The sequence below is a fragment of the Apis florea genome, unplaced genomic scaffold (assembly GCF_048593485.1).
Source record: "Apis florea isolate Af1SG1 unplaced genomic scaffold, ASM4859348v1 contig_3585_pilon, whole genome shotgun sequence".
Taxonomy (NCBI): Eukaryota; Metazoa; Arthropoda; class Insecta; order Hymenoptera; family Apidae; genus Apis; species Apis florea.
Window position 1 is genome coordinate 2,056,385 of NW_028256788.1, and position 122,476 is coordinate 2,178,860.

The following is a 122,476-nucleotide window of genomic DNA, read 5'->3' on the forward strand; positions in this document are numbered from 1 at the left end:
ATACTCCAAAATCAAATAATTTAAACTCTCTCGTGAGCCACCGAAGTGTAATATCAATTAAGTGATTGAAAATCAGTGAAACGAGAACACGTGTACCATAATTCGTAAAAACAATTTCCCCGCACATTTTACGCGTGCGAAGATCCGCGTCAATCCGCGTCAAAAATATCTCATGCCAACATTCTTCGTTCTGCTCTTTCTTTAATTCCACCCCTCTCACACCCCTCATTTCATACGCCCTTCGAACACCATCACGGCATCGTTGATCCTCTTCCCTCCGTGTCCAAGTCCCCGAGGATGAAGGGATCAGAGGAGAAAGAGATATGGATTGACACTCGAATTCTTTTGGTAAAAGATCCATTCTCCGCTCCGCTCATTTTTCTCGCCCACCTTGGCGCATCTAACAAACTAGATTCATCAAATTCGACACCGATCGTCCATTTCACCCTTTGATTTTCCCTTTCCTGCGTGAAACGAAAAGATTCGAAGGGAAGATATTTCCCGGATTCGAAATTGCCAATCTTTCCTTGCGATTGTTTTACCGTTTTTCGAATATTTTTACGATATTGTTTAAAAAAAAAATCCTACAAATCAATTCGAAGAAAGAATCGAAAAAAAAAAAGGAAAAGAAAAGAAAAGAAAGAAAGAAAGGAAAAAGAATCGGGAATATCGAGCTCCCTTTCAAGCTGTCAACTTTCTCGGGTGTTTGATACAGTGACACGAGAAACACCGCGCTAAATCATCTGTCGCCCCCCCCCCCCTGAATTTACCCCTGCACCAGTGGCGGGAACCTTAAGTCTCGACCTGTCTGTCCGCCGTCACTCAGAGCCGACCCTACGTGGCTTTTCACCCTCAAAACATCGCGTTTACGCCTAATCGCATTTCACGAGGGCAATTTATTAAAAAGACACTGTCTACGTCGACAACTTGACTTTAATAGCGATCCTCGCTCCTCAAACGGGAGGAGGACCTTCCTTCCTGGCCGTCACACATTTTTACAATCAAAACGAGTATCGACAGATTATAATCGAGAGATAAAACTTAAAAACAAGATTCAAAAAAAAAAAAAAAAAAAAAAGAAAGGAAGAAATTCTCGCGGTGTCGCGCGAATAAACCACGAAGACAAAAGAGATTCCTCGCAGAAGTGGATGGTAAAAAGGTTGACCCAATAGAAGGGATTATTGCGCCGAGCCGAAGACGAAGGGGGTGGGCTGGTAAGTGAAAAATAAAAATAACGAGCAACAAAGCAGCTCGATCCGTGGCGCGTTCGTGGAAAAGAATTTTCCACCCTTTTCCACCCTCTTTCCCATCTTTCCACAGAGCGCCGCCGAGCAGCTTCCAACATCACCACCACCTCCACCACCATCACCACCACCACCATCGTCCACGCCGTAGTGCTACACCGGTGGATAGCTAGATAGATCGCCTACTACCACCGCCGCCTTTTGCCCTTCTTCGCTCTCTTTCACCCCCGCCAACCCCTTGGCCAACCACCGGCACACAACCATCCACAGCGAGAAGGCTGGCTGACGTTCCCGCAGGAGGAACATGGCTCCCAGGCAGGATCCATCCTTCCAACCCCTCCCGTTTTCTCCGACACCCCTCACCCCCGCCGGCTGGTTGGCCCCTCGTTGCATTTTAAATCAAAGCCCCGGAGGTAACGCAATCACCAGGCATCACGACGCTTCCACAATTTTCTACTTTAAGCTACTTTATGTATTAGTACCCCCTCCCTCCTCCTCCACTCCCCGCGTTCGTCCCGCTCTCTCCGCAGTTGGATCCGCAGCCAACCCCTCCCCCCCCCCACAACTACCTCCCTCGAAAACTACGTCCATCTCCTGCTCGTCTCCTACAAGGCGAGCTTGCCTTCCACCAAGCGGCAGCCAGCTCCCACATTAGCCCTCTCTCTCTCTCTCTCTCTCTCCTCCTTCCACCTCCTCCTCCTCCTCCTCCTCCTCCAAAGACCTCGCCTCGCTTCGAGACTCAGTCTTTTACACTCCGACGGATGCTCCGACAACCACCTCGGAACACCCCTCGGCCGCCCACCGGCGTAACGAGGTTATTTTATTAAACAACCTCCGCAACCCGCTCGACGACGCTGCCGGAATTCTAGCTGGACCCGAAGGGAGGAGGGCTTGAAGAGGTGGTTGATGGGAAGGGAGGCTAAGATCGTTGGGCAGGTAAGCCTCGAGCGTGTGTCGATATGGATACGGAAGCATCGAATGGAATTAAGGGAGAAGAATTCGTGGGATTGAAAGTCTTACGTGAATTATATAAGTATAATTGGATAAGGTTTGGTTTGGATTGGTGTTTTTTTTCTTTTTTTTGTGAATGAAGATGAGTCTTATGATCATGGATAAGTCAGAGATACAAGCAAATTTTTCCTACTTTATCATTTTAAATAACGAAAATATTCTAAAATTGTTCGTCCATTTTTTTTTTTTTTTTTAATATCAATTTTATTACTCATTTGAAAGTGGGCAATGATTCGAAAACCTATTTTTTTCTCCACGTTCGCGTGGAAGAAAATCATCCCTGCAAACGGCGAGGAAAAATTGGGAATAGATAACCGGATATTTCGAGTAGTAGAGGCCGGTATCACGGAGGGTGGACAGGGGGTGAAATTCTCGACTAGTTATATACGCGGTATATATAGGTGGTTCTATACGTGGTGTGTAGTTCGCAAGCGTGGAGTGGTGTAATCTAGTCACCACGAAACGCGATTATTCTCCTAACTCGGTCTCTTGCTCTTTCTATCCCTCTGTTCTTCCCTCTCTCCACCCGAATTCCGCCCTTCCGTGTTCTTTGATTGCTCCCATCCTCGTTTCCCTTCCTTGTCTACTCTGATTATTTACTTTTGTTTCCCGTTCTGTAGCCATTTTACGATTATCCAATATTTATTCCATTTATCTCACAATATCTTTTCCAGAATTTTCTGGAAAAAGTATGAAAAAATTTCATACCTCTCTCCTTTTCTCTTCCTTTTCCTCTATCTCTCTCTCTCTCTCTTTTTTATCTCTATGCATCAATTTTACTCGAATTTTCCCCTTTCCTGTTTCTTTTCCGCTCTATCCTCAATGTCTCGCGTTTACATCGACGTCGTCTATACCTTCCTATCCTATGAGCTTTCGAGCATCAAAAATCTATCCCCGAAGGGTTGGAAGAATCAAATGGAAAGAGAATATATGGACACGGATAAGCGCGTGCTCCGATCTTACCATTTGACTCGAAACCTCGTCATCGTGCAAGTTTCGAATCGTTTCTGCCGGCGGATGTACGGATCTTGGATTCCGGCCGAAGTGCGATTCGATAGGGGATGAAATTGGAGCCGATCAAGATTGGGGAAAATTGCAGAAAAATCAAGACCGTCCGATTCGTTGTATCAGATTTTATAGACTTCCCTTTCTCCTCCCCTGTCGCGGCAACTTCTATTCACCTTCGTCTCTACTCGGTTCAAGCTTGATTTACGATCAGTTTTTCGTTCTTTGAGAGGAGAATACTCGGTGGTATTATTTTCAATTTTGAAGAATTCGGATCTTTGCTCCAAACCGATTTTTATTTATCGAAAAATAAAAAATTGAAAGTGCAAAAGTTGAAGAACAATCGATTATTTTATCATATTACATTTTAGAAGCCTATTTACATTTTTCTTTATTTCGCTGGAATAAATCAAACCTAATCAAACAGAATCAAACTTCAACAAACCTCTTTCTACCGAAGAAACTCCGACTCAAAAAACGATTTATTGAAAAATAAAAAATTGAAAGTGAAAAAGTTGAAGAACAATCGATTATTTTACCATTTTTCTTTATTTCGTTAGAATAAATCAAACCTAATCAAATAGAATCAAACTTGAACAAGTCTCTTTCTATCAAAAAAACTTCCATTCAAAAATTATTGAAAAATAAAAAATTGAGAGTGAAAAAGTTGAAGAACAATCGATTATTTTACCATTTACATTTTTCTTTATTTCGCTAGAATAAATCAAACCTAATCAAACAGAATCAAACTTTAACAAACTTCCTTCTACCGAAAAAACTCCGACTCAAAAAATTATTGAAAAATAAAAAATTGAAATTGAAAAAGTTGAAGAACAATCGATTATTTTACCATATTACATTTTTCTTTACTTCGCTGGAATAAATCAAACCTAATCAAACAGAATCAAACTTCAACAAACTTCCTTCTACCGAAAAAACTCCGACTCAAAAAACGATTTATCGAAAAATAAAAAATTGAAAGTGCAAACAATTGAAGAACAATCGATTATTTTACCATTTTTCTTTATTTCGTTAGGATAAATCAAACCTAATCAAATAGAATCAAACTTGAACAAGTCTCTTTCTATCAAAAAAACTTCCATTCAAAAATTATTGAAAAATAAAAAATTGAGAGTGAAAAAGTTGAGGAACAATCGATTATTTTACCATATTACATTTTTCTTTATTTCGTTGGAATAAATCAAACCTAATCAAACGAAATCAAACCTTATCAAACCAATGCTCAAACAAATCTCCTTTTACCGAAGAAACTCCGACTCAAAGCTCTCTTTCTTCCCTCAATCTAAGCGCAAAAACAAAACCAAAAAGGAAAAAACAGACTTCGAAAAAACGGAACCTCGTCCAACCCCAAAGAGGCAAACGTTGTTCAGAGCCGTATACGTACGCATATAGACACGTAGAAGGCAACTTCTTTTCCTTAGGTCGCGAGTTGTTCGAAAGTCCAGCGGCGCGCACGAGCCAGGAACATCGTCCAAGAAACGAGGAGGCCCGAAGGAGGATGAGCGTCGCTATGTTTTCGTCCTCCCTCCGGAACGAGGCTGTCTCATAGCCACGAGTTGAAAAGAGACGAGCACGCGAGTTGTGAGTAAGGGTCGAGGTGGAGCGCGTCTGATACACACGAGAGAATCACTATGGACGAGGGGGTAAACACGATTTACACCATGACGACTATCGCCTCTCCTCTCCTCTCTCTCTCTCTCTCCCTCTGTTCCAAAGTGGCTACGCGCGTAGGGTGAGTTACAACACACGGGGAGACACTCCGGGTTGCCTACGGTAGGGATGTTTGTCGTACGCGTTATTTGGCCAATAAAACCACGTGGTGAATCCGCCACCCCCGCGTAGACAAGCGGCCAAGACGAGAACAGGCCGGATGGTCGAACAGAGACGAGGAATCGCAGACCACGCCTCGAGAACCGCTCGACGCCTGCGTGGTTCCGCCTATCGAACACGCTTTCGCTGCCTGGACGTCGAGGCGACACCGTGAACGACACACAATCCAGCTCTGGGATCCTCTTCGAACGCGACCACTCCGCTTTTTCGGGTCTCCTCTCGTGGATCATAGCTGGTGTCGGATCGACTCCCAGTGCAGTGCATGGCCTGGATCTGGCCGAGAAACCGGATAAGGGGAATTAACGAGATACGAATAGTTTCGAGTGTCGAGGAAGCAAGATTCGAAGAGATTTGTTCTGAAAACAGGTTGACACGGAGCATTCGAGGTGTCGAAGGGTTGACAGTTTGAATTCAACGCGAATTTCACGCGAAGGATCTTGTCGAGGAGTTGACAATTCGAAGAAGTTTGTGATGAAAGTTGTTTGAGGTGTTCGAACAGTTGTTCTGGGATTTGGTCGTTGTGGAGTTTTATCGATACGAGGAATTGGCTAATTGGAATTCGTCATGTGTCAACGATCGAGAGTTTTATTTTAGATTTGGAAGTGAATTGAAGATGTTCGAAGAGGTTAGATCGATAGGTTTGAACAGGGAAGAATTGGTGAAGGGAGAACAACACCTGTGATACTAATGGATTCTTGCCTTTTACATACGTTGATCAATCGAGATTCGATCGAGTTTCTACGTGTTTCGAACGTAAATCACGAAAAAAAGGAAAACAAACTGCCACGAGTACCTGCCTGAAGGACAACAAACTGAAGAATCCCATCGATCTTCGACGAGACGCTCTCGAGATTTCTCGCGAAAATTTACAATGACAATTAGAAAGAAAACGTCTGCAACGTCGGTGCGTTAACCAAACCGAACGATTCGAGAAACCAGCGTTTCTAAATCGAAGAGGCAACTGTACGAAGCCTGATGTTTTCGAAGTGTGGCCGTTGAATGATCGATATTCAGAGGAGGGGAAGAAAGCTGGTGCAAGTGTTGAAAGGAGGACGCGTAGAGCAGAGATCTTTGTTGTGTTCAGTGATCGAGGAGAAACTGTAGACGAGGTCTGAAGAGGACGTTCCAGATCGTGGATCTTGCGATCGGGTCGCGGGAGGAGAAAGGTTCAGGGAGTCGAAGGTGATCCGCGAGAGTGCGGAGGAAATCGAGAAAGTGTTGTTCAGCCACGAGTCCAGGATTCTCACCCCCGGAGGCGGTACCATTTCGCCCGGGGGCGCGGGGCCGCCCGCGAGCCCTTCTTCGGGACACTACCATCCACCCACGCATAGTCCACCTTTGGTCAAGGTGAGCGATATTTCGAAGGTTTTCACGATTTTTCACGAATCCGTCTTTACATGCAAAAGATAATTGTTCGAGAGAGTATCATTCTCGAAAAAAAATTGTACTTTTCGTTTTTCAATTGTCAGTCTTCCGACGATTCCTATCGTGGATATTATTGTTAACCAAAATTGGAAAAAGGAAAAAAATTGAAGCTTGAATATTTATTCATTTAGCTTTGAGCTGAATCTTTTGAAATTGGAAAATTGATTAATTTGAACAAATTTCTATCGATTAAGTTTCCACTTGTAGAAAGGTTTGTCCCCTAATTTACCAGTTTGAACCCGGCATTTGGTTATATTTTCAATTATGCTTGATGGATTGCTCGAGAAAATTGGATAATATTCGAAAGAATCAAGTGTTTCAATCGTTTCGGTACAATTGCAATGATAGGAATTGTTAATGCCATACGATCTCTATGCACTTTAATGTAGATACTTGTAAATTACAATCCTCGATATTAAGTGCAATACCCGTAACTTCGTTATCATCACTGGATTGTATATGTTCATGCAATTAAACATATTTACGTTAAATTCTTATTTTTCTGGATGAGATAAAAAAAAAGAATATTTAAATAAGAAATTCTTCTTTTCTTTTTTTTAAATATTTTGCACATTTTCATATATGCATTATCCGTTATTACAGTGTATAAACATTTGCAGCAGAATTGTTTGTGTTCCTGTTTCGATACCTGGCATTGTGATAAAAAAAGAATACCTTTCGATAAAATATCTATATTCTATAATTTTCGTGAAATATGTATATTATAACGTATAAGTAAAAGAATTAATCTATCTATCTATGCAGCCGGATATTATGGCGTCCGACGGATCCCAATCTTGATGTTGAATCTCGAATGATTTTATTTCCCTCGAATAATATCGTACGTAAGTGAATAATTAAATAATTTAACGAGTAATATTTAACAAAAATTAATAACGACAACTATTTTTTTTTTTAATTTTTAATGTTATTTTAAATTGTGTACATTTTAATAATTTTATCATATATGTAATAAATTTGTTTGATAGATTTTACGAATATCAATATTTTTAAATATTTTCTCCGTATATTTCCCTAGCAAATATACGGATATGATTTTTTAAAATTTTTACACTTTCCTCGCGTTTATTAATTGTCAACACACCATTCGCCATCCAATTTACTCAAAACGTAATCATTAAATCATTGATATTATTGACGAAAATGTTTATCTCTAATATTTGGAAATTTTGAAACCTCAATCCTTCAAAATCTCAATGCTTTGAATCTTTGAATATTGATTTAACTTTTAAACACGTTTCAATTAAACCGTATTACTTCTATGACTCGTTTAATAACTATTTATACGATATCCTTTCAATACCGACATTATCACAGTAAATTTAATCGAACGAAGAATTTTCAACTTAATGTATTATTTTCTTTGTATTTCTAAAAATTCTACTACCCTAGAGAATTTAAATAATTCCTTTTTTTCTACTCGAATTTTGTTCCCACGTGTTTCCAAACAGAGTTTCACGGAAATAGATAGAATCAAGTGTAATTGTTCGCTCAAATTCAATTCTGCAAGCAAATCGGTCCTCGAATGAACGCGTCACGGTATTTAAATTTGCCGCCATCGTGTATACAACATTTGATTAGTCGCTCGTGTAACTCGTTCTTCGATACATTAACTATTTAATATTTGTAATATTAACACCTCGCTTTATTTTTCATATTTCCTTAATATTTAAAATCTATTGTGACAGAAATGACAAGTGACAAATTAAATCGTAATAAAAAAACCACCATTAGCAATTAATTTATTATGAAAAACAGAATTGAATTAAAACGATACTTAATTCTACAAGTATCACTTCTTGATAGGTAAAATAGAAAGAAGAATATGTATATAGATATTTCGTCTGATTATTGCACAACCAGTATAAATCAATTGCAAAAAAAAAAAAAAAAGAAAAGAAAAAGAATTTGAACCACTGAAACCATCTCAATCAATTTTCACCGCGCGAATTCCTCCACTTCCGGAATTCCTGTGGCCAGAGGGCGCCAGTGAGCCACATAAAGTAGCCATGGAAAACGACTGCCTCTTTATGGTCACGTAATAACCGGCCAGCCGGTTGAGGGGATTTTTCGCGAAGAGAAGAAGTCGAACGAGCCGCGGAAAGAGGTTGACGATGATGGGTATAAGGGCGGCTGTCCGTGCTCGTTTTCGTCAGCGAATCCCTCCGGGGACTGCGAGCTGTCTGCAGCTAAAGCTTCCGCTGAAGAGCCGGGTCTGAACTTAACGCGATATGATTTTTACCCAATGATTCTTTTTCTCGGTTTTTCCAACCAATTTTCGATTCTTGTTCCTCTCTTACTTTCATTCTCGTTCCTTGGCCATTTACAATAAAATACAATCGCGTAATAAACGTGATGATTTCTCCAAACATTGATTTTATCTTATTTCTTTTGGATATTATCTTTATTGGGAAGTTAATTGGGAGTAATTGTTTTGGAGAATTGAACGATGGATGTATTACGATTATTTTTGTGGAAAAGTTTATCCACCAAGATTGTTATTAAATTACTCGCTCAACTAACGAGTTTATATGATTATTTTATACGTCTTCGTTAACGTCTTCGAGAAAAATGACGAATCTATTCGAAACTATTTCCTATATCGTTTTCGACTTACCGACAACATATCACGTAATATCGTTTCCTAAGTTTTCTTTCATCTTTTCCGCCATTTAACGGATAACAGAGTTTCGCCTGTAATCCCATACTACGTTAGATATATGCATGGCCGTGCGTAGATATACGCGGAGTACGAACTTTTTAAGAAGAGACAATTAAACAATATTAAATTTCAATTTTCCGGGGATATTAATTGGGACAATGGTGAAAGTGTCGATGGTAAAGATTAACTCGAATGTTATAATATAACATATTAAAGTTATTGTCAACAAAACATTATAATAGGGACGGGTTAAATGGTTCAGTGTAATTGATGGATTTAATTGACATGCAGACTCAAGCTGACAGTCCGGTATAAATATAAATTGTGGCTCTATTCGTTAAATAGAATATTCAAGGAAATTAAGTACGGCGTTGAAATCGATTAAACAATTGTCCTGTTGTTTAACAGATTAAAATCCTAACGTCGTATTAAAATCGAATTGACATTTTATGTCAAAAGTTACTCGAAACGAACGTTACTACTTTCCTCCCTTTCCTCATAACAGGTCGCGCGATTTAATAAAAATTCAATTCAACGCTCGGCAAACAATTCCCCCTCCCCCTCCCAATCGCAAGATTATCTTGAATTTAAATTCTTTCTACTTTTAATAATCCTCCCCTGGAAAAAAGCAGATATTCCTCATCTACCCTCTAAACAACGAATATTTTAATACAAATGTTAATTAACCTCGATCTAATTGTTGTTTGAAAAGCAAGACTTTCGCATAGCCACTTTTGCTTCTATTTTTTCACAAAGCCATTTGTTGAAATCAAACAATCGTTCGTCATCAACGAAACCTTTTCTTTCATTTTTTACTATCCAACAATAATCGTGGAAACACGAAAGGCGACTGGTGAAAAGGGCCAGTCGTGCGGCCCTGCGAGCACGCGCGCCCAACACTTTCGCTCTGATTAAGCTTAATTCATTCTCGCGACGAGAAGCATCGGGAAAGGAAAGGAAGAGAGAGAGAGAGAAAAGGAGGGGAAAGACGTTCAAGTAAAACGGGCCAACGCAGGCCGAACCGGCGCGGCGGCTCGCGCTGTCTGCCGTCCAATCCTGCCAACTTAACCTCATTAATAAATTAATTAGATATTATTGTGTTGGCAGCCAGGGCGGCAGCTGCGGGCCACCCCCCTCCTCCGCATCCTCCTCCACGTCTTGGGCCCGCAGATGATGCCTCGGAACGCCGCTATATACGTATAAATGGGGGGAGGGGCAGAGGGTCAAGACCTGTGACGTCACGTCTTTTGCTACGATCACGCGTGCTCGAAGCGAAACCCGCACGATTTTTCCTCGATCGAGCCTCCCTCCTCACCTTCATCTTCCCCGTCAATCGCTATCTTTCAATCTTCTCCTCTCCAATTTCCTATTCCATTGTGCCCAAATAACTTGCCATAGTCCTCTCACACAAGGCGAGTTAGAAAAAACAGAGAAGTTGAATTAACCAACGAACCGATCATGCTTCTGACGGATATCGTTTCTAAAAGCCCGATCCATAGATCGTCTTCCCTCCAAAAAAAAAAAAAAGAAAAAAAAAAAAATTAAGATTAGAAAAGCGTAAAAACTTCGATGTACAGGAATCGAAATTAAAATTCTGTCCACGGTTTCTGTCGTCGATTAAATCGTTTTCCGGGACCGGAAGCGGTTGGAGGACTCGCGTGACGACTAAGGTCGCGAATCCTATATCGAAGGAGTTGTCGCGGCGGTGCTCATTACGGGGTAGAATGGCGACTGGTAATGACAAAAAGCACACGCAGCATTATCATTGCGGAGTGTATGGCATTAAGCTGTAGGGGGCCAGGATTAGGATGTCGGCCATTACCGCGCGTCACTGACCGTTTATTCTACGCCGTGCACGGTGTGGTGACTTCCTCTAGACGCGTATGTATGCCTACATAACCGGAGGATGAGGACACTCGCGAGGTCGTGAAATCTCGTCTCGTGTGCGATTCACCTTTCTATATACGATAACTGGGCCATCCTCTACAATTGGACTAATGTTGTTAACCCATTAAGAGGATCGAGTAGCGAGGTAATACGATTTTTCTTTCTTTCGTTTTTTCTCTTGATCGAGTCTTTGTCAAGCTTATGAAAATTATCGATCTTCGAAGATGGGGATAACAATATGTGAAATTGAAATTTATTAACGATTGATATTGGAAAAGAATTAATTGTTAAGAATTAAAATTAATATCGTAAAATTGTAGATTTCATTTAATGTTATCGATATTGTTTGATATTCGGGAAGAAGAGGAAAATGAATCGTGTTGTACATTATTTTCTAGAACCGTTTAAATTTATTCTGCCGACTCAACCGCAATGACTAAGCGTCATAAAATATCAATAAAATCCTTAAACGATCTTCATTGGTAACTGTGAACTTGTTTTAACTTCGTTTAAAACGTGTGTATATTTTAAAAAATATTTTCCAAGTAACTCATTTTCAATTCACTTTGTCATCAGTTGCGAAAAACTAGTTATGACGAAATGAATTAGTTATATCCCATAAATATTCACAAAACTCGAAATATTCACACTGAAAAACTACTACTACAATGGCGTGAAGGAATTATTCGAATTAATATGTCAAAGCAAAATTGTCAAAAAAAAAAAAAAAAAAAATGTGCCAAAAATCACACATGTCAGATTCAAAGAGTAGTAAATAAAAATGTTAAAACGTGTCGATAATTTTTTTAGAGAGATATTACCAATTTATGCAAAGAGAGATCGATACGATCGATCGAAATATTCTTCTGAACAGCCGATTCCAGAGATCGAAACAAACACGAGACTTGGTATACAAAAATATCGTTTCAAGCTTGCTTATTGAATTATAAGGGATCGAAGTTTGGATTAGAAGAAACGAGATGGAGGCAGAGAACGAGACAGCTTCACCTCCGTTACCACTGTGCGGCGCACTATGTCGTTCTATCTCCGTCTCACTTCATCTCGCTCAAACTTAAATTGCTTGATACAACCAATCAATTTTTCTACATCGACCTTTATGTTTGTTGAATCGATTTTCCACGAATGTATCGATATATTTCCGTGGAATCGGATATATTTATATATCATCATGTACTCGATAAATCCAAATTTTGCATACACATTCATTTATTTACTTGAATTAATGTTTAGGAAACAGAATCACTTTTTTCCTTTTCTTTTTTTTTTTGAGTAAATTATTTCAAATAAAAGATAAATACGTGGAAATTTTATACTCGTAAGATTTCGTTCGAGTGTATTAGTCGTTGTAAAAATTGCATCAAATATGCGTTAATATTTTAAACGAGGCGTGTAACGAGAGAGGAGGGAGATGAAAGTAGAGAATAAAAGGGGGGTAAGGGAGTGGGGCGAAAAAACGAGGAGGATCGATCGAATTGCAATTATCGATGAACCGATGGGAAAGTACCGTGAAGCTTCCTTTGAAGGCGATGTCGATTAAAAGTAACCCGTTTAAATAGCAATCTGCTGGCAAATTATGTAAGCAACGCTTGAAACTAACGCGATCACAGTCGATACGAATGCAATGAACGATTAACTTCGTATCCGGACGAATTAATACGAACTCGGCTTAATTAATACCGTTGAGTGGAAGCGTTGCGACTCTTTCAGATAGACGTCTCTATTCGAAATTGGCGCGCAGGGAGATGTTAAGAGTTGTTGCATCGATTTCGAGAACATTTAGAAAATTTTCGATTCGCATACTTTTTAATTTTTAGAAGCATTATTTTCGTCGTACGAAATACAAATTATTCCCTATCTCCGCTTCGAGATTCGTATTTTTTTTCTTTTAGAAATTTTTATTATCTCTTTTATTATCTATTTAATACCTATAATAATCTTCCATTATTTCAACTATTCACAAGTCGTCTGACTGACGACGGTCTAGCAGAGACGTTTTCTCTGACTTTTCTGTCGAATAGAAACCGAATTTTCATTTTATCGAATGAAATACCTGCAGCGAAAAACAAAACGAAAAAAACAAAAAAAAAAAAAAAAGAAAGAAAGAAGCAAAAACAAAAAAAGGTGAGGAAAAAAAAAATGAAAAATAAACCGCCGCAGGGACCGGTGTTTAATTATTTTCGGGCGAAGAGTACACAGCTCGCCGGGATTTAAATCGAATTTAAATAAATCGACGGCGTTGCTGTTGACAGAAGCACTCGCGGAGAGCGCAACGAGCTCTCCCTGATTTAATTTCAAATTGATCGATTTGTTTGTGCGAGCACTTTCCGACGCAGTCGTTTCGAAAAATTCCGAGCGTTCGTCGAAAAAAATGGACATTTACAGAGAGAGAGAGAGAGAGAGAGATAGAAGAGAATTTACACGACAAGAAAAAGAAAGAGAAACGAACAATAATTTCTCATCAACAGAGACGATAACAACAATTTCAATTACGAATAACTGGAATGATTAGAATTAATTAAATGACAAAAAAAAAAAAAAGAAAGAAATAAGACGTCATATATCGTGGAAAACAAAATGAAAAGTATGAAGGAGAGAGAGAGAGAGAGAGAGAAAATAGGAGGAATAGAACGATACCAATATGGCGGACAATTGAACGACGGTGCTTAGAGAGGCTGATGCGTTTAATGTGCTTGAAGCAAAGCAGATAGCTCGCTCTAAATTGCGCTTAAGTAACTTAAATTTAATTTAATTTCGCATTGGTTCATTGGTGTCTCCGTTCGCGATATTTAATTCAATACGGGCGTAACATTGTATTACGGGTACTTGTGCAATGCTCGCGGTGAACGAAGGAAAATTGGATAAAAATAATATAGCTGCCGGATAGAACTGACGATACGTAAGTGGATACGATTAAAAACCATTTATTGGTTGCGTTTTATCAATGATCTCTTCTATCTACATACACGCATGACTTACGGGCGTCGATCCTCATCCCCCCCCCCGATCTTCATCAATTCGAAACTTTAAACTTAACTCGAAATACTACTCTCGACAGATTGTCGACACAGAAGCTAACACAAGCTGATTTTCTATCGGAGGTAAATCAGAGATTGAATCATTCCCCGGCGTAAAAAAAAAAAAGAAGAAAAAAGATAAATAAATGCGACAAAGGGGCCAGATTCGAAAGGACCGAACGAAAATTGCGGTGCTTTAATCCCTTTGTGACTCCCTTCTTTTTTTCCTCGCGCTTGCAGGTTAATACGGTTTGCAAATCCACGGTTTCGGGCCAACGTTGCGCGCCCGGTGAATAAATCATCGTGCATCCCCGATTCGAGGATTGCTGCATATTATCCATCGTCGTCGAATTCGTTGTCGCTGACGCCGGCAATTATTCATGGCCGCGTGGCGCCACTGCGATTAAGAGTCAATCTCGTGCCGAGACCTCCGCCGAGTCGAAAGCAGTCTTAGGAACGAGCTTCGATCCTCGAGGCCACTAAAACTCGATCAGAGAATTGTGCCTTGATTAACCGTCCAATTTCGAATACTCCTCGTTTCCTCGTTCGATATTCGACCAAAAGTTCTGACGAGTATCGTTAACGATCGTTCGAATAATAATAAAGAAAAAGAACATTTGCACGGAAACTTATCCAACCAACAAGTTTCCTTCCAACTGTTGTTTTTTCTTCCCTTCTTCTCGGAGCAACCTACGTAACGGGGGAAAGAGAAAGAGGAGCGGTCGAGGGAGTCGCGTTTACACGGTGAGATGCACACACGTGGCGGAGAGGGGTGTGTAGGAGGGCGCAGACACGCCCCTGCCTCGAAAAGGTGCACGCGTAGGAGAACTCGAGGGGGTGATCCTCCGTGAAAACGGAGGGAAAGGAAAGAGAGAAGGCGCGGATCGAGAGCGTTCCTTCTTCTTTCATCCGTCTATAAGTAAGAGACTACTACCCTCGAGACTCTACTCTCTCCCTCTCCCCCCACCATTCCTCCCTCCCCTACCATTCGGCGGCCGGAGAGGCTGCTGTTTTACGCTTTTCGACTTTTTCAAGATTTATCCCTGCCGCTTCCTCGCTAAATCGCTTTCCGGGCGAAATTTACGGTCGGGCAATAATACATGGAGGAGGCGGGCAGGGAGAGGAGGGTGGGCAGAGAGGAGAGGAGAGCGGCGGTGAGGTGGGTGCATTCCCGGCACGTTCTTCCTCCTCTTCTTCTCCACCTGATCGACTGCCTCCTCCTCCTCCACTTTCTTTACGACCATCCCTCGTGCACCGGACCCCGTCTCGGACCCCACGCGAGGTTTATATCGCTTCTTTCACGCCTACTCGTTGTATTTCGTTTTATGGGACCTTGGAACGCGTTGATAGGCGCAGATAGATAAAAGTTGGCGATGAAATTTTTAATGACGTTGGCGATCGAGATGAGAAATGAAAAAGGTTTTATCGGGGAATTAATGAAGAATAAAGAAAGAGATGTGTATATATATATATGTGTGTGTGTGTAGATAGATTTAGAAATGGTTCATCTGTGGATGGAAACCAAGTCCAGTCAAGGTTCGACGATTGTGTAACGAGGGTGGGCTGCAAACGTGGTGATGGTGGTGGAAATTTGGCTTATTCCCCTCTATAGCTCATTATGCTACGTTTACAAGCCATCCCCACCTCGTGGCTTCCGTTGACTGAGTTCACTTGGCTTCATAGAGCTTGCATATCTCTTCGAAATAGGTCACCGACAATGTTTGGCGGTTTCGCTCATCAATGACGAACGATGTAAAAAGATTCGAAAGGATATTTGTCTCTTGAAAGGAATTGATCGATTCATCGAAGAATGAATTTAAAATTGTGTTAAAAAAGTGTTAAAATTTTTGCGCGAAATCTTTTCGCAAAATGGTGGCGAAAACCTTTTTCGAATTCGGTATATATCGGCGATCCACAATCACGGGGAACTTTCTTTATGCATTATTCACCGAAGTATCCGACGAGCAGGGTGCAAAAGGACGATAAACCATATAAATGATGTCCCGACGTGAAAACTCGAGGACCGGTCACTTGTCAGCACGTGACCAACGAATTTCCAGCCGGGATTTCCCGGCAAAATGGATTTATCGGATTCGATCGGAGACATCGAAGCGGAAGGGTGGCAGGAAAAAACGGAATTTGAAGTACAGAAGGAGGGGACAGTTGAAATAGGATATCGGTTATCGATACGAGTGAAATTTTATAGCAATTGAAAATGTTCCTATTTTTATCCTTATTTGTTGTTACAGAACTACTATCGTCAGAAAACGTAGAATAATTCGTGGATAATTTCGATCAACTTTTTACTCGAAATAAACACACATATATATATATAAATTTACCCTATTTCGTTATTTTACCATAATCTTCTTCTCACCATTGATCATCAACTGGCTGTGTCGCTACTAACAGTATCAATAACATCGCCGGCTCAATTTTTCTCCACTCCATAATCCAATCGTCGTGTCCTTCACAAAAGTCAGGCAACGTCCAAGGCGAAATTCCCAGCGATCAAATCGAGGCAAACGATAAGGGTTGCTGGGGAGTATTGGTTACCTCTACAAAGATTGGTTGATCTGAGGAGGAGGGGGCGCGACATATTGGACGAAATTGGCGCATATCAAACGGAGGGAAGCAATTGGAATATAGCGGGTTCCAGAGATCCCTGCCTCGTGCTTGGTTTCGTTGGAAATGGTGCCCTCGGGGCGAAACCGGGAACCGAAACCCTCGACTGCGCATCATCCCCTATACACTACCCCCCCTCCCCTCGCACCCTCCTTCCGCCACCACTCGATCCCGCCAACTTCCAACAATCCTCCGTTCTCCTCCTCCTCCTCCTCCTCTCCTTCCTCCCTTCGTCGCCTTCCTCCATTTCCAACTCCTCCCTCCGCCGCGATATTATATCGCCGGCAAGAGCCTATCTACTTGCAGAGGAGTCCAAGTTTCACTCTCTCTCTCTCTCTGTCTCTTTCTCTTCCCGTGTTCGGAAACGAAGTTCAAATTAGATACAACCAACAATGGTGCACCGATGGGTAAATACGACAGCGTAATTTCGTATTCCCTTTGCCGTAATCGGTTGAGACGTACGTACGATTTACCGACCGAGGTGGATAATGGATTTGGAAGAATGGGTTTAGATTGACCGAGCATACGTAAAATTTAAGAACAATAGTTCTATAGACTTGAACTGTTCAAAGATTTTCTACAGTACAAATTCTAGTCCAATGTTTGCCAAGTGGAAGAGTGGCTTTAGGTTAACAATACTTGTGCTAACTCTATTTTCCTCCAATTAAATTCTAATTTGGAAAAATTTGGGATCGAATATCCCTAAAATTTAGGAACGATACTTTAGCTAGCTCGAAAGATTTTCTGCCAAAGTCTAGTCCAATGTTTGCCTGAATGACTTTGGATTAAAGCGAACAATACTCTTAACGATTTTCCCTCCGATTAAATTCCAACTTCAACATTCGTCAATTGGAAGAATAGGTTCGACCGAACATCCCCAAAAACTTAGGAACATTTAACTAACTCGAACAAAACGAAATTCCAAGTGCCAAACTCGAAATCCGTTAACCAAAGTTAACAAGAATCCTATCTAAACTAACGCCACTTCAATATCGCATCCGATCATTCCCCCCCCCCCCCCAAAATCCACACAAACCCTTGTCTCTTCTCGGCCTTAAAACAAAGACGGCCGGTTGGCTCGAGGCGGTAGCTAGCTGCCTCCACACCGCGACTATGTAACCGGAGAATCAATACGATCCTCCTGCTCGTTCGGTGCGCCAATTGAGCTCGTTGAATCTGTGCCCCGAGCCACGCGGTTACGTATGCCCGATTCCTCTCGCTCGCACAGACGCGCGATCGAGCGTCAATACACGCAAACGCGTTTGTGCACGCACACGTTCGTAACACGGCGAGTAGATAGAGCGCGTATACACGGACGCGGTTTACGAGGATTTTCGCACACACATGGAGCGACTCGACGATCCACTTGCGATCGATGAACGCGGCGGAGACGCACGGAGAGACGTAAGCGTACCGCAGCCACCAAACAAACTCATCCGTGTAATTGGCAAATTGACAGATTAATTCAATCACGGCCAATGCTTCTTCGTCTCTCGTTCTCGTTCAGGTTCCCCCGTTTAATGTGTATCGCTGCATCGATGAAGAGGACGCTTCTTGTTAGACCCCATGATTCCACCAGTGTACAACACCATTGCGCCGGTGGTGGTGGTATCGTTGCAGTGAATCGAATGAAGTGAAGGGAGAAGATATATTTTAATTATGGTTAAGAGGGTAGGGGTTAATTGTTGGCGAAGTAGTATCCTTTTGTATTGAAATGTATTACATTTGTTAATTTTCTACCTATAATTGTATCGGGTCAAATTGAACGACAAATCAAGTTGGAAGGATAAAGACGATCCGTGGTGCGATACTAGCGCCACGTTGACCATTAACTACTGTCGCCACAATATTTCTATTATTCACTCGTTTACTCGGAAAATTTAATATTACGTCGTCGCTCGTTGTATTCGCTTCGCGCGTTACTTTCCAACGATCACCGCGATAATCGAGGCGTCAACCCTCGGAGAGCGGTGCGCGACAGCCAGGATAAATCAAATGTAAATGGATAAGCGGGAAATAAACCGAAAACCACCGGGTGGCCGGGTCGAATCGAAAGGGAAAAAGCAGAACGACCGATCGTAGCCACTCTCGGTCCTCGCTCTTTTACACGCTGCGAAAAAAGAGAGAGAGAGAGAGAGAGAGAGAGAGAGAGAGAGAAATGAAAAAAGGGAGGATACAGGAAGTGCAAAGTGGAAAAAAAAAAGAAAAATAAACAGCGACAAAGGAAGGAGAAAGAGGGAATAAGTCGAGTGGAATAGGATAGGTGGAGGGATGGAACGAAGGGATGAAAACGAGAGCAGGGGGTGAAGAGGAAGTAGTATAGATGCCCGGTCGAGTGTGCACACATCGGGTAGGGCGTGTGCAATGCGGTGGAATCGAGTGGAGGCAAAAGTCAAATGGAGTTCGGTGATGGTGTGAAGAGACAAGAGGAAGACGAGTGATGTTGAATCAAGTGTTTATTACCCTCTGCTTTGATTCTCCCTTCGAGTTTATTTCGTTTATTTCTATTTTTTCCCCTCTCTCTCTCTCTCTCTCTCTCACTCTCCTAGTTATCTTTTATGCGCAATAGAAGAGGATATCGTTTATAGAGTTACGAACGAGGATATCGTTATTCATATAATTTTCTCTCTTAAGGACGAATAAATTTTTAACGCTCGCGATTGAAGAAAAATATTGAAATTAACTTTTCATAAAAATCGTGCTCCTAAAATCTTGTTCTGCGTCAAATGATCGATATGGAAGCGAGAAACGTGATCAGGAGAACGGCGATGTTTGATTGAATTTGGTCGCCGAGAGGCCAATCGTAATAAATGTCCAGGCGTTGGACATTTATTACGAAACAATCAAGATGTCTGCTCGCTCCCCTCGAGATCACTGGCCGCGACAATGGGTATGCACCGTAGGGAGAGATGGCCGTTTAAGGGCTATAAATGCATGCCGAATGGTATCCGGAAGCGGAATCTCTCCAACGGTCCGGAATCGTGTGTGGGACGCTTCTTCCTGTTGCAGCAAGGATGCCGTATGCGTGCCGTATTCATTCGAGAAGGGGGCGATGAATGGGCGACGAATGATAAATATAGATCGTGAAAAAGCGAGCAGAAACTAGAAATAGTGGTATGTAACTATCGATAAAAATGATGCATACAATTCTCCCAAGTATTGATATTCACTCGAAATTCTTATAATAATAATCCAACGATTATCGAGACAATGTTGACATTTTCAAAAGGCTAACCTAACCTAACCTAACTTAACCCAACCGCACAGTAAAACTAAATCAGAAACCGAACAACTTAAATTTTAAGATTAAGAAAAGATATGCAAAGAAGAAGCAAATGAAATTTTTCTTTTTCTTTTTTTTTTTTTTTTTTTTCTGTGAAAAACTGCATTCCAGATGAAAATACGACAAAGACAAAGTAACCACGTAAGTAAATACGTAACCGCATAATTCGATCAAGCGGAAAGATCGAGCGACCGGTTTAATAACGATCCCCGTTCTGCGGCCGTAATTTCGGGTAGTTTGGTCGTGAGCTTACGATCCGGGGGATGGTTGAGCGTGCGCGAGTAAAGAGGTTAGGGCACGGGGGAGCAATACCATATGCAAAATTAACCTCCATTAAATGCGTTAACTCGGCGACGAGCATGCTCCGATGCGCTTAACCAAAGTACATTACACCGTACTCGATGCGGTCTATAGACAGGGCCGCGCGATTCTCTACAGGGTGTTAACCGAGAAAACAATGGGAGAAAGTTCTGCAATCTGCAACGAGGCGAAAAACTTCTACTAAAAACTTTCTTTCAAACGATTGATTACGTAGAAAAATGAATGTTTGAAGGTTTTTTCGGAATATTTTATGATGCGTCGATCGTTCAGAATCGGCAGGAACAGATATTTGGTCCCAAAAGAAAGACATTGTCCAGTCAAAGCGCAAGATTTTGAAAAAGAGGCGCTCCAGTCGAAAAATTAATGAAAACGCGGGCATATTCATCGCGATGTAGGAGGATGAAGGAGTGGAACGTTATTATTATTATTAACACCCTGTATGCATCATGGCGTCTAATTGGTCGTCGCGATCATCGGGGCAAAATGGCCTTAAGCCGCGCATATTTACCCACAGTTCGTTTCGTCCTCGATTTCTTTTCAACGAGACGACAATGCGCGCTCTTAACCCGTTAACCGTCTATGCCGTAATATTATTGAAGAAGCCGATCTACAATTGTATTGTGCGCGACACGATATTACGTTCTGGGGCACGCTCTTCCTTCTTGACCCGTGCCAATCGAGAAACACTGCCTCTCTCGAGTCGAATGCCCATGGTCCATTCCGCGACAAGACTTTGCTTTCAATGAATACACAAGATTTCGAAACATTTTTATCCAATTTCACATACAGAAGTTACTCGAAGGGGAAATTTCTAATCTTTTTGTTCTTATTTTTTTTTCTTTCGTTATGTTGGATGTCAATTAATTTCTTTCTGGATATATTTGGAGAGTCGATTCTAAAACGAACGTAAAAGTTGATGTACGAAAATGTCGATTTTATTTATTAGCGATTGAAGTTTAAGTTAGATGAAGGGAGACGGAGATAGAGAGAGAAAGACAGCGCTATCTTCGTTACACCGTCGCGCCACGGTGCGGCGCTCCGTGCTCGTTCTTCCTCTGTCTCCCTTCATCTAACGCAAACTTCAATTGCTTGCAACTTAATAAGTAAGGGTATCAAGCGATATTTTTGTATACCAACTTTTGTATTTGTCTTTCAATCGGGTATATCAACCCTCTTTTGCAATATCGATGATGAAAATTTGACGCACAACATATTTATCGACGACAAATCGTCTTGAATTGATTTAATTCCAAACTTTTACATCAGGAAAGGAAATCAATACACAATCATCAGAACAAAGAAGAGAGGTTATCTATCTAACGTGGCAAATGGAATTAACGAAAGCTTATCCTTGGCATTCCTCAAAGTTTAAGGGCCGCGGATGGGAAGGGAAGCGGAGAGGATGCTTATTAAATTGTGTCATCCAGGAATAAGGGCTAACGCGGTGCATCCAATTTGTGCCGCTTAATTAATTCTCTCCAATTTATTCCAGCCGGCCAATAAAGAAACCAGGACCCCGCCGGTCAACGAGCGCCGATGCGAGCGCAATATTGTCCCTAATGAAATCTTCGTTAATCGCGTCTCCGTCAAGTTTTCCAATGTACGACGACACGATGTCGTTCCAATTCGACGCCAATTTTTACGTAGTTGGCTGAGCACGAGCTGGAAAGCTCGAGAACTTGATTTCTTCATCTACGCTCGAGTCTTTTCCATCCAAAAATGTTGATCGATCCTCGCAAAATGCAAAATTAGCGTAGAATACGAAGACAAATTAAAATATTATACTTGATGAAAAAAAAAAAAGAAAAAAATGATCAAATATTGGGAAGAATTGCGGGATGGTAAATTCAGGTAACTAATAGCGGTATCAATAATCAATTTCGGATTTCGATTAATATTAATCATCAACGTTAACATCAACATTGACACTAATGCCAATTCTGTTAAAACGTAATTGATAATTTTAGTCCCCCTCGATCATCAAGATATTAATTTATGGTTTCCTGTGCTTCAACATTCGCATCGAATCGCTGAAATATTTATAATTTATAATTTCGGAAACTTCGAGCCTAATGCAAAACCTCCAAACGAAAACAAAAAGTGGTCGCTTCCTCGGTTCGGCCAAAGTTTGTCCAAAAAGGGGGGTGAGGAGGGGTTGGGGCGAGGCTAATTTCAGTATTATCGCTTTTAATTGCGATACTCGTGCTATTTGCGCGATGGCGTGGCGGTGCATCGCGCGATTGTCGTCGCGTGCCGAATTATTGGATGTTGACGTCACCCGACGCGGCACCGCTTTGCTCGTAATTGCCGCCACCAATTATGCAATTAGCGCCGCTCTCTAATGAGCGCAGTGTTACACACGCGGAATCTAAACACCCGGCTTGTTCACCCGCTCGTGTCACACGTGCTTTCGCGCCACTTCTCTGATACACCCGCGAACGAATTCATAGAAATTCCACAGGACTTTTGCCTCTAGTCTTTCGAAAGGAAAAGATTTGATCGTGTTGTAATCGTTGTTTGGAACAGCAATGACGATACACACTTTGGTTTACGCGTCGAAGTAGAGGAATTAAATAGAATTTTTGAGGGGTGAAGGTGTTAAAAATCGTTTTTAACGAATATATGAAAAGAAATTCCCTCATCTTTCGGAAAGAAAAGATTTGATCGTGTTGTAACCGTTGTTGTTTGGGACAACAATCAGGATACACATTGTTCACGCGTCGAAGGGACGAGTAGAGGGATTGAATAGAGATTTTGAAAGAAATTCCAAAGGATTTTTGCTCCTCGTCTTTTGATCGACTAAAAGAAAAGATTGATCATCATTGTAACCGTTGTTTGGAATAGCAATGACGATACACACTTTTGTTTACGCGTCGAAGGGACGAGTAGAGGGATTGAATAGAGATTTTGAAAGAAATTCCAAAGGATTTCTGCCTCTAGATTATCGATCGACGGAAAGAAAAGATTTGATCACGTTGTTTGGGATAGGCATGTACACGATATACACTTTTGTTTAAAGTGACTAAATAATTTTAAGCGGTGAAAATGTTAAAAATCGTTTTTAACATTTATGGATATCTGAAACGAAAGGAGAATAAAAGGGCAGATGATCGGATCTCGCGGTAATTCTCGATCGAATTATCATCGATGCGTTTCAATTTTGCATAAACGATGCTTTATACTTGCAAGGATGTTAAACTGGGATAACTCGATAACACTGGCCCCGCGCAATTAGAACTGCCAGGTAACAAGATATTCCTACGTGTACCCAAATAATTGAATATCAGTATTACTGGATGTCCATAATCCGGGTTACCGAACCATTGGATGTGTGCATTACTCACACACCGATACCAACGGGACTAACATCCAACTGTAATTTTCGTAAACTTCGTAATGAACTGGTCGGCACTCTCCTAGTGCGTCGACATCGGTATCGGTATCGATGGGATCGGCCATCACTGATGAACCAATTTGCATGCTCATCGTGCGTACGTGGAAAAATACCATAACACCAATAACACCAACCATAAATTTCTTAAAAAAAAAAAAAAAAAACGGAAGTATTTCTCGCTCGAGAAAATTCTAAAAAAGAAAAATTATACCATCGATCGTATTTTCGAATCACGAGCAAAAACTTAACTTGGAAAGGTTGGAAATTCCGTTCACGTATAGAAACTCGTAACGAGCGTGTAACAAATCCGCGGCGTGTGCCAACGTGTAAACACACTCCACTCGAGGCCGCAATCCCTTATGCTCTCGTGCATAAGGGGGTCGTGCAGTCGGATGATTGCACGATAAAACACTGGCATAATGTTTCGCCCCGCTGGTTGAACACCGCAAATACACCCCTGGACCGCATGCGGACTTTATTTTTCGAAGGGTGCCGCCCGGTCTGGCGTGGACTTGGGGCGCGCCACCCGGAGAGAGGCGACACCCCGGGGCCAGCCCTGTGGATTAGCCTCGCTACATTTCGTCCCTTCTGTCGGTGCGTATGCTCCGTCATCACGCTTCTAACGTGCCGTTTGCTCCAAGGGTGCCCCGCTTATATTCGAGTGGGGTCGATTCTTTCTACCTGCGACTAATCGGCTGATCCGTTTAATAGTGTCACTGGTTTACGATGCTTGATGCTGGGATTTGGGAAAGGGTGTCTCGCTTGATTCCCGGTTTAAGGGTTAATCGAGAAGAATTGGAGGAGAACGCGTTGCTTTCTTTCCTTTCCTTCTTTTTTTTTTCTCTCTCTTTTTTTTTTTGGAGGAAAAATTTTCTGGAACGAATCTGGAACACGCGACTCGTCACGTATTCGCATTCCTTGGAAGACGTTGAAACGGTTCCAAGGGATCGGGATCATCCCCGAAAATTGCATTTGCAATCTCCCCTGTAAAGGAGTCGGCGTGCATACGTAAAGCGAAACCCGAGCCGGTAATCCGTCGTCCGGAAGGTCAGGCAGCCGAAAACGAAAATTGGCTAAATTTCGTTAAGTTTGGCAGCAATTACTTTTGATACCCGACACGCGGCCGTAATTGCGTTCGGCTCAAGCAGGAACGAGCGCGACAGAGAGGGGTAATAATTCGCTAATATCAATTTCAAATTTCAATTAGTATCATCTCGACGTCTGCTGCTCCCAGACCCTCCCCACCACCACCCCTTCTCTCTCTCTCTCCTACTCCCTCCGCATCTCGGTTTTCTCGTGGACCCCAGAAGAGCACACGGCATGATCTAAAATTCAATTTGTCCCTTGTAGCGGAGCCGCAAAGGGTGAAGGGGCGAGTAGGAGCTCGAGAGAGACGAAGGATAGGAGCGAAGAAGAGAGAGAGAGAGAGAGAGAGAGAGAGAGAAGGAAGCATCGTGGTGGTTGGAAGCAAGCAACGTAGGGATGGTGTTGGGGAACACAGGCTCGAAGTTTAAAGCTGGCCGTTCGCGTGCGTTACGTAACTACGGCCCTGAAGCGGGGCACCGAGCATGCGCGACACGCTGACCCATTATAAATTGATAAACCCGCCGTTTATTAAGTTCCAACGACCGATGCCTGCTTAGGCAAAGAGCCCTTTCCCCTCCCCCTCCCCTCCCTCTCCGATATACGCGCATCATTTATTTACAGGGGAGTTTACAATCCCTCTAATGGGGATCGGCGTGATCGGCCGCCGCACTATGCACGCCTCCTTGTTTCGTCCTCCTTGGCCGCGAGAACCTGGCTGTTGGTCTTCCAACGCGTTCCTCTTTGCGTTGTGCGTTAAATCCCGTTCCTCTCCCGAAAATCAAGGGGGAGGGGAAATCGGAAGCGGAGAGGAGAGGATAAGAAAGACAGGCTGTTCTCGAAAAAATTGTGAAAATCGACTTGGCTCATTTAATAAGGATAATGTTAGTAAAATTGTATTATGGTGTATGAACGTTCGAGAGAGGAAGCTCGATTTACTTTGTTGCTGTTATTATTATTTGCGTTGTATATAAATTGAAACTTGTGGCTCGTACGTTTGATAATTATGAAACCGAGTTGTATCGAATTAATTAAGGAAAAATTGTTATCTCTATCCTACGTACGTAGCTAGTAGCGTATTCTTTGCCGGGTAAAATTAAGCTGAAATTGAATATGTTCGAGGTGAATTAATTTCGTGATGTTTAACCCGTTGAACAGCGTGTGCACTGGAGAGGGGAAAGAAAGAGTGGTTTCAATTTTTTACCGTTTAAAAGAAAAAGAGAAAGGAGAGGAAAAAAATTAGCCTTCGTTCCTAATTAATCCTCCCAGGAAAAAACAATTACCGCTGACGACAATTGCACAATTTCTCCTCCCTCCCTTCTTTCGTGATAAATCGTTCAAAAATACTCGTGACGATTCGTAACTAGGCGACTAATTCGCCTTCTCGGAAGAATGATGCTCACGAATTGCGTAAAAGTAACGCCCTCCTTCCCTCTAATTGCAGATTGGATCGGTTCACACTCACCAGGCGAACAATAACCACCACCACACGCATCATCAGCAGCAGCAACAACAGCAGCAGCAGCAACAGCAGCAACAGCAGTCGAGCCAGCCGCAGGTGCCGGGGGCAGGAGGGGGTGGAGGGCCGGGGGGTGGGACGGTGGCCAGGCCTGGCGGCATGTTCTGCTACCACTGCCCCCCGGGTCTTCCAACGCCACGGTTACCACCCACCCTCGAGTACCCATTCGCCGCCACTCACCCCTGTAAGTAGACATTCCATTTGCCTCCTTTGCGTTTCGGGGAAGGATTTTCGGATAGGAGAAAAGAACTTTTTTTTTTTTTTTTTTTCTTCCACATATCTAACAGATTTATTTCGATGATGAAATTTAATGTGAGAGAAATTTAACGACTGAAACAAGAAATTTCATCCGCGCGTGTGTGTACTCTGTCGAGAATCCCTTGTCCCCAGAGTATTGTTTCGTTCCGATTTGCCCCCGTAAGAAAAATTTGATTCCGCCCATGATCTTACATTTCTTCATCTATTCTCCCCCCCCCCTCCTTCCTCCTCGATTTCACTCGAGGGCGGACTTTAAAGCGGGACGTATCATGGAGAAACGTCAATCCAATTTCTCAAATCAGCCCCCAACGTAACAGGAATTATAAACGATGATGGGAACCTGCCCCCGTTCAAGATTTAAATAATTTAGCAATGGATGTGAATCATTAATGGATATTTATTAGCGTGTGCTATTTTAACACTCACTTGGAAATGAAAGTAACGAACGATTTATTCTTCAACTTTTTTGTTTCGTTCGAATTATACAAATTATACTTTCCTTTTTTTTTTTTTTTTTAAATAAATTTGAAAAAATTGGTCTAACAATTTACCCAAAAATGTATATGTATAAACGAATTACAAAAGGAAAGTGGAAAGGCAGTGCGAGTTGTGCGACAGCGGTTGGCGAGGAAGGGAGAAAAGGGAGATTGATTGTACCGGCACTTGCTCTGGCGGAACACATCGATGAAGTTACATTACCGACTAGACCGAGTTACGCAAAGTGGACGCTACAAACTGGACGGCCGCTAAACTTAATTTGCACTTCGGCCCAACTTCCGGTTAAACCGCGTCCCGACGCCGGTGTCGACTCGCTCTTCACAACTTCGACGCCAGTTTGCCTATTCACCGATCGCTTTCCAAGTCGAATCTCCTTTCTCTCCTCCAAGTTATTAACTACCCATCTTCTTCGGTCGAAGACGACAACCGAGTTTCGTAATTTCCCCGTAATTTTTTATTCGACGAGGGGAGGGGAAAATACAATTTCTTTTTTTTTTTTTTTTTCCATTCGTATCAAAATTTCGATGGACGATTGAATTTCGATGGAAATTGCCTTTGTACAACACACGAATCGCAATGGATTTTGCGCGAAGTTGAAGTTTGAATTTCGAATTTGTTGATCGATATCTTCTTTTTGCGTTCGGTTAAATTTTGTTCTCCTTTTTTTTCCAAGTCTTCGCGACACCCGTCGAATTTTATGTCTTCGCTCGTTCATTCCCATCGATCGTTATCGTAAATTTTAATTATTCTATAATTTCTTGATTAAAAGATGTGTACAAAAAAGATCCCATTTTATCTTTCCCCCTTCCCCCTCCCCCTCCTCTTTTTTCGACCCTGGATATAACGTTCGGCCGATCGAGTCACGATGTATACGCTCACTTTATTGCATATTATGAACCTCAATGAGATACATGTGGTAGGTAGATAATCGAATGGGGACCGGTAGGTGTAGGAGGGGATAGAGATATACGGTATCCTCAGGGACGTGTGTAAGTGCCCTTCCATCTAGGCCCGAAATATAGTTTAAATAAAATATTGATTTCCCTCGCGCAAAGTGAAATTATGTTTTTAATGCGCATTTATCATTCCCTTTATCCGCGGCCGCTTCCCTCTACCTCCACTTAAAATTAAGTGAAATTCGTACGCGCGTTTATCGTTGATTAGAAACGCGACGCGAAAAAAACAGGGAAGAATTTCCTTCGGGGAGGATTTTCACGACATTTCAATCTCTTCGATTTTTCTCGAAATTCTCTATCTTATCGTCAGAAAATCATCGAACGATTCTTCGACGAAGAGAATAAATCAGATCGTGGCCGTGAATGAACCAAACATTTTTCTACCCGATCTTCATTTTCAATCAAATCTTCGGCGCAAAAAAAGAATTTAACCGCACGCTTGTCTCCGCTTGTCCACGATATTCGAAAACGGTGCACATGTGTGTCCGAAACGACGCCTGCTGGATGATCTCCAGCGTGGAGGAGGGGGTGTCCTCGGGGACGTCCGTGCACCCTTCCAACTTTGCCAGGCCGGTGTACCCCTCGCCCACCCCCCGTTGGGATAAACAGATTAGGTAACTACGTGATAAGTCGGTAAGTGGGTTCACTCGGCGCAGGGTCCGGCCGAGAGCCCACCGACATTCGCTCTAACATCTAACTAGCTCGTTAGGGTCATTAGTAACGGTCGGGGTGTCATTAGATTTCGTTCTGTGTCTAGTTTTTCCACGGACCCTTCGAATCCGTGAATTCTCCTCGTTCTGCGACGAGCAGGCTCAGGTAAACGCGATAATTGTTTTTATCTATTCTTTCTCTCTCTCTCTCTCTCTCTCTCTCTTTTAACCACTCCTCTCTGATCGATTGGAAAATTGTGGACGATCGTTTAAAAAAATTCGTTTCAATAAAATATCGTTGCTTAAGGTAGGTGAAATTATGGCGAAGTATTTCGAACTTCGATTTCAATTTAATTACAATTACCAATCCTCGAACGAATCTTATCGAATAAATCGGCAAAATCGTAAGATAACGATTCTCTAAAGGAAATCTCTCGCTTACCCTCAAACATACGACGAGAAATATTAAGAAAGAAAAAGAGAGGAATCGTGACAATACGAGGTATTTGTGCCCTACTATGAGGGATTTAATCCATCCAGATAGGTTTAATGTTCGTTTCAATAAAACATGTCATCTAATTTACAATTTAAATTATAATTTCTTTCGAATCGGCAAAATCGTAAGATAACGATTCTCTACCCTCGAACAACAAGAACCATTCAGACAGTCTTCTCCATCGATTGGAACGAGAAATTGTGGATGATCGTTTAGGATTTTCGTTTGCTTGTTCGTTTCAATAAAATATGTCATCCAATCTAAATTGCAATCCTCGAACGAATCTCTTCGAATAAATATAAAATCTTACGATTTAACCCTATTACAATTCTCTGAAAACGAAATCTCTCTCTCTCTCTCTCTCAACGCTTACCCTCAAACGCGCGACGAGAACCATCGACAAAAAAAAAAAAAAAAAAGGACGAATCGTGACAGTAGGAGGTACCTGTGCCCTACTGCGCGCGGGACTTAAGGGTTAATCCAGACAGGGATTTCGAAGCAAATCAAGGGCGGCCCTCGAGAGGAGGAGGAGGAGGAGGAGGACAAAGCGTTTTAAAGGCGCACGTAGTCGCGTCGACGGGGCACGTGCGAGCTTTCCGCGTCTGGATACCCCGGGCCAGAAGACGATATTAATCCCCCTCCTATTGTTTTTCCCTCGACACGGAGAGACAAAGCCGCGAACCCTCCTCCGAATATGGAGGGAGAAAGGAGAAAGGAGGGAGGACGTGTGCACAAGTCACACCGGGCCCTTTCTTGCGACCGCGTTTCTCCGAGTGCGCTTAATAAATTGGATCAAGCAAGGAGTCTCGATGAGTTTTGCGCGAGTTGGGTGGAGGATCACGGAGTCTAATCTAGGATCTTGAGTGGATTTCAGTTTTGCCCACCGATAAATTTATTTTAACCAACCAACGAGCTTCCATTCTTCTTCCATTCTCGTCCTCTCTTCTCGTTCTTCTTCTTGAATCGTTCCCTACTTTTTGGACGATGAGTTAAGGAATGAGTTGAGATTTGGATAGGGAAAATCTGATTTCTAAATTTTTCTTTTTTTACATGAAAGACGTCTACATCCAGGGCTTCGTGGATTCAAGAGTGGATTTCAATTTTGACTATAGATAAATTCATCTTAACCAACCAACGAGCTTCCATTCTTCTTCCATTCTCTTCTCTCGTCCTCTTTTCTCGTTCTTCTTCTTGAATTGTTCCCTACTTTTTGGACGATGAGTTGAGATTTGGATGGATAAAACCAGTTTCTAAATTTTATTTTATTAACATAAAGATGTCTACATCCATTTATCTTAACTAACGAGTTTCGATTCTTCTTCCATTCTCTGCACTCGTTCTTCTTCTTAAATTTTTCTCTATTTTTTGGACGATGAGTTGAGATTCGGATAGATAAAACCAGTTTCTAAATTTTATTTTATTAACCAATCAACGAGGTTCGATTCTTTTTTCATTCTCTGCTCGTTCTCTTCTTGTTTTTAAATTGTTCCCTATTTTTTGGACGATGAATTGAGATTTGGAAGGAAATTTTTCTTTTTTAACGAAAAGAAAGATGTCTGGATCGAGGGCTTCGTGTCTTGAGCTTAATCTAAGAATCGATTTCCAATCAACGAGTTTCTTCTTCCCATTTCTGCTCTCTCATTATTCTTCTCTCCTCTCGTTCCTTTTCTTAAATTGTTCTCTATTTTTTCGCCGACGAGTTAAAGAACGAATCGTTCGAGATTTGGATGGGCAAATCTAATGAAAGATGTCTGGATTAAGGGTTTCGTGTCTTGAATCTAATCTAAAAATCGATTTCCAACCAACGGCAAATCTTTTCCCATTTCTATTCCCGTTTCTCCTCCCTCTTCTCATCCTTTTTCTTAAATTTTTCGATTTTCTAGTGGACGATAGACGGTCGTGATTAAACACAAATTCGAAACTTAGAATTATGGAAAAAGCTAATTTTATTTTCTTCGATTCGTTCTTTTTCAATCTGTTGCCAAGATAAGAATCCAGGAAAGGACGTGCATATATCGTTTCATAACATCCCAAGCGACGAAGTATTCATTCTTCGAAGAATTTATCATCGATACTTATTCAAGTACTTACTTTGAGAAACTCTTCGTTTCAGAAACAATGATTCTGAAATAGAATTTCCTAGCACGTGGAAATCCGCGCGTAAAAAATACACGGGGAAATTGGCATTACCGTTTAATAAACGAATCCCGATGATTACGGTGAAGCGTATCTGACAGAGAGGGATGGTGAGGGGGGGAGGGGAGAGGCGAGGGGGTGACAGACAATTTTCCGCGACGAGAAGGCTGTTATTAAACGCGAGGACAGGGCATCGATCGGCGGGAAATTCAATTGCAAAGTCATACATACTGCACGCGAAAATCCTCGTGAACGATCCCATTAATTTTGCAGAGGCGGCAGACTATTGCCAATGACACACGATGCGAGTTTGCTTGCACGGTTATAATTGTCCCGTCGTGGTAGTTATGAAACTTGGTTCCCGTTCTGGATGACTTGTTGCAAACAGGGCAGACGTGACGACGCGATTCAACCGCTGGATTTTCCCTTCCCGGAATTTTAGATTTCAAACAGAATTCGGCGAAAAACGAACCTCGCCGAAATTCTCATCCTCGAGGAGATTGAATTTCAGAGAGCGAGATTCCTCAACAGATTCCCACGTTTCTCGTTAAAATTCTCTTCTTTTTCTTACAAATTTTCAACGAGATATAAATACTCGAGTTGTAAATTAGTTGTAGAATCTATTTTCTGGAAAGTAAAATCGAAACAATATTAATTTAATCAGATATATATGCGTTCGCCATTCTACGAAATTGAGAAATAAATTACCTCGAGATTATCTTAATAATTTTAATCCATTGTCCTCTCGACTCCATTTAAGTCAAAAAAATTCGAAGAACGAAGAGCGAGCCATCTCGGTTAGACGACGTACGAAACGAAACCGATATAATCACGATGAAAATCCGAAATTGGACCTTGCGATCTTGGATCATCGATGCATCCTGTTCGGCGTGCAGTCGATACTCGCGAGGGCAGCACCCGTCGTGTTCGAGCGAGCCGCCATGAATTTTTATGAGCTTAGGAAATTAATTTGTGTTTTTCGCTAAGCCCCGGCTTAGCGCCGCGGTAATTAATTGCGCTGATTGCCCTGCATCATTGATAAGCGGTTCTCTGCTGGCTTTCGTAACCGTTTATCCCCCTCTCCTTCTCTTTCTATCCGTGTCCATCCATCCGTCCATCTCCTCCCCCCCTCCCCCCTCTTTCTCTCTTTCGCTTCGATTTCAAACGTCGTTGTTTCTCCGTTTCGCTCTCTCGTGGAGGATGGATGAGTTGCACGCCATCTCTCGCCTCTCCTCATCCTCGCCCGCCCCCCCCCCTTTTGTCTGCGCGTGCTTCGACCGCCCCCCTCCTCTCCCCCCCCCCGTTTTTCCGATTTCCAACGGACGAGCCTGGGTGCGTGCTCCTCGTAATTGGCCCGCGAACGAGCCATTCCGCGTTAAATCATGCACCGGGGTGGTGTAGGGTGGTAGTTTTGAATTTTTGTCAAACCTGCGGTGGCGCATCCCGATGGAATGATCGATTGGGGGAAGGTGTGTGTGTGTGTGTGTGTGTGTGTGTGAGAGAGTTTTTTTTTTTTTTTTAGAGATTTGTGTAACGTTTTGATCTGACTGATCGACGGTTGGCACTGTTTTGCGCTTATGTTGACACTTTTCGAAGTGATTTTTTTTAGAAGGAAAATTGTTTTTTCTTGTAAATTAAAATCATCGATGCGACAGGAAGGCGAGGAAAATATGTCTTAATCTTGAAAACGATTCCTTTTTTGAAGAAATTGAGATACGTTTTTTTTTTTCTTTTTTATTATTATCTTTTAACTATTTATCTTTCGTGAGAAATGGGAATGTAAATGAAAACGCGAGTACAAGGAGAGACCTCTCTGTAGAAGAAGTTCGAAGAAGGCAAATGTATTAATCGCAGCGTCCGTTTCGATTGCAGATACCAGTTACTCGGCTTATCATCCGGCTTTGCACGGAGTCGGGGAGGATTCGTTCGTGAGGCGAAAGCAAAGGAGGAACAGAACCACGTTCACTCTTCAGCAACTGGAAGAATTGGAGTCAGCGTTTGCGCAGACACATTATCCGGATGTCTTCACGAGGGAGGATCTCGCGATGAAGATTAACCTCACCGAGGCCAGGGTTCAGGTTGGTACGAATTGAAAGAAGAATCGAGAAAAAATTGAAAACTTTCTTACAAAAGAAAGTTACAAAAGTTTCGTATTCGTGCACGAAAAGAAATTAAATTTTTACAGATTATTATATATTAAACTAACGATAATAATGAAATATACAGAATACGTATATGTGGATCATAGATTGTTACGAATAAAACAACTTCATCGACGAATATGCAGGGAAAATCCTTAACGATTTCGAGTGGTACACGTTTTTTCCGACGAAATCAATTTTAAACAGCATCAAATGAATAAATGGCACAGAGAGGAGGGAAATAAAATAAATCGGAAATGTCGCTTAACGAGAGGAGTTGTAATCAATTAACTTTTAAATTATCAAAATATACAATAATATGCTAATGCGCGAACGCACTTTAATAAATGTGTCCAATTTCCCAGTTTCGCGTTTCGAAAATTATTTAATAATTCGTATAGTAATTTTCAACATACTTTTCCCATTCCCCCCGCTCTCCCCCCCCCTCCTCCTCTTTTTTTTTTATCGAAAAAGACTACCCGAAATAATATAATTTCTCTCGCGAAATAAAAATATATCTATATATAAAATGCTGAATCAAATTTCAATATTCGTTTTCTACTGCCATTAGAAAAATGTTCGAAATATCGAAAACGTATTGAACGTATTTGGGCAGCCTCGTCGATACGTTTCACGAATTCCGTCATCGGAGATCGTAACGAAAGGACGATCACGTTGAGGCAACAATGATCGATTGTTTCGACGCGAGGGTATGGATCGTGTAAGAGGAGGAGGGAGGGGCGCAAGATGTGGGGTAGTTTTGGGGTACACCCAATCTCCCGCGGGAGGCGCTGACACCCTCGACCTGACGTAATCTTCTGACAGAGTAAGCCGGTAATCTCCGGGATTACTTTGTACTCTTGGCTACGTCCTCCTGCCCATATTTACTCGCACCGGCGTAATTCGCGCTGCAGAGAATCCCGCCAGTAATAGCGATTCCCTGCTCAAATCCTGTTGGAACATCTGCAGCAGGATATCTGATCGCTGATGTCAGATTTTTAATTCGTCCCCTCCTTTTAACTTATCGCCAAACTTTCGTCCATTTTTTTTCTCCACTCCTCCCCGCTTTTTTAATATAATTAATAGACATGTTGCAATAATTTTTCTCCCTCACATTTAATAGAGTAAAGTAGCGAAAATAATATTTGTTTAAATTTTTCCTCCCATTCTTTCTAATGAATAGAAATGTTGCAATAATTTTTTAGATTCGAAATTGAACAAAAGTTGAGTGAAAATTTCAATCGTTGGAATTCTGTCCGTGTAATTTTTTCCTCCATATTTAATAGAGTAAAGTAGTGAAAATAGTATTTCTTTAAATTTATCCATTTCCCCCCCCCCCCCTATCTTTCTAATGAATAAAAATGTTGCAATAATTTTTTAGGTTTGAAATTGATAAATGTTGAGTGAAAATTTCAATCGTTGGAATTCTGTCCGTGTAATTCTTTCTTCCATATTTAATAGTGAAAATAATATTTGTTTAAATTTGTCCATCCATCTTTCTAGAAGAGAAATGTAGCAATAATTTTTTAGGTTTGAAATTGAACAAAAGTTGATCGAAAATTTCAATTTTTTCCCTTCACATTTATAATTAATGGAGTAAAGTAAATAGTGGAAATAGTATTTGGGGTAATTAAATTTGTGAACACACGACAAAACGATGGAATATTTTATTATAAATGTGTACTAATAATAATGTACTAATAAACGTAATAATAATAATAAACTAATTAATTTTGGTCAGATTCGAGCTAGGATTTATTTCGAAGAAGGAAGAAAATATTATACGTTCATAAATGCATTCAATTTATTCTTATTAGATAACTGGGATTTCGTGCTGAGATACGTAATTAATTAATGCAAACATCGGGCAATGGGTTCGCAATTAAACGAACTAAATGAGAAAGATGATAGGATTTAAATGTTGGACACACGAATCTGATGAAGAATTAATAAATAACAGAATCGTGATCTGTACAGCGTATAACGGGAAATAATTCCAAGGGATGAATTCGTATCGTATAAGGATAAAGGAGAAATAATTCCAAGGGATTGCGTGTTTTCATATCTCGTCTCGTTAATTAAAACGGAAACCGAGAACTCACGCGAATCGAGCTTTCCAAACGAAACAAAATCTTTCAACTTATGTCGAACAAATGTAGATTCAACATGGAATACCTGAACCGTATAATTCGAACTACAAATCCAAAAAAAAAAAAAAAAAAAGAAGGAAAACTTTGTCAAAACTCAAAGAAAAATGAACGGATCGAAGAGCGCGTATAGGTAGAAAAGAAGACTGGCAAAAAGAATCCTTCACCGTCGCTTGGCCAGCGTAGGGGGTACTCTGTATTATCCCGCTGCATTGTCCGGATTATAAGACGAGAAGGCCATGCTAGGCAGCGGTGTACACACAATGGGAGGAAGGTAGGGACAGGGACGGCTATGACGCAATTACGGCGCAGACTCATTGTTTCATTAGGGAAGACAAAGGGAATCTGAAATAATGGACAAATAGGCGCGTTTATGCAGTGCCGGTCCTCTTCTCCTACTCCAATTAGAACCCAGTACGGGGTAGGGTGGGAGCGCGGGGGTGGTTGGCCATCGTCGGTGGATCGTCGGAGGCAAGCACACCGAGCCTCTGACGTTTGCTCGTCGTCGCCCAGTGTGCGTCGCGCACAGTGTGCGCGCCAATTATACTGCACGCACACCGAGCTGCTCGAGGAAAGGAGAGCCGCGCATGCGCGCCAGCCACGGAGATCTAGGGAGAACTAGGGATCGGCCGATTGTCGAGATTCGAACGAGAAGAGAATTAAATAATTTGCGATTTGTTTATCATGATTTTCATTATTACTCGAATTATAGGATAAAAATTGGTAACTCGATGGAATCGTGACGATTTTAAATATTGAGTTCGAGAAATTGTTTAAGAGAGAGAAAGAGAGAGAGAGAGAGAGAGAGAGAGAGAGAAGAGGCAAATAACGCGAAGAATAATTAAAAGCAAGCATTTGGGGAACAAGTGTCAAGAGATTAAGCGCATTTGACTTTAGAGTAGAGTGAAACAATGCCATTGCAGACGTGTGTTCGGATTAAACGGAATAAAAAGAAAAGAGAAAAAAGACGATTAAAATGCGAAGAAAAACAGGAGGATGGTGAGAGGAAGGAACGTATGAAATACAACGAGGGTGAAGAACAACGATGCCTTTCACCATTGGATTACATACCGCGATAAAGCGCTTATAAATTTGCAAGCAAAAATGTTCCTTTCGTTCATTTAATGAAAACATAATGAACAAGTAAGAGGCTTTGTGTTTGTACATATATATATATACATTCAAAAACCGTCCGATGATTCTTGATTCATCCAAATCAAATTTTCTCCGCGAATAATTATTAATCAATTCATTAATTTCTTAACGTAATTTATTTCAATCAACGTTTCTCTTCGACTAACGTTTCATAACGTTTAAACATTTCATCCAATCCAATGAAACATCATCACCCCGTCATAAACCCTTCCTAAGACAAACTTTCTTCCATTCCTCCAGGAGAAGGAAAAGAAGGAAAGAAATCTATCTCACGGTTAAACGAATCAGACAAAGTTGGAAAGAATCACGGCGCGAAAGTAGCGAGAACTCATTAACGGATTGGAATCGATAATGGAATAAACTTGGCGAAGGAAATCGATTACTCTCCTGGCAAACGTAATTCCTTCCCCGATCCTTCCCCTTCCAAGAGACAAAACGCGTTATTACGGATCGAGGAAATGATTATCTTCCACCAGGGAAGGGAGAGAAAGTTTCTTCGACGACGAGACGAAGGTTGGAAAATGGTTTTAATAAAATAAATACGACGAGCTCGACGTTGCCTTCGTTCGAATTTCGCGCACGGGGAAGGGAGGGGATATAATAATATCCTCGGGGTTGCGGGGGCGAGTAATAGCTGGGAACAAAGCCGGCGGTTCCGTCGGGACTCTTTCCACACTGGATCTCTCCCTCCTCTCTTATCTTCTTCTCCCTTCGTCTTTCTTCGTTCCTTTTTTATATATTTCAATACGAATTTAATCCGAGAAACGCCGGTAATGGCGCCGACTCGTTTCCCTTCACGAGATAAACGCATTTAATCTCTCGACACTTGGTGCGACGGATCGATGGAACAGGGGCTCAACAGGGACGGTTGATCGTGATAAGAATCGTATCTTGCTATCTTTCCATTAATAGCGCCAAGTTATTAAGTTTGGATTTTAATTTTTTCCTTCGTTTAATTAAAGTCTTCTTTTTGCGATTTCGAAACAACCTTCTATATCGTATAAAACTTTTCCTTCATGAAGAATTATTCTATGATAAAAATGATAAAAAAAAAAAACATAATACGTGTCCATTCATTGCAAAAATTGAATCATGGTTCCGTCCGTAAACCAGAGAAAGAAGAAGAAGAAAAAAAGTTCGTATTGCAACAACTATAAGAACATCATGCTGGAGAGAATTCAAAGGAGAAACTCGGTCCGCGTTAGGGGTAGCAATTGGAAAGCAACAGCCACGCACGAAGCGGCGGAGGACCGGCGGGTATAATAAAGTCTATTTCAGTTGGTATTATGTCAAGTTAGGCTCGTTAGCGGAACTCGAGCTTTTTAAAAAACACTCGGCCGCCGTGGTTGCTGTCAGCTCGTTGAACATGCACGCGGCCAAGAGGCCCAACACCCCCTTCTGGTCCAGCCACGAATGCCATCCCCTACATGCAATTATCCTTCCATATCCGCACACCAGGTGTAGCCCTATAAAGCAGCTTAAGTGCCGCCTTCAGCGCCATTCCTCATCGTACTCTCGTTTGCTTTTTTTTTTTATTTCTTTTTTTTTTCTCCTTCTTTTTTTTTTTTTCGTTTACTCTTTCACCTTCCATTTTATTTTTATAAATGTCTTCGTCGTTCACCGATTCTTCAGAGGTTGAAATCGAAGCTGAATCTCCTTTTTGTTTTCGATCGATGATCGGAATATTATCCGTACGTAATATTGGACAATAATAAATTTCGTCGAATAAATTTTTAAGAAATTGAAATCGACTCGATTGCATTCAGATTGAATGGGAGATTGAAAAAAGTGAATTGAATTTGAATTTCACAGGTGTGGTTTCAAAATCGTCGAGCCAAATGGAGGAAGAGCGAACGTTTGAAGGAGGAACAGAGGAAAAGAGAGGGTAACGGAGGGGGTGGCGCGTTGGAAACGACAGGCCTCGCACCCCCAACCTCGTCATCGGCAGGTCCCAGTCCCACAGGACACGATCCTGAAGGTATCATCATTCTCAACTTCGATACAACAATGATATTAAAAAATTCACTTATTCATTCTTTTTCTTAATAATAATAACACTTTTACGTTCGATTCACTTTTCGATTCAAACAATTAAACGCGAAAAAAAAACAATTTTTATCTGATAATAAGAATTATTACGTAATGGAATTAATAAGTTTCTTTAAGCGATTCAAGTTAGATGATAAACTATTTTCAACCGCCATCTTTGCACACCAACTACAACAACCGTCGAAAAATAGAAAGCGCACCATGTTTGAAACGATCAATGGTTAAAACAAGCGTTTCTTCTCGTTTCCAAAAGGGACGACGAGCAGCAGCGCCCCCGACGCGGAGGACGCCGGCCCAGATGGAGCTGGGGGGTCGAGGAGCCCCAGCACCACTTCCGCCTCGGTCAGCCCGCGGCCCCAGCAGAGTCAGCCGTCCCTGGGTGGCGTCTCGACGCCACCTCCAACCCCCATAAGGGCGCCACCGCCGCCACCTAGCACCGTGGGGGGTCTTGGCCCACCCGGCGAGAGGTGAGCTTTTAACCTTCGTTTGTATTTACGTCTTTAGGAAATATCTCCCTCCCCTCCATCCCCTCCCCCCGTCCAAAAGTTCAGAGCGCGATTCCACGCTCCAAGCACCGCTGAACACGTCGGCCGGATGCTTGATACGCGCCATTAAACCACTCCTCGTCGCTTCCTCTCGTCGGATCTCTTCCCCCAACCCTCGTCGCCACGTTCTCGCCCCCCACACTCGGTATATGCTCGGCTTCCACTCGTGTAATCGCGATAATTGTCGCCTCGTTAAGTCGCTGCCCAGGGATCCCTGGTGCACCACCGATTTAAGGAATGTTTGTGCCACGGTTTTATGACTTTCGCGCAAAACGAGGTGAGCGAGGGTTGGCGGTGGATAATGCAGAGGGGGGGAATCGAGTTGGAGAGTTCGGGTTGGAGAGATTGGAGAAGATGGCAAATTAGGATTTAGATTTAGGTTCAGACGATACGATTTTTTATATGGGAGGTTTTGATACGGGAAGGGATGAGAGGAGGGGGGGGGGGCAATTAATTAGGATGTTTCTTAACAGCAGAGAGGATGAAAATGCAAGTCGATTCCAACAGTAATCTTGGAATCTTTTTTTTTTTTTTTTTGAATCTATATTTCCTCGTTCGTGGGGGGTAAAAATAAGAAAACGAAAGTTTTTTAAAAAAAAGATCAAAATTCAGGAGGGGATGGAGGAAAATGATCATTCTGTCTAGAAGAGAGAGGAATATCAAAGAAATTCTCGCGGAAAACTGAAATTTGAACGAACTTCTTACGCGACGCATATTCGAAAAAAAGAAAAAAAGGAGTCGCGTGCATCTGGCCAGAATATGAAAATGGATTTCCAAGTTTCCCATGTTTCACCTTTCCACTGACAAAAGAGACTTTATATTTATGAATTATGTAGCAACGAAGCAAACGAAAATCCCACAAGCTGAGAATATTCTTTTTGCCGGATCTAAAGAAAAAAAAAAAAAAAAAAAATAGAAAATAAATAAACACACGATATCGTTTCAAATTTTTTCGTAGAACGCATTTAAACTTGTTCCTTCGAATTAACGTGATTCGAAATAACGATTCGAATAATTCAAATTAATATTTCAACGGAGACAATATATCGAGGAGAAAATCATGTTATTGGAACGTCATAAGGATAAGCCATTACCGCAACGGTATTAATAAAACAATATCATATTTCGTGAGCTATTTCCACGGTTATAATAATAATATTTGTTATTAATGCTACTAATATATTAAATGTTTGTTATTAATATCAATATTCATAGACATTCAATATCGCCGATACTGTTGCCTCACTCTAAACCATCATCGAGATAATTCCCGATATAATAACAATCGAATAACATACACACAATTCGCGCTCACGCAGATTCGATTCTCTCCAACTTAAAGCCCACTTAAACCCGCCTAAGAGCTACATAATTCTAAAAAAAAAAAAAAAAACAAAGCCTTAAAATTCCATATTCCCTCATCAAACATTCACCCGAGGAACCGCCACTTACACGCGATAACCTAACATCATCCTCTAACAAAACAACCTCACCAATATCTCTATCTATCTATATATATATAAAACCATCAACCCACAGAAGAACCCACAACCGATTCCTCCTCTGTATCCCCAATGAAACGCGTCCGAGACGCACGCAACGCATTTCAGATCTAAAAGCAACCCCACCCCCCACCCTCACCCCTCCAGGATCCACGATTCGCCGATTTCTTTTTCAACGACGGTAAGCATCCGACTCTCTGGTGGCGGCTCTTTATAATCCCGGACAAGGCTCCCCTCGTGGGGGTGGAAGGTAAGAACAATACCCGAAATACACACGGAATACACGGCGGAGTGAACTCGAGTTGGAGCGAAGATGTTGGGCTGTGGTGGGAGGAGGAGGAGAAGGTTTGAGAAGAAGGGGGGGTGGTTGAAACGGTAGGAAGATACTCGTTCGCCGTCTCCGCAGTTGTAATTTATTTAAAACCGCTCGCCGTAAATATATCCTCATCACTTATTCACCGGCTCGGCAGCTTCTCGAGCGGAGGGGTGTAGTAGCACGCTTTGCTACGTTCCTTACTGCGTACCTTGCCTGTAACCGGACGAGATCCAAGAAGACCGTGTCTTCCGACTGTGCCCTCCTCTCAGGAGTCGATCCTCGTGGAACGAGGGGCGGATCCAGCTTGTGGAAGGGTGGTACGACTCTGTGTATGGGAATAAGGGTGGATTCTTTTTTTTTTTGAAAAAGCAACGAAGAGTTTCTAAAAGTGGTCAGGATAGTTTGGATGCAAATATTAGATGTGCAAATAAGTTCCTTCCCCCTTTTCTTTTCTACGATCGTAACTTTTGACCGAGGTCGAATCGTGGCGCCATCTGGAAGAGCGCTCTTTCGTTCTTAATCCTTTCGTCACGGGCGACTTCCCCGCTGAAAATGTGCACGAGAAAGATTATCAACGTTTACACCTCTGAGTTGCTTCGACGGTGTTTATTGAAAGAAAAGTCGATGATAAAAACAAAATATCGATGTTTCCAGAGAAATATACTCGATGTGCAATAACCCCAATCGTACAATACATATCGGCATCTTATGCAGAGCGACTATAGTCGCTCGTAGTAGTAAAAGGGTTAAGAAAAGTCGACTCTTTCCAGTTCCATGCGACGATTTCGAACGATATCGTGCACTTCGTCCGCGTCACTGCTTACTTTTTGTATTCTAGCAAAGGTAATTGGCTGTCGAAGCTACTGAAATCGCGCGCCATCTGAAGAGAACGCTATATCTTGCAGAAAGCGCGAAAAGATTTAAAAATGGAAATTTTAATTTGAAAGACAATGATCCAGACGCGAGAGGAATCGGTATCTGTTTGATAAGTGGGTAATCTTGTACTTGATTTTTGTAATAAAATCTTGAATTTGGAAAAAAAGAAGAAAGAACTTATTTGCACACCTAACAGTATTATTTTATTCTTTTATTCTATTCTTGTTAGGTGGATTCTGTTGCGAAGGTACGGGTTCAGATTAAATTGAAACTCTGGTTTTTGGTGGTCGCAAGGAATAAGATTTTTATAATAAGTTTTCTTTCTATATCTCTTTGATCGAATTATGTGAATGGTATTAAAAGTCACTTTGAGTGTTTTGCAAATTTTAGGAGAGACAGAACAGAGAAAGTTTGAAAAGGAGGATGGAATCCTAAGATTCGTACAATTTTTATAAATGATTTAAAACATTATTCGAGTATGATCCATCTTGACGAAGATGGAATTGAATTAAATAATTTGACGTTATCGAATTTTGAGTAATGAAAGCTTCCAGCTCGTTAAAACGTCCTTATCAGCGTTGTTCAAGACCGTGAAACGATTAAAAAGTGTGCTTTATCTCGTTGAACTGACGTAAGAAAACTCGTTCTAGCTTCGACAAACACTTTAACTATTTTATAGGCTCTGTAAACTCGCGCTACCTCGTGCTAGTATGCGTTTAAACTTCTTTACAAAGGAGATTTTAAGTTTATTTTCGAGATTCGTTATAGCGCAGAATGAGCTCTGATTTCTTTTTCCATTTATAATTTTCTTTATTCCATCGGATGAAACAAAATGATTAACCAGATAAAGAATCTTTCGAATCTTTGTATCTCAATTACATTTCGTTCAAAATATCTTTACACGCGATTAAATAATAATAAGACAGAACTAATTTAAAAATATAAAAAAAAAAGAAAAAAAAATGAGGATAACACAAGAATATGTCGTATTATATTGTGATAAATTGAATCTATACAATGCAGCTCATCTATATTAATAGCTCATGATAGGTACGATTATTCATCCGATAACAATAGAACCTATCAAACTAATCTAGGATTGTAATGATTTATTCAATCCGAATTTCGAACAGCTAAATAATTTAATTTTCGAGATGGAATAATCTCAATATATATAAATATCTTGCGCATATAGATATGCGAAATGGAAAATTAGCACTGATAAAATTAGACTCGAAAAATTGGAAATCAACATTTGGAAATCGATTATTACTTAATCCTTAAGGGACCTTCACTTATTGTATCATCCGTCAAAGCGAAGACTTTTAGAGAAGACGTAGAAGGATTGTAGCGAATACGCAGACCGTGCACAACTGGAGAAACGAAGTGCGTGCGAGCAAGCGGGCGTAAGTGCGCCAGGCTACGCAGTTAATTGCCGCTAATTATCGCGCTTACCGTGGTTCAACCTCTCCTCTCTGCGCTTCTACCGCTGCCTTTCGTCTCCTTCGCCACCCTCTCGCGAAAATCCGCTCCTGCACTCCGTTTCCAAAAGCAAGGATCTCGATATATTGTCTTCCGTTTCATCTTCTGTCATCCATGTGACGACGGACGAATTTTTGGGACGATCTTGAAAGTTGCTTTCCACCGATTTTAAATTCGTTGGAAAGTTGAGTTTGGATTGAGTTTATCTCGTAAATAGTTTCGGTCGAAACTTGATTAGAATTAATTCTACAAATTGATTTTGGTTAATTTTTTTATATTATATATATATATATCTCTGTATATTTATCTCCCGTTACTCGCCAATAATTCTTCCATCCTTATTTATCTTCAAAAAATTATTTATCCCGTTACCAACTTTCAACCCCGTTACGCTTTAACTCTCCTTAACTCTTTTTTTTCTCTCTCTCTCTCTCCAGATTCCTCCATCTATTTATACACGTTTACTCATCATCCTATCCTCTCTGTTTACTCTCTTAGTTTCGTCTTCGTTCGTCTAATTAAACATCCTTCCCTTCCCCGAAGGCTCGTTCGTTTCCGTCACTCTTGCGCTCCATCTCGAGCTCCACCTCGGGCTCGTTACATTAATTAAACAATATTTGCGATTAATATTTGAGATAATCATCAGCGCCTCGAAGCAGCCTCCGCCGGCTGTTGGAGGATGCGGAATATCGCGCGTGCTAATCGGGTTAGCGCTTTCGTGAGCTCGCCTCTGCTTTCCTCATCCACCCTCTCGTGCACCCCTTCCATCAAAGTCCTAGACTTCGAAATCTTATTTTGTTTCTTTATTCGATCGAAAACTAGAACTGTTTTTCTTACTGTTTATTCGTTAAACTGTGAACATTCGTATAAATTGTACGAGTACTTTATTTTGAATTTTCAAACTTCAAAACTCTACTTCGTTTCTTTGATTTCGTTTAATCGAATCGAAAAGTAGAAACACAAGTTGATTATTTTCTTATCGTTATTCGTTAAATTGTGAATATTCGCGTATACTTTACTTTGGATAGTTTGAATTTTTAAACCGACACATTTCAAAATCGCGTTTTATTTCTTTAATCATTCGATCGAATCGAAAAGTTTGACTATTTTATTATTACTTATTAAACTGTGAATATTCGTATAAGTACGAATACTTTACTTTGAATAGTTCGATTTTTCCCTCCCCTCCCCGTATCACGTTCTAAACAAACGAGATATATCGCATGGATCAATTAGGATTAAAAAGAAAGCCATTATCCATAAGTGTTTGCACAAAAAAGTTACTCCCTAATTCCCTCTCGTCCAAAAACCAAGCATCAAGTCAATCTATCCATCTCCTCGCGCAACACTTGACACACAACTCGTTCAACATCAATCACAAATCGATCAATCCTCCACTCGTTGATTAATAATTCCAGCGCACCGGGTTTGGCGGCGGGTTTCAGGCCGGTCGAGCCACCCACGTCGCTCTTCTTCTCACCGCACTTGGCGGCCCAATTCTCGCCACCGTTATTCGGCAACAAGGTGGTCAGCAGCGCGCCAACGTCCCTCACCTCGACGACGCCATCCCTGTGGACCTCGAGCGACCACCGGCCTGGAAGCTTGCAGGACATGCTGTCCTGGTCACCTGCCGGATGGCCGGGCTCCCTGTGCGGCTGTTGCAAGCCGGGGACCGGGGATCTTCACAGGAACAGCAGCCTGGCCGAGTTGAGGAGGAAGGCCCAGGAACACTCGACCGCCTCCGCCCTTCTCGGGGGGCTGGCAGGTTTCCCAGGTGGTCTGCCGTTGCCCTTGCCTCTACCGTTGCTCCCGCCTTTGCTGGGGCTGTCCAGGAGGCCGGAACACCATCATCATCATCTGCCGAGCATGGTGCACCAGATACAGCCTAGCACCAAGGAGGATCCCTAGGATCTTGTGCGGCGCTCGTCCGACGAGCTCGACACTGTCCTTGCTCCTTGACATCGGCCGTGTTCTCGGGTTTCTTCCCACTTGTCGCGGTTCGCTTTTGCTCGATGGATCGTCGCACGATCTTCGAGGCCGGTTCACGGGTTTTCCAAGCCTCGAGACCAAGCTGGATCGCGTTTACTCCCGTGCCTGTTGCACGTTTCATTCCGTTTAAGAATGACAATATTGAGGAAACGGTTGGATCTTTGACGAAAGGGATTTGAAGGTTGGAAGGTGGTAGGACGAGGATGAGTCTATCGAGAAGGATTGTTATTAATTTTGAGAAATTCTCGTTTTCTTCTTTCGTTCGAATACCGAGGAATACTTGATACTGGTTGGTAAGTTTTTTAAAGTTTTATCTTTTTCGATTTGTGATTAGAGATGTTTAAAGAATATTATTATAAATCGTATAGAAAAAATAAATAAAGGAATAAATAAATAGTAGTACAGGTTGTTACGGAGAGAATGTAAATTGAAAATGCAATATTGAAACGTGCCTCCCTTTAATTAGATTTTTAATAGATTGACCATTGAATGAAATTTAAATATGGAAATTTATGTATTGTATGTATATATATATATATATATATGTATATATGTATTCGATTTATTATTTTTTTAAACTATGACTTGTACGCGTCTCTGTTTTACTTAACTTAATTAACTAATTTTTGAGATTTCAAGATTTTATTTTTCGTTGAAGATAAATATGTCGTGAAATATTTCTAACCGTGCCAGAAATATTGCAATTCTTAAACCGCTTATAACCGTTTTTTTTTTTTTTTTCATCAAACTTATTTTTCACGCTTTTACTTCACGAATTTCACTTTTATTTCTTTTTCATCGAAAGGGAATCGTTTTCTTTCGAAAGCTACTTAGCGTTCAATTAAAAGTTAAAATCAAATAATGAGAAACCAGTTTGAGAAATTATATAAATAATCTATTTCCACTACGATTCGCCAATAATAGCTTGATGAAAGTACAATAAAAGCTTTTAAAACTTTTTAAGCTTCGAATCTTGTTTTTTGTTATCGAACAAATCTACAAAGATACAAATCCAATGACACGTGAAAATCTAAAATTTACGTCCACGATGAAAAATCGAACTTGTACGCTTTAAGTTGATTTTTTTTTTTTTTTAAATAAAATCATCCTTTTATCAAACGTTATTAAACGTTGAAATTGAAAAAGAAAGATTTTCCAAATCTTTTTTTCAGCATCGTTGAAATCAAAATGAATCAACAAAATTCCTTATTAATTTTGAACGTGTAAAAATTTCCAAAATCTTTTCACATTAATTCTTCCTTCTCCCTCCCCCTCCACGTGAATGCATATTTGCCTTAACGAGAAAAAAAAAAAAGAAAAAAAAAGAAACCACGAAAGTCTATCAATTCAACGAAATCGAGATCAAAAATAGAATTCGAAACGAGGTCTGTAAATAATTCACAGAATAAAAATCGCAGTGGATTGTTAAGTAAAAATATAATGGTATAAACTGTGTACGAGAGATCGATCTTCGTTAGCGCTCTAAAAAAAACAAACAACTACAATATCGCTTCTCTGGATTCTCGAAAAGTTAAGCATCGAAGGACCAACACGTGCCTGATGCGCTTAAATTGCCCGACAAGCGAAATTGGACGTTTCAAGGAACATTCGTTCGTAATATATAACGGCCAGAATTTAGATAATTTTTAATTTATTTATAGCTCGAGGGTGAAACGGATATCCGTGAGAGCAATGGAAGAATTTTTAGAAAAGTAATTTTTCGATAAGGACGATTAAAAAGATTTTACAATTTTGCTACTTGATGCGTTAAAATAATTGCAAAAAAACAAATCTAACTCGGTTTCGACTCGTTAAAATAGAAAAAAAAAAATATATATGTATATATATCAATTAACTCGACGAAGAAGAAGTATTTTTATCATGACTCAAAAGGAAACAAAAAAAAAAAAGAAATACACGATAGGCTACGACCCAATAGCAATGTTCGATACACGAGATAATTTATATTACGTGATAGGATAATTTCTATTATCACCCTTAAATCGAGTCTATGACAATTTTCTTGAATTATATGATTACTCTATCGCATTATTCAAATAATACGGATATCCGTATTATCCGAGTAACACGGATATCCGCTTTACTCGCGCGGCACAAGCACGCGCCGGTTGAAATAATGTTGTTTCTATCACTGGACGAGGGAAAGGAAAAAAAAAAAAAAAAAAAGAAAAATGGAAGAAGGAAAGAGAGAAAAAAGAAAAGAGGAGAGATAAAAAGAGCGGTGTAACAAATTACACGGTAATTCGCATCGGACGATTTCGAGAATGCGTGGATGCTCGTCACCCTGACGATAACGGACATCCTCCGAGAAGGGATGCTCGTTACACGGTATTAATTTTTCAGGGAAAACTGCAAAAGTTTCGCAGATTTTCCTAATCCTTTTAGCAAAGGATGGAAGATAAAATCTTTAATCTCGCTAATTATCGTTTGGATTTCCCCGTAAAGGGGAATAAAGATATTGGATCGAGCGATAGAAAGAATAACAAAGTGCAGGCAAAAATGGAAGGAATATGATATATATGGGGGAATGATATTTAATCTTTTCGTTGTTCAATTGTTCCGGAGGTAATAATTTAACGATATATTTGTACATTTAATTCGTTCTAATTTGATCTAATGATCGTTTGAAAATTTTTGAACAAAAAAAAAAAAAAAGTAAGGGTGTCGAGCATCCTTATTAATAGAGAAGAATCGACGATTAATCGTACATGCCTTAAAAGAAAAAAAAAAAAGTAATAATAATAATTTCCAACAGCGTGACAGTATAATTCTAGAGAAGCGAGGAGAGGTAATTGTGTACTGTACACGAGTGTTATGTCAATCGTAGAGAAGAGGAGTGAAACGATGTAAAAGGTGGTTAAATAGTCCCTCGTATCTCGACAAGTCTACGATTCGTGATTGATTAATCGATCGTTTCGTCGTTGCGATTGTCTCGACGCGTTCAAATTTGTTCTGTATGGATTATGGAAAGCGTGGTATAACGAATGAAAAAAGAAAAAGAAAAAAAAAAAAGACACGTAGATACTAGTAGAGACCTGTATATTAAAATCCCGGTGAATTGTCAGTGCTAATCAAGGATAATCTAATAAACAATATGTTACAAACTAGCAACTATTATTGTAGCCTGAAATGTGGGTAGTGAATTATTCGAATAAACTTGTTCTCTCGTGATAAAACGTGTGTTTAATGCAATTAAATAGAAAAAAAAAAAAAAGAAAAATAATAATAACAATAAAAAAAAAATCTCCCGCCTCCTGTAAAAATTTCTTTCCCTCGTATCATCCTTCCTCGTGAATTTTCGCGAATTAATTCTCTTTTATCCTTTATATTTTAAATATAACAGAGGAAAAGTGCTGTGTTATTAATTAAGATTTTGTTGAAAGTTTGTCAAATAATTTTACAAGAAACTTTTTAATACCGCTAAATCCTCTTCTCCTCTTTAAATTTTCAATTTACGACATTACCTATTTAATTCTTCTTACGAAGTTAATTCAGAAAAATTCGAAAATTCAGTAAAGTAAGAAAAATTTCTTACTTCTGTTTTATTTTAACGCAGTTCTTAAAAAGTTCCCGTTCCAGCAATGATCGTGACTTTATTTTTCTCGAACTATATTATAATTTTAATATATTTTCGAAATAAAAAAATTTGAAGAATTCACGAAGGAAATATAATGTAATCATAATTACGCTCCACTACTTATCCATCATACTTATTTTCCCGAGTAATTGTATCTCGCTGGAAAATTCCATTTATAAATGACGATCGATGAAGATTTCTTCGAAGTTTTATAATCTGTTCGATCGGGCAAACTAAAATTTTCACGATCCAGTCAACATGGTATGCGGGGAAGGATCAGGTGTTCACTTAAGGGATCCCCGAATCAATTCTGTACCGAGTGATCAAAGGCTATAGTGAACCTATCAGAGAGATTTACTGGAGTACTAACATCTAATAGCAATTGAGCGTTGAATTACACGCGGTGTACAAAGGAAGGGATTGATCGACAACATGTATCTGCCGATGTATTCGTAATCAGTTTGAAACTTGGTAAGCAAACGGTTAAACGTGTAAGTCGTTTCTTCGTCGAATAAAATTATTCTATAATAGAATAATAGAAAATAGATAATGCGCAACGACAAAAACGTAATTTCTTACAGAACAGAAATTGGCAAATTCAAACTATATTGAGAAGAAATGAAATTTAAAACATTCGTCAATTATCTGAAAGGATGAATACTTGAATTTTACATATTTATTGCAAGATTATAAGAACGCTTAACCAACGCGTGTATTAATATCTCAGTAAATAATTCTTCACTAATCGATCCTCTCGAAATAAACTGAATAATAAAAAGAAGAAAAAAAAGACACCCGAAATAATTCAGAGATCAGAGCAAATTGACCCTCCCAACCTGTGTACTCCGATATCTCGATATATCAAACTATATTCCTCATCTCTGGAGACCATCACGTTGAATCGTTGATTTCTTCTTCTTCTTCTTCTTCTTCTTAAAAACGATTTTTTTAACAAAAAAAAAAAAAAAAAAAAAAAAGACCCACGTCCCTAAAAACCGAGACGAGGTGCCATGACACGAGACACAAGAGGAGGGGGATTGCACAGGGTCGAAAGAGCGATAGGATAAAGGAGGTTGGACCGTTTCAAGAGAAACACAGGCGGGTAAGGGGTTGTTGGCAATCAATGCTCCTCATAAGAAAAGCTCCTCGCCCTCTCTTATGGGATCAACCCTCCCTCCCTCCCTTCCCCCTCCAGTGGGGGCTGCATCGAGAGAGTAAACCTGGAGGAGGAGGAGGGAGAGGAAGCGGGAGGTAAAGGAAGACGGCGCGGGTCTCTAAAGCAGCTAGCGTGAAACGGAAAAAGACAAACCGTGGGGGAGAGGAATCTATTTCAGGTAAAACGAGAGGAACTAATGCGATAGAGGAAGAAGAAGAGGAAGACGGAGGAGAAGGAGAAGAAGAAGAAGAAGAAGAAGAAGAAGCTCGGCTCTCGAAAGCAGTTCCCCCCTCCCGAAAAGAGGGGAAAGCGTGTTCACACGGCTGAGCGAGACAGGTGAAGAGGGATCTCGCCCCGCGCGAGAGGGATGGAAATGGGTCTCTGTTTAGGGAGGAGGAGGATGGAAGGCAGGTGGAGGTGGCCTGGAAGAGGAAGAGGGACGAAACGACGCGACGACGTGAGGGGGTTGTTCCTGGCTCGACCAACCAGAGACAAGACGCCATTGATCGGCACGTGGCTAGGGGGTTGGTTCAACGGATTCCGACAGGGTGGAGGGTGAGCTCCTGGTGGTGGTGGTGGTGGTGGTGATGGTGGTGGTGGAAACGGAGTTCCTTCCGTAAGAAGGCTGCTGTGCAGGGGTGGTGGAAGAGGTCGCGCGGGGTGGTGCGAGGCACAGACTCGTATTCTGCACACTCCGTTACACTTACTGGTAAACCGTATTAATCAACGACATCATGGTTTATCCCCCCCTCCCTCACTCTTTGGCATATCCATCTACCTCAACCTTCCTCCTCTCTCTCTCTCTCTCTCTCTCTCTCTCTCTCTTTCGAGGAAACTCCATCGCGATCTGTGTGTGCACCGACTACGTTCCCTTCCACCCTCGCCCCCTTGCACCCTCTCTCGTGCCGGATACGGATGCGGTGGGTTGGAGGACGAGACGTTGGAAGAGGGGGGAGGGGTGGAAGACTGATGATAGAGCGAGGGATGGAGGGAGAGAGGGAGTGTAAAGACGCGCGTATGCGAGGGAAATACATACGCGGCGAGAGACGAATGGGGGGAGGAGAGGAAGGAGGCTGGAAGGAAGAAGAGTGAATTGATTGTAAGAAACGGGCCGCTGCGGGGGAGGGGGAGGAGGAGAAAAGGGAGGGAAAATGAAAAGAAGCGCGCGCGATGGACGGTGGAAAGGGGGAGGTTGTTGGAAAGGAGGTTGAAGAGGAAACGGGTAGGGGAGAGGGGGCGGGGAGGGGGATGCTGGGAAGAGTTTAAAAGGGTTACGAGGGGGGGGAGGGGAGGGGGTAACGAATATATTTGAGGATGAACCAGGTGAAATCGTTTAGAAAATGGATATGGTGGATCGAAAATTAATCTTGCATTTGATTTAGGGATAAATATTCCGGAGAGAGAAGTGGTTTGGAAGTTTCTTTTTTTTTGGGAGGGGAGGGGAAATTGGATGTAACAAAAAGTGCGTAAATAAAGGGTAGTAAAGAAAACGAGAATAAGCGAGAAAAGGAGCGGGAATTGTGGGAAATAATGGAGAAACATGGAGAATTGGAGGAGAAAACGGATAGTTTTGGTATAAATTGAAGGAAGAGAGGAAAGAGTAGAAACGAGGCGCCAGGTCACTTTGGGAGAAGAGATCGGCGCTTAACGATGTCTCTCGATACCCGTTACGTAGCTAGCCGGGATTCAACGAGCCACTGCTACCACCACCCCTGTATCATTGTGTACAGTGAAGGAAAAATCCGATTGATCCTCTCTACCTCTAACTTTAAAGCTGCCTTACACAATCAGTTTTGTTGGTGATTCTTCCCTGTTTCTTTTCAAACCACGAATTGAACAAAAATTGTACTGCAATGCACATTTAAGAGAATCGAAGAAACTTATTTAGACTCATTATCAGACTCGTCGATCTTAAATTCGAGGTAACATCTTTTAATAATTCAAACGTTGTTGCGTTATACACGAGCAACGCATGGAAGAAAATTTTCACGTAATAACACGTTGATTTTGATTTCGAGGATATTGCAATAATAATATCGTGATGTTAAAAAAAAATGATAAGCGTGTGAACGACCCTTAAGGCGAATTTAGATCTCAGCAAGAGATCTCCTTAGACTAGCTGTGTTTTACAATTTTCCTAGAATCCTCCGTATTCCCTTAAAGTCAAATACGATTCTACGCTGAGTGGTTCAGGGATGAAGAACTTCTGAGAAAGTTGGTTACCGAAAATTTGAATATTGAAGAATTGCAAGAAACAAAAATACTCGATTACCGGATATTTATATGAGAGAAAAAGACGCGCTAAGTACACTTCTCCTCGTTGCAATTCGTTCCCGCGACAGTTTTTCGAATTTCAGTTCAAAAAAATTCATTTTTCTCCTTTTCTACGAACTTTCAATTCGGAATATTATTTTTGCGCGAAATCTTTACGCGCGATAAAAGATTTAAAAAGATCATTCTTTAAAGAAAAAAATAATACTTCTTAATAATTAAGACGGATTTTTCAATAGAATATCATTGCACAGATAAAAAAAGACTAAAACAAATACAAAAGTTTACGTAGAAAAATGTCGATCGACGCTTACTTATCAACATCTATAAGTAATCGAAATTTCCATTTAGACGAAGCGAGAAAGAGATAGTTCTGTCTTCGTGTGGCGCACAGTGTCACTCTATCTTCGTCTCACGCAAACTTAAATTGCCTAATAACTTAATAAATAAGCCAATATTTTTATATACCAACTTTTTACATTTATTCCTAGACTCGATTCTCCAAAGAGAATTTGTTCCACGAACGCATTAACATCCCACGTAATAATCCCATCGATAAATATCCAAGTAAAATAGTGATCTCATTTTTTCCCCGTAATTTCACCGATCCAGCGGAGTCGGAAACAGGTAGTTAACCTGCGGAGCAGGAAGGAGCAGCAGAGACAGACGCTGCACCCTTGGCTGGTGGCGGGTCGTAGAGCGTGCACTCGAGCGGCTTTGACATGCAAATTGCCTGACAATGAATTTCGTAAAACCTTTTACCGCGGAGAGTACGTTCTCGTAGCAGGCAGCTGAAAACGCTCTTTCGCGGTCTCGCCCGCCCACGCAGACGAGCCTAGCTCGTCCTCCTCTTCCTCCTCCCGTGGAGGAGACGACGCCGTCGACCGTATTAATCACTGTCTACCGGCATCACGTAGCCATCTCTCGACCTCGATGATCGCGCCCAAGATTCTTAAACGTTGCCCTGAAATCAGTCTCACCCGATTCGCGCAAGTTCATCGCGCGTGAATCAGGCCACCCTCCTCCTCCTCCTCGTGATCGTGATTAATACGAACGTCGTGGCTCGAATAATCGACGTCGAAACGACGGATGGCATTGGAGGGGGTGGAGAGAGAGAGAGAGAGATCGAGCACCGCGAAACGCTTCCTCCGCAACTCGTTATCGCGATTGGGATGTTCCCCCCTTACGGGATTTGGGGGTGTAAGTTGAGTTAGAACATAGCGCGGTGTTGTAATACGATTTTGATACGGTGAAAGGGTTGATTCGCGAGTTTGATTCGGTTTGTTTCGTTCAATTTTCTCGTTCTTGCCTCCCGTTTTATTTGATATTTTCTTTTTTCCTTTTTTTTTTTTTTTTTTTTTTTTAATTATTCTTCAAGACGTGCATTTCACAATGCTTGAAATCAAAGGTTAGGTTAGGTTGGAAGAATTTTTAATAAATATTTAGAAATATTTGAGAGTTGGAAATGTGCAAATGCGCACATGATGTTGAATGTGCAAATTGTTTGTTTGCTTGTTTGTACGTTGGTTCGCGTGCCTAATCAAATAAAAAGGGGGCGAAAAAATAAATAATTCTTGGCGAAATTACTCGCTGAAAAATGTAAAAAAAAAAAAAAAAAAAGTGAAAAAGTACCGTTTTACGGTGCTTCCACATTTTATTTAAATAAAAAATTGCTTGCAAGCATTATTCCCATATTTACCATGTTTCCATTTTCGACGAGAAAATCGTTTTTTCCGGAAAATCGAACGGCAATTTCTTGCTGAATTATAAATTGCGATTTTGTATAAAAGCGGCATTACAACGGTAACGGGAGGGAGGGCGTTGTAATCGAATCACTTTGTGCAGGGAAATGAGGGTACTTTATGGCGGGCTCGAGCCCGACAAAAGAAAACAACCGCTCTCCTCTCCCCATAAGAAAATGCAGCCTTCATTTCCCTAACTAATTTTCACGCGAATTGACAATTACGCTACACGTTGGAAATTAATCAGATTCTCGTGAAATAGAATTGCCAGATAAGATTCAGCTTTATGATCAAGAAAGCCAGCTTCAAATACGAGAATTAATTCACAAACGATGCACAACGATTTAACACGTGTCGTAAAGTAATATTTTCTTTTTTACATTACAAAAAAAAAAAAAATAAATAAATAAAAGAAGAAATATCGATAACCATATAACCTACGCTATATCGATGCACAATATCTCTTCGTTAAAATTCCTCGTGAATTCCTTAAAATTCAAGGGAAGTGTATCGAGGGGGGTTGGAGCTACGCGTATAATTTCGAGACAGGGTGTATCGTATTTCACGGAGGGTGAAGGGTGAAGGTTCTGCCGGACAAAGGGCGAGGGCGTGGAAGGCGAGCAAAGAAACCGGTGGATCTCCGGTATAACGCCTTATAAAGAGTAAAGCTACGGCAGAGGGTGTAGCAGAATTTATCGTGGTTGTCTGGCGGAGCTAAGGGGATCACGGGCCGCAATGATTTTCAATTTTCAAATCCACTTCCCGCCTCTTCTCCTTCTCCTCCTCCTCCTCCTTCTTCTTCTTCTTCTTCTTCTTATTGGGACATCGAATCGATGTATTTCGGTGCACGCTCGAAGTTCCTAAGTTTGCGCGAAGACATGGAGAACATCTTCGTGGATACACGTTGCACTTTCAATTTATCTATCTTATATTATCTTACCCGTTCCTTTCGTCTTATTATCACAAAAGAGACACATACAAGAGATAAAATTACAAAACAACGTGTTAAGAAAACGATTAAAAATTCAAGTAATTTAATTATTCGAATATATAGTCGCGTTATTACGATTGCGAAAAATATTTTCTCGTTAATATCGCGTATAAAAGAAGGAGAAAAAATAAATATAATATCTACGATCGTGCCGTGATCAAGATTCTGAAGGGAAGGAAAAAAAAAAAAAAAGGAGAGAAAAAAGAAGGACCAAAATGTTCGTCCGTAAAATCGCATTGCACAGTCTGGTTTTCCCCTCCCCCATATTTTTTTTTTTTTTTTTAGGCACGTGGCCACGGTAGCACTGGCACACCCTTTATCCCGAGGAAGCGGAAACGGAACTGGATGAAGCCAGCGCCACTGGCTCGAAGGTAACAAGGTTTTCCTCGGTTGGTTAATTTGCCGCGGATTGGATCGCGCGAAAACACGCGCACTAACGTGGTTTTCAACGAGACCTCCTCCTCCCTCACCCCTTTCTATCCCCGCCTCGAAACCATCCACCAGTGTCACCGACATTCTACACTTTGATCATCGCGAATCGCCGCCAATCATACACCGATGCTAAAATGCTGCCTCGCGTATAACCTGATTTACCAATACTGTATGCAGACTCGACTCGACCGGATATTTTTATCCTTTTTTTTTTCCCCTTTTCTTCTTTCCGTTCAAATACCCTTTTTTCCTCCCCCCTCCCCTCCAATTTTTTTTTCCTTCGTTTTTCCTTTGCCCTCTTCGACCCCTCTCCACCTCTCGCTTTCCTTTTTTTTTTTTTTTTTTTATTTCTTAATACGCGTGTACAGGGGAAGCTTGGTCGGTCGCCGAAACGCTACCCCTACCGATATATTCGAAGCTCGTTACACTTTGATCGCGGTGGAGGACGAAAAAGGATTCGCCGTGGTTAAGCTTTCAGCGTGCGGTTCGCTCGTTAATCGAGTCTTTCAGGATCCGTTTTAGCGTCTCGTTTAATGCCACGACGAGAAATTCGGGTATCGTTTATTTCACTGGAATGGAATTCGAATGTTTCGGGGGGAAAAAAAAAAAAAAAAAAGAACGGTGACGATAGATTTATTTTTCTTTCCTTCCTGTTTTTTTTCTTTGATTGTTGATTTCTTTTTGTTTTTTTTTTTTTTTAGGGGGAATGAAAGGGGAGTTAAACATTCTTGCGAAGATCATTATCTATCGTCGTATAATTAATAAATATTACGCAAATATCGAAATATGCAACGATGTAGTTTTAGATTTATTAGTTAGATTTAATCGATCATAATTATTTCTCTTATAGTTATAGAGAAAATTGATATTTATTGTGGATTTAAAAAATATTCATTTTTAGGTAGTCCACGATCTTTTTCTGTTTTTTTTTTGGTTAAAATTTAAATAAAATTCTATTTCGTTACTCAACAAAAATTTTTTGTTCTACGTTTTATCAAGCTTCAAATAACAAACGCCATACAAGATATTATCGCTTTTTAATCTTGCACGGTCATTTTTATTTCATCGATACCGACACAACGTGTATTTCGCGTTGTAACAAAAATGACGAAATAAAAAGCGCTGGCGCGTAACAAAATCGAAGTAAAGCCTTTCATAAGTTTTGATTTAAACTCTGCCGGATAACTCATTCCGTAAACAACATTTTATACTTGACGTATTACTACCGTTTTATACGGGTGCGCGGAGCACTTTGATCAGCGCCGGATAGCTGATGGAAAAATGCAGGCTGCGTAACTCGGTTATAGTTTGCGTACACGTCAGCGAACGTTTTTACGCATCCCCCTGCCTCGAAACACTATACAGGGTGTTCCATAATACGTGGAACGTTACAAGTGAAAGTTATTTTTCATAGGATGTACGAAGAAACGTTTGTCTGCAATGCTCTATCGTCTAAATTGGTTGAAATCAATTTTGTACTCTTCTCCATTGATATAAAATAGAACATGTAATAGATTAAATGATAAGAATGCGTTGGAAAATGTTCGTTTTTCAATACTTTTAATAAATTTAAATCATATTTTACTATAAACTAATTAAATTTTTGAGTCTTGTAATACTTTATAAAATAAATACATTTGTTACAAAACACCCTATATGTCAAATATTACACGAAGTTCTATAGCAAAACGCTAACGCTCCATTTACCTAGTTGGAGTGAGTTAAAAAATTAATAACTCGAAAAAAAAAAAAGGTTCGTTATATTTTTTCAACAAATACAACTGGCCAATTTGCAATTTGACTGCATTTAACGAACACGAATCATATATGGAAATCAATATTGCCATATATATATAATTTTATTTTAATTTAAAATATAGGAAACAAAAGTTAACACAAATATGACATTTGAACAGAGAATCTAATTTACTCTATGTATTTTCCACGTTATATTTTTCATATAAGAACTATCTCTCTATCTAATAAATATTTCTGCCTAACTAATTAACTCAACCAATTACTCAACCAATATTAAACTTCATTAACTATCTAATGCTATTTAAAAACTTTACTACAAGAATACTAATATTCAAATGATCAATAAATTTGAAAGCCAATTTCACCCTCATCCATTATAAAACAATGTGAAACACGTAATCGAAACTATAAATTACAATCTGTAACTATATAAATACCCGAGATATTAATTCATAAACATTTTTAGAGAATCGATTGTTGAGAGGCCAAAACGAACACAAAAGTTCCTATACAAAAATGTCGGATAAGAATTATTTATTAAGTTACGAACAATTTAAGATTGTATTAAATAAAGCAATAGAGAGACAGAGACAGATACAGAATGAAACGGAAATATGATGGAGTCAGAGCTATCTTAGTCTATCTCCATCTCACTTCGTTTAACGCGCGCGAATCCTAACCTATAATTTCCAAACATAGACTCAAGTTCCCTCATCTCCTTTCTCTATATCTAGTTTCATGCTATCAATGATTTGCCGTTAAAACCGGAAGCACCCTGTATAATAGCATACACGTATACATATGTATTATATCCTGTGTGTCGGCCTGCCGCATCGGTAGGCGCAGCCAAGCGTCCGCCAATTATTCAGCAAATGTTATAATTGGCACATTCCATTACGCGTAATGGATCGCACTTAGCGGCTGCCGGTGTGATTGGGGCTCGTGAGCGGTGGAGAGAGACGCCGAGACGGGAACGAAACGGTCAGGACGTTCGAGAGAGTGAGAGAATAGAGAAGGAGGCGAGGCCAATCTCGATAATACGAGCGTAGCGAAGGATACGACCTGACGCGTGCGAGATACTCGAGGATAGTGCGTATTTAGACGGTTTGGGATATTCCATGCTCGGATTGGCACAGTTCAATCTCGATTCGCCGATAATGATCGAGGATTTTCATACGTGACGGTAAGCTGATAACTTCTCTATCGATTCGATACATGATATAATATATATATACATATAATTTAATTTCTTGGATTATTGATTGAATTAAATATTAGGGAAGAGAAAGATTAATGTAAGTCATTGGTATTGTTAAAAATTGAAAAATATTTTAAATTATAGATGCATATTGTAATATATTATAGTAACAATATTGTTAAAAATTGTTAAAAATGAAAACAACAAACAAATTAACAACTCTAGTTTCTGAGAATATATAGATGAATATTGTTAAATAATAATAATACAAAAATGGAATGAAAAGATAAACAGATTGACAACAATAATTTGTTGGAATGTATTGTTGGAATATTGTTAAAAATTGAAAAATATTTCAAATTATAGATGAATATTATAGTACATTATAATAATAGTATTCTTAAAAATTGGAATCAAAAAACGACAAACAAGTTAACAATTATAGTTTCTAAGAATATATAGATGAATATTGTGAAATAATAATAACAGAAAAATGAAATGAAAAAACAAACAAATTGACAAAAATAGTTTGTTGGAATATGTAAAACTTATAAAATATTTAAAGAAGAAAATATAATTTATGTATAATTTAAATAAATATTATAAAGTTGTTTATTTATTATAAAATATATACTGGTTAATATAACAGCTGCACAAGTTAATAAAATTATATAGATTTTAATTATAATTAGGAGATTGTCAGAATATTAAATCAGAAAATATTTAATTAAAATTAAAAATTTCCTGAATTTATTTCAACATCTCACATTTTATCTTTTAATTAGTAAAATATTAAGAAATTTTAATATCTTTATATAATAATATTTATGACTGCAACTTAAATAATAATATATAATCATAATTAGAAATAAAAATTTTTTCATTTTTAAATTAATTAAGTAGAATATAATAATATAAAATATATTTATATAAGAATTCATATAAAATACAAACCATAAGAAAAATTAATAATTCATCTATTATTAATCCTTAATAAATTGGAAAAATAATCTTTTTAATAATCTACCATTATTAAAATCAATATTTGTAAAGAAATCAATAATGAATGCAACATATAAAATTGATGAATTTGATATAATATTTTAAATACATGTATAATATTATCAATAACATGATGATAAGTATCTTATCAATTATGGATTATGCATATAAATTATCTATAATACGGTTAATCTTGATATGAATAGTATGAACAAATTGGAAATTATTTGTTAAAAATTATTTTCCAATAATTGTATACTATTATTAATATTTTTTGATAAATCTATATCACAAATTCAATAGATATAAGTACGTATAAGACGTATATATCTATGTATAATTATTTAGAGGTTATGTATCATTTGGAATATAAATATTTGTATATTTATTAAATACATTGTCAAGTAATAAGATTCATAAAATTATACATACAATCAATTGAAAATTATCATTAAAAGTATTAACTTACCCCAAAATTGATGAAATAAAAAGAAACGAATGATAATCCAATTCAATATGCAATCCAATATCCTGATAACAATCGATTCTTTATCCTAAAAGATTAGAGTTATAAAGCAAATAAAATAACTGAATATATTAATATTACGTATCACAAACTTTATATCAAATTTTTTTCAATACTTACGTTAAAATTTATGACACTTTAAGATAAAAATGATTCACAATCACTGACACCTTTAACCACAGAAGGATATACTGACATCTTCGATTATCGAAGGATACGCTAATATCGTTTTATCGATCCGTGCGAAATACAATCGCGATAAGCGCGAAAATTTAAATTCAATTTAAATTTAATTTTAATTTCAATCAAAGTTAACTGAACGAATAAACATTATTAAGAATATTTAATGATTTAATATAATGAAATATGAAAATATATACGATTCTTTAATAAATAAAACTAACAATATTGTAATTTTTAAGACAATTTTACTTTTTATATAATTTGTATATAATAACCTTATATATTTATTTTAACCTTATATATTATATATCAAACAGTATTTAAAATATATTGTATTATTCTCCAAATAAATTTTATCATTTAAGTTACACATTACTATCATACTATATTATTCAACAGCAATTTTACAATTTGCTTAAAAGACATAGAGACAATAATTATTTCAACTATTCAAAAATGAACCTTTTCATTTCTGTAAAAGCAGAGAAAATTCTTTTCATCTGCGCAACTCTCTCGCGCAAAAGAGTTTCGAACTGAAACCATCAGATTCAAAGATGAAGCACCAATTATATCAAAGCACGGTATCGATCATCTTTTCGGGATCTCTGCCCGATCGTTGGAAAACTGGCGCGGCCAGTAAACCATTGGACAACGCGTAATGTAACGTGAGGGGTGATTTGTGCCCGCACAAAGGCAGAATCCACGAGAAATCTTCGGATATCATGCGGTTTCGTTCGATAAGCGTAGATTGGATAGCGGGCCGCGTGGTCATCATTTACAGGCGGAAACAGTGATGCAAGAGAGCATGGACACCGCATGCGGCCCGTGACAATTATTAGGATGGCAATTAGCCGTGTTCGAGCTCGCGCTCGAAACACAATGGTGGCGCGGCAGGAGTGGGAAATCTAGCATTTCGGGCGCCGCGAAATAGACTCAGGTGTGCTCGCTGCCCGCTGCTGAATTTATAATTCTGTTAGGCACCCTCCGCAACGAGCCACGTGCCGCCCATCCCCTTCGATCGTGCAGGGTAAAATGTTGGAGAACGTTTCTCGTTGAATCGAGAGCGGCATGCCGCGCCGTTTTTATCGCATTAACTCGATTGAAGGTGGCTCCATGCCGCACCATGGCTCGACTCGAATTTCCACGTCGAAAATGAATATACGGAGAGAGGGTTGGAGACGATTTTCGATCATGGACGATTGAAATTTTGTTCCAACGCGATGATTCTTTTGTTCTCAAAAATGTTGAAAAATTCGACTTTCGGTTTTATCGATGCGATAAATTGAATCTTAAGGTCAAAAGTTATTTAACATTTCCATTTTATCGAGCCATTCAATTTAAGGACATATAGAATATCTGTATACGGATAATAAAGTTTAGGCGTTTTCATCATGATGCTTCTTTAAATCGTTATGTCCATCGGTTTTCGTTGGAAATAAACCTTTACGCGCGAATAAAATCGATGGTTCCGCTCGGTGGATTTAGTTTTGCGTCATTGAACAATGTATTCAACCGAGGCTTGATTCTTGCTATCGAACTTCGCTCACTCGTAAACCGAGCTCCCCTATTTCTATTGAATCCGCGCGATTTAATTCCATCGGTATCCTTTCGATTTACATTAAAATCGTATCAACGTGGAATCGTGTATCCATTATATATTTTTCTTAATTCTTTCGCTCTTTATATCTGTATATATATATTTACAATCGATGAACGAGCAACTTTGTATATTTCTTGAATAATGATTCATGAATTATTCGAGTTATAAAACGCACACTTTTCAATTTTCCATTATATCATCTATTAATATTTATTACCGTTTTTATCGATATTTCGATATATTAATATCTTATAACATTTATTATTGGTTTTTATCCATTAACCGGACGTACCATATTTTCTGCCACAAAGTTGAGAATTTTGAAAGAATAGAAGAAATTGATCTGATAATCAAAAAGCAATCTTCCGACAAGTACGAATTCCAAACGAAGTGTTACGTAACAGAATAACAGAACATCCCCAAGTATCGATGCTGTCCCCAACATCCCCCCAACACAGCTTTGTCACATTCATTGAACGCCCACCGCGTGACACGTGCCGCGTGATCATTAAGATCTCTCCACCACCGAGATCAAGGAACCGTGTACAAAGGAAATTATCACCGTTTAGGATCGAAATATCGCCATTCCATCCATTTGAAGATTTATCTCAATCAGGATAAAATTATCATCTCTCTTCTTCTAAAAATTTAATAATTCGTTGCATTACGAACGGACGATGAACGAAGAAAAAGGAAAGATCAATTTTTGCTCGAAGATCGAATGAAGGAAACGATACGAGGAAAATTCCACGTATCGCGTTTCTCTTCCGGATGAAATCGACATCCTCGACGTCCCCCAATTAACAATGGGAAGGAGGGAATCCCTATCATCGTAAGAAACGAAGATTTCTCGTATCGACTGGCACGAGTCGTTGGACAGAGATAGAGAGAGAGAGAGAGGTCTGATGAGGCGGAAGGCACGTAAAGAGATAAAGCGGTGAAATGGAGGGACGAGACACGGAGAGGGATGGCTGTGGATGGTGTGGGGAAGAGCCGAGGATCCGAGGAGGGAAGAGAAATCAACTTTTATTTGCCCGGAACGTCGTTAGGGGTAAGTGGAGGACCGAAGGGTGGCCGGACGTAATGGCGCCCTCAACCCAACCTCGCCTCCTGCCTTCCGGTATCTGTCTATCGTGCCTCCTCCCTACACAACGATTCGCAACCGGTATGTTGTTGGAACGATTGTCAGAGGGATGGTGGTAAGTGGATATTTTCAAGAGGTGTATCAGAATCGTGGATGCCACTTTGGAAGACAGTTCGTTCGGATATCGATCGTTTGCATGCACTTCCTTTATTTCCTTTTATTTCATTCTCTTCGTGATTGAAATCCTTGAGAAAAAGTGCTTGAAAATTTCGATACAACAATATATTTATTTGAACGGCAACTCGATCAATTTCCATTAACACCTTGAAGCAACGAGGAGCAATAATTCAACACAGTTTAAACACGCTCGTGCTCGATTCGTACCGATTACATTTTCAACGCAAATCTCATTACGCGACATTAATCGGGCGATTAAAATAAATCTGGCGTGGATGTCGTTGATGAAATGTCCTCGCGTAACGCCGGATATCGATCCCTCAACGCGCGTTTCAACGCGTTTCGTTTGCGTTATATGTAAATAAGGGATCTCGAATTTCGAAGATCGCCGCGACGCGTAAGGGAAAGGGAGAGAGACAATGAAGAAGGAAAGCTAATTCTGGAAATGACTACGCGATAAATCTGACCCTCCCCTCCCCGTAGGATATTACCATCACAATGGTAGACGTCGAGTGGCAGTCGAAAAGAAAGAGGGCTGGGCGGGACGTTGAGATTGCGATGTCCGGCGTCCCGACGCTCCCAAATCCCGCCATACACTTCCTCCCTTCGCGACGCCCACCCGATTACGCGCCCCTGGATACGCTGAACTTAACCATTGGCAGAACGAACTTTCTACGCGTCACGTGCCATTTGCCTTCGAATCCGATGGCATTTGAATTGATTTTGGTATCGAGTCGATGGGATCGAAAATATAGGAAATTTAATATAGAATTGTGAATATTATAAATTTTCGAATGTTTGATTTGCAATTTATATATATCGCGAAGGAATGATGAAAACCTTTCTGGCTATATTTCATATTCCTTTCATCTTATAACATATTTCTCCTTCGCAGTTGTATCAGCAACGTTCCATCTTGTACGCCTCTATTCTTTCTCCGGCCACGTGTCGCGCTTGTGTACGCGCCTTAATAGCAGTCGGAACATTAGCGAGCGTCCCTTGAACGTTTACCACTATTAGGTCTTTTGTATATAAAATAGAACGGTTGCATCGGCCGGAAGCGTAAAGGAAGGAAGAGGGAAGACGACGCTTTGGTAGCAAGAAAAGGATGGGAGGGGTGATATTACGACGAGGCGACTCCAACCCTCGACTTCCGTCGTGATAAATTAACAGAAGCTTACGACACTTCGTGGCCCTTTGTCGAATGTAAAGACAAGGGGATGTTAAGGGAATGCTTAACCGAGGATCGTTTTTAATTTAATTCCTCTCGTCTCGATCAATTGTTGCTCCACGTATTACTCGAACCAATTATTTAATTTTTTATTACGCAAATAAAGTATTGAAACGAAATTTTCTACTTCTTTGCTTCGTGATAATCGATTTTAGAACTTTTTCCATTTGCTAATTTTACTTTACGAAAATCATCGATAAATTATGTTCAAAGATCGAAAAATCTTTCATCGTATTTGCGACAAAACAAACTTATATCACACTTTCCCAACCGCGTTTCTTACGTATAATATTTAACAAAAAAAAAAAAAAAAAAGAAAGAAAACGAGCAAAAGAAACGACGGAAAAAGACTCTTGAAAAAAACTCCTCCCCGTGACTAAAAGCCCTGCAACCTCCTCTCTTTCATGTAACCTCCTTTACTTGCAAACTTGAAACCACAGCTCCATACTTACATACATACTTGAAACCTCAAACGCGTCAGAGTTGCGATTTCATTATCCACCGCAAAGAATAAAGCGAAGCTAACTTAAAAAGAAACCTTACCCGTGATGAATATCCCTCTTCAACAAAATGTTAGCAAAACGATCGTTTATTGAGCAAAGTAGATTGAGTTGCGGTAAACCTAACCTAAAAAAAGAAAAGAGAAACTATTCCCGATGAAAAACCCTTTCGTCTTTATAATTTGATCCATAACCTAAAAAAATTAAGCAAAATAGATCAAGCCCAGATTTAACCTAATTTAAACAAAATCTATTCTCAACGAATATTCTTCCACCGTTTCTACATCAACAAATGTGATAAGTAAAACGATTACTTATTGAGCAAAGTGAATTGAATTGCGATAAAAAAGAAAAAGAAAAACTATTGTTTTTATCTTGATCCACAACCTAAAAAAAAATCCGAGATGATAGCAAAACTATTGAAACAAAATTATTCCTGATGAATAATATTCTTTCGTCTTTATCGTTCTTTCGTCCATAACCTAAAAGAACGATTATTTCTAACAAGTATCCCTCCATCGTTTCCACACCAACGAGATAATAACAAAACGATTACTTATCAAATAGCAAAATAGATCAAACCTACGTTTACTTAACCTAAAAAAGAAAAAGAAAAAAAAATATCTATTCATTCGACTCAACAAATGCGATAAGTAAAACGATCGCACTCATCGAAATAAATTGATTCACAAGATTCACCAATAAAAACCTAAACTATTCTTCACGGATATCGCCCGTATCCTTCCGCATCGGCTCGAGATGATCGAGCTCATCGAGCAAAGTGGTTCATCGAGTCGAGGTTTACCTAACCTAAAAAAAGAAAATCCTTGACGAATATCTCCCCCACCTTTCTCGCTGCTCACGAGGTGACAGCTAAAAACGATCACTTATCGTAGAACGGCCCGAGCATGCATATTTGAACGAAGATTCGCGAATCCACGCGCGGTGAAGTAACCTCGTCAGGATGAGCTCGGCGCTGCGGTTAGATAATGATAAAGGCGGCGTTGGGGTGGGAAAGCGGGGCCGGATTCACGGACAGGCTCTTGAAGGCGGCACACGGCGAAGCACGCGCGACAAGCGGACCCTTGGATGGAGGACAGGGTGGGTGGAGCAGCCCGCGGCTCGGGCTATCATAATATAGATTAGCTCATATGGCTCTCCCCTTATGTTAGCTCGGATCCGGCTCATAGCCTCGAGTGCTCCGGGATTCACTATTCATACACGCGACAATTAGATAGGCATTACTGGGTGTACGAGGGTGTGCGAGTGTGGCCCCGTGTACACATTGGCGGTAGGAACACGTATATATGTATAGGCGAGGTCTCTGCACGAGGGATGGCACGAAGGAGCGGAGTTGGGCTGAAACTAAGGACCAGGAGGGGCGGCCTGAGTCAACCCCTAAGCCAGTGTAAACACGTTTTAATAGAGATTCGCTCGAGCGGTTATAATAGCTTTGCGGATGTAGCGGCCCGTCCGCCTTTCGCGCACCCAACCACCCCCTCGCCTTCGACGTCTGTTCTCGCATCCCACCCTCCGCCGGATCGTTACGCTTGAGACAGAAATTTGATAAATTTCTCCGGTGTCTCCGGTGCCTCGCGATTTTCTTGCACTGCTGGTGGCGCTGGAGAGGAGAGGGGGGGAAGATTTCGAGGATGGTTTAAGAACAGAGGTCGTTCTCGTTCGAGGCGAAACTCGAGGAAATTTTTTGGAATATCTGGAATTTTGATTTCGTCGCTTTTTTTAGAAGGATCGAGTCGAGGAAGTTTGATTCAACCGGTCAATCAAATGTTTAGAATTGTTTTTGTTCCTCGTTTCTATAAAAAAAGTGGGGATAAGAATAATTTTACTATCTGTCGGGAAATTTTCTTTTCAATTTTCGATCGAGGAGACGCGATAATTTGTTTCATTGATTAACGAATGGCTTCGGGGAAAAATTCTATTTGAGAGTGTGCGCACAACGCGTAATGTATGTTTTTAAATATTTGATCCGTGCAACCCCGAGCAATTATTTAAGGGCAAACCCCCTGAAAACCACGAGCCGCATATGTTCCCCGACGCGTTAATTCATTTGCTTCAGAAGTTGTACATTTACAAAATTAGTCGCTGTTTCGATTAAGATATTTCTTTTTTATATTTATTATTTTACAATTATTCTACTCGTTTTAATTAACGGAGTTACGAATTAATAAATTATCGGAGGAAATTTAATTTGGAAAATATTAAAATATTAAATATAAATTCTGTTTTATTTGTAAAACCTTTTTTTTTTTTTTTTTTTTTTTTGTTTTTTTCGCGGAAATCATTGATAATTAACAAAATAAACGAAGGTAGGATTTAATTTATATATACGGGGGTAGAAATCGTTTCGATCGTGTACGATTAAATTATAAAATAAATAATCTTTTCGATTGCATAACAAAATTTAACCAAACACATTCACATTGGAAATTTCCTCGACTGATAAATGTTATTTTGAATCGGGGGAGGGGAGAGGGAGAGGAAATAGCTTCGCAATCGAGTTACATCAATTAAAAACACGAGTTGAAAAATGAAACAAAGTAGAGAAGCAAACTTTATTTATCGAGCAAAAAGAAAAAGAAAGAAGAGGAATCGAGTAATCTTAAGAGGTAGACTCGGCAGTCTGCAAACAATTGTTAATCAACGGGATAAACACGTTCAAGAGAACACCTTCAAGCATCGAGTTTGTCGAAGAGATTTCTTTATTAAGAGAAATCGTAACACTTTCCATAGAAAGAGGCGAGTGTTTAATATCGAACGATTTTCGTCTAAATGAATAAACTCGTTCGAAACACTGCCGCTCCTTCCAAAATTGTACAATCGTACGATATACGATAAATGTTTACATTCACACCGTTCGCAAAAAAAAAAAAAAAAAAAAAAAAAACTATTCCCTTATACCCGAGGACACGATAAGCCAAGGCTCGTAAAACCAGCATGGCGCGAGTTCGACGCGAGCGCTCCACGCGGAAATCTGGGATGTCTGGTTAGTTACCGCGAAGTTTATCGACTTACGGGGCAAGTTTTCGCCGTTGAAACGGCGGCATAAAAGTAAGGGCGCATCCAACGTGCAAGGAACTTTAATAAAACCCGAGCTTCCTCGCCCCGAGTGTGCCACACACCCTCCCCCTCCAATCCCGTCCTTTCTCCCCCGGTGGCACACAAAAAGGATGAGTTTCGCGATATCACAGTGCAATTATCTCCGAGGAAATGAGCTTTGCATAGGCAGCAAGGAACGTGTGCAGCACACCACCCGGTAGGAGGACTTATATATGAAAGAGGTCGCGCTAAGGCAAAGGCTCAGTATTTATACGTTCGTACGAGGTAAAGCGACGTCTTGGGGCCGTTCAAGCATTTATGGTGCACGTTCCAGTTTTGAAAAGGCATGGACGATGCACGGACGATGAATCGGCCTTCCTCCACTCCGGCCATGATTTTAAAATCGCCGAGTGAAATTAGTTGACAGACAGGCCCGGTCTGCGCTCGCTGGACCGGGAGGAGGGAGGGTAAAAAAATCTCTTCGTTAGATTTAATAGGGATGCGACCTTGCTCGCCGAGCCATCCCTTCATGGGCCGTGAATTTTTCATTTTTGCGTGTGCTGTAATCGCGTCTTTTGAGAGGGACGATTTCGAAAGTGGCGGGGATCGAAAGTCTAAATGCTGAAACGATCGTGTGGGGGAGGAACAGGGGGAGAGGGGGTGGGAGGGGGAATTGAGAAGAAAACTCGCCTTTTCAATTGAAGCTTTTTCAATTTTTTTCGCGATTCAACGCGCTTACATACGCGCTTGAATAGGCGTAACCGTAATTTTGCCCTATTTCGTGGGAATAAGTGGTAGGGGTTGTTTGAATTGACCGGTGTAGAAAGTGGTGTGAGGCGAGTCTCGAGAAATTCATTTGGTTTTACGTACGAGTTTATTTTATTTTGTTTAACATGAATCTTTGATGAGAGGGATTTAATAAATATTTTCGACGGCTTGGTTTGTCCTTTTTTTTGCTCGATTTAATAACGCAGCTTGATTTATTATTCACTACTTTTGTCAAATCGAGCCCCTTTGCTGTACAACAATCGAAACTTTTAAAAATTGCTCGTCTTCTTTTCCACAAATCCATTCGTTCGCGAGTACCACCTCATCAAATAAATAATTTGGTAAATCAAATGCTTCCCTTCTTGTTTTCTTCTTCGCCGAAACATGTTCTAAACTCGTTCGGTCCGAAATTGGCGCCAAATTCCATCAAATGGTCTGTGGCTCTGAGAACGCACCTAAACCTACGCACCTACGATATGGACGGGGAGGTGGTGGTGGTGGTGGTGGTGGTATCTCTCAAGTTTTCGAGCGAGTAGTCCCCAAGAAGAGGCGGAGAGAAGGAGGAAGAGATGGTGGAGAAGAAGAGGCCCTCGGAGAGAGGGGCGTTTTCTAAGCTGAATAATTCAGGCTCTCATTAGGGCGACAAAAGCACCCTGATGGATAGCTGCTTGGCTCCGTTGCCTGTCGTTTGTATGGGGCCACACGTACACATTTCACGTTCCATACGCTACCTGGCTGGTGTACGTATGCCAGCAGCCTCTTACCCGGCCCTGGAATATACATATAGGCGCGCAAACATCCCGTAGACCCGACCTCTTCCGACCATTCGCTACGTTTCTCCGTTCTCCATCCCCCTACTTCCATCCCCTTCCCACTTCATCGCTGTATCAAGATGCGTTTTCTTTTTTATTTGTTCGACCTGGGGGTAGATTGGAGTCGGTGTCCGGCAGATGTGAGCCTGGCCGGCTCACTCTGATACTTTAGGGACGACGATGATATGTGGAGGATGAGCGAGAGATTTCTTCAACCAGCCTTGAAATATTTGTGGGAATAGGTGGTTGAATTAATTCTCAGGCGAGGCGAGAGAACATCCGAGACGTTTTATTTCATGAAATGTCTCGTTCGAGATATAATTTAAACCGAACAACAAGCCTTTCAAATTCTATTTTCCCCCTGTTTCGAGTGAAAGAGTAGTGTAGCAAACGCGTTAATCGGTATTCACAATAACCAGCATTAATCGCGGTCAGCCGATATTCGAGATTAATCGGTATTTCCATCGCCATTACAATTTCCATAACAATTCAAAACAAAGAAGAAAAAAGAAAGTGATCCCTCCTCGCGTGTATGAAAATCTTTATTACAACCACCTCGATGCATGCTCAACACGTTCCACCGGTTTCCATCAGCTCCTCTCTCCCGTTCTCTCGTTACCACTTATTATTACGGAGACTCGTTACCCGGGATTGTAAATATCATTCTCCTATCCTATTTATCTGACTCCCTCCCTCCTCAACCTTTCCGTTCCCCAACCATCCCTTGAACCGCCCTCCACCCCGGTATCCTCCACCTGCAGGCCTCTTGCCACCCCCTTGTCGCGGCCTCTTTTGTTTTATTTCGAATGTTCTTTCATTTCTTAAAAGGTTCTCCGGTGATAATTAGCACAATGCGCGGCGGCATTAATTATTACCCGCGCTAATTACCCGAGGATAAATCGCTCTCGGCGAGGGGTGGCCGGCGTTGGCGGCGGATTCGAGGGTCGTCGAGGCGGTTTCGAGGGGGGTTGGAGGGGGGATAGCGGCCGGTCCATGCTGGCCCATTACCGTTATTGCTGCAACAAACCGACCAACAACAGCGATAAATACGAACCATGGCGTTACAAATGTCTCTCTGAGTTATGATTATTTAGCGCGACTGGTTGCCTGCCGGATCGTTCGTTGCGGCCTGCAAACCGAACTGGATGCCGTTTGCGTCACGGTTTATGCGACGCCTCCCACCTTTCGTTCACGTTGTACGTGAGTTTTCGCCTTTTCCTTTGCAGGGCTGGACTGTTTCTCGCTTTCTTTGCAACTCTTCTCTTTAAGCGATTTTTACAGATTATCTCGTAGTCGATCGATAGTTTTCGATGGAAGATTGTCGCTCAAGCGACAATTGCGTCTGATAAGAATAAAATCGTCTTTTCTATTATTCGTTTAGTTTTAAAGGTTATAAAGTAAATCGTCTATTTGATACGCAATATCGATAAATTTGGTATCAGCATATTTACAACTATCGCTCATTTAAAATCGTATAACATCGATATAAAAATTTTCAATTTACATATAAATAAGATATACAAGATGTTAATATATTTATTTAAGGAATCCTATCTTTGAAGGATTCTAAAAAGTTTTAATACAAAAATTGGTACAAGAAAATGTTGGTTGAGACTTATTTATTAAGTTATAAACAAATAAGATCTCGCATCAAATATTTTTTGACCATTATTATCAATCAGTGAAAAGCATATTTTAATTTTAACAATTTTACTTGTTTTGAAATAAAATTTTAATACAATTTTCTTTTCAAATAATAAATTTTTATTTATTAATTTAATTTTTAGTTATCGTAAAATATCCGTTATAATTATAATACTGATATTGCACCCCTTATACAATAAGAACTAGTTTCACCCCTCACTTCAATCTTGAAATGATTCGCATATACACCGCTAGAGGATGTATGAATATACGTTTTCCCGCAAGTGAAATTCGTCCTTGTATAACTTATATTTCCTATTTGAGTTTGAATTGGTATCGCTTCTCGGCCTATTGAGGCTAAGATCAAAGTGTAGTATCTGTTCTTATCAGCTTAATATCTGATACACTCTCCAATGGAGAGTCAGAATATTAATCTGATTTTTTGAAATTGACGGAGTATTTTGGAGCTTGCTTCATCTCTGTCGCGGGTCGGCCTGGCATTGCACTACCGTCAGGATTGGCTCAACATAATTAATTTCGAAAAATAATTTACAGTTCTTTTAAATAATAAGATTAAAATCTAAATTTATTTATATAATTCATTTTATTCGTTATATAAAAAAAAATTAGGATACATATTCTTCGAGTAGAAATTAACGATAAAAAAAATTATTATATTTATTAAAGATATTTTAATAAATCAATAAAAAAAGTTACTTAATAATAATATTAACTAACAATAATAATACATAATATGAAAAAGTCAAATTTCTTGATTTTTGAAAGAATACGTATTATTTTTTTTCGTTTAATAGGTGCTTAAAGAAGTTTCAAAAATTATGAAAAAAATAATGATCATTGACGCACCATCTTGCGACGAACATAAAAACTAATTAAGCTGCTCTTATTCATTGATCTGCCATCTAACGGTAAATGAATAAAAGATAGACATCTTTCTAAAAACTCTCATGAGATGGCATTTAATTCTTAATCTGCTTGAGAATAGATATTTTTGTTATTCAAGAGATGGCCTTATCGATCAATTCTTATTCCATTCTTTCATTATTTGTTATTTTTTCTGCGTGTTTTATCGCGGCGTTCTGGAGATGGCGCTGATTTCAATATTTTTATTCTATCTTTATCTTTTTTTCACTATTTACTCTCTTTGTCTATATTTGCTTAGAGGCATCAGAGAAAGTTGAAACATTACACAAAAAATGTTTTGAGTGATAGATCATTTCTTGTCTGTGATAATAAAGGTAAAATAATGGCTAATACCAAAGTATATAATAATAGTATCGAAGAAACATCTTTTTCTTCAAATAATAATATATCTCTGTCAAATTCTCCATGTGCAGTTATATTTTCACCTTATGTAGTTTGTAGTCGCGGAAAATCTAATGCTAGAAAAGAACAACAATTAAAACGTGGTTTTAGTCTTGGTCGTTCGCCAAGTGATGATATTCCTACCAAGGATACTGTTATGCAAAGTTTAAATATTTCAATTGAAGAGGAAGAACGTACTGCACAATATTTTCACTTTCTTTTAAATAGAGAAATAGATAGGTTAACTGAATTACGTAAAAAATGGATCAAGATTAGGACAGAACCTGAAACTACAAAAAGTGGAAAATATGAAATAAATCAAGCTATTGGACAAATTAATTTACTAATAAGTAAAAGATTTGAAAGATTTCGTACATTAGTTACTGATTGTGAAATAGGAAAAGGTGAAATGTTAGTTACATGTAAAGATTTACAAGGATTTTGGGATATGATGTTTATAGAAGTAAAAAATTGTGATTTACAATTTGAAAAATTGGAAAAATTTCGTTCGCAAGGCTGGAAAGATACAGATTTATTTCCTGATAATCAAACTACTAAAAAGAATATTATATCTACTAAATCAAATTCTATTAAAGCTTTTTTAGCCGAAAAAAAGAGCAAAATGACAGAAAAAATAAAAAATAATGATGATTCAAATAAATTGAAATGTAATCTAGATGATACTATAAGTAATAAATACATAAAGAATGAAAGTCCTAATATAAAACACAAAATAAAATCTATGTTTACTGGATCTAATGAAAAAAAAATTACACCTCTGAAACATGCTAAAAAATTAAGTCTATTGCAGAAAGTGCAATTATCTGGATCATTAAAAAAAATAAAAAGTCCGTCAACAACAATGAAAATGAATCTGTGTAAAACACCAGAAATTCAATTAGATGATTCCATATCCTATATTAATTCTAATCAAACACCTGGAAAGAGTATATTAAAACAATCAACAACTAAAATAGAATCTCATGAGAAGTCATCAAATAAAGTTAATTTTGATGATCATATAATTTTAAATGAAATACCAATTGATGAAGAAACACAGATAAAAATGGATTTGGCTGCAGCATTATCCAGAATTGATAATTTTGACTTTGATAATCTTCGTGAAGAAACAAATGATATACGAAAAAAACTTCATTTTAACGATTCTAATTCTGATGAGTATGAAGATGATATAAGACAAGAATTAGAATTAAAAGTTAAAATAAAAAATAATACTAATAATATAACTTGTATGCAAACACAAACATCAATACCATTGCAAGAATTAAATAAAAGTATTTGTAAGCCACAAAAGAAAAATATTACAGCACAAACAAATATGAATGAAAATGATATAATATTAAACCAAACATTACCATTAAATATAAATACCTCCACACCATGTAAAAAAAATGATATGTACTTAAATATATTAAAAGAAAAACATATTTCTGTAAGTGATAAGGAAGAAAGTCCCAAAAATAATAAATATATAAGAGTTTTAAGAAATAGAAGTATTTCAATAGATACACCTATAGTTAAAAAGAAATCTTTCAAAAAAGAATCTAATGTACAAAAACAAGATTGTAAAGAGAATGAAACTCATTTAGATAGAAGAAAAAGAAGAAGTTATTTTAAAAATAATATTAGTGATAATGAAAAGACAGATATAAATAATTGCGTTCATGATGTTATATGTTTAGAAGAAAAAGACAATAAAAGAAGATCTACTAGAAGTGTAAAATTTTCTGGAATAGGTAATTTCAAATAAATTTTCTTATAATGTTTTTTCTATAATGTATGTAATAAATTAAACAAATATTCTTTATTACAGAAAAAGAACAAAATGAAATAAATAAACCAGTTCTACCTGTAACTCCTTATATTAAAAAAAGAAAAATATCTTCCAAAACTAATGAAAAAAATAATACATTGATAGAGAATTCCTCAGAAATATCTAAGAAACGTAATTACTTTATTTTAATTTTTATTTATTTTTGAAATTATATTTAGATATATAATATATATTTATAATTATAATTTTATTTCAGAACGAATCAGAAGATCTCAAAATAAAAAAATATAAATTCTACTTTATATATATAATATTATTGAAATTTGTACGTGTACAAAGGTACTTAAAATTTTTGTATTTTTCAATTTTTTTAAAAACTGTTCGTTTTTTCTATCCATAAAAGTTTTTAAATATTAACATAAATTGTTTTTAATTGAAGTACATTTTTTAATTGTCTGTTTTTAATCTTTTTAAATATAATATGCATTATGCTAAATATGATTTAACAAAATACTTTATTTTGTATAAATAAGATAATACGAATTTATTTACATTATATAATAACAAATCAAATTAATATATAAATTAATATATGCACAAATTATTCCACAAACTTTTAAAGAAAAGGAAGGAAAAACAAAGATGTTCATTCTGAATGCTCATTCTCATAATAGTATACAATAAATGTATTTATTAATCATTTCATGAGTATTTCAATCATATATTTTATTTAATTATCAAATAATATAAAAACAGACGAAATACAAGATTGTTTTATTGTTCGTTATGTATAAAAAATAATTTAAAAAAAATTATAATACAATACAATTTAGAAAAATTATAAATAAATAAATAATAATAATAAATTAGAATGAAAAATTGAGATTGCTTAAAGAACAAAGATTAAAATTTAATCCAGAAAGAAAAACAATAGGGGTAAAGGTTGAATAAGTGATAAGAATGTTTCCGCAGTCTCTAATGTATATACATTGTTCTACAAATTATTATAATATACTTTGTATCTAAATAACGACTATTATGTTTTTCTATTATCTGTCATTGAGTATGTATCTGATTTAATTACATAGTTTCTTTTATTATATAAGTTTAAAGAAATTGTTGTAAAAAAAAAATAATATTTAAAATTATTATTTTAAATATTTTTTTTAATTGTAAAAAGTTTATTTTTGAATTTCAAAGTTTTAAAAATGATGCTATTAAAAACAATGAAAATAATAAAAAATATTTTATTATTTTAACACATTAAAAGATATTTTTTTATATTTTTTTATTTGATATTATATGTATGTATATATATAACGTTTATAATATTTGATGAAAACTATTAAAATTAATTTAATTTAATGTTCGTTAAAATCAGAAGAAATATTTATTTATAATAAATTTTTATTACATAAGATTTTTGTATATATTATGAAATTATATAAAGAACATCAATATATTTATAGATTTTGGAGTTTAGAAATCAAAATAAATATAAAATTATTAAGTAAAAATTGCTTAAGTCTTATTTATTAAGTTATAAGTAATTTAAATTTTTATTACATGAACTGAAACAGAGATAGAATGACACGATGCGTCATACTATGCTGCGTGTAAAAATAAAACTATCTCATTCTATCTCGTCTTCCTTTGCATGCAATGCAAACTTGATTCATGTATTACTTAATAAATAAGTCTCAAGTAAAATTTTGTACATTATCTTTTGTATTTGTTTTTAGAATCGAAAAATGTTTTTTAAATGTTCCACGAATATATTAATTATTAGTAAATATTTGATAAATTTATATAAAAATAATAGAGTAACATTATTAAATAATATTTCTTTGATATAAAATTTTATTAAATTTTGATATAATAATTGTATAATAATCAATATAATATTTTGAAATATTTCTATATTGACAACATAAATAACAAAAGTTTTTTTAAGTTTTTAATTCTGGATTTACATAATTGTTTTTCCTTTCTCTTCATTTTTTATAATAATGCAAGATTCATAATTTATTATTATTTTAACAAATTTTTGCATGCTTATTTTGATCTTTAGATTGTTGATAATATATTTTTTTACTAAAATTGTCGGTGCAAAGTATATATATATATATATATATATATATATATATATATATATTTACAAATGATGGAATACTTCCCGTTAATTTATCATATCATTCATTTCTTAGAATTTTAAAAAGTAATTTTAAGATGAAGTATAATAATCTAAAATTATAATAATTTAAATATTATTATAATATAAAAAAGAATAACTTTATTTTATATATTATATATTATAAAAACTTTATATTATCAACTTTATTTTATATAGACAAAAATAATTTAAAAAATAAATATATATATATAAAATTTATAATATATAATACTAAATATATAAAATTTATCATACATTTTAATTATTTATTTTTATTCATGAAAAGAATGATTTTTAAAACAAAGAAAGATTTTCGAATGTAATCAATATTTTAAATTTTATAATTAATTTATAGAAGTAATAATATAAATATTTATTTTACATAAATTTTTAAAAAATCATTAATTTGTAAGGAACTTATTCCAACAGAGTTCAATGATTTTCAAATGTTTGCTATAGTAATTCTACGCGTGTCAACATTTAACACCTAGTGCTTTGACCCCATTTGAACTTTGCAGATAACTAGTTTCAAGGTTTCTAAGCAATCTTAACGAAAAGTTTCATTCTAATAATGAACAACTTATTTATTATTATAAGATTCAATATTTTCTATTTTAGTTAAATCTTTTACAAAAAAAATTTTATTTTTTCATTCTTTTGCTTTATTATAGTTTACTTAATTTTTTACAATTATGAAAATTATACTTTCAAACATTAATATTATAAAGAAAAGGAAAATATTAGTCATTGTTTGTACAATATTTATTTATTATATAAAAATTATATTATTTACGAATAATTTATTGAAATTATCATATTATCATATTATACATAAATAAATTATGGTTACATAAATATATTATTTAAAAATAATTAATTTGTAATTATCAATTTAAAATATGAAGTATATGAGTAAATGAAATTAATTCGATATATTATTTATTTATAAAGTTTTTTATTTTTATTATAATAATTTATTACATTCAAGAATTTTTTATAATTTTATTTTTTTAATAATTTTTTTAAACTTAAAAAAAATATATTATTTTATTTACACTATATATTTTTATACATACAACACAATATATACAAACACAAATATTAGATTTTTATTAAAATAATTCGATAATTTCGTGAAGTATAAATAATATTAATTAAAGAAAAATTCTAGAAATAACATAGGAAATCTATCTATCAATAATACATTTTTATTAACTACTAATATCCTTCTATTTATTAAACATATTAATTTATTAAATATAAGTAATTGTATAATGTTAAATACAAATAACTCAATATTTCTTAAAAATCAAGAACCAAAAATTTTCATCACGTTCAACAAGATTTAATTTTAATTCAAAATTTAGAAAATTACAATAACACAAAAGTCACTCCATAAACACAATTCTCTTATGCTTTATTTTAACTACACTGCACTAAAAATTCTGTATTCAATATAGAATAAGTAATACCTAATCGTTACGATTTCAGAGCGATAATGCTATTGTATCTTTATTGAAATTGCAAGCTTACGTGTATTTTTAAAAATATCCATTCAACGAGTCAGCATTACCAGTGCAAATCGTAACAACTTTGCAAAAAATGTCACATAGACATAACGAATCAACAATGTTTAATCCATCTCGTTTCCGAATGTACCTTGTCTCTGAAACTAGATCACCAAATATCCCCACGCTCCGATTCTTCCCCTTCCTTCGTGGGAAAAGTACTGGTGGAGGGGATTCGTACATGGTCCTCGTGATATCGCAATGTGGAAGGAGTAATGGCTTCGCGTAGAGTGGAAGGGAATGTCAGAGATGGTTGCGGGGTTCGATAACGCAGGCTTGTCCTGTCTAATTACTCGGAATTTACTCGTAGAAGGAGTAGAGGACGTAACAGCGTAGAACACGATAGAGACCGGAATAATAGACACAAGGAAAATCGTCCGTGAAGAACGAGCGAAGAATGGCCTGTTCAGAAATACCGGTCATCACGCTCACCGTCTCTCTCGTTTACCTTCTGGCGCTCTTCGGTGAGTTACCAACTTACGTTGGTCCGCCTGCTTTCACGTTACAATCTATCATTCCACTTTCCCGCGTCTGTCATCCCCGCTAATTTCGAACCTTTTCGCGATTTAACCATCGTTTGTTAAAATGAACGGAAAGGAATAGAAGTGTTTGGTATTTGTGTCAAAGTTGTTTAGATATATTTTTGAGAAAAATGGAAGGGGTTTAATTTTAAAAAATTATTCTAACGTGTAATATATTTAGGAGAATGTGCTGTTTAAAGTATTTAAAAAAGAAGATAACATTATTAGTAGTATTAATTTATTAATATTTTTCTTTACTAAAAAAGGAAATCGATAATTCTATAATTAATTTATTATAATAGCAAAATATAATATAACGTAAAATCATGGATATTTTTTTCTTAATTTGAATTATTAAAATCAACATATTAATATGTATACATCAAAATTCCTTACTTTAATTTGCTACAATTATTTATTACAATTTTTATATTCCTATATATAAGTTCCTGATAATTTTTTACTTTAAAAACTGAAATAACGAAATAGAAATATTATCGCAATTATAATTTATATTACTTACCTTAGAACTATAATTTTTTAAAAATAATTCTTATATTATCTATATAGATAAAAAAAACTATTATTTAAAATTTCTTTGTTAAAAGTGTTCTTCGTAAAATAATAAAGTATTTTAAATTCATTTGATTAATTATAAATAAATAAAATTTTCAAAATTGTTTTCTCAAAAATAAAATTTATTTGTGAAATTTTATTTTTTATGAAACATTATCTCTTTCTTGTTATATACCATTACATAAATACTTTATATAATATATAACATATATATATATATATATATATATATATATAATTAAACAAACATTAATTTCAATATTAAATCATAAAAAACTAATTCTTTGATCTTCAAAATTATTAAATATTATATCATAAGATTTTTCATTAAGAAACATTATCAGAAATTTATACAAATTTATTATGGAATAAGAATTCATAATTTTTTTTATTGAAATTAAAGAAAATCAATAAATCTAATAAAAACATGCAGTTTGAAAGGAAACTAACATACAATTTTACATTACACTAACATGGAATTTGATGAATCACGTAAAATTATCGATGCAGAATTTCTTTCTTTGTATGTCTTCAATCCTTTTTTGGCTCTACTTTGTACTTTGTTTGGTTAATCTAGGTTGCGTCCTTCAGAACACTGACTCGGTTGAAATAATTATTTTATTTAACAAAAAAGTTGCTAATTGTGCGAAAAATTATTTTTAATCACTTTATAATATACCAAAGATTTTCCCTAATTAAGAAATTTTTTTTCAGGTTCCTACTGTCAAATGGCACCAGGTAAATCACTATCTACAATTTGTTTTAAATTCATAACACATTTCAATGGAAAAAAAATTGAGGAAAAATAAAAAGTAAAAGATAATATATTTACATATGTTTACATATATTTACATATATATACATTATTCGTAATATAGTAAAATTTTTTGATAAAATATTAGTTGAAAACATAGTTGAAAATATTATATAAGTCAAGATGTATAAGAAAGAAATAGAGCCTGTTTGGCGAGATAACTGATCTCCTAACAAATATAACTTAGTATAAGACAGATATTCATGATAGGATTTCATTCTATTTAAGATTGGTATCTTTCCTTAAGATTTATAAACTGATTTAAAACATTTATTATAAGATTCAATAATAAATAATACGAATTTTCGGAGTTATTATTTTTTTATAATTAGAATTATAAAATATAAAATTAAAAATATAAAAAATAGAATCACTCTTAAACAATTCTAGATTTCTCATTGAAAAGTATTGCTTAAGAAAGTTTGGAAAGTAGATGCAGTTTTTTCTCGGTCTAAAAAATCATATTTACATAATCCGAAAATTATTACTTTGAAGAAAAAGTTGTTAATCGAAGAAACAGTAAAAACTAAACAATTTCTATCGCAATTGAAAAAAATCTTCGTTGTATTAATTTTTTCGTATTTTACTAAATTCATTACTTTTCTCAAAAAAAATTTTTAATTTTTACCATGATATCTAATTTTTTAATTAATATTTTTTTGGTTTTTTTTTTTTTTTTCTTTAGTTCGTGACGATTATTTTCTACTTAATTTCCCTTTCATTTTTTATTAGAAGAAGTTAATAATTTAACGCAAAAAAATGTTCGCTTTTAGCGGCTTGCCCTTATGATTAGCTCAATTACATGAACGGAGGTACCATTTCCGTGTCTTTGTCGTGTAGCAGGGACTCCGTGAATTAACGGTGCCTATCGTCCGACTGTGTAACTATGTGTGATTCGTGTCTACACAAGCAAAGAATACCCCCCTGTATATGCATGCGTCTCTCTATACGCCACACTGTATCTCGTCGTTTTTAGAAGAGCGATCCAGACTGTGACGATTCTGTGTATGTTAGGTATGCGCATGCTTATACATCCGGTGATTCAAAAATCTTAATAAAATAAACAACGTTGAACAAATGAATGTAATTAGTATCTTACTAACTAGAATCGTTTCCTTTATTTAATTTTAACGTATGAAAAATTGAGAAATTCTGCTTTGTAAAATCGATTTATCAATTTAAGAAATATAAAAATACATAGGAAGAATAATAAATATAATTAAAATATAAAAAGTTTAATTCTAAAATAAATAAAAAATTCTGTTGATGAGATGAAAAATGATATATTATTCTATTGTATTGATACTGATTCCAAAGAATATACTATGATTTATTAAATCATTCGAATTTCAATATTGTTAATTAATACATTATCGTTAATCAATTTTTATGAGTATAACTTTTAATGCTCGAATAGTTAAAATCATTTAACAATACTGAACAAATGAATATAATTATTGTAAGTTATTTTTCTTATTTTTTCGTATTTTTCGTATTTTCGAGTCACCGTGTATAATCGTGTGAACATATTTCTCTTGATATATCCATATAATCTACATACTTAATATGTGTTTGCATTTAAACATCTTATATATATTTTTACAAACATGTTAATATAATTATAACTAGATTCTAGTTTTTTTAGAATTATTATTTTCTCATGTCAGAATAATAATATAGAAAGTAAAGGCACGTTAGAGTGATTAATTATGAATTGATGAGTTGAAAGCAGATTCACAAGTTGATTTTCAAGAGCAATGTCTGCATTAATAAGCATAATACAATTAAGGAAAAGTTTTTGTGTACATTATTTGTCAATAATATTTAAAACAATGGTTAAAACGGAATATTATTTAAATTATAATTTATGTAATCATTTAACTTTATTTAAATTTAAAACACATATGTATATACATATACATATATTGATAAAAATATTATTAGAAATATTTAATATTTTATTATTATATTACTAGTAATTATATCACGTGTAATTATAGTATAATTACATACGTAATTTGTTGATAACATGTGATAATATAAGAAAATTCCAGAAAATATGCTTGTTTAAGTTTTTTTAAAATATATATATAAATTAATTTTTATTTCGATAAAAAGAAATCTGAATTATTTGTAAAAATGAATTTTTCAGGATCATATATTTTAAATTAAAAGCAATAAATAAATCTAAATAAATGATAAAAGAATGGAATGTTAAAAAATATTATACATTGAAAATAAAATTATTTTTATGTTATATATATTTTTTCATGTGTATATATAACGTTATCTTCGATTCATGATCAGATTGAAGAGAAAACTATTAATTATACATATATAATTATATATATACATAAGTAAGAATACTTAATATAAAACTAGGAGAATATAATTTTAATACAATTTAAACAAATTATTTATTATAAATAAAAATATTATACATATTATTCTTCTATATTCAAAAAATCAATTTTTTATTTGTATATACAATCACATAATCAATAATATTTTATAATTTGAATAAAACTCATCATCTTTACTTCATATTTTCTTCTCCGCAATATCATCAAACAGAAAAGAAAAGAACAAAAAATATTTCATAAATCCACAATCGTTTCATAAACATCGTACATAGTTATCACGCATAAACGATACCGAACACGTCCACTAATACTGTTTGTAGGACCACAACTCGCATACACAGTCAACTATCACTGTGTTCCATTGGTATTATAGACTAGCCATTCAAGAGTAACAATATTAGTCAGTCGACCAGTGACTCTCTACTGGATCGCATACTAAATTGTTACGCGTTGTCGCGTCGAGTGGTTTTTTTCTTCGAATACAGGGTTTAATAGAATTCACATCGTCATTGTTATATTATTGATCATGTACTGGAAAGTGTGCGTGATTGTTGCAGCTGTAGCCGGAGCTACCAGAGGTTGGCAATTGGGAAGCGGGCTGAAATATAAACTGACAACAACTTTGCTGTTTAGCGAGACGGCTCCATCGAAATCCAGCGGAGATGTTGGCTTTCGTTTGACCGGCGAGTTGGACGTGACTGCTACTTGGCGGAAACCGGATGATCGAGATACCTTCTTATTGAAAATCGAGGTAGATGTTTTTTTGAATTTTGAATTAATGAAAAATGAATTGAGTTGAGTAATTGAATTTATTGTGTAATATGTCATGTTTATTTTTATTAATTTTATTAGTATTTTATCTTTATCATATTAACTTATAATGTTGGAATACTGAGATTTTTCGCAGCAATAATCGCAAACGCTTACGTAACTTTTTTTGAAATACAATTTTATATTTTTAAACTGAATATAATATCTGAAAATTACATATTATTTTTCGAAATTTTTTTTTTATGATTTAAATAATTCAATTTTTATAAATCATCTTGTTCGAAAATATATTATTTATTATAAAATAAAATATATTTTAAATTGAAAGTAAATAAGTTATAAAAAGATGTTAATATAAAATAATGATAACCTTTTTTTGAAAGGTTAAAACAAAACATGAATGATATTAAATGAAATAGTATTTTGAATTGTATATTTTTAATTATTTTTAGTATATTTTTAATCATTTTAATATTTTCAAAATTATTACTGAAAATAATTTTTAATTTTTAATAATAATTTTTTTCATTAATTCAAATATATTGATGTGAACATAAAATAAATTACTTATATATTTAATTATATATAATTATATGTATACCTAATAATAAGATAAATTACGTCTTATAATTTTTTGCGATAAACGAGTAATTTTTTCGCTTTTATCTCATGTATTATTTATAAACTCATTATCTAAAGTGTTATCTTAAACATATATAAAATGCAAACTTTGAAATATAAATTTTAAATCTTCAAAATTTTCAATCGTAGAAACTAAATATTCAAATAATTCTATTTAAATAATAAAATTACACAAATGAATAAATATTTGTCATAATATTGGTATTGGTATCAGTCGATCGTAACAATACTATCTATTTTAAATAGCCAAGTCATAGTCAAATGCATAGTCATTTTTCAAAAAATATTTGTTGAGCACTAATCATTCAAAACCTTTGCTTTTTTCAATTTCACGCTTTTCCTTTTCGTTATCCCAATTTTCGGCCAAAATGTGATAAACAATTTTTAACTTATAATTATAAAGAGAAAGCTTCAAAAGCTATTAATCAACAAACTATTATTTAAACTATTTCTCCTTATTAATATCATTACTTTACATAAAAAAAATAAAAAACTTTGTTCCCAGCTTCATCATCCGCAACTATGGATCAAATCTCGAAGGGCACCGGAACCGGAAGGATTCATCGAACATTCTTCCAGGATAAACGCCCTAGCAAAGAATCCTCTTTTGCTGGTCTGGAGGAACGGCGAAGTGCAATCAATCTTCATAGACCCCGCAGAAAGTGTCTCTTCTGCGAATTTGAAACGTGGCCTTGCCAGTCTCCTCCAATACAGAGTGTTCGACAACGACGTCGAAGAACGAGACGCTTCTGGTCTCTGTACCGTGATCTATCACTCCCTCGGACCCGAAACAGTGGGAAAACGAAAAACATCCTGCGAACGAAGCGCTCTACCACCAAAGAAACGACATCCAAATCCATCGTTCGGCGTAAAAGTGTCGAGTAGTCGGAATTCCACGTACGAGCTCACGCAAGACCTGCTTCTGCCCAGCCTGATTCGTGACGAGGAGAGGCACAGGATGGTGCTGGCCGCTAGACCGGAAATGGGCACCATAGTTACGTCAGAGAGGACACTCGAACTGTTGCCTGGCACACTGAACGCGAAAACCGTGCAAGCTGATACCTTGAGGCAGGCTGTTGCTGCTGTGCAACCTGGATGTAGGGAGACGAGTATCGAACTGCAGTTGGAGCCATTTGCGTGCCCTGATACCGGATGTCCGACGGTTAGTTCGAAGAATTTCTCTTTCTCGGTTTTATTATAAATTTATTTCAATTATTATATTTATATCGTGCTTATCCTCTCTTCATCGTTTCGTAACAGTTTAATATAAAATCTGTTGTCTCGCTAAAATCAATAGCGTGACAAAGAGCCGGAAGACTTATAATTATCTTCGAGACTTTTATTTGTCTACCGTTTCCTCTTCTTTGTTTATTTATTGAGAGCAACTAATTATTATTATTTTATGATGCTTGTGATACTGTCTTCAAGACAGTATAAAAAATTAAAAAATACAGATGGATTTATTATAAATTATTTTTAAATAAACAATTGTACATCGTGGAAATGATTATTCTGCAGTATATTAATATGGATATATTAGCAAAATAATAGAAAATAATTCATTAGAGATGAAAATTTATTAATCTTCTTAAACATTAAAGATAAAATATAGAAAAATATTTACATAATAGAAAATTTAAAAAAAAGAAGATAGTATAAAAACTTACTTTGGAATAATTATTATTTATCCATTTATGTAATTTCAGATTGAACAAACAATCGATGAGTATCGCAACGCTTTGGAGAACAACGCTTTGGGCACAGGGAAATCCGCCTCTGCATTCCTCAAGTTAGTACCTCTAGTCAAATCAGCTTCTCCAGACGAGCTTTTGAAAATTTTAAAAAGTCCTCGATATCGTCAACTAAAACCACAACTATTGGACATATTTGGTGTGGCCTCAACTGTGGCGAGTCATCAGGCAGCCATGAAGATTCTCAAACAAGACGAAAGAGGCGACGAAACCGAAAGATATCTCTGGGCCCTGTCCTTATCCCCAACACCAGATGCAGATATCGCCAAAAATATTCTGAAACGATCAGAAGAGACTAATCCAAACGATAAAATAGCAGAAACACTAGCCCTAACTGCAGCAGCGATGGCACGCCATCTAGGATCTCCAGCTGCTATCGAAAAAGCAAGGACTAGCTTAGAAATTGGCCTCGACAGTTGCACAGGAGAAGAATGCAAATTAAAGTTCCTTAGAGCTCTAAGAAATTTAAGAAGCAAGAATGCAATCCCTAAGTTGTTAAAATTCGCAACAAGTGAGGAAAAATCGCTCAGCATTGCCGCTTGGAAAGCTTTGGCAATTCTGCCCAAAGATTCAATTACATCTGAGGTGAAGAAAGCGGCTAGACGTGTTTTCTATCAAATAGGGGGACCCAAGAGGGACAGTAGTGCTAGAACTCTGGCTTTAGATATTATTCTCGAAACAGGTCCATCGAAAGAAGACATTAGACACCTTGTGGAATACTTGGCAGGCACGGATCCTGCATACGAGGTCCGCAAATATCTTAGTCAACGATTGGAACAGCTTTCTGAAAAAGATCCTCAATTAGCCAAGGATCTGAATGAAGTTTTAAGTACAAGTGGAAAAGATATCGTTAATTATAACGTGTTTTCCCAAAAAGGTTTAAGCACAGCATTCACTAGAAGTTTCTTAAGATCGCCAGACAGTAATGGATCACTGGTAACCATTCAGGAAATCAATTCAGGATTGATGAAACGTGGAATAGTGGACGTGATTCTCCAAGTCGAGGACCACGAGGAGGCGCTGTTCTCTCTTGGCCTGTTCGCAGGAGGTCTAGGAAGCTTCGTCTCGACGTCTGAGGAAGAAGATATCCAAGATAACGAACCTGCTACAGCAGGAATGGAACTAGACTTCTTGGGAGTTGGCATCAGACCATTCGTTTTCTTCTCTGGTCAAGGGGAACTCATGGGCCACGTTTGGTCTGGTACAGCGTCTGAACGAACTCCAGCCTTCCAAGCCTTGTCTCCAATCCACTATTACAACGAATACATTCCATTGGCCTCAGGAATCGTGGTTGAGATCGACGTTCAGGGTGCGGTTAGCTTTGATTTAGCTGGACAGATTCAACTGAGTTTATGGTCCAGAAATGCCCAGTCTCTGGTAGATTTGAAGGCTGGAGTGATGATCCAAGGAGGAACAAAGGTACGATCCGATTTTGTGCAGAGCATGGCTGAATTCTCTATGACCATGGAACCCAAATTGGAATTGGCCACTGATGTGGACTTTTCTGGACCAGTGTCTTTGTGCATGAAACTCAGCCAACCAGAGAACGTGGTTAAGTATCAAGTGTACAAGGTCGAAAGAGTGGCTGGAAGTAGGCATAAGCTGAGGAAGACTAGAAGGATAAGGCTGCATAATCCTGGTAAATCTTATCTGTTGAACAGAAAGAATAACGAAATGTGTTCGAAGATTACCGATTGAAGACTGTTTGTTGAAGTTTGTCATAAAACTTTATAAAATATACAAAGACAATTATAAAGGATATCAAATTTTTTTTCCATGTGCATTTAGTGCAATATGCGCAGAAACGATGTGTTACGTGAGGCAAAGATGTAGGCAAGAGATTTTTATTATTGTATAAGTAAGTACTTGGTGCATTTATAATTTTCGAAGAAATCTTATTAGGTGAAAATCGCTTGAAGTCATTCCAGTGGTTAGTTTATTTCACGATTCAATTTCGATTTAAACTATATAACGACCCTTTATAATCTCAAATATTTTATTTGTTTCTATTTTTACTTTATATTTTTTATTTTTTTGATACGATTTAATTATTTAATTTTAAAATAGTTTTTATATTTATTACTTGCAAATAGATATAAATAAATAGAAAAACTTATAATCGATTATAAAGGGTATCGTGTTTTTTCATTTTTGAATTTTATAATTTATAAAACTATAAATAATAAATATTTTATTACACAGAAGGAATATTTTTACTCAGATAATAATATAATAAAAACATTATACGTATTTGTTGATGAAAAATATTATATTCTAATCTAAAATTTAATATAAAGAAAGATTTGTGATATATGAAATTAATAATTAAATAAAATCGAGCATTAAAATATATATTATATATTTTTCTACATCGAAATGGAAATCTCATTCTTAAGAAATGTGAGACGTTGAAGACGTTTCTGCGAGAAGAAAGAGAAATAAATCGATCGAACATTAAAAAGAAACGTCTCTCTTCGTTCTCATAACGTTCACTCGCATCATCCTTCATCAACCCGAATAGCTTCTTCAGCGGCAGCCACACTCAGCGACAACCATGTCCTCATACCCATACTGATAAGTCAACGTCCCACTAGCGTCCAGATAGAGTAGACTAGTAGGCGCCAATCTGGTAGGCACGCAGCAAGCCCTCCCAACTGGCTTGCTTCCACCCTGATCGACGCCCTGAAGAGCCCCGTGCACCAACGTCTGCACGATCGCGTGTTTCGTAGGGCTGAGATGGTCACCGAAGGGGTAGAAACACTTTCCAGAGCACTGGTAGGCCTCGTAACCTGGGGGGGCAACCACCCAATCGTCATAAGCGATCAGCGCGAAGTCCACGTACATGGAACGCCGCCTGCACGAGTTCTTGCGCCTTCTTCGAGGCCCGTCGGCCTCCTCCGCCTCTTCCTCTTGGACGGATCGCCGTGGACGCCTCTTCCTCACTTTGGCGTAGCTCAGCAGCAAGATCGGGCCGTCCCCGCAAGGATGATAGCCAACTCTACCGTACACCCGAAACCTGACAACACTGCCATTCCTCGTGGCAACCGCGGAAGTCACGTTGAAGGCCCTCCAACTGTCGTCCCTCCTAGATCTGCAGCTCTCGAAGGTGTCCATGTAGTCAAGACGAACCCTGAGGATGGATCCCGCTACCCCAAGCAGCTCCGCCACTTCCAACACTTCGTCAGGATCGATTGGAGGCACCGAGAACACGAGAATTTTGGCTCCATCGTTGATTGGGCCCGACACGTGGATTGGCTCCAACGCTCTGACTATGTCCACGTCCGATCTGCGATGGTACAGCTCCAGCATGTACTTGGATACAACTCCTCGATACCTTCTGTGACCTTTGTCGGTTGCTCTTCTGTTGGTTTTGTTGGAGAATCGGTGGAGAACGGACGGGGACGAGGCTGGAATCGAGAGGTCGAACTGGATGGACGCTTTGGCGTGCACTCTTGGTGTTTGCCAGGAACGGGAGCTTGTTTTCCATAATCCGTAGACGCAGAAGGTTCCCAAGAGGATTAGGAAGAGGTACTGGGAGGGATTCATTAATTTGGATGGTATTTAACGATAGTTTTTTTTTTCTTTAACAGATTAGTTTTCAGATTAGGAGCGAGAGATATTGGACGAACCGGAGTCGATCGGATTTGGCGTTCAACTGAAAATGAATCCTTGATCGGTGGGTGAGGCTGAAGGACCGATTTTAAATAGAAGCCAATGGAAAGACGGGATTCGAAATTGCCCCTGGAATGTCCTTATCATCGACAGACTGCCACTCGACCTCCGAGTTACACCGAGAGATAAAAATGGATGTAGATGGATGTAATGGTGTAAGTTGATTCTTCGCCATTTATTATAATAAATAATAATAATATATATAATTTATCGAGAAGAATATACGTTGACGTTTTCTCGGCCGATAAAAATGACATCGTAGCTTTTCCTCTATATATTTTTAAATTGTGCGATTCTAAAAATCAATTCGAAAAAATTATTTCGAGCAGAGATGTATAAATTATACTGAATTTAATCGGAAACAAGTGAGCGTAACCGTTATGTATCGTTGAAATAAATAAAACTATTTCAGGAGCTGGCAATTAAAATGATACATGATATCTCTCTAAACTAGGTTTTTCGTGTAAGAGCAAGAGGGAAAGAGAGTGAGAGAGAGAGAGAGAGATAAAAAAAAGAGATAGAGGAACAAGAAACTGTTTCATTCCGTTTCGTGCAAATGAAAGAAAAAAAAAAAAAAAGAAAAGAAAACACTTCTGAAAATTAATTTACTTCTAACAGTGATCAATAAAAAATAGAGAAATATCATCGCAATATTTAACCTTTTTGAATGTTCAACCAAAACTATAAACATTTAGTCACAACAATAATGTTCATCATCGATCATTCTGAATCCCCTCAAAAAAAAAAAAAAAAAAAGCACGATCCACTCGAAGATCGAGAAAATTCAGAGATCCCAAATTCATTTCCACGAGCCGTGAATTCTTCTTCTAAATCACTGAGATTACACCACTGAGATTAACCGCGCTACGATTCGATTCCTTGAACCTCGATAGCCGGTCGTTCACGAAAAAGAATCTTCAACGGCCGCTTTCAACCAGCTCGTTCGACGTCAAAATCCGATGGTTGATCGATTTTTTTTACGGCTGGCCATCATCCAACAAGTTCGGTGGCTGTCGAGGACGACGCTCGCTCCACGAGCGGTCCACTATATTTAAATATAGTCGAAGATCGTCGTAGAGAGGATGGACGAGCGGCTAGTCTTATGTGCGAGCCGCTGATAGCAGCCCGCTCCTCTCGGTGGAGCAGCAGCAGCAGGGGCAGTAGAGTGACAAGCAAAGTGATCGAGAGGTGAGCTCGAGCAGAACGAAGAGGAGTGGTGTCGATCCCGAGTGGGCTGTGAACAGGCCAGTCTCGTTTCAAGTGTACAACCCGGGCAAAAATCTTCAGCCGAAGGGGGCTGTACGTCGGCCCGTGGCCGCAACGGGCTTCCTCTCTGCACCGTTCGCCAACTGTCCGAGAGATATGACGTCCGGTTGTTTCTCTCCTCCGCCGATCCGACCACCGATCGACCTCAACGATCAATGCGACACAGTCAAGGTGGAATGTCTTCTTGGTACCCTGTTTCATTTGTACTCGTATCACCTCCGATCCTTTGAAAAAAATGGATCAATTTTTAAGGGAGATTGTAGACGAGTATAACAGACATCTCGGCGAGCCGAGATCTGTTTACCGTGATATCACGTCATTAATAGAGGGTAGAACAAACGTAGAACAAACATTATGACGAAATCCACGGGCCAGCCTGATCGATCTTGAGGTGGCATGCGTGTGTGGGTGGGCAGACTTGTTGCACAAGCGACTTGGCGACGATGAATTGTCGCGTGATGGGAAACAACGTCGAACATGGTAGTTTTCTGGTAGTTCTAGATAGTAGTGGATACGCGGATAACCACCGTGGCGGTTCTTACAGATTTCCTACTCCCTGTATTGTGTGCGCCTATCTGTCGCGATATACTTGTCGCGCGATGCACTCGCTATACTTAGATTTGCACTTGGCATTCCGTTACGTAATACGACAGGTATACGGAGGATTTCACGTGCGCAAACGTTATGTGTTTTGCAGGGTACCGACTTGATCAAAGTGTCGAGGTTTTATAAGGACAGCAAGGAGGGAAAGTTCGTGAGCTTCTTGTACGAGGACACGAGGACTCTGTACGACGGTTTCCGCAAAGGCGCCAAGGAGTCTAGTAAGTCTGAATTATAGTCTGGTCGTGGTCGTATATACTACACGTGTAACCATACGTACAGCGGCACCTATATTACACACGGTGAAATTTGTCTCGCGATGCGACTAAAATCGAGATCTTTGAGATCTTTGCATGATGATGTACATTCTCGAGTAGATGGTAGAATTGAAGTAAATGGTGAAAGTGCGAATAAAAAGTTGATTTCGGGTCAAATATTATCGACAATTTCGTTTTATTTCATTTATGATGTAACTTTTCGTTTCTAACCTATATTGAAACATCAATTATGGAAAAATTTTTCTATAATTCGTTTGAAATATGGTAAAAGTAAAGTAAAATTATCATTCTGATTAAATAATTATGATTCCTTTTATTTCAAATCTTTTCGCAGATTATAATTTTGCATTAAAATTCGTGCATTTGAAGTCATTGTTCAAGACTTTGAATGAACAAAATTTTCGTTCAAAGTTCCCTAGAATGTTTTTCAACAATTTGATCCCTCTGTTTCTTCTCAAGAATCAAAGATTTTTCATTTGGAATCACATTTGGATTAACACGTACGACGTGTCTCGAATATTAATAAATTCTACTGAAAGAAAACATTGTATATTTTTTCTGGCAAATTATTACATTTGTGTTTTCCAACCAGACATTATTTTTGAATGATATTCGTGTATCTTCGAAGAATTTTACGAGCAATTATAAATGTTTTAATTTCTTCATATATTTAATTTAAAAACGTTCAAGTTAATTAAAATAATATCAATAATTTAAATTTAATCGAATATTTAAATATTTAAATATATATCATTATTATAAAAAATATATTAATTATATTTTTTTTATCATTGATTCTTCGTATATCTTTATTTTCATTATTTTCCAATTCTCTTTCAAATATTTAACCAAACCGCAAGTTGGCGCGTTGCAACAATTAAAATTTCTGGACTAATATATTGCGAACCATCACGCTCGAAAACACACGTTTCCTCAAGTTTTGTCTCGAAAATCACTAAGAAAGTTACTGTTTCAATCCTATCTCGTTTTCGTGCAACACGCTCAATTATTCTTTGGAAGCATCTGATAAACACGTATTTTTATAATATTCTTATTATTACGTCGCAATGCAATACGTGAGAAAAGATAAAAAAAAATTACACAATGCATTAAAAGAAAATTCAAAAATAGTAAAAACCATTATACAATCGTTTCAAATCTCTCTTCAAATTACATATGATTCAAATTCGTGTGGTATATTTTTAAATCCATTAAAAGAAGTTTGATCGTCCACTTCATAAAATCTTACTTAAAAAAATGATAATTTTAAACGATAATCCGATTCAGTTGACTGATTTTTGTGATGCACAGACAACGGTCCTTGTCTTGGCTGGCGGGATGGGCCAAACAAACCATATCAATGGCTACATTACAACGAGACCCTGCTCAGGGCGAAGAATTTCGGTTCTGGCCTAGTGTCTCTGGGGCTGATGCCAGGATCGCATACACTCATCGGTCTCTACAGTCAGAACTGTCCGGAATGGATCCTTACGGAGCAAGCTTGTTACACGTACTCTTTGGTAGTAGTACCTTTATACGACACACTGGGACCTGACGCGTGTGCCTTCATCATTAATCAAGCTGAGATCAATCTGGTCGTGGTCGAGAACGATACCAAGTGCAATTTGCTTCTCGACAAAGCGCCAAGGTATTTGATTTTTCTCGTGTAAACTTGTTCGAACGATGCAAAAAGTGTATTAGAAAGAGTGGCTTTTGTGGAATGCAAAAAAAAAAAAAAAAAAATTGTGACTTTATAATTTTTGATATTGATAATTGAAAATAAGATTCTAAAAGAATTTGCAACGGATATATAATTTATGGGATATATATATGTATGTAAATTCAGACAGTCTTTTTTAGTTTATTTTATTTAGAAGAAATAACGTAACATTTGTTAATTTTCAAATTTAAAGATAATTATTTGGGAATTTTTATTTCGTGTAGAAACGTAATTAAAAAATATTATTATTATCACTGTAAATATACGATTTGTAGTAAAAAAAAAATAAGAAAGAAAAAGTGTTAAAAAAGAATTCGAACAAAGATAACACGCTTTAATTGTGGTCTTCAAATAAATAGCGATACAAGTTAAAGTTCAGATCACTTGGGATCGTGTGATGTTTGGTATGTTTCAGTGGCAGCATGCCATGAATGAATATAAATGTATTTTCTACAACATCGACACACGACACAATTTACAAATCTCACGCGGTATTGAAGACAAATTTAAACATTTCCGTGCAATGTCCTGAAACATTTTGGCACGATATACGATTTTTTTTTATTATATTTTTTATTATTATAAATTCAGCTTAATTAGCTTAAAATTATTAATCAATATTGAAAATCCTTATCACTATTATTATTATTATTATTATTATTATTATTAGTGTCAGTTTACTTTTTCTTGTTTCTTTTCTAATTATTTTCAATCGCTTCCCATTCCAGATGCCTACGAAAAATAGTGGTGATAAAAGAAACAAGACAAACGACGAACCAGAGGGCGAAGAACCGTGGCGTCGAGTTGCTCAAGTTCGACGACGTGGAGCGGCTGGGCGCCCAAAAGAATCACCCGGAAGTTCCCCCCAAATCGACCGATCTGTGCACCATATCCTACACATCTGGGACCACGGGTAACCCGAAAGGCGTGATGTTGACGCACCAGAACGTGATAGCGGGCATAAGCGCGGTACTCGTTCAATTGGGCGAGCACAAGCCCTCGTACAAGGACACGATGATCAGCTTCTTGCCTCTGGCGCACATGTTGGAACGATGCTGCGAGAATGGCATGTACATGGTGGGCGGATCCGTAGGATTTTACAGCGGCGATATCAAAAGGTTGTCCGATGATATGAAAGCCTTGAGGCCTACTGTGATGCCTGCTGTGCCCAGGCTGTTGAATCGAATGTACGACAAGGTGAGACAGTGTCTGATAATTATTATATAGCATCCAATCGACTGCAATTGAAGCAAACCCAAGTCGTTTATTTTTATTTTTCTTTTTTTCGTTCGGTTAGAGGGAAAAAAAAAACTATAGCAACGATACTTCTGTTAGCATTAGTTGGAAGATTGGAAGAATTGTTCATATATTATATGATGAAATCTTTGGTGATTTTCTCGAAAGAAAGAATCGTCCGACTAAAAAAAAAAAAAAAAAAAAAAAGAAATAATTAGCCAAACAAAATATTCCATGCGTTTAGAAAATTTTGTGTTTATTATTTCGGTGAGAAATGCTCAAGTAATATTTTTGGCGATCAAAATTACCGGAGAATCGAGATTATATTTTCGAGTGCGCTCATCGAGGCGCAAGGACAGTCTAGTGTCAGAATAACCCTAGGCTAGGGGAAATAATCGTGTTCCAAGCGGAAATCGTGGATGTTTCGTCACGAATCGGTTGCAATCAACGGGCGGAGCTGATATTTTTATGCTTGACGAAGCGTCAAAGTGCAAGGATATATAAGTGCGATCCTCGGGTAATTTATCGACAAATTCGTTCCGCCATCTTGTGTGCGCTCAACAAATTTTCAACAAATTTTCGTACCGTTAGCCAAAAATAATTTGACAAATTTTGCGGATAAGCGTCAATTACATTCGAGTTTGACGGACAGTTGCATTAATGAAATCGTCCAGTCATCGTTCGTTTCGCAAATATCTTCTATATGCGCGTTCACGGTCGAAATAACGAACCCTTTTTCCACGTACTAATTTCAGATCGAGACTGTTGGACGTTGTGGAAACAATTACTTCGAATAATTATTCAAAGAAAATTTTTATTTTTACTTTTCATTTGCTCCCATCTTATGTTCTCTATCTTGAATATTTTATGTTAACAAAGAACTTCTTATTTTTTATTTTCTACTATCAAATATATTTGATACATAAATTATTTCAAAATTTCTCTCATTATTTAAGAATATGAGTAAATAAAATTGATATTCTCCATTTAAACTCCATCAAAAATTGGAGTAATTATTTGAAATCATCAAATGGTTTAAAAAATTATGTTAAATCAGAGAATATAGAGAATAGTGAATAATAGTGATGATTTCTCGTAAAATGTAAATTTATTTGATCCGTTTGCTGATCTTTCTGATCGTTTCATGGATGTCGTTTCTGATTATTCTAAGGAACACATTAGGAAGTAGTAAATCACATGGATAATGATATGATAATATTATTATTTCACTTATTCTTCGATAGAAAATGATCTTTGGTTAGTTGTAAGAGAAGCATAAAATATTACGTACGTTACACTTTATGATGACTCAAAATTATCAAATATAAGTCTTCGAGAATAAGATTCAAAGATTTATGAGAAATATACGAATCGAATACATACGATATATTATTCTTTACTTGTCCTATTTTAAATTCTATTTATTACTATATTTTAGCAAAATTAAAAAAAATTAGAAATATAAAAAATAATCAATATCAAATTTTAAAAATGATGTCTCTATATATATGTAATTACATATGCATAGCTTATCGTGATTTAGAAATAAAAATATTTTCGTGATAATACATTGACACAAGCTATACGTGTTAGATTTAATAAAGTCATTGTCGCACAATATTCTTTGAGACGGTACAAATTGGCAAATATAAATGACAGCGCGAATAAACAGGTGGAAGTAATTCCATCTCTCATCGACTCTGTGATGCTGAATGAAAGGAATCTTACTTACTTCGTGTTTTCATAATACATTCATATATTCAATTAATAACATTATCTAACGTGTTATTTTTTATTCGTTCACACGAAGTGTAAGAATAAGATTATAGATATTTAAATAAATTCTTTTTTTTAATTTTATGATATAACATTTTATGATTACAATATTTATTGAAAAATAGTTTTTATTTTTGAATTATAATTTTTTTTTTTTTTTATTTATTTTAGATATACAAAGTGAAGAAATAAGATTTTTGAAAATGTAATTGATACACAATATTAAGCAATACAGTAATTGAATATAAAATATTAAACATTTATTATAAATATGATTATAGAAATAAGATAATAAAATAGTTTATTCTAAAATTAAATTCAAATATTTGAAATTATAATAGTTGTATAGAAATATGGCATAATGCAATATGTTAATTAAGTTAATTTGGATTACACGAATTTATGTAAAATATTATAAATGATATTTTCTTAACATTTAATTTTAAATTCTAACATAAAAATTACTGTTTTCGTAATCGAGTAATCTTTGCAAAAGCACATGACTCTATTCTGTTCTTGAATGCATAAATATATTCACAAAAATAGCCGAGTGGCATGATTTTATTTAGAAACGTAAATTAATGCAGCACTTGAAAATCCACTTTATTAACTAGTAAACACTCAATATTTTCCTATGATTTTAACATATGTAAATCTTTTCAAATTTGGATAGAAAATATATCGATCTTTTAATATTTATTATTTTAAAATTAATATTTTTTTTTCCTTAATGGTTAAATAAAATATTTGCTATATAATATTCTTTTATTTCTTCTTTTTTTTTTTCATATATTATTCACACAATTTCAATAAGGCTATATTAATTCTTCCAAAAATTGTATATTACATTTCAATTTTATAGCAAATCCTACATAAAATTTCTACGATCCATAAATCTTATTGCATAAAATCAACAAACTATTCAAATAGAGTACTCTAGAAGTATATACCACAAGTCTGTATATAACTCGTTGATATTAGTAAACAGCTTCTCCTCAAGGAAATCATCCGCTCACGTACAGTTAATATTCAAAAATAAGTCTTTCTAAAATAGATCTCGAATGTACTATTTATAAAAAGCACAAAAGTCAGAAATTAAATTTTTATATAATAAAAAATATTATAAACAAATCTAATAATTGGATTAGATTTACAATTGAAAGAAACAATGAAAAAATCAATTTACAACTTCAACTTGGTATTCCAAAGAATACCAAAAATCATTTCAAAGAGTTTTTCTTCTGGAAAACGAGAATCGTTTCAACATCCACTAACTATATCTCAAAATTAAATGATAATTATTTGGCGAATTCGTGTTTATATAAACACGATTGGATCGAATAAAATCGAAATATAGATAAAAATGGAAATTCCGTTCGAATAAATAGAGATCTGTCGAAATCAATGTTCAAAGTTTACAAATGAACTCAATCCATAGGAATTCATTTAATCGGACACCGACTAAAATTCCAATAAATAAACTTTAGATAAATAAAGTTCTATCGTAATTCGTTCACCCGTTCGTTGCCAGCGAAAATAAAGCCACTAAGCTTGTTCGTTCGATCAGACGCTTTAAATATAGCGTGCATAGTCATCGATCGGCATTTTGCAGATCCAAACTGAACTTCAAAACTCGTGCTTGAAAAAACTGGTATTCAGCCTGGGGATGCGGGCGAAGGAGGCAGAAATCAAGAAAGGGATAATCAGGAACAACAGCATATGGGATAAACTGGTGTTCAGCAAGATCAAGGAGTCAACGGGAGGGAGGGTGAGGCTGATGGTCGTTGGTTCCGCACCTTTGGCGGGAAACGTTCTCACATTCACCAGATGTGCACTGGGATGTTTGATCGTGGAGGGATACGGCCAGACTGAATGTTGTGCACCGATCACTCTTACCGTTCAGGTTAGAATTTAATTGAAATGATGATTAATACATTTCTTTCTTTCCTCTTGTGTTGAGAAGAAGTCGCACACTTTCCTTTCTAGAACAAAAGATTATATGCATGATGATGATGATAATAGCTATTATAAGATAAAATACGAATGTTGTTCTACAGAAATATTTGAACAAATGAAATGATAACAAATATATGCATCTTATAAAATTGTTTATACTATCTTATCAATTGAGATTATCATTCAATCTTATATTATTAGTAATGCAGGTGATATGAATTGATATCTTATGAAATTCAATTTCTAATTTTCAAAATTTGATATTTTATATTGAAAAAGAAAAATCAGAAAATATTTTTTATTTTTCCCAAGAATAATATTTTACATGCGTGGTATTTAATGTAAACTTAAATTGCTTATTTTAAAAAGCTAAGCTTCAATTGACATTTTTATATACCAGTTTTTTTTGCGTTTGGGAATCTAATCCTTCAAAGAAATATATTAACATATCCTGTATATTTGTCAGTAGTTTTCAAAAGTTAAACGTATCCGACATTTATATAAAGACATTGAATTATGCTTGAGTATGCTCGTTGTTCTTATTCAAGTAACATTATACGTATGACGAATTCAAAGAAAGGAGTAAGTTTAGTGTGTGTTAACAAACGTTTCAACTCGAAATTGATACATAGTTACATTTATCTGACGAAGAAGCCGGTCAATAAACGCTCCGTAAATAAATCGCTTTGCAGCCGGCCGAGCTTAAATCATGGGCTATAGTCTTCAGTGAGTTAGAACAATAAATCATATTGTATTAAACAAATAAATTACACGCAAAGATTAATGATATTAATCCATTGTCTTTCATATAATAAAAATATTATGATTGATTATATATTATTTTTAATTTTGATGGATAAAAGCAATAAATGTTAATAATACTTTAATGAAATTAAATTAAATCACATTATTTTAATTATAATAAAATATATTTCAATAACAGTATTTTTTTAAAAATAGATTACAAGTTAATAAAATACCAATAATTAAACATTCAATATTAAAACATAATTTTAGCTAATAAACTTTATTAATTGCCATTAACTTAACATATTTTAATAAGAATAATTTTAATTATATTAAATTCAGTATATATAGTTATTTAAAAGAAATTCAGAAATAATAACCTTTATTTATATAAAGGCTTTTTTTAAACCATAAATTAATGTGCTAAAATTACATGAAGAATGAAATCTATTATTAGGCAAAGCAATAAAGGAAATATAAGTAGAATCTAAACGAATACCTAATCGAATAATAAATCGGAGAACAATGGTAAAGTGTTCACAACACATGCGATGAGATCATTCGATTTTAATCGTGGACTGACTAACGATCAAGTGATATGCATACTCGCTATTTTTGGCATATTTGCAAATATCGATGTATGTAGCTAGACGAAACTAGCTATTATTTATACACGGGCATAAGTATATAGACATTGAGCTGATCGACAAGAAAAAATATTGCAACCACGCGCCAAACCACGTGGTAAGCCACGTCAACAGTGTAAATACCTATGATTACTGTCAAATATTGCATCTTTGAATCGGTCAATTGATACACCGATTTATTTCAATCAGGATTTTAGATTTTTCCTTTTGAGAAACAATGTTTTTATGTAATGTGTATAAATCGGATAAATACAATAATATTATTCGTAGTAAATTTTTCGAATAATTATGAAGGATTTTACTTGAATGTATCTTTCGTTCGAAAGTACGATAGTACAATATTAAAAATAAAAATATCGTAAATGTGAATCTCGTATTCAATGATAGAAATCTGAACTTTACGTTAACGTTTTTGCATTATTATTACAGGGTGATCATGTACCGGAACACGTAGGGCCACCAGTCCCCTGTTGTTGCATTAAATTGGTAGACGTTCCGGAAATGGAATACTATGCGAAGAAGAACCAAGGTGAAGTGTGCGTAAAAGGCACCAACGTGTTCGTGGGCTACTTTAAAGATCCGGAAAGAACAGCCCAAGCTATCGATGAATTCGGTTGGCATCATACCGGTGACGTTGGCATGTGGTTACCTGTAAGAGAAAAAAGATATTGTTAAACATATTTTTTTGTTTTAAAAATTATGTAAGAATATTATTTCTGAATTAAAACTTGATAACTTTTCAATCTAAATTTTTACAATTAGAAATGATATATATAAATCATAAATTTTATGTCTATTTATAAAATTTTATGAATAATAATGATATAAAAAAATTCCAATTAAAGTTTATCTTTCTTCTTTTTAGATTGTAAAAAATCTTTAAAAACTTTCATTTTTGCTGCATTGGTTTATTATTAAATTTTTCATTTAATTAATTTATGCTTTTTTTTTAAAAAAAAATAGAAAATAAAAATAAAAGTTAATAATTATAATTCTTATTTTGTTCACAGAATGGAACACTTAAAATAATCGATCGAAGGAAACACACCTTCAAGCTTTCGCAAGGAGAATACATAGTTCCAGAGAAAATTGAGAATATTTATTTACGCAGTCAATACGTTCATCAAGTGTTCGTCCACGGGGAATCCCTGAAATCGTGCGTTGTAGGAATAGTAATACCGGACGTAGATGTGGTAAAATGTTGGGCAGTGGAGAACGGTATACCAGGAACGTTGAGCGTATTATGTGCTAATCCGCAAGTCAAACAATTAATTATGGATGATATGCTTTCATGGGGAAAAGAAGCCGGTCTCAAGTCTTTCGAACAGGTAAGAGAAATCAAATCTTTCAATATTATAATTTAGAAAACATTTTTTCGTTTCATTCTTTTAAATCATTTATAAATATATTTTTCATTATTAATATCGAAAGGAAGAAAATCATAAAATAAGATTAATTTATTAGTCTTATTGATAATTAAGAAACATTTTAAAATTAGAAGATGTGAATACAGTTCTACATTTGGAGACAACGTTTATATTACAGGTGAAAGATATTTATTTACATCCAGATCCGTTCTCTATACAAAATGGTCTGCTCACACCGTCATTGAAAATGAAACGACCTCAGTTAAAAGATTACTTCAAGCCACAGATAGAAGATCTCTATCGACATTTGGACTGATCAGACTGAGCATCGATTTTGATTCTGTTCTCATTAGCATCAGATACAAAAACACGAAGAAGAATCGAGGCGTGTTTGCGTCGCATTTACAAAGAAATCATCAGAATATTTATTATTCCGCGATACTTTTATTATATCATTTTTTTCATGATTACATATATAGCGACGCAAGAAAGAATAAAAAGAAAACATCGTTTAGATTATTAAAATATTGATAATGTTATAATAAAATGAATTATTATTAGGCGTCTCGTTTTCTCTTGACTATAATCATTTTTCGATACTTGTCACGTATATTTACAATCTTCTTCGTTATCCCATCCTTGTATTTTGATACAAATTATTTTATCGCTTTTACGATTCACTTAATGGTACATGATAGATGTATATTTTTATTGATAACAGTAATTAATTAAATTTTGAATTATAATTTAATACTTTAAGATATGTATATTATTCGTTTCCGTAAAATGCAATCGATTGCGATATGTAAAACAAAATTTGAGGTTCACATAATAAATTGATTGCAAAAACGGACAATTTGAAAAATAATAAAGATAATCTCAAATATTTTCAAACATTTTAATAAATTCTGCTTGTGAACAATGCTCACTGACAATACCGTTCGACAGCTGAATTTTTTTATAATTACTAATAATATATTAGAATATTTCTTCACTGTTTGGTGGCATTCTGTCATATTTAAGCGTCTCTTGTTGTGTAGTCATATATCTATATTATATGAAATTATTAGTTAAGATTTGTGAGCTTTAAAATGCTTAAATTATAATGATATTAAATGCTCCAAACAAGTGAAAAGATTAATAAAAGGATATGATATATTATAACATTCCTTCAATTTATAATTTAATAATCCCCTAATAAACATTGTATTCAATAATCATAATACCTGAAATGCAGTGAAATTTAATATGGCTCCTGAGCCAATATCCCAACCGAAAGATTCATTCTACTCTCATCTTTAGCTTTTAGATTTAAAGCTATAATACATGACAACACAAGCAACAATTATAAGCGTTAATGCTACTAATGCTAAAATAATTCTTTGCTGAAGACTTCTAAAAATCATTCCTGAGAGTAAACGTGAACCACGGCCCAATTCTGCATCTGTGTCTCTTAACTAAAACAAAATAAAAGATTATTCAATATTATTAATCATAATAATATAATTATTTACACAATACCGAAATAATTTATGTATAAAAGTTTGAAAAAATGTATTATATTAATTAAAATTAATGCCTTACTCTTCCTCTTCCCCTTTGAATTGTTTCCCTTTGCTCGTGTAACTCTTTCAATACTTGAGAACCAATTTCTTCTGTTTCTAATACCATACGATATCCATTTTGTAAGGTTCTTCCTGTACGGTCTATTCGTTCTGAAGTATCTAACAATCTTTTTTTCTGATCTTCTGTAATATTATTCTCCCATGAATCTTCTCTGCTTATTTCAATACTTTCATCTTTTGATTTTTTGGCTGAATGAAATTCTTGTGTCAATCGTTTTAATTCTGCTCTATGACTCTCTACTCGACCACGTAATCGGTCGCGAGCTGCACCATTTATCCCACGAACCTCCAATTCCATTTGCTCAAGCTACAAATAGAATAATGATAAATAATATAAATTTTATACAATAATATTAAGATATAAAATTTTTTTATCTTAATTTATTACTATTTGTTTTATATTTATAACGAGAAAAAAATCAAATAAAATATGTCATTTCTAACCCCAAAATAAAAGATATAAACATTCTAAAACTTTATACAATATAAATTCTAATTTGTTAAAAGTACTTTAAAAGAAAAGAAAAGTAAGTATTTCATTTTACCAATTCTTGAGCCTCCTCGATTTGTCTATCCACATCTTGAATGAACGCTCTTTTCTCACCTGTAAATTACGTCACGTGTATCGATTATTGTTGTTTAATAATGCCAGAGAATAGAAAATATACTTCAAAAATAACGATCCGTGCTCTGTAATAAAGAAATCATTATCATTCTACTTTTCTAATACTTACTGCCGTTTTGTGTTCTTATTCTACCAATTTTTGCAGTAATGTCAGCTGTCAAAACGGCGTATTGTTGCTCATAGTTGTCAATGAGTGACGCCATCTTGAACGTATTTCCATTGGAGACGAGTAAATGGAAAAGTTAATGTTTGTTATATATGCATATATGTAGAATAACATATACAAGTTACATTCTGAAATCAGCTAATAGAAAAAATATATTATACATCGTTATATTTTACAATAATATTTTACATAGAAAATAAAAATATTTTATCAGTTACATATTAACAGATGATCGTGATTCATGTTTTCTTTGTTCAAATAGAAAATAAAGATTATTTTATATTAATTTTTTGAAACATATTGTTTTTTCATTTTTTTTTTTTGATACATTTGGATATATTTTTATTAAAATACTTATATCTGTATATTTTATTAATGTAAATTTAATTTATTAAAAATAAATGATACATATTGAAATGTATCAATTTAAAAATATACTATATATGTATAATTGAATAAAAGAATAAATAAATTTTATCAATAATATAGTAAAAATTTTAAAAACTTTCACTTTATTTGCAACAATGAAATATATATTAATTTCACTTTGTAGGAAATATAAATAATGAGAGTAATAAAATTAAACTATAAAAGTAGATTTATGGGATATTTTATTAAAAATTTTTAACATATTTCATATTTATTTATTATATTATACATTATTTTTATTCCGCAACAAAAACAAATCTGGATTATGTTGTCTAAAGTATTTATATCTAAGTATAAATTATCGCAAAATTTTACATACCGATAATTTTTAAAACTATTTTTTGTAAAATTGAAAATTTTTTATATAATTCATGAATAATTAATAAAAAAATTTCATAATTCATAAAATTAATTGCTAAATCTATTTGACATTTTATTTATGATAACGCCATGTTTTTATATGACACGTCTTCAAATGGGAACGAACATATATTTAACACATGAAATTCATAATAAAAAATCACCAAATATTTGTCAAATAATTAACTTTTAATTGAATTAAATAAAGCATATGTCAATAAAAGATTATGTATCAGTAATATAATATAAAATGTGGAAGATAAAACCTTTGAAATGTGGCCATGAAATTGACACGTCATTGATAATACACCAATCAAAAGGAGAATTTAAAGGATACTACCAATCGTTTTAACTGGTTATAGGGTCGACTACGGTCAATCTACTTTCGATTCAACAGTCGAAATGAAGATGGCCGCCGAGGTGAGGTGGCTTTTAATTTTTCATGTGTTTTCTATAATTTATGCCGTTTTTGGTGAGATACCCCATCGAAAATTCGAATATAAATACTCATTTAAGCCACCATATCTTGCACAAAAAGATGGAAGTGTGCCTTTTTGGGAATATGGAGGAAGTAAGTAAACTCGAAACCTAACCAATTACGCGTGTCATAAAATATTGCCGTATGTTCTTTTCTTACTGTCGGCTTTTTGATTATTTATTTAAAATGCATTATTATTTTGTTTACAAATATTAATTTCATTCGTATTTCATCTTTGTAAGTATTTTCACATATTAAAACGATAATATTTACTTGATAAAATTTTACAAAATTATCATAATAAATATGTCATAATATATGTTTTTATTTACATTTGAAGTTCTTATTCAATTTATTCTAAAAATTTAAACAATATTAATTATCTAAGATAATTGTTACATACAAAAATTAAAATTTATTATTTTATCATAATATATACAAAATAATTAATGCATTTATGAATTTATATTTTATTTTCTTTTTTTTATATGTAATTTCTTGTCATTTAATCATTCATAAAAATGTAATTTTTATTTCAGATGCAATTGCTAGCGCAGAAAATGTTAGAGTAGCTCCATCATTGAGAAGTCAAAAAGGTATGTAAAAAATTTATTTTACATTATAATTTCTATTCTTCTTCTTTATAATCATTAATTAATTATAATAAAGATTATTTCTTAATGTACATAAAGATATTTTAAACTATAATATTTATAATATGCAAAATTTATATATTAAACATATATTAATATATTTTATTAACAATGTATATTTATATTTCTTTTATAAATAATAAAAATTAAAAATATCTGTAGGTGCTATATGGGCAAAACATCCTGTTACATCCTTTGAATGGTGGGAAGTTGAATTAATATTTAGAATAACAGGGAGAGGAAGAATTGGAGCAGATGGTTTAGCATTTTGGTATACCAATGAAAAGGGTGCATATAATGGCACTGTCTTTGGTAGCTCTGATCAATGGCATGGTCTTGGAATTTTCTTTGATTCCTTTGACAATGACAATAAACACAATAACCCCTACATTATGGCAGTTCTCAATGATGGCACAAAAACATTTGATCATGCTAAGTAAATTATAATTTTTACTATAATTTTTTAGTGTTCAATATTTTCAAAAAATGATGCTTTACTTTGAATTTAATATAGTGATGGTACCACACAGTTATGTGCTGGTTGTTTGAGAGATTTTCGTAATAAGCCATTTGCTACAAGAGCCAAAATTGAATATTATAAGAACACCTTAACAGTAAGTGTATATATATAAAATAAGAAATTTAAATATATATATATTTATTATATAATTTTTTATTTTTATTTATTTTTATTTATTTATTTTTATTTTTATTTTTAATTATAGTTATTATTCCATAATGGTATGACAAATAATGAACAAGATTATGAAACATGTTTCCAAGTTGATGATGTTTTTCTACCAAAAGGAGGATTTTTTGGTGTTTCGGCTGCAACTGGTATTTATTATATAATAAATATCAATTTAATTTTTATTTTAATATAATTAATTTGTTTTATAATAATATTTCATTTAGGTGGTTTGGCTGATGATCATGACGTTTCTCATTTCTTAACACATTCTCTATATCCTCCTGGTCAATTGAGACCAGATCAAAAAGTATCTCTGGAAGAACAACAAAAGCTTAGTCAGGAATATATGGACTATCAGAAAAAATTAGAACAAAGGAAAGAAGAATATCGCAGGTAATATTGTATTGTATTGACTTTAAATGCATATTTAATGTATGAAATTTGTTTTTAAAATAATTTAATTTTAGAGATCATCCAGATGAACATCGTGAAAAAGAAGAATTCGAAGAATATTTTGAAACTGATAATCAAAGAGAGTTGCGACAAATTTTCTCTGGCCAAAGTCAAATGTTTGATGCGCTACGCGAATTAAACAAGAAATTGGACAACATAGTAGGAACACAAGAACGATCCTTAAGTTTAATATCTCAAATTCAAGTTGGTGGTAAAGTTTCTTTCAGTTAATTAATATCAATATCAGAATATAAATATATAGAGAGAACTTAAATATGAAAAAAATAGGTGTGCAAGTAGGAGGTCAACCAGGACAACAAGTACAGCTGATTGATACAATTCGCCGGCAGGAAGTCGATACTCTTTTAAACAACCAAAATAATATATTAAATACTGCAAGAGAAATTAAGTCCTACGTAAATGAAGTATATTCCAAAGCTGATACCATTCTTAGTAACCAGGCCAGAGCTCCAACTGCTCAGGTGTCTATTGATATTTGATTTTATTAGTTTTTCTTAACTTATATATGTTAAAAATTATTATTGTTTAGGTACAGCAAATGGGATATGATTATCATTCTCTTATTTCGGAAATGAGAGACGGACTTAATACACTAAAAAGAGATATCACTCAACTAAATACTAAAATAAACAGTGGAGGAACAGATTGTCCAACAACGAATTGTTTAACAACAACAATGTTCTTACTTTTTGTGGCAATTCAAATGATAATTTTATTAGCATATAGCACGTACCGGTAAATATTTATCTCGCTATATAATGTGATATGTTCATAATGTATACAACTCAAATTAATCTTTTTGTTTACAGGGACAATAAAGAAGCACAGGCGAAAAAGTTGTATTAATATTTGTTTTCAATCCTACAGTGCAGAAGTAAAGGTATAAAAATAAATGTCTACCTTTACATACTGACCCAATATTTTTATCACTTGTTAATCGTATTCGTAAAACATGCATTTTTGCTGAACATTTGTACAATAAATACATTCTTCATCTACAGTAGACCTAACACTATATAATAAAGAGCAGTCAATGCTTTTAAAGCATGATAACAGAAAATGCTCAGCTTGATATAATTCAATCATTTCGAATATCTTTTAAGCGTCATATTTTTTGTCATTGTAAACCATAGTAGACATAAATATATATATATTTATTATATATATATATATACATATAAAGTAGGCGCGAAATCGAACTGGATAATATAATATTTTTTAGATATTCAGTAATATTGAAATATGACAAATTTTGTCGTGCTTAGATGGTTGTGTATGATATATATTTTTTTATCATCTTTCATTAAGGAACGTTGTGCTACGCGCACATTTTTTTTTAACTATTTTCACTAATATTTTATTTAAAAAATTATTGTTTTCTTTTATATTGATTTATAGGTAGTGTTAGCAAAAATGTATAAACATTTGTACTAAGATTTTGTATTCAAAATTAGCATATCAGATATCAAAAACTGAAACAATTTTTTGAAAAAATCTGATAGATTTTCTTTTTTTTTTCTTTTGATCTGGTACTACATTCCCATAGGTGAACGAGTATATAGATAAGCTCTACGTTTCTAACGTGACAGTTACTTAAAATTAACAATAAGAAACCGTTGATACGACTCTATTCAAAGTAGTAGTTCTTTATGCTCCGCTGTGTGCAAAAATGACGTCGTACAATCACTACGTTCTTGAAGCTCTATAATAAGAAGATTTTTGTTAAACGAATATGTACTTTGTAAGAATATATCGTGTATCGAGAATAGCTGTGTAGACAGGAAGGACTCGATTTATTCGTAAGTTCGGTATTCTCGTCAACATTATTGCATTTGTAAAAGTTTATTGAAGATTGTAAATGTATAATGAAATATATCTGATAATAAAATTACTAATCAAAGAAACAAAGATTTAAATTTAATGAATGCATTGACATAATGAAGAAAATTGAAGTGAAGTGAAATACGATTATATAAAAATTAAACGATATCTCGAATAATCGAAATCTCTCAAATGATTAAAGCGATTGATCGAAATTTAAGAAAATGTCTGGTGTAAAGTGTATAATTCTTTTATTGTGATTTTCATTACATTTTTTAAGAATTGGAAATGAATAACCATAATGTAAGTTATTAATATATTTATTATATATTTTTCATATTTTTATTTAATAATATATATGAATATTAAGCTGTACATTTTTTATTTTTTTGACAAGTAAAATATACGTTTTTATATTGTTTGATTCTTTATTAACATAATATTTTTCATTATTCAAATTAAAATGTTGCACATATCTTTTTATTTTCAAATAAATATTATAATTAATATATATTATAATAATATATTAATATAAAAATAATATATTTTTTTAAATATCAATATAATTATGAAAATATAATTCAAATAAAGTATGAAAAAAATTTTTATTAAAATTGCTAATAATTTTGTTATCTAAAAGATAATTATATTTACATATAACTTTTTAAACAAGCATTTTTAAACATTTTAAGCAATAATTATTAAAAAGTAAAAAGAATTTTTATATTTGTGTTATATTTGAATATTTGTGAATTTTTATTGCTTTAGTATTTCTTAAAATTACTTCATTTATTATTTGTTTCATATTATTAAAGTAATATTTTTCTTGTATTAATAATTAATGTTAAACAATTTATTAGCTCAATGTTTAAAAACATAATAAATATTTGTAAAAATTGAATTTCTCTTTATAATTTCTAATTTTGAATTTCTTATTTAGATATTTATTAAAAATTTTTAAATTATATACATTTTAGAAATGGTTTTTTTCATAAAAAAGAAAGAGGTATTAAATAGTGTACATATAATATAATACATATTATTATACTCTTAATAATGATAATAAAACAGTGAGGTATTATGATTAAAAATAGAACTGATGACTAATTAAAATTCTGTAATGATGAGTAATGAAAATTTTTTTATAATATAAAATTTTAGTATCTTAGATTTATTTTAAAACCTTTTATGAAAAATAATTTTTACAATGAAAACTAAACTATTACAAATTTAATAATTTAATAATTTATAAATTTTATTAAGTATTATATTATTTATTATCTATTATTCTATCTATTATATAAAATGCAAAAAAAATAAATGAATAAAAATCAATTAAAAAATTTTATATATGTATTAAAATATACACATATATTATAAATTATATTAATATTTTTTTCATTAAGATAAGACAATGATAGAATTTTAACTCTCAATGTTTTGATAGCCAGAAAACATTGAGATTTCCTAGCCACGAAAATTGAGATTTATAAGTTCAAATATTTGATCTTTTATTCATTCAAGTACTTTGTAACAATCAGTGTTAAACGAGGCGAGGAAAAGAAAATAGGTCGTGGTTAAATCTTGCGTATAATTCAATAAAAATAAAATTCCAAAAAATGAAAGTGATTACAGATCTGCAATGCGACAAAAACATTTTCTTTTACAAATATTTTCTTTTTGTGTTTTTTTCTTTTTTCTTTTTTTTTTTTTTTTACGTTTCCTTTTATGTACAATTTATTTATGTGAAATATAAAATTTAAAAAATAGATATAAAATAAAATTAAAAAATATTTAGATTAAATATTTAATTAGATTAAAATGAAATTCATTATTATTTCGCGCATGATTTGTCGCAATAAAAAATAATTTTGTTTGTATTATTTATAAAACATGTAATAATATTTATAAAATTTAATATAATCTTACATTATCATTTTATCATCATTTTATACAAAGATAAATAATTTAAACCTTTTTATAAATATTATATGATACTTGATGTATACAATTTTAATATCGTATTTTAATTTATATCTGTAATACAACTGTTGATAAAAATATGTACTTAAGGCGTATTAAAAGATTATTTAAGCGTGAATAGTAACGACAAACAGCATATTCACGATAAAATTTAAATTTCGTATTATTCAGATTTTTAAAAAATACGAATATTGAAATTCTATGTAACAATTTACTATTAACAATTAACTTATCTATGAATAATATATGCAAATTATCTACATGTGTATTTTATCATCTTATCTTACATCACTCCATAGTTCAACTAGATTTCTAGAAATTTACAATATATATATATATACATATTATACGTATTGCAGTTCTATAAATTTCAGATTTAACGTAACCATTCTTAAACTGCAGCCATATAACAGAAAAAATAATTTATTTTCATAGAAAATCGAAGACAACGTTTTATATGGAATTACATATATTTTTTATTTTAATGAAGAATGTTGAGGTAAAGATATGTTACATGATATTTTTTTATGTCAAAAATTTTTAGAATTGTTTAAAATTATTTAGTTCAGGTTTTTAGAATTATTATACAAATATAGATAAGCAATATTAGAAATAATTATATATAATAAAATATACATAAATTGCGATATTATAGAAACCAATAAATATTATATACATAAAATACGTATCCAAAATACACGATTATTAAATTCTTATACAAACTAAATTCTGAATGCATAATTAAAATTAAAATTGATAATGGAATATTGATAAAAGTGTTGAATTAAAATTTACGATAGTTGTTTAATTAAATTAAAAAAATAGTAAAATAATTATTACATAATTAAAACATCAAAACAAATCATCAACTGATAACACATTTCACAATTCATTAGAATATTAATATAAAATAATATCTTCTCTGTTTTATTATCCTCTTTGGTTACCAATCAACGAACTAGAAAAAAAAGAGTTAAGTCACTACGAAAAATGTAAGTAATCCATTCATCTAATTTTCCATACGAGAAATCCACCAAAGCCGTACATTTTCCAATCTCGATTAAAAAAGAGAAATCATGCAATAAATTAAAATATCGTTCGATCTTCGATTACAAAGTTGAAAACTTATCAATAGCCATTTTTCCTTCCCGGAGGAAAATGCAAATCTCGACTTGGAGAATAAAAAAGAGAGAAAAAAAGAAAAAAACGAGAGGAAGCCATCGAAGTCTTCGCAGACGTAGCTCGTTCAAGGAAAGACGTGGCGAGGGGTTGGTAAAATTGGAAATTCGGCGTATCTGGACCAGGATCGTCCATTTCTGTTTACGTTTCACCCTGTCAGAGCGTACCAGCCCCTTTGGCAGAAACTTGGCCAATAACAACGTGTACCCCGTGGCGCAGAATCCGCAGAATTCGACCCTCGTTGCGGCGAAATTCCTCGATTGGCGCGGCACGATCCAATCGCGAGCGAGCCGATATTGATTCAAACCTCCCCCTCGAAAGCGGGGGTTGAATTGTTGAAACTTTTTTATTGGCGAAGTTGTAAAGTGTTTTATGACCGAGCGGGGAAACGCGATGACCATGAGTTATTAAAATTGCCGGGGACGCTTTCGAATGCTTTCGCGAATTAATGGAGAGAATCCGTCTGAAACGATATGATCGTTTTCCACGTTTGCCGAACTTGGCTTTTCCACAACGCGCCTCCATCCGTTTCCCTATCATTCGAGACGATTCTTCTTCTTGGAGAACTTTATGTCGATTCAAAAATTATCTTTATACATCGATATATCGTTAGTCACAAATTTTCGATTGGAATATTTTCTTTGAAAATATTGTTATTGGAAATGGATATTTATCGAAAGGGTGAAGGGATGGAAAAAAAGAAGGGCCCTTCTTGGAATAACAATTTAGAGAAAAATTAACGCCACTCTGCTGTGTAAGCAAAAGTTACTTCTTCTTTTATAACAGCCTATTGCTGGGAGAAACTCGACAAAAAATGTGTAGGGAAGGATGAAAGGGGATGATGTCTCGGCTATTATACGAAAAAAAAAAGGTAAAATCGAACGATATCCGTAATTTGATAATTATTCGTAAAACTCAACTTCGACAGGCTATAAGAACTTCATTTAAATTTCATTTTTCCTTTCCCTCGAAAGAGGGATCGCGTACGAAGCTCGGCCCCAATAAATCAGAAACTCGATTTTGCGTGTCCAATCATCGATAGTGCAAATCGTGGGGGGATGGTGGTGTGCGACGAATTCATTCTGTCACGTGTGTGCATCTGCATGAATCGTGTGCAATAGATTCATATAAATAAACGTTGTGTACGTTGACTGGGCAGTGAGGAAAAATAGTAAATAAAATATACGGATTCGATCGAACGAATATATTTAATTCGCGTATCTGTTTATAAAACATTTATGAAGTGTATCGGGTATCGAAGAAAAAGAAAATAGAAGATGAGAACGAATATATCGTTCGTACAAGTATAAATTTTCGATTGGAAGTTCGATTGGAGTTTTATATATTTTAAATAACGATGCTGTTCGACAATAAAAATTTCAGAGAACTTTAAATTCTAAATGTACATTTAAAAAAATATAACCAACTGTATTAATAATGATGCTGCTATTCGATAATAAAATTATAAATAAAAATTTCACTGAGCTTTAAATTCTAAACGTACATTTAAAAAATTCGAAAAAGTTTGATCGAAAGATCCTATTATTTATTTTTATTTATAATCTTATCAAATTTCAAACATTCTATTTATTAACGGAGGAAAATTTTATTTACACGAAGCTTGAAAGCATAAATACAGATCAATATCCATAACCAGAATGCTGAATGCAAGGAGAGATGATTTAGGAACGTTGGGGTGTTGCAATTCGACGAGCGATTTGCTTGATCGAATTGCGTGTATCGATTCGATTTGATTAAAAGCTGGGTGGCATTTTTGGGGAGGCTCGATTGAAAGTCATATTCGTGCAGAGGAGGGGTTGCGTTTTGTCAGGATCGTGTTATCGTTAGATGCTCTTAAGCTCCAACCCCTGCGACGATCCACCCCTAATTTTATTCATATCCGTTCGATTTGGTTTAATGTACGGCGATTAATTCACGATTTATTCGATTTCTCATTACTCACGAAATATAAGCAACGGATGGATGAATATTAGTCGGAAAATATATCGATTTGCGTAGGTTTTCACGCAGATTTGTTATTTTTTTTTTTTTTTCTTAAAAATTTTGTTCAAGGACAGGCCGTGCTCGAAAGATATTTCAGAGTAAGAAGAAAGGAAGGAATAGAACTCGCGTCAAGATTCACTGGAACGGGGGGAGCAATAAGAATTTATGGGGCAAGAAAGAGAAGACTGCGGACGATGACATTTATAATCTTCCACGAGGAGCATAGATCAACGATGTTTTTGCTCGACTTACAGGGGTGTCCCTTCGAATTCGATTTTAATTATTATTAATCGTTTCTCGTCACCGAATAGAGCTCCCCATTTTCAATAATTTTCCTTCATCCTTGTTAATTAGCTTTCGGTTTCTTTCTTAATAAAATATTATTATTATCACGTTGTCGAAGAGGCATTTTCAATTCAAACCCTATCTATTCCTAAATTAAAGTTCGAAGAAACGTAATAATTCGCAACGTTCTAAAAATCAACAGTTCAAATAAAAGGGTCTGAAAATAAATATCAATTAAACCAAAAATCTCTTTCGTTATCATTTTTTCTCCCAATATAACCCAAGCATAATCCATCGCTTCTTGCAGGGGTCGAACAATGGGGAGAAACGAGGAAACGAGAGAGAGAGAGAGAAAGAGTGTACCACTTAAGAGGAAAGTATCGAGCCACTTAAGCATTAATCTGTCGAAGAGGAGTGTCCTCTCTCTATTCGGCACATTCGGGGTGGTTTGTGTACACTGGCCGTCGTCAACCCTTGTGCAGCCCGCCGCAAGGCCGTAAGTAACTTTTGTTTCAGCTCCCTCGACGAGGAGGGGGAGGGGGGGGTCTTTCACGAACGAGAATTTCGACGAGCGTGGATGGACGGTCCACCACCCACTCAGGACGGTCAGTTTATGTGGTTTCCGGATATTTATGGGGTGCAGGAACGATCCAAGGGGTGGTGACCGCGGCCAGGCCCATATATCGTACAAATTGGACGCGGAAACTCGTGAAAATGCGAGCCAATGGCATGATCGAATTTCCGCTCTTCGTTACTCGAGCGGTCTATTGAACTTTCGAAACCATCCGATTTAACTTTCTCAGAGATGGATCACTGTTTGTTCTTTATGGGTCGAGGCTCCGTTTCTATTCATTTGCAATTTTTGGTAAATTTATCATTGATTGTTTTACACCAGGTAGGCTGATTTTTAATTTGCTGTTTGGATAATATGAGGAGATGATGTCGAATGGAAGAAATTTTGAATGCGGAATACTTTCTGGTGATGAAGATATTCTTTAACAATTGAATAAAATAGATGCATAATACAAATACTTCAAATACTATTATTTCTATAGATTAGAAAAAATGATTCTTATTGTGATATATCATAATACCATTCAGATTATATTAAAATGTTATAAGTAGAAGTCTAGAAAAGAATGTGTTATTTCTCACATTTTTAATTAATCAATTTTTAATCAATTGCTGTTTGGAAAATATGAATGGAACGATGTTGAATGGAAGAAATTTTGAATGTTGTGCGGAATATTTTCTGGTGATGAAAAAATTCTTTAACAATTGAATATAATAGATGCATAATACAAATACTTCAAATACTATTATTTCTATAGATTAGAAAAAATGATTCTTATTGTGATATATCATAATACCACTTCAGATAATACATTAAAATAGTATAAGTAGGAATCTAGAAAAGAATGTATTATTTCTCACAATCAATTTTCAAATATATTTTGAATATTGTGTGGAATATTTTCTAATGATGAAGAAATTCTTAAAATTATTCTAATCAAATAATTGAATATAATAGATACATAATATAAATACTTCAGATATTGTTATTTCTATAAATTAGAAAAAATGATTCTTATTGTGATATATCACAATACTTCAAATTACTTTTAAGATATTATAAGTAGAAATCTAGAAAAACATGACATGTTTTTTACAATATTTCTTACAATCAATTTTTAATCAGTTGTTGTTTGAAAAATATGAAACAATTTTCAAATATATTTTGAATATTGTGTGGAATATTTTCTAGTGATGAAGAAATTCTTAAAATTATTCTAATATAATAATTGAATATAATAGATACATAATATAAATACTTCAGATATTGTTATTTCTATAAATTAGAAAAAATGATTCTTATTGTGATATATCACAATACTTCAAATTACTTTTAAGATATTATAAGTAGAAATCTAGAAAAGGACATGTTTTTTACAATATTTCTTACAATCAATTTTTAATCAGTTGTTGTTTGAAAAATATAAAACAATTTTCAAATATATTTTGAATATTGTGTGGAATATTTTCTAATGATGAAGAAATTCTTAAAATTATTCTAATCAAATAATTGAATATAATACATAATATAAATACTTCAGATACTATTATTTTTATAAATTAGAAAAAATAATTTTTATTATGATATCACAATAGCACTTCAAATTACATTAAAATATTATAAGAAGGAATCTAGAAAAGAACGTGTCATTTCTCACAATCAATTTTTAATCAATTGTTATTCGGGATGGTGTTGAATGGAAACAATTTTGAAACATGTTTTGAATATTTTCTGGTGATGAAGAGATTCTTAAAATTATTCTACTCTAACAATTAAATATAATAGACACATAATACAGATACTTCAAATACTATTCTTTCTATAGATTGGAAAAAATAATTCCTATTATTTTATATATCACAATAGCACTTGAGATCATATTTAAGATATTACAAGTAGCAATCTATAAAAGAACAATGTCTCCGAATCATCAACTTCAACTTCAACGATAACGGCTTGAAATTGATCTAAAAATATCAACGATACGAATGCATTGAACTTGGGCTCGTCCAAGATTATGCCTCGAATCAACAAACTGTTGAGAGAAGAAAACAATGATTCGAGCAAGCAAAATACGCGAGATTAACAGAAGCTAAGTGGCACGATGAATTACGAGCGATCGTGTACCTCGGTTCATTGTACGCGATCACTTGTAATTTAATATTCGCACCCCGTGAACGCGTTCATTACTTAAGTCGACACCCGGCACGATGCATCCCTTCGCTCCTATATCCATGATCGTTCTACCAGGACTAATGCACCGTGCGGCCAAATGTTCGATGCGATTTAAATGCCTGGGGATAGTCAAGTATCCCGTCCACGGCAGTTAACACCTCACCCCCCCCCCCATTCCTTTCCTCCAGGGCCTTGTTCACCGAAATCCGTATTTTATCTGTAATTTCTGTAAAATTTCACCTCTCTCGAAATTCACCTCGATTCGTAATTTCATTACGAAAATCGATTGATTCGCAATCGAAGGGTTGATTGAATGAGGATCTAGAAAAAAAAAATTTAGAGAAAATATTTATTTGCGATCGATGAAGGCTGAGATTGGTGATTCGTAAGTTGAACGGAAATATAGATAAGCATAGATCGATATTTCTTCGATCATCTACCACATTCGTGATATTTCATTTCACGTTAGGGGAGTTTGTCGCGTTAAAACATTTGACACGAGGAGAGGGTTAATTTTACGAGGCAAATTACGAGCGACACGTGTGCTAATTCGAGTTTATAATTTTAATGGCGCGCGTAGAAACGGTACGACGATTCTCGCTGATTTAATTAACCCCAGGGGCTCCATCTCGTGTGTCGTTACGAGTAACGCGCCACTCGACGCTCCGCTTTTGAAACAACGAGCTGCAACAAACAATTACGATAAATCATACAGAAAGATCGTCGTTACATTACTCTCACACTCTTTATTCATAATATCTTACAAATTTTCTTTTTTTACAAGCAATAATTCCGTTATAATTGCATCATTGTCGTAGCAACAATTATTCAATGATTCGAATAAAATTCACGTCATAAAATTCGTTCATTCGCTTGCCAAAAACTTTCCAACTAATCAATAATTACGAAATTAAGAAAAATCAATTACATCATTCATTCGCTTGCCAAAAACTTTCCAACTAATCAATAATTACGAAATTAAGAAAAATCAATTACATCATTCATTTGTTTGCCAAAAACTTTCCAACTAATCAATAATTACTAAATTACACGTTGCAAGGAAAATAAAGATCAATTATTGGAGAAAATCGGCGAGGATATTTACGACGGTAAAGGCAAAACGCCCGTTGGAATTAATTACGCCTCGACTTCGATTTTTCTTCGTGATAGCAAAGCGGAGGAGGGTTCGCTCCTCAGGTTCCATAGTTGTTCACGAGGGTGGTGCTCCCGTCGTGCTTCCGGTATCCGGTTCCGCCGCCGATTTTTATGCGGCAGGGTTGAGGGGAGCGATGATTCCATGGAATCTGAAAAGTCAGTGGACCGTGAACGGCGGCGGAGAACCGAAGGGAGGATGAATCCTCGAAGGGAAGGAGCGGTTATGGCGGGGAGGATGCAGGGAGGAAAAAGCGGCGATACGTCGTCGCATCCGGTTGGACGGAGCCGAGAATCACGGCGTGTCATTTGTCAGCGCGTCACGCTTTTTCCGGAAGCTGCGACGCTCGCGGGGGGATGAATGACGTGCGCCGGAACTCCACGCGCTAATCGTTCCACGCGGATATCTGCACGATCGATGATTCGATGCGAAGCGATCTTAATTCTTGACTAAAAAAGCTACGTTTTCGAATAATTTTTGGAAAACAACGATATCTTCGACGATATCGAGATTAAAACAATCTCAATCGAGGTTATTTTTACAATAAATTAAGTGATGAAAACGATGAGAATAAGTACTCTCCGCGCAGATATCTGCACGATCGATGATTCGACGAAGCGATCTTAATTCTTGACTAAAAAAGCTACGTTTTCGAATAATTTTTGGAAAACAACGATATCTTCGACGATATCGAGATTAAAACAATCTCAATCGAGGTTATTTTTACAATAAATTAAGTGATGGAAACGATGAGAATAAGTACTCTCCGCGCAGATATCTGCACGATCGATGATTCGATGCGAAGCGATCTTAATTCTTGACTAAAAAAGCTACGTTTTCGAATAATTTTTGGAAAACAACGATATCTTCGACGATATCGAGATTAAAACAATCTCAATCGAGGTTATTTTTACAATAAATTAAGTGATAGAAACGATGAGAATAAGTAGTTTGTGAGAAAAAAGATGCGAAAATTTCGTTGTTTCTCTCAGTCGCCACTCGGTTTGATGCGGCAATTCGAATGGCGAGAATATTTATTTATGTTTGATTTTTTTAAAATATCGCTTCACGATTCCTAAGTTGTTTAAGTATAATTTTATAAAGCGTAGAATAATATACTATTAAATGGTTAAATTTTTTTTATCTCAAATCAACACTGTGATCGCGGATCGAAATGTGGCGATAGAAATATTATTTATAAAGTTTTCGAGTTTTATAAGCGTGGAATAGGGTAATGAAATTAGTTCATTCGTTAAGAAAGTGACGATAGAGAGAAGGAAAATAGTGATGTAGCATAAGAAGATGAAAGAATAATATATAATGAATGTGAGAGCACGTTACATATAAAGTTTTCTCTCGAGAGAAAATAAGAAAAGTGAAGGAGACATCAAACGAAATTTTATCCTGATACTTGCCCTCAAGATGCATCTTGGTAATTACATTATTATTAAAATATCGCACGAAACAACTTTATAAACTTTAATATCCGACAAATTTTCTTTACATGCAAAGATACACAGAATGTGTAATAAAATATAAAAGTTTTACATATTAATTTATACGTGAAATCTTTTTATGTTGACTGTAAGAAATTCACCGAACGAGTGCGCGGGAAATCGTCTAAAATTGTTGATTCGCCTCGAAAGAGCAAAGAGCGTTAATTGCTCCAGAATTAAATTCCAAGCAATACGAACGAAACGATGAAATTGATATCCACAGAAATAAAATTGTTATAAAATTTCCCCCGTTAAACGTCGAATAATACTATAAATCATGGAGGAAAGATCTTTCTACGCATAAATTCTTTTCGAATTTACGATTCACGCGTTCCCGCTTTAGACACGGGTGATTTCGATAGCCGCACTGCTCTCGCATCCTCCCCTCTTCACCGTCCAGAAGAATTTGTCAAATCATCCTCGACTGAGCTCGCAAGGGTTTGTTCTCCATTGTAGCCTCTTTCAGGGGCTTGTTGTGATGTATCTCTGTATTCCCTTTCTTCCGAGAGAATCGTAAAGTATATGAGCTAGAAACGAATGAATTTCGAGTATTATACAAAGAGAGAGAGAGAGAGAGAGAGAGAGAGAGAGAGAAGTAAATATGGCGGATTATCAAAAAAAAAGAAAAAAAGAGTAGACAAAATTTGAGAAATATGAGAAAGTCGTAAGTGCAGCATATTAAAATTTTATTCCAAGATATTCAAAAAAGATAATGAAAATATCTTTATAACAAACACTTAAATTGTATAATTGAAGGATTAACAGGTATTATACTTTCTTATTCTTCATGAGACGTATTATGTTTTATCAATAGGAACGGTATTTGCTATTATCTCAAGATTCGTTCGTTGATATCCTTAAATGTGAAATGACTGAAAATTTATTATAATATTCATTGGTGTAAATTTAACATTTTTTTTAGATCTAATATCAATACCTCGACGTTATTCGGATTATAATTGATTCATATTATTGTTGAAATTCAATTTTATCGATTGGATCAACAATTAAATAGATTAATTTTTTAAATTTTTATTACTTTTAGAAAGATTAATTTCAAAACGATCTTCAAGATCGAAGATGATATTTTCTTTTATCTGTGTTAAAAAAAGAAGGGAAATGGCTTTGTTGAATTCGCTTCTTCAAATAATCCGCAAAAAGATCGAAACAAATAGATGCATATATTCGTTCTCCTCGAGCTTGCATAACACGAAATGTATCTTATCTGCATATCCATTGCAGTAACGGCAATCGATTGGGTAAACCGTAATCTGGCTGGAAGGATCGAAAACCTTTCAGAAAAATGAATTTATTCGTGAATTTATATCCACCGTTTCCCGTCATCTCGTTCATAAATCATCCCCATCGAGGACGCGGATGAGTCCACAGAGTGGAACGCGAAGAAACAACCCCCTTCCCGGCACGAGACTTTGGCAAGTTTTCTCCCTCGTGGAAGAATTCTTCTCGAATTCACCCTTTTGCCCGCAGTTAATCCTCCTGTATTGTTAAACGTCACGTAAATCGCTGTGTCGAGCTGAAGAATTATGATTCTCTTAACGGAACCTGGTTTCTCCTTTTTTTTTTTTTTTTTTTTCCAGAGAAAACTCGCGAGACTTTACCGAACACGGACGATGCTTTTAATCGACTACTCGAGATAGAAATTGATGCACTTTTTTTTCGCCTTTGTCAGAAAATTATTATTATTCACGAGTAAAATTAATTAATTTTAATCCTAAGATCCTAATTCAGTAATTCAGAAGTCGAATGGAAAACGAATCAAGAAGAATATATATTCAATATATCGTTCTTTTTATTCCCTTATTTTAAGTAAATTTAGTAATTTTAATCTTTTAGACGTTTTGATGCTTCCACACGTGAAATAAGATACATTAAAAATCTTAATTTAGTAATTCAACAAGCAATGGAATCGAGAAGAGTATATTCAATATTCGAATAATTTTTATCCACGAGTAATATCGTTTTATTCGCTCTTTTATCTTAAAATTTTAATCTTTTAGAAGTTTTGATGCTTCCACGTACAAAATAAGATACATTAAAAATCATGAATTTAGTAATTCAACAAGCAATGGAATCGAGAAGAGTATATTCAATATTCGAATAATTTTAATCCACGAGTAATATCTTTTATTGCTTTAACTTAACTAATTTTAATCTCTTAAAAATTTTATTTCATCGCGTGGAAGCGTCATTAATTAATTCAACAATTAATATGAAAACGAATCGAGAAGAATATATGAAATGTTGGAATAATTTTTGGAAAATTGTTCGCACCAGTGAAAATTGGACTGAAGGAAAGTTCAGAGGTTGCGGTTTTCGGAACGGTGGGATGGAAGTCAGTTGGAATTGACAGAAACTGGAAGAGCCATTGGCTCCAGACATCCTGGCGCCGTCGCGCCGCTTCCCAGCTTTTGGCAAAACACATCCTATCCCGTCCTGTCCTGGAAGCGGGCGCCTAGTTTTTTTATGGCCTCCGCCACCGCGACCCCCGATTCCCCCATAAAATCTCGTCTCCTCGTTGCCCTGACCCCCTACGACCTCTCTATATCTCCGCTGCATCCTCCTCCTGTTCCTCTTCTTTTCGTGGAATACGAGCAAGCTCGATGATAGCGGAGACCCCGCTTCTGGAATGGGGAACGGCACGTGTCGATCTAGAAGATTAGTTTCCAACTACGAATAGCTTTGAGTTTGTTCATCCTTGGAAAACGAATCGAATTATTCCACGACTCGTTTGTGTAATTCATTTCATTCGAAAAGTTTCGTACACTATACGATTCTACGTGAATACGTTCTCGTGATATACGATTATGTGGACAATTAATTCCCAATAATTTAACTTCAAAGTGGATTCGTTGAAGTCCTTGGTCTTTGTTTTAAGTTATTTTCTTTCGTTTCATACCGTTCGATCTAAGATTTCAAATTTTTTTAGATTTTTTTAGATTACGCGAGAAAGAAATTCTTCGAGAAAAATCTACAAGGAAATTTAGCTGATTCTAAAAATATTTCCATGTTATCGAACAGTATTTTTCTTCGAAAAATTTCCTTATTTTCAAAATTCCATTTTAGATTCCAATCTAATCCCGAGCAATTTCATTTCTTCGAATATGATTCATATATATATATATATATATATGATTCACTCATCCATATCGCAAGAAATCTGATTTTATTCCATTGGAGAAGATATTGATATTTCTCGGTTAAGTTTCTACGTACACCCATTGGTGGAATAGTTGACTCATTCTTACGACTTCGATGTATCAAACTCTCGGAGAGAGATATCAATCTGATTCGGTGGCGAATAAAGTTTTCTCCCACATATAACGGAGAAACTTTCTAGAATGGGTGTACGCGTGATTTCGACGACAGGGCGCATCGCGAATAGGACAAAGGGGGCGATAAACTTGTTCTGTTCAGAAGGAGAGGGAAA

The 122,476-nt window shown here is 35.9% G+C and overlaps 7 protein-coding genes and 1 non-coding gene across 19 annotated transcripts; 6 read left to right on the forward strand and 2 right to left on the reverse strand.

The window, feature by feature from the left end:
* Positions 1 to 6,014: 6,014 nt before the first annotated feature.
* Drgx (Dorsal root ganglia homeobox) lies at positions 6,015 to 46,297 on the forward strand. The gene is made up of 6 exons (XM_003694522.4): positions 6,015 to 6,458; positions 26,292 to 26,550; positions 33,233 to 33,438; positions 38,616 to 38,781; positions 39,106 to 39,319; positions 44,992 to 46,297. The coding sequence occupies exons 2-6, from the start codon at positions 26,466 to 26,468 to the stop codon at positions 45,479 to 45,481; spliced, it is 1,161 nt and encodes a 386-aa protein (XP_003694570.1). The 5' UTR covers positions 6,015 to 6,458; positions 26,292 to 26,465; the 3' UTR covers positions 45,482 to 46,297.
* Positions 46,298 to 71,627: 25,330 nt separating this feature from the next.
* On the forward strand, positions 71,628 to 71,823 carry LOC116414528 (U2 spliceosomal RNA). The gene has a single exon (XR_004225074.2). It is a non-coding gene; the product is annotated as a U2 spliceosomal RNA (small nuclear RNA).
* Positions 71,824 to 72,441: 618 nt separating this feature from the next.
* On the forward strand, positions 72,442 to 78,590 carry LOC105735704 (uncharacterized). Of its 2 annotated transcripts, none has more exons than XM_086914127.1 (4): positions 72,442 to 74,375; positions 74,453 to 74,584; positions 74,670 to 74,752; positions 78,465 to 78,590. In XM_086914127.1, exons 1-3 carry the CDS (start codon positions 72,560 to 72,562, stop codon positions 74,702 to 74,704), a joined length of 1,983 nt encoding a protein of 660 aa, XP_086770253.1. In that variant the 5' UTR covers positions 72,442 to 72,559; the 3' UTR covers positions 74,705 to 74,752; positions 78,465 to 78,590. The 2 variants fall into 2 exon arrangements, with proteins under 2 accessions (XP_086770253.1, XP_086770252.1); XM_086914126.1 differs by lacking the exon at positions 78,465 to 78,590 and adding an exon at positions 78,263 to 78,354.
* On the forward strand, positions 78,355 to 87,944 carry Mtp (microsomal triacylglycerol transfer protein). Of its 2 annotated transcripts, XM_086914124.1 has the most exons (5): positions 78,355 to 78,618; positions 79,966 to 79,989; positions 82,986 to 83,179; positions 84,347 to 85,003; positions 85,548 to 87,944. In XM_086914124.1, the coding sequence occupies exons 1-5, from the start codon at positions 78,552 to 78,554 to the stop codon at positions 87,288 to 87,290; spliced, it is 2,685 nt and encodes an 894-aa protein (XP_086770250.1). In that variant the 5' UTR covers positions 78,355 to 78,551; the 3' UTR covers positions 87,291 to 87,944. The 2 variants fall into 2 exon arrangements, with proteins under 2 accessions (XP_086770250.1, XP_086770251.1); XM_086914125.1 differs by lacking the exon at positions 79,966 to 79,989 and having other exon boundaries at positions 78,493 to 78,618.
* Positions 87,297 to 89,196, reverse strand: LOC100870313 (uncharacterized). The gene has a single exon (XM_012487664.3). It carries the CDS (start codon positions 89,136 to 89,138, stop codon positions 88,119 to 88,121), a length of 1,020 nt encoding a protein of 339 aa, XP_012343118.2. The 5' UTR covers positions 89,139 to 89,196; the 3' UTR covers positions 87,297 to 88,118.
* An 83-nt stretch (positions 89,197 to 89,279) lies between these two features.
* Positions 89,280 to 101,743, forward strand: LOC100864842 (long-chain-fatty-acid--CoA ligase 6). Of its 4 annotated transcripts, none has more exons than XM_031917112.2 (8): positions 89,280 to 89,419; positions 91,228 to 91,351; positions 92,720 to 93,056; positions 93,857 to 94,325; positions 97,753 to 98,043; positions 99,920 to 100,141; positions 100,501 to 100,818; positions 101,036 to 101,743. In XM_031917112.2, exons 1-8 carry the CDS (start codon positions 89,339 to 89,341, stop codon positions 101,171 to 101,173), a joined length of 1,980 nt encoding a protein of 659 aa, XP_031772972.1. In that variant the 5' UTR covers positions 89,280 to 89,338; the 3' UTR covers positions 101,174 to 101,743. The 4 variants fall into 4 exon arrangements, with proteins under 4 accessions (XP_031772972.1, XP_003694566.1, XP_086770254.1 ...); XM_003694518.4 differs by lacking the exon at positions 89,280 to 89,419 and adding an exon at positions 90,246 to 90,701; XM_086914128.1 differs by lacking the exon at positions 89,280 to 89,419 and adding an exon at positions 90,557 to 90,717.
* Vti1a (Vesicle transport through interaction with t-SNAREs 1a) lies at positions 99,920 to 104,443 on the reverse strand. Of its 5 annotated transcripts, none has more exons than XR_015294114.1 (6): positions 104,329 to 104,434; positions 103,217 to 103,411; positions 103,028 to 103,086; positions 102,442 to 102,789; positions 102,084 to 102,314; positions 99,920 to 100,139 (listed from the first exon to the last, which is right to left on the reverse strand). XR_015294114.1 is itself a non-coding variant. In XM_086914132.1 (5 exons), exons 2-5 carry the CDS (start codon positions 103,308 to 103,310, stop codon positions 102,156 to 102,158), a joined length of 660 nt encoding a protein of 219 aa, XP_086770258.1. In that variant the 5' UTR covers positions 103,311 to 103,411; positions 104,329 to 104,443; the 3' UTR covers positions 101,030 to 102,155. The 5 variants fall into 5 exon arrangements, 2 of the variants coding, with proteins under 2 accessions (XP_086770258.1, XP_086770259.1); XR_015294112.1 differs by lacking the exon at positions 99,920 to 100,139 and adding an exon at positions 101,742 to 101,905 and having other exon boundaries at positions 104,329 to 104,414; XR_015294113.1 differs by lacking the exon at positions 99,920 to 100,139 and adding an exon at positions 101,742 to 101,905 and having other exon boundaries at positions 103,217 to 103,401; positions 104,329 to 104,403.
* ergic53 (lectin, mannose binding protein ergic53) lies at positions 103,951 to 108,266 on the forward strand. Of its 3 annotated transcripts, none has more exons than XM_086914129.1 (11): positions 103,951 to 104,633; positions 105,080 to 105,136; positions 105,356 to 105,629; positions 105,708 to 105,807; positions 105,919 to 106,030; positions 106,109 to 106,277; positions 106,352 to 106,548; positions 106,626 to 106,819; positions 106,888 to 107,093; positions 107,168 to 107,238; positions 107,905 to 108,266. In XM_086914129.1, exons 1-10 carry the CDS (start codon positions 104,465 to 104,467, stop codon positions 107,202 to 107,204), a joined length of 1,515 nt encoding a protein of 504 aa, XP_086770255.1. In that variant the 5' UTR covers positions 103,951 to 104,464; the 3' UTR covers positions 107,205 to 107,238; positions 107,905 to 108,266. The 3 variants fall into 3 exon arrangements, with proteins under 3 accessions (XP_086770255.1, XP_086770257.1, XP_086770256.1); XM_086914131.1 differs by having other exon boundaries at positions 106,894 to 107,093; XM_086914130.1 differs by having other exon boundaries at positions 106,894 to 107,093; positions 107,168 to 108,266.
* Positions 108,267 to 122,476: the final 14,210 nt, after the last annotated feature.

Coding starts and splice junctions, on each gene's coding strand:
- LOC105735704 (XM_086914127.1), top strand. CDS start 72,560: ATGGCTAATACCAAAGTATATAATAATAGTATCGAAGAAACATCTTTT. Junction 74,376..74,452: donor TGTAAAATTTTCTGGAATAG/GTAATTTCAAAT, acceptor TCTTTATTACAG/AAAAAGAACAAAATGAAATA. Junction 74,585..74,669: donor CTCAGAAATATCTAAGAAAC/GTAATTACTTTA, acceptor ATTTTATTTCAG/AACGAATCAGAAGATCTCAA.
- Vti1a (XM_086914132.1), bottom strand. CDS start 103,310: ATGGCGTCACTCATTGACAACTATGAGCAACAATACGCCGTTTTGACA. Junction 102,790..103,027: donor TCGAGGAGGCTCAAGAATTG/GTAAAATGAAAT, acceptor TTCTATTTGTAG/CTTGAGCAAATGGAATTGGA. Junction 102,315..102,441: donor TTCAAAGGGGAAGAGGAAGA/GTAAGGCATTAA, acceptor ATTTTGTTTTAG/TTAAGAGACACAGATGCAGA.
- LOC100864842 (XM_031917112.2), top strand. CDS start 89,339: ATGTCCTTATCATCGACAGACTGCCACTCGACCTCCGAGTTACACCGA. Junction 98,044..99,919: donor CGATCACTCTTACCGTTCAG/GTTAGAATTTAA, acceptor TTATTATTACAG/GGTGATCATGTACCGGAACA. Junction 100,819..101,035: donor GTCTCAAGTCTTTCGAACAG/GTAAGAGAAATC, acceptor TTTATATTACAG/GTGAAAGATATTTATTTACA.
- LOC100870313 (XM_012487664.3), bottom strand. CDS start 89,138: ATGAATCCCTCCCAGTACCTCTTCCTAATCCTCTTGGGAACCTTCTGC.
- Drgx (XM_003694522.4), top strand. CDS start 26,466: ATGTTCTGCTACCACTGCCCCCCGGGTCTTCCAACGCCACGGTTACCA. Junction 26,551..33,232: donor ATTCGCCGCCACTCACCCCT/GTAAGTAGACAT, acceptor TTTCGATTGCAG/ATACCAGTTACTCGGCTTAT. Junction 33,439..38,615: donor TCACCGAGGCCAGGGTTCAG/GTTGGTACGAAT, acceptor TGAATTTCACAG/GTGTGGTTTCAAAATCGTCG.
- ergic53 (XM_086914129.1), top strand. CDS start 104,465: ATGAAGATGGCCGCCGAGGTGAGGTGGCTTTTAATTTTTCATGTGTTT. Junction 106,549..106,625: donor ATCTCAAATTCAAGTTGGTG/GTAAAGTTTCTT, acceptor TGAAAAAAATAG/GTGTGCAAGTAGGAGGTCAA. Junction 106,820..106,887: donor CCAGAGCTCCAACTGCTCAG/GTGTCTATTGAT, acceptor ATTATTGTTTAG/GTACAGCAAATGGGATATGA.
- Mtp (XM_086914124.1), top strand. CDS start 78,552: ATGGCCTGTTCAGAAATACCGGTCATCACGCTCACCGTCTCTCTCGTT. Junction 78,619..79,965: donor TTACCTTCTGGCGCTCTTCG/GTGAGTTACCAA, acceptor ATTTTTTTTCAG/GTTCCTACTGTCAAATGGCA. Junction 79,990..82,985: donor CTACTGTCAAATGGCACCAG/GTAAATCACTAT, acceptor TGATTGTTGCAG/CTGTAGCCGGAGCTACCAGA.